The sequence below is a fragment of the Nannobrachium achirus genome, assembly GCF_963921795.1.
Source record: "Nannobrachium achirus genome assembly, chromosome: 12".
NCBI classification, from domain to species: domain Eukaryota; kingdom Metazoa; phylum Chordata; class Actinopteri; order Myctophiformes; family Myctophidae; genus Nannobrachium; species Nannobrachium achirus.
The window spans coordinates 43,386,566-43,524,469 of record NC_137832.1 but is presented as its reverse complement, the minus strand read 5'-3'; the positions used below and the strand labels follow the sequence as shown (position 1 = coordinate 43,524,469).

At 43.8% G+C, this 137,904-nt stretch overlaps 4 protein-coding genes across 4 annotated transcripts; 1 reads left to right on the top strand and 3 right to left on the bottom strand.

Annotated features, from left to right (window-relative positions):
• Positions 1 to 26,293: 26,293 nt before the first annotated feature.
• LOC308295206 (proliferating cell nuclear antigen) lies at positions 26,294 to 29,572 on the bottom strand. Its single transcript, XM_080738205.1, has 6 exons — positions 29,162 to 29,572; positions 28,135 to 28,232; positions 27,925 to 27,992; positions 27,428 to 27,622; positions 27,201 to 27,324; positions 26,294 to 27,069 (listed from the first exon to the last, which is right to left on the bottom strand). Exons 1-6 carry the CDS (start codon positions 29,380 to 29,382, stop codon positions 26,993 to 26,995), a joined length of 783 nt encoding a protein of 260 aa, XP_080594331.1. The 5' UTR covers positions 29,383 to 29,572; the 3' UTR covers positions 26,294 to 26,992.
• Positions 29,573 to 31,099: 1,527 nt separating this feature from the next.
• LOC308296344 (putative aminopeptidase W07G4.4) lies at positions 31,100 to 37,646 on the bottom strand. Its single transcript, XM_080739601.1, has 16 exons — positions 37,544 to 37,646; positions 36,209 to 36,250; positions 36,009 to 36,099; positions 35,399 to 35,547; positions 35,169 to 35,277; positions 34,948 to 35,075; positions 34,665 to 34,764; positions 34,432 to 34,507; positions 34,047 to 34,132; positions 33,815 to 33,919; positions 33,211 to 33,286; positions 32,853 to 32,971; positions 32,663 to 32,746; positions 32,451 to 32,508; positions 32,113 to 32,294; positions 31,100 to 31,621 (listed from the first exon to the last, which is right to left on the bottom strand). Exons 1-16 carry the CDS (start codon positions 37,552 to 37,554, stop codon positions 31,493 to 31,495), a joined length of 1,545 nt encoding a protein of 514 aa, XP_080595727.1. The 5' UTR covers positions 37,555 to 37,646; the 3' UTR covers positions 31,100 to 31,492.
• A 206-nt stretch (positions 37,647 to 37,852) lies between these two features.
• fahd2a (fumarylacetoacetate hydrolase domain containing 2A) lies at positions 37,853 to 48,750 on the top strand. The gene is made up of 8 exons (XM_080738132.1): positions 37,853 to 37,951; positions 44,197 to 44,462; positions 44,878 to 45,094; positions 45,738 to 45,797; positions 45,910 to 46,072; positions 47,226 to 47,334; positions 47,515 to 47,602; positions 48,243 to 48,750. The coding sequence occupies exons 2-8, from the start codon at positions 44,197 to 44,199 to the stop codon at positions 48,303 to 48,305; spliced, it is 966 nt and encodes a 321-aa protein (XP_080594258.1). The 5' UTR covers positions 37,853 to 37,951; the 3' UTR covers positions 48,306 to 48,750.
• A 131-nt stretch (positions 48,751 to 48,881) lies between these two features.
• Positions 48,882 to 120,504, bottom strand: gpat2 (glycerol-3-phosphate acyltransferase 2, mitochondrial). Its single transcript, XM_080738650.1, has 22 exons — positions 120,482 to 120,504; positions 90,766 to 90,872; positions 85,051 to 85,161; positions 83,870 to 83,943; positions 83,377 to 83,487; positions 74,930 to 75,043; positions 74,005 to 74,104; positions 68,773 to 68,906; positions 68,530 to 68,629; positions 66,203 to 66,382; positions 65,555 to 65,653; positions 64,561 to 64,643; positions 58,996 to 59,114; positions 57,809 to 57,879; positions 56,863 to 57,023; positions 56,650 to 56,753; positions 54,795 to 54,979; positions 54,118 to 54,195; positions 53,525 to 53,647; positions 53,269 to 53,389; positions 51,436 to 51,491; positions 48,882 to 49,704 (listed from the first exon to the last, which is right to left on the bottom strand). The coding sequence occupies exons 2-22, from the start codon at positions 90,829 to 90,831 to the stop codon at positions 49,588 to 49,590; spliced, it is 2,307 nt and encodes a 768-aa protein (XP_080594776.1). The 5' UTR covers positions 90,832 to 90,872; positions 120,482 to 120,504; the 3' UTR covers positions 48,882 to 49,587.
• Positions 120,505 to 137,904: the final 17,400 nt, after the last annotated feature.

The window sequence follows — 137,904 nt, the reverse complement described above, 5'->3', positions numbered from 1 at the left end:
ATCTCTCTCTCGACTAAGGGGTCCTTGGCCTGAAAATGTTGAAGACCCCTGTCCTACAGGGCAGGTGCCTGTTTAGTGGAATTTTAGAAGGATAGCATGTTCCTCTGCATGCGTTAATTAACTCCTCCCAGTGAAACTCCTAACTGTCAGATGAAAAGAAGCGGCTGGCAACGTCTCATGTGTCAGAGGAGACTTGTCTACACACTCCCCAAGACCAACCAGTAAGGGTCAACAGTGACAGGGACAATACATACAGGTACATACAGTACTTATACATTATATGAGTGAAACACGTTGAGAAGCAGTGATCTACTGTAGCCCATCGCTAGAATTAATACACTAGCTTCAGATAAAATCATGCCCAAGAGAACCTGCGAATGCAATCTATCACCTTTCGTTTTTTACTTTCACCAGCGTACTAAAGGTAAAAAATGAATTGAAGCCATTCAAGCCAATCACACCACAATAGCACTCATCCATTCCAGACACAGGACATCATGTGGATTATTCAAAGCTGCTGCGTATTGCGTACAATATAAATACCCTGAATGTGTAAAGAGGTGCCATGATGCCTGCAATATACTGAAAAAGCACTGATGTGCCCAGTATAATTATCACTATGGATTTTGTGAAATATGTCAAAACTCTTGCCAACAGAAAACACCCGTTAGTTATCAAACAGATATGCCTACACTGTACACAAGTATATAACATCACAGTTACATAGAACAACTTTAAATGTCAATCAGCTCAGTGGCTTTGGAGTTTAGAGTGTCCACCCTGAGATTGGGAAGTCTGGGTTCAATTCCCTGGCGGGATGGGGTCATACCAAAGACCATAAAATGGGACCCAATGTCTCCCTGCTTGACACTCAAGTCCAGTGGGTATACGTGTACATCTTCAAGACCATCAACCAAAGAACACACTTGCTCCAAAATCATTACATTGAGTGCAAACACCACAAAGTACAATGTATGAAGGCTTTAAAAGTAATGTGTGTGAGAATTAGGCAATTAGGATTTTGTATTAATAAAAGCAGAATCTGTGGTTTTCTTTCATGTGTTGACTTAATTAATTATGTCTCCTCTGTCCTTGTGTGCACTAAGCACTGCAGTGTTCTGTGCATCAGTGTAGGACTTCGTGTTTACCTGTTCCCAATGGAATCCCTGACTGTTTCATTTCCCCACTAACTAAAGTAGATAATCTAATAAATACACAAATGAAGACACTGAATAGATTTGAACACACATAACAATGTACACACAGCTCTCCCCCTGAACATGCTTCCTTGACTATCTGTCTGTCTGTCTGTCTGTCTGTCTGTCTGTCTGTCTGTCTGTCTGACCGACCGACCGACCGACCGACCGAGCGACTGACTGACATTTAGGCCTGAGGGTGGGCCATTGAGAAACCAGAATCAGTCAGAGAATCACAAGCAAGTTCCAATGACAAATGGGCATTCATTTTAGTTTTTAAATGTTGGCCTAACGGTGGCGCTATAGAAAATGCCACTAGCTTGCCAGGTCATCCTCTGGGCTCACAAGTTCAGAACATTTAATCCATATATCTTGTGTATGTACCAGATTTGGATTGTAGGTAGTTAATACTTATAACAAAAACAAAAATAGCATTGGAATCACTTGATCTGTGATCATAGAAACATACATCATCAATAACATTTTTAAGTTTAATCAAATATCTACCATCCAACAAACCAAAAATACACCCTCTGTACCACTTGAATAAGGATTGAACTCGTGGGCCCAGGGTATAATAATAACAAACTATTTCTGGAGGTCACTTTGTACAGGGCACTTAATACATCCAATATAAGCTGCAGGATGAGATATGCTACACTGTGGGGTGGGGGGCTAAGACTTGAGGTATAGGCCTATCCCTATGCCCTATGGGATTTGTAGGCTCCTCCTTAAAATCTCCTATAAATGCCTACATTTTAAATGCCCAAATTCTACCAGAATGTTGGCAAATCAAGTTTAGTCATGCATGAATCACAAGACATTATGAGGAGATCCCTGTGTCCCCCTTTCACGCATGTACACGCACGCGCGCATGCACGCGCGCGCGCGCACACACACACACACACACACACACACACACACACACACACACACACACACACACACACACACAAGCACAAGCATGAAGCACACAAGCACAAGCAAGCACACAAGCACACACAAATAAGTTAGAATAAGACAGAAAGTCGTGGCAGAAGATGTAAATTAATGCCATGTGACATTTGCGCCTGGAAGCCGCCTGGAGCACTGGGCGCTCTCCATGGTGCGCTCTGCTCCGCTCCGAGCAGCTACTATGCACCAGCATGATGGAATTACGTAACTTCGCTCAAAAATTCGCCTTTCACTGTCGTTAAGTGTGTGGAAATATGTCAATGAAACAAGCACTCAATCAACAGTAGGCTACAATCCATTGATAGAATAGCTTAAAACAAAGCACTATTTAGCCGATTTGCGCCCGCATCTGTCCGCGGGCGCACAAGAAACCAAATCGGTTTAGCCTACTACAAGAATTCTATTGCATTTCTTACCTGCATGTTTTCACGTGTTGTTATGAGCTACAGTTGCGCTGCTTGTGGAGTTCCCGTGCGTTTCTTGTAGACACCTCGTTCCACTTCCAACACATGCAAAGGAATGCACTCTCCCTGACTGAGCAGCGATGCCGATAGAAAGGATGGGGTCAGAGAGAGAGAGAGAGAGAGAGAGAGAGAGAGAGAGAGAGAGAGAGAGAGAGAGATCAGAGCGGGAGAGAGAGAGAGAGAGGGAGGAAGAGAGAGAGAGAGAGAGAGAGAGAGAGAGAGAGAGAGAGAGAGAGAGGCGAGGGGGAGGGAGGGATAGGGAGGGAGGGAGAGAGAGAAAGAGCTTGAGAGGTGATGCGTAAATAATGAAGTTATGGGCTTGTAAATTAATTCTCAAACAGGCAAACTGTGTTGAACAGGCAGGCTAACTGTCCAAGTCCGAACATGAACATCCCATATTAGAATTGGCTTAAGGAAGTGCCAGGTGGATCTCTGACAGCACTTGACTTTGACATAACCATAAACAAACCCCCATATATAGGCTATATAGGCTATATATAATAACTATAAACAAACCAATAATAAGCCCATAGGCATATGGAGACCCGGTTGTAGGCCTACAGAGCCACAGTTCCGAATTGGCTTAAAGGGATAGTTCACTGCTCATACGTTTCACTCTGTGTGTATGAGCACGGAAATCCATGTATGGATAGCCAAAATGTATTAGCCAATCTCCTTGTATTATCGCCTTGCTTATACCAGTAACACTCCCTAATCGGGAGATAAGCGACCGTAGGTCACTGATCTCCACAAATAGGGCAAAAATGTGTTTTGCCAAAATCTTCCTGATCCATGTTGATGACATGAGTGTAGACATACTGTGTAGTGATTTTCGTGATTTTAGGGCAAAATCTGTAGGAGCAGTGTCCAAAAATGTGTTTTTAAAAATCGGCCTGGAGGTGGCGCTATATGGGAGAGATTCATGTTGATGGGATGAGTGTAGACATACTGTGTACCGATTTGCGTGATTTTAGGGCAAAGATTGTAGGAGCAGTGTCCAAAAATGTGTTTTGCAAGAATCGGCCTCATGGTGGCGCTAGAAGAGGGCCATGTGAGAAATGAGGGGTGGGGTCTCCGCGCCGGCAAGGCGGACGAATAGGTACCGGCCCCGGCTGTCCCGGTCGCTCCTAGCCGGAGTTACGGCATTTTATGTGAGCTGCAGTGTAGGGGGTCCTCCACTGGGGGCGCCACCACTTTTGCATCCGTTCTGGAGCACCAGGAGTGGGTGGTCCCCGGGAATTCCCCGTGAGCTGCCCCGTGGGGGTGGTCATTTGGTCAGTTTAGCACATTTGGTCATTTTTTACATCTGGGGGTCCCCCAGGGACCTGGGGGTCCCTGGAGCTCCGGGGGTCCTTGGAGGTTGTAGTTTGGCAGGTAAGGAAGGTGTGTGCAAAATTTGGCATGGATCGGGGCAACGGTTGCGGAGATATGAGCAGGGCAAGAGTGTGATGTGTGAGGTGTGACAGACAGACTGACTGACGGACTGACGGACGGACTTACACTTTGTGCAGGGTTTGATAGTAAATGCGACCGTATAGCCTACACATACAGCAACTGACACGCAGACGGAATGGCCCATACCATACAAGGAGATAGGCAGTGTCATGTTTGCACTGCTCACTTCCCACAGCTGTGATTTTTTTCCTATCGATAATCACCCCATGGATTTTTTTGTTTTTTGAGCGGTGCAAACCGCTCCTATAAGTGGCTGTGTGTTTGTCCGTAGCCTTTCTCCTCAGCGTTTTGCCATAGTAAAATGTGTGTGCGTAGCATCATGTTTGTCTAGTGATGTCATATGTCGTATGTCATGGGGAAATCCCTCTAAGTCAAACGCCGATAAGGCAAAAGCAAATGTACTGCCCGGGTCTCCTACCGTAGTGATCTTCTGCCGTCTCATTAAGGAAACAGAGTAGCCTCCTTATTTTTAGCAATACAATGGTTATATGTCACAGTTATTGTCCACGACATGCAAGCGGCGCGAAGGCCAGCGGACCTTGGTCCTGCTCTTCGCGCCCGAGCGCCGCAGGTGCGAGTGCCCGCGAAGAACGGGCCAGGGCCGCGCGGCCGGCGGAGCACCGCGCGAGTTACGTAGCCGTGGTGAATGCAATCGTTATATTTATGCCCAGGCCATAAGGCCTGGGCAAGCGCACGATAAACGCATGAATGGAATGAAACGCGATGCAGGTGAGCTCACATTTCACCATAACAAAAGGAGGTTTAAAAAAAAAAATCAAACCTCGGTTCGAAGTGAAGCGGTGAATCTTAGTATAGAATTGTCTGGAGAGCCGGTATGACAGCCGGTATAATAGGTTTTAAGAAAATATATAACAAATCCTGCTTGCTGGTCTCTTAGTTGTTTGTCAACTGCATCCCTCTATAATTATTTCAGTTTCTGTTATCTTTGTGGCCTACTACATTTTTCAACTACTCTTGTCTGCCTTAATGCTCCTTTTTACCATTCTGTTAGCATCTGTATATTCTTATTGTGCCTTTACTTTTGCTCTTATGCGGCTATTTGTCATTGCTGCAATAGGTGAGACCTATTGCATGTACAAGACAGATAGAACCTGAAGGCCAAATTTCCAGTAAGAATCCCTAATCGGGAGATAAGAGACCGTAGGTGGCTTATCTCCACAAATAGGGCTAAAATTTATTTTTCCAAAATCTTCCTGATGCATGTTGATGACATGAGTGTAGACATGCTGTGTAGTGATATTCGTGATTTTAGGGCAAAAACTGTAGGAGCAGTGTCCAAAAATGTGTTTTAAAAATCGGCCTGAAGGTGGCGCTAGAATAGGGCCATGTGAGAAATGAGGGGTGGGGTCTCCGCGTTGCCTTGGCGGACGAATAGGTACCGGCCCCGGCTCTCCCGGACGCTCCTAGCCCGAGTTACGGCATTTTATGTGCGCTGCAGTGGCAGGGGGTCCTCCACTGGGGGCGCCACCACTTTTGCATCCGTTCTGGAGCACCAGGAGTCGGTGGTCCCCGGGAATTCCCCGTGAGCAGCCCCGTTGGGGTGGTCATTTGGTCATTTTTGCACATTTGGTCATTTTTTACATCTGGGGGCCCCAGGGACCCCCAGGTCCCTGGGGCTCTGGGGGTCCTTGGAGGTTGTAGTTTGGCAGGCAAGGAGTGTGTGTGTAAAATCTGGCATGGATCGGGTCAACGGGTGCGGAGATATAAGCAGGGAAAAAGTGTGACGTGTGACGTGTGAGCACATTTGGTCATGTTTTACATCTGGGGGTCCCCCAGGGACCTGGGGGTCCCTGGGGCTCCGGGGGTCCTTGGTGGTTGTAGTTTGGCAGTCAAGGAGTGTGTGTGCAAAATTTGGCATGGATGGGGGCAACGGTTGTGGAGATATGAGCAGGGCAAAAGTGTGACGGACTCACTGACTCACTGACTCACTCACTCACAGACAGCCGGTGGAGGTTTTGGTAGTAAATGCGACCTACGGTCGCAATCATGTGAAGCTTGACCAATCCTCAAAGTATCCATTCATCTGACCGGGAGGGACACCGCACATTAAACGGACATTCTGTTTTTGAAAAAGCCTGTTCATTCTGGACTAAAATCACCATATATGGGCGTGATACACACAAAGCCACTCATTGGAAGTGGTTTTCACCGCTTCAAAAAGGAGTTTGGCTTATCAGCGTTTGCCTTATCTGCGTTTGGCTTATCAGGACGTGCCCGTATGTCATAGCCTTCTTCCTCAGCGTTTTGCCATAGCAAAATGTGTGTGTGTCCGTAGCTGTGCGTGTGTCCATAGCCTTTTTCCTCAGCGTTTTGCCATAGTAAAATGTGTGTGCGTAGCATCATGTTTGTCTAGTGATGTCATATGTCGTATGTCTGTAGCCTTTTTACTCAGCGTTTTGCCATAGCAAAATGTGTGTTTGTAGCATAGCCTGTACATTCTCCTAGACTTAAATCCTATTCTGAAGATGTTATGCAAGCACGACCACCGCTCACTTCACATTGGGTGTGATTTTTTGTTTCTGACTGTCGCATTCCTAAGCCAATCATTTGATGACCAGCAGTAAGTAGTTCCCTATGGAGACATTAAGAGCCTCCTTTGTTCCCATGGAGCCAGAAATTATTGGCTTAGGAATGCGACAAAAACTAAAAATATCCATGACTTAAAGTCTGCATGGGGTGAGTAAACGCTAGGGGAGAAAAACCACACCCAGTGTGAAGTGAGCGGAGTCAATTTCATTAAGCGTCCCGCGAAGCTTGTCACCACGACTCCAAATGCAGCAATGTCCAAATATGGAGTGTGCACTTTATGTATCACATGGCATCAGGCGAGAACAAATCACTCAGGTCCATATATGGGCACAAAATTGATTGAAATTAATTCAATTCATTGATTAAAACGGGAGCGTTCCTAGCGTTGACGTTGACGCGACGCTCGGCGCGCTTGGTGGAGCCGGGGGGTCAGCAAGGACTCGAGGGAGTGTTGTGCCCGCCGTCGAGTTAATTGTTCGGATATGCGGTTGTCCAGAATCGCCGATCCAACCGATATGTCCATATACAGTATGGGCATATATAGCCTACTGTATGTGGATATCCAGTTGTCCAGAACCGCCAATCCAACCAATAGGCCCATATATGGACATGCCAAAATAGGTGCATATAGGCTACTAATGACATCAGGGTTCTCCATAAATGGGCATAAAGGGTAGGCTACATACTGTAGGTACACAGACAGATACGAAGATCTCCATATATGGGCACAAAAGGTACACAGACAGATGGGTACAATAGGTAGCCGGTACAATAGGTAGCCTATGACAAAGTCCGCTAGTATACTACAAATCCTTAAAATCTCTTTCACACTCTTTGCGCAGCTAATTTCAGCACACTAAGGTGCGTGCATTTACGTGTGTGTGCGCACAAGTAGTGACTGATTATTGATAGAGAAATGCAATTAAAATCCTGCTGTTGATTTTTCCTTTCTGGCAAGGAAGTGAATCAATTAAAGTTAGTTGACCTTGCCTCTGTCGGTGCCCATGGCAGGGAGGGATGGAGGATGGTGTGTGTGTGTGTGTGTGTGGGGGGAGGGTAGTATAGCAATCAAGCCAGGTCAAGCTTCCTCACACACATCATGGTGATTGCATAATGAACAGAGAAGTAAATGCCTGCAGGGCTGAGGAGAGGACAGTTGTCTCTTCCTAGCTACACATGGCTTACTACAGAATCTGCAATGCCGCTGGAGGAAACCTGAGCCCAATATGAGCAACGTTTACAAACTAGGTGCAATTCTGTGAAACTGCAAGTGTGGTTGCACTGACACGAGTTGTGAGAAATCCACTGGGGGAAAAAATTTGAAAAAAAAATGATGAATTCCGTGTTACCATTGATATTACATATTGTGATGTCACGTCGTGAAGCTTGACCAATACTGTCTGATTGGACATTATATTGTCCAATCAGAGGGACAGAAAAATCCACTGGACTGAATGGACTTTTGGGGTTACAGAAAAGGTTACAGAAAAAAGGGTTACTCTAGTCTAGATTAAATAAAATTGGACAAGAAAAATAGTCTAACTACAACATATTTCTATTTGCAAGTTCTGTTTTGATTGTTCTGTTAATTTTTGCATTCATTCGAAACTATTCATCATGTCACGGTCCATATAGCGACAGAGTTGATGCACTCCGTTATCCTCATTCTGTCTATAGCGGAGATGTGTGGCCCTCTAAAGACTCAACAATGTCAAGGTCAATCCAGATGTACCTGTCACTCATTTTATTTAGTATTGGAGACTGTACATCCTCATACGTTTTATGCATATTTTATATATTTTTGTTATTGCGACCGTCAGCAGTTTAGTTGCGACCGTCAGGGAGCAGCTTACTATGAAAACCTCCACCGGCCGTCCGTCCGTCGGTCGGTCACACGTCACACGTCACACCTTTGCCCTGCTCATATCTCCGCATCAGTATATAGGGCTTGTTTGTTTATTGTATGACATCACGCCACATCATCAGCTGTGGACTCTGTGATGTCATCGTATCGCATCAGTATATAGGGCTTGTTTGTTTATTGTATGACATCACGCCACATCATCAGCTGTGGACTCTGTGATGTCATCGTATCTCCATATATGGCCATCTCCGTATATGGAGATATAAGTCGTCCATGCCCAAGTATGGGCTGGTGAGGTCAGACTTTGTGTGATGCGTAGGTTATCTCCATATATGGAGATTCAACATTCCAGGCAATGCTCTCTTCCCTGGTGAGAATTGCCCCTTTATATAGGGCTTGTTTGTGTATTGTATGACATCACGCCACATCATCAGCTGTGGACTCTGTGATGTCATCGTATCTCCATATATGGCCATCTCCGTATATGGAGATATAAGTCGTCCATGCCCAAGTATGGGCTGGTGAGGTCAGACTTTGTGTGATGCGTAGGTTATCTCCATATATGGAGATTCAACATTCCAGGTGTAACTATGGCTACCCGTATGACGTGAGAGGTGGAGGTTGTGATATTTGTGGAGATAAGCGACCAACGGTCGCTTATCTCCCGATTAGGGAGTCTTACTGGTATCAAAACCTCCACCGGCCGTCCGTCCGTCGGTCGGTCACACGTCACACGTCACACCTTTGCCCTGCTCATATCTCCGCATCAGTATGACATCACACTGCTGACATCAGTATGACATCACACCGTACACAAATGACCCTTATATAAGACCGGCATTATCTACCGACAGATTAGTAACAAGATGTCAAAATCGTCTAGGAAGGATGGTGTGAGTCATGCTGGCACCCTTCGCGGCAGGAGGAAGCTGGTGCAATCGACCCCTTGGCTTGTCGGGACCCCTGCCTACTAACGGGGTGGCAGGCTATCACCTCAGACTAGAACCCGTACGGGGTGGCCGACACCAGCCCATTGACAAGAGAGAGGCCTTGATGTCCCTTTACTCTTTGATGGGGTGGCCAGTTGACTAAGAGTTTCCGTTCGGGCCTTCTCGATATTGTACAGATTTCCACGGGAAATCTGGGGGTGGCTGTTACAAAGACCCTCACTCACCTTCACGTCATGTGGCTAGTCGTTAGGTAGCCATAGTTACACGTTGAAGGTTGAATCTCCAGATATGGAGATAACCAACACATCCCTCCATATATGGAGATAACCGACGAATCTCACAAGCCCCATATTTGGACACGAACAACATATAACTCCATATATAGAGACATAGCTGCTGACATCAGTATGACATCACACTGCTGACATCAGTATGACATCACACCGTACACAAATGACCCTTATATAAGACCGGCATTATCTACCGACAGATTGTGGAGATCCCGATTAGGGAGTCTTACTGGTGATATATGTTGCACAAGAGACTGCAGAATACTGGCACACTTTATATTTGACCTTTGTTTCTGATATTTAATATATGGGAAAATATATGCAGAACATTGAATATGTGAGCACATTAATACCATTCCTGGAACCGAGTAGCCTTTAGAACCAACAGTTCCCGAGCACACACAGGTTAGGAGCCTATATCCTGTTTCCTTAGCGTGAGGCGGCTTGATGTACTAGTACACCCCCTAGACATGACGCTATGTCGCAGGGACTTCCTCCAAATTCCAATCCAATTGATGCTGAGTGCCAAACAACAAGTAGGTCGGGAGTGGCTTATTGTCGGTATCAGCCGGTAACACGCAGGAGTCTGTCCCCGTAACAATGCGCTAGACCCCTGGGAGATGGACTGCTGAGGTGCAGCGCCACACCTACCATCAGCTCCCAGTACTTGCCGCACAGCTTTCCAAGTCGTGCTACTCATACGCTGAGTTGGCGGTGCCTGGAATCTAACCCATGACCTTGTGGTCCAAAGGCGAGAGCTCTACCGACTGAGCTACCCGGGCACAAGCAGGGACTGGTATGTCAGGGCCAGGGATTGAACCCTGACCCTGGCCCAAAAGCTTTCTTGTGGTGTTTATCCTTTTAGTTGACCTTGTACCAATGAACTGTACTGTCATGTACCTTTTCCTATGCAAACTTCTAATTAAATCTTCAATCCAACTCCAATCAATAAACCTCCCTGTCATTCTGCAAGCAGCACCATGCTCTGCCTCTCTGTCTGTCTTTAAAAGGCTTTGTCCCACAACCCCTCCACCCCGTTATCTTATACCATATATCATCTGTCACTGAATCATGTTTACAGTACTGTACCTCATCTCATCCCCTCCCAGTTCCCACCATGATCACAGCACAGACAGGGATGCACGCACGCACGCACACACCCGTGCGACATGTGCTCAATTGGGTGAGTAGACTATTATTCAGAATATTCACACACATGAACACTGCTGCAGATGGGTGGGTGACTGACTGAGTCAAGGCAATTGAATGAGTGAGTGGACGAATGTGTGTGGCAGATACTGAAGGCTTGTGTGTGTGTGTGTGTGTGTGTGTGTGTGTGTGTGTGTGTGTGTGTGTGTGTGCGTGCGTGCGTGCGTGCGTGCGTGCGTGCGCTAGAGAATGCACACACATGCTAGAAATATACCGAATACCAAATCAAATCAGTTTCTGTTTTCAAACTGGATGTTCTAAAATCACTTTTTTTCTATCGATTACTACTGACCCCATGGAGTCTTGAGTTCAATAATATCTTTTTTGTTTGTGTCGCATTCCTAAGCCAATCATTTGATAATAATACATTTACACCCATTGATTCCGGATGGAGCCGTCTCCATCCGGAATCAATGGGCCTACAAAGTGTCTCCTCAAATTATTGGCTTAGGAATGCGACAAAAACAAAAAAGTATTATTGAACTTACAGTAAGTCTCCATGGGGTGAGTAATCGATAGAAGAAAAGTCATTTTGGGGGTGAACTACTCCTTTAGACTCAGGCATGCATACATATACATTTACTGTAGACATACAAACGTGCTCACACAGAAAGGTGTGCACATTCATGAACTGCATTCTATGCTTCCACTGTATACTGTAGTGAGTAGTAGGCATAGCAGTTATCAATACCTTGAATGACTGGTGAGTTCACTCACTCATACAGAAGACACAACATGGGGGACATCAACCCCTTTGTTATCATCCCAGTGGAATCGTCTGGCTCAGCATTTTGAATCCCCTGGTTTCTCCTCTGACGACAACACATCAGATTATAGAAAAGCGGAAACCATGCAGGGAGGGACTGGGAGGGACAGATAGTAAAGCTGACACACAAAACCACAATGTCCTGAGGTAATCGCCCTGATCTTACTCCAAAACGCATGTGTAGGCCTACATAGAAGAGCGAAAGACGAAAGACTCAAGAGCGAAAGAGCATGTATGCAGAGGCTTGCAGAAGTTGAATAGCATACAGGGCGCAGTATGCATATTAATTAATATAATTACCAGGGTAATAATCAGAACTTGCATGTGACGATACAACAAGATACATACACGGTGCTACAGTGATATGCCTAGATTGCCGACACAATCATATGTATTGCAGTGTAGAAAGCCTGGTGATGCGAGGTTAGTGCTATAATATGATATAATTGCCTATATTCATGCAGTCATCAAAATTGAACTTGGTGCAGCCTCGCACGTGACGTTAGTTCAAGTTTCAATGATTATTTATTTATTTAGGGCTTTTTTGGGCCTTTATTGATAGTTCACAGTGTATAGCGATAGCGGCAGGAAACAGGAAGAAAGAGTTGTAGTGATGCAGCAAAGGTTCCCAGGAAAAGCAGGAACCCAACCTGGAACTGGCTGTCAGGCATGTCAGAGATGTACAGTAGGCCTATTACTGGTGACAGACAGCTACAATAGCCTACTCATCATTGTGTCCTGCATGAGAAAGTGGGGTGGTCTTCTCTGACTAAGAGACGCGATACTCATTGGTATCTGTTCATTTACAAAGCCCTGGTCAGAAAATTACCATTATATACGTTACATCCATGCACTGGAACTCGCTCTAATGAATGTCTAGTTCTTTGGGTGAATTTACTCAATAACCTCTCATAACCTGTATGCAAATGTTTTAAACTGAATGTTGTTAACACATTATCTTTTTGTTGTTGTTGTTGTTGTTCTTTGGTTGATTGTTAACTTATGTGTAGTCTAATCTTGGCATCATTGTAAATGATCTAAAATTATCTCTCAGAGAACTTTAAATGAAGAATAATAAATAAATGAATGAATGACTGAAGTGGTACGTGCCTTAACCACTTGGCTACGGATGCCCCAAAGTTCCAAGAGTTCAAGAGCAGAAAAGAAGAAAGAAATCAATGTCTATCTATGGAGTTCGATGCTTCCAACCATTTCCAACATCTATCTCGGCGAACGTGGGTTTTCCACAATGATGGCAACAAAAAATAAAGTTACAGAAGTCTCTGTCTATGCTTCTCGAAGGGACTGTCTTGTTGCTGGGAAACTAGCTCAGGGCTCCCACTGCATCAGAGACAAGTTTTTATTATATGGCAATTCGAGAAAAATATGCACTTCATGTTTTTTTATAATGTAATAATCACATTAGACCTACTTAAACTAAAATGTCATGGAAAAAGTTGCTACTGTATACCAAACTTCTCATTTGATATTCCAGTCATGTCGCTGTGTTTGACGTTTCAAGGTCACTCAAGTTCAAAGGTCATCCTATAGGCGTCCTAGACTCTTCACCCTCCCTGCCCCCAAATTGTGGAATAAACTCCCATGTTGCACTTAGAACGGCAGACTCACTCCCTAGCTTCCGCCATGGTCTGAAGACTCACCTCTTTAGAGTCCACACTACCTTAGCCCATAGCACTTGCTTACCCTCAATGACCATACACTTAATTTAGATAGCATTTTAATTTTATTGTTTTGGTTTGTTTTTTACTGAATAGGTGCTTGGTCTACCTACATTTTTCTTAGATTACTATTTCTATGCATTTGATGTATTGATTTATTACCTTGCTATTGTAAATCGCTCTGGATTAAGAAAGAGTGTCTGCTAAATTGTAAATTGTAAAGGTCAAGTTACCAAAATGACAGACCATGTGTGACTTCTTATTTGTTGATACCGTATTAGTAAGCATGTCTTTCTAATCTTTAACTATTTGAGTTATGTATAATATGTAAAACAAAATGTAATTTTGCTGATTTCATCCACTGTCTTAATTGTTATCCTTTACTGCCATAATGATCCTTATCCATCTCAGGCACTAATACTGGAGAGTATTTCAGCTATCTATCTTTCTGGTCATTGTGATCGTTCATGTTTCACAGCTATAAAGCAGGACCATTTGGGTACGTATTTTTAGTTCTCCTTCCTATCCCTCTGTCCACACATTCCGTAGACTTTGGAATTCATTTATTGCCTTCTGACGTCTGTTCTTGCTGTCTTTATTACCTCTACCCTCCGATGATGGCCTCAGGGCGACATGCGACACGCCAATTCTTGGCCATCTGGCCAGTGATGTAAATCGGACCAGTTATGGAGATGATAACTCCATGATGATGGTCAACAATATTATGTCAAAACATGCCCATTCCCAGATTTGTCCTTAATAGTGATGATATTGGGACAGGGATCTCCATAAATTGGCATAAAACGTATTATTAAAGCCAAGCAGGGCCTTGGCGACTATGGCGAGTTAGGGCCTGGGTTTGATGCCTGGGGATCCCCATATATGAGCATAAGGGGGTACCCTAACAGGGCATCATGGACTTAATATTAATGTTTTCGGGGAAGGTAGGGTGTAAATCAGAGTAATGCAGGCTATTGGGCCAGTTAGGGCCTGGGATTGATGACAGAAATCTCCATATATGGGCATAAAATGGATTTTGTTTCTTGGAATAATGTATATGTGGGGTGCTACATTTGGAATAAAACACTTACATCACACATCTGGATATCCATACAGCCCATCTAGTTTGCCTGTGTACATTTATGCCCATATATCTGATGACATTGGGACTGGGATCTATATATGGGCACAAAGCGTATGTTAATTAGTAAAGCCAAGCAGGGCCTTGGCAAGTTAGGCCTGGGTTTGATGCATGGGGATCTCCATATATGGGCATAAGGGGGTACCCTAACAGGGCATCATCTGGGAATGCCCATACTGTATATGGACATTGTATTTATTTTATCCTTTATTAATATATATCCATATACTGTACTATATGAACTTAAAGCTATACTGTGTAAGATGCCCAACTAGTGGTCATTAGCCCTATAGCAAACCGCGGTCGCGTCCGCGTCTTTCGGCCGTTTTTCGTACCTTCAGACCCCCGCGTCTGCCTCCACCTCGCTGAGATCTATCTTTTGAGGGGTCCCTTGTTGCTTGTTCCTGTGCGTTCAGTAATTCCAGAGATACGGACTCCTTCACCCTGCCTGGTAGGCGAAATTACCTAGAGAAGGGATGGTACAAACGGGCGACAACAAATATGGCTGCCATAGCGACCCCACTTCAAGATGCGCTGTGATTGGCCGGCAGTTGTATAACCCTCGCTGTGATTGGCCGGTAGTGTGATGACGCAATTTTGGCGCGAGATCCGGTCCCCGGCAAGGATCGCAGTTTACATATATAGAGAAGGCTTTACAGGCTGAAATTCACGGAGTGGGTGTTCTAAAACTTTAGCGATTTAACAGTTAGGACAATTTTAAGATTTGTTTTATAAAAAAAGTTACATGGTACAACTTTAATATTAACGTTTTCGGGGAAGGTAGGGTGTAAATCAGAGTAAAGCAGGCTCTTGGGCCAGTTAGGGTCTGGGATTGATGACATCAGAAATCTCCATATATGTGCATAAAAGGAATTTTGTCTCTGGGAATGACCATATATGGACTTTTTTATTTTATCCTTTATTAATAATAATATGTATCCATATACATACAATAGATTGTATGCCCATATGGAGATCCCTATCTGAACCAGCCACACAGATATGGGCCATGCCTTTGCCATCTGGCCAGTGATATATATTAATGACATCAGGGATCTTCATATATGGGCATAAAAGAGATACCCATATATGGACTTTTACATAGGTGATGTCATAGTATGGATATCCACGGTTTGATCTTTGATGAGGTGATGTCACGTGACATCCCTTCCTGTACTTACATAGGTGATCTGCTTCATAGTATGGATATCCAGGGTTTGATCTTTGATGAGGTGATGTCACGTGACATCACTTCCTGTACTGACTGAAGGAAGGACAAGCTGCGACATTTCTCATGGTATACTGCGACCTTCGGTCGCAAATGCCTTCGCATCCTCTCCTCTTTATACTTCATTTTTCATAACGTCAGCACCAAAGTGATACATCCAACCATGACAAATAAGAAAAACATTAAAACAGAAAAGAAAAACACTAATAGAAACAATAGCACCAATAATACAGCAATAATAATTACACAGATTCATAAACATAGTATAACAAAAAAGAAGAAATAGATAGATAATAATAGTATGCAGAATCACAAATGTCTACACCTAAACCATGTTCAATTGTTTTTACATTTTTTTTCAGAAATCATTTTCACAATTGCTGACGTCCCTTATCTGTCCCATCACCAAAAACAAGCCACCCATTTACAAAATTACATAAGGGAGTTATATAATACTAAAGGAGAATTAAAGTGAAATAATCCAAATTAATTACTACAACAACAAGAGATTCAAATCATTAGATGAATCAAGGAATGAACAAATACATGTTTACATGATTTTTGTGTTATATTGAAGAAATTACATTACATGTGCTGAGCAAACTACTTAATTTTATTTCTGCTTTATTTCAATAGGACAATGAACAGAGAGAAAGGAAAGGCAGGAGAGGGAAGGGGGATTACATGCAGTAAAGAGCTGGATATGAACCGTAGTCAGCTGCAGGAAGTACTGTATAGCTTTATTAAGCGTTTTTATACCTATTTCAGAGTCAGACCAAAGATTTGTGATGAGACAAAACTGTTTTAAGCCCATACTTCATCCTATGGTTGCTTGCCGGAAAAGCGGGCAACAAGCAAATAGATCTGCTACCTTTGGCAAAGAAAGAATGCTGAGGATAAGAATCGCAGGGATCTGAATTGCCGCTTACTCTGTTGAGTCACAGGGCACCCCAGGGTGTTTCAATTATAACTGTGCTTTTATGATCCTTTTGCTGACTGCACCTTTCACACTGTATCAGTTATGTTTGCTCTTGAGCTTATCATTATGGCTATGTAGGACCTACTCCTCCATGTTATCATGTCATCCCCACCACCGTGTCACCACCACTTTGTACTGTTAATGATCCCATCCTCTTTCATCTGCAGTACAGGGGGGTTGTCTTCTCCTCTGAGTACTGTCCAGCATGGTAGGACAGGTTGGGACCATTAAACCCCCTCCTTCCTATCATTTATCCTTGTATTCTTTGTAAGTTTCGTTCATCCCATACAGACATTTTACTGTGAAGTTGCTAATGGACTGAATTTGCTGTAATCATAATCAAATTTTGCCCTCGACCTAACCTCAATTCTATACGTTTAAACACCACATACTACAATAGTGGAAAGGGGAAATGGTAATACCAAGAGAAGGCATTAAGTGCAAATGATAAGGAATAATTGTGCAAATTAGTTTCTTATCGCTCAACTGTTTTAAGCTGAGTTCAGCATTTACATTGAGTGTGGTAGGAAAAGGATCAGTCGGCCACAGTCTTTGGAGAAACCCCAACAATCCTTTCAAGCAGCTTTCCTGTTTGCTCAGCTCTTATTAGCTATTTCGATGGCCTCTCAGTTGTGACCTGATTTAAATCAACACCTCTCAAGTGAGCAGAAAGGATCAAATGCAATCTAACCCATTTCTGGGTTAATCACTCACTCAATAGCCAAGTCTTAACCTCTTATACCTTATACAGTAGACTTTGTTGTACAACAAATAGGAACAAAACTGATTAAAAGTCCCCTATGCATCACATTGTGAGCTTGTACGTCTGCTATTTCCCAAAAATGTTCCTATTATGACATGCTAGGGTTCACGTGGAAAGGTTCACAATCTCCACAGTTCACATACACATGTATCCTTACCTCATATTCCTAATATGCTCAAAGAGAGCATGGGCATGTTGAATCAGTGTTGATGAGCTAAAAGGATACAGCCTGTGTTTTTTTTCACATTTGATTTCCTACTTTAACGGCTATAATATAAAATATGAAACTAAATATATAGCGGCTCATGCTCTTGCAAGAGATTTTTTTAATCTGTTTCGGAATCAAGTAATATTTACTGTATTTTCTGGTGGGGAAACTAAACGTCTGAGGATTTTATGAAGGACTGGATATTATTAAGCAAGTTGCTTGAATATAATCTTTAAAAATCACATTTTTATTTCAAGCCATGTGACAATCCAAATGAGAGGAAAGAAGGCACAATTTCCATTTCTGCTGTGTACTAATGAGCAGGTCCTCTGCACTACTGGGAGAGAGAGAGAAGGGGAGCAACCATCATCAAAGCGCTGTATAGCTTGTCTCCTACGGCCTGAGGGAGAGAATGGAGATTCCTCCAGGAAAATGAAATGCAGACAGGATGATACAGTTAAAGTAGCCATTTGCTAGAGTCTTTTTTTCGAGTGGTGCTTCTGGAACAGAAGCTATAGCTCCAACATCTGGCTTTGTCCGGTCAAAAACTGAGGGGAAAAATGTGTTCAAAAATGTCTGGGGCTTGTCTGGGGCTTAAAGGGGAAGACCACCCATTTTCAATATTGAACTATGTCATTAATATAACTTAGAGGAGTTGTGTGGAAATAGAAAAGAAGTTCCCCCCCTTCTGTGTTGCCTAGAACTGAAATATTGATTTTGGGGTTTGTATTGTAAAGTACAATGGTGTGATGTCATCAAGTTGTATTTTACAATACAAACCCCAAAATCAATCTTCCAGTTCTAGGCAACACAGAAGTGGGGGAACTTTTTTTCTATTTCCACACAACTCCTCTAAGGTATATTAATGACATAGTTCAATATTGAAAATGGGTGGTCTTCCCCTTTAAGTAAACTGAAGGCGTGATTCCTGGATGAACCAGGGTTCAGTTAGGTTCTTGTAAAGGAGCGCTTGTTTTCGGTGGAGATGACGGAGGCGCACCGTCTCAGGCGACCTTGATCCATGAGAGACACGAGTCGCTGTGTCGCGCGTTGCGAAGGTCGAATGAGCCGACTCAGTGGTCACAATATGAACAGAATAGTAAATCTTCATCCCCCCCGACATTCGGTACCTCCGCGCGGTCCAAGTGGATACAACGGAGCGCTCCCTACCTCCGGTTCAGCCAATCAGATGCTTCCGCGGGACGGGTCTTATCTGAACCCTGGTAAAGTGAAGATACACGCAAACTGAAGCATGGCCTACATCTGGCCTAGATATGGCCTACAACTTGGCACAAACGGCTCAAAGTTTGTAAGCCCAGGGTCCCATTGCCAAGCTTCGCAGGACAAGCTGTGATTGGCTAGCGGAACCCTTGATGAAATTAACTCCGCACCGCTCACTTCACACTAGATGTGATTTTTTGTATGACCTCAACAGAAAATAGCATTTCCCATCACGATCAATTGACGGACGAGCATGGACATTGTAGCCAAGTCGCAGTGTCAATACTCGGAAAACGAGTGAGGGAGCATTGTTCCTGTATGTTCCACTACATCCCTGCAGTTAGGGCAGTGGTTCTCAAATGTTTTCAAGTTAAGGACCCCCAAATGTATACTGTATGCAATTGGCCTCAGACCACCATCTGAAAATGTTTTGTGACAGGGACCCTCCAGAAGAGAAGATTTATGTTAACTTATTCAACAGATGTACAAGTGACACGCTGTGAGCTTGTATATCTGCTATTTTTTAAATAGACAAAGTTTAAAATATGGACAAAGTGGTTAAAATAAATCCATCCTAGTGCTGCCATGCAGTCGTTATCACATTCTCTTGTGAGTACGAGGTCGAGGCCCAAACAGTTCCTCCAAGAACACACCACACATTATCTCAAATCCTATTTTGTTGATTTCAACCACTCTCTTGTTATCCATTTCTGCCATCTGATCCACAGTATCCGCCTCAGGCACTGGTATTGGGTTACTCAAGCTGTATTGATACACCCACCCAACAGGAATCTACTGTTAAATAGACAAAGTTTAAAATATGGACAAAGTGGTTAAAATAATTGTGATGCTACATTAACTCATTTTGCTGGGGACCCCCTGGAACCTCCCCAAGGACCCTTGGGGGTCCCTGGACCCCACTTTGAGAACCAATGAACTAGGATCCTAGAAATGCAGTCTCCTCTACTGGAACACAGTGTTGGCAACAGCGGGGCCTGCCCATTAGACCTGAATGTCGCTGAATCACAGGGGACTTATCTGAAAGACACACACGCTCGCTCGCACGCACACATTCACACAGCCACAGTAGATTCGCTGTAATTCACCACTCAGATGGATTTCATGTTTCTATGGAAAAGAATGTCTATTTTTAGAGTTCTAAAAATAGGCCTTGGCTCGAACATTTGCATTCATGTTCTGAATGTAGCCTGCAGTCTTGTATTATTTTCTTATTTGATTCTATGGATGTTATTGTCAGGGGTATTTTGTCAGGACACATGCAGGACCAATTCAAGATATAATCCAAATGTATTGCTCCAGTCACCCAGAAATACAGGAACATGCACAGATATACAGTAGGTAGGCAGTATACACAGAATAATCAGGTATAACAGCAATTCTTCTACTCACAGAAATAATCATCATTGGCTACAATGAATGGTCCCTTTGTGCCCTCTTTTCTGAATAAGAGCATATACTGTATGTAGAGGACTTTTTCTCTACACACTCATTGTGGACAATTTGTGTGGGATCATTACGGCCAGCAGTCCAGAGTGGGGGGACTTTTAGGGGGCTTGGAATAAACAACATATTAGCAAATGACGGACCATGGGTTGCTTCCTATTGTGGTGTATGTGCTTAAAGAATTACCCTAGGCATATTTGATTTGGTCTGGTCCCGCTCGGTTGTGATTGGATTTCCATGCCCAGTTGTGGGGCACCAATCAGGGTACAGTATGCAATATGGAGTGGGATTAATATCTACACAGTGATATTAGTCTGGCCATATAGTATGTGCGTGGATGGGGTTTATGCATGTTTGCTATTAGGTGAAGCTGCCAGTGTGTTCCCAGACTTCCCACCGACGTGTTAGTGATCTCGACATTGATCCACTTTCAAAACTGGTGACGCTCAAGGTCAAAGGTCATGTGGACAAATAACCAACCATTTGTGACTTCCTGTTTGTTGATAATAGTAAGCTTGTATACTAGCTCAGAAACAAAACCTTTTGTTCTGTAGTCATCCTCTAAATGCCAGTAGGTGCTTAAAGCCGCCACGCTGACTGATTCTGTCCTATATACGTTACCGATGTGGCTCCTCTCCAGCTCTACCATCCAGCCATGTCCAGCTCACTTGTACACAGTTTTCTTTCACATTGGCCCTTGCACTTCAACCCTCAAGAGACCACCCTAGTGCAGTCGTTATCACACTACTCTCTTGTGAGTACGAGGTCGAGGCCCAAACAGTTCCTCCAAGAACACACCACACATTATCTCAAATCCTATTTTGTTGATTTCAACCACTCTCTTGTTATCCATTTCTGCCATCTGATCCACAGTATCCGCCTCAGGCACTGGTATTGGGTTACTCAAGCTGTATTGATACACCCACCCAACAGGCATCTACTGTATCTAACAGAGTAGCTGTCTTTAAGGTCAAAGAAGCAAATGCTGGTGTGACAGAGGAAGACATGGGACGACTGCTTCCGGAGGTGGACACAAGAGAACAGGGGGACATCAGCGACTTGCTGTAGGGGTGGGGGCGAGGACAGGGAGCAACTTTGTAGCCGTGGAAACAGTTGCTAAGTAGCGGACCAGTATAGGGATCAGGGGGCCAGTTCTCCAGATTTAACATGAAGCAAACACAGAACTAAGTGTTCCTACGATTGGCCGCTCGTTGCGCTGTTCTGGTACCAAAAGAAACATGTTCTCCATAGGACTCCATTTATTTTCTTCACATTACTTCACATTAGATTTTCTTGCCTTAATTGTCATAAATACTGTATGGTTCCTGTCGCTAGTTTAAAGTCTTGTTTCAATCACCATGATATGCGTTTTGTGAAAATATGTTCCCACATTAATTTTTTAATTGATGTTAAAGCAGGGTGTGGTTTAGGAGGGGCATGGCTATCTTGTGATGATTCTGATCCAACGCTTCTTCGTGTGCTTTATTTTCGGCAAGCTCAAGACATTCTCCCAAGTATCCCTGTGGTTGCATGTGACCGTTGGCAGCCAATAGCATTCCCTGGGTTCCATTAATACAATGATGGCAACAAAAAAAGTGTCAATTTCATGTGACATTTCCCACCGTCCATATTTTTTACTGTCTATGATAGGGATACCTGTACAGTGAGGCTCAAATTGTGATGGAGAGCAAAGTGGAGGAAGACAAGACATAGGCATGACAGAAAATAACTGCATAACTAAGCTTATTGTTTTGTGTACAACATGAGCCAAATATTGTGTGTGACACACACACACACACACACACACACACACACACACACACACACACACACACACACACACACACACACACACACACACACACACACACACACACACAATCTCTACATTGTCCCCATTGCCAAAGGCATGAGCCCAGATGGCTAGAGCACTTTAAAGGCTCACATTTGTTTATATGACTGCCAGGCCAGCCCCTGTTCTTCACATGTGGCTCTATTTTTCATCTTCTCTCCCTCACCATTATTCCCCATCCACATCGTTATTTCCCAGTTTGCTGTGAAATGTGAGTGGCAGTGTACGGGACAAAGAGGACATCACATTAATATGCTAATCCATGCGGGAATGACTTCAGCACGCATGCCATAAGGCATAAGCTGAACATATATGTGGTAATAGTCTGAGTCGCGCTCCATAAAAATCACAAGCAAGGGAGGTGATATGAAGAATGCTCTTATCCGCCAATCACAAACTATAGTAAGCTACGGCGAACATGCCGAGGGAGAGGGACATTAATTGGACACTTTGTTATTTTACTCAGTGGTACAGTGGTATGTCCTTGCCATGTGCGGCCGGCCTCGCTTCCTCGGGACGGGCATCAATAATCTATGGATTTTGCACTTGTGGAGGAGGGAGACAACCAAGGGCTTATTATGTAAGAGGTCAGACTGGTGGAATCCCACTGGGCCCAGAAAGGATGGCAAACAGAAAGAAAGACACACACACGCACACACACACGCACGCACGCACGCACGCACGCACGCACGCACGCACGCACGCACGCACGCACGCACGCACACACGCACACACACACACACACACACACACACACACACACACACACAGTGGTGGCTTGGCCTACTCCATCCTTGTCTTCATTTATTCCACCATTGTTTCTCCTCAACTTCACTGACCCAGGAGGAAAGCTTGGAGAGCCACTGCCCTCCTCGTTCTCTGTAAAGGCACACAGTGCTTACAAGACTCCCTCTGGCTCGTGGAGAACCTCAGAGATAGAGACAGTAAGAGAATGTCTCATCCCATTCCGCTTATCTCCCTGGCCGAAATCCCCCGCCTCGAGAAAGTAATTTAAGGGCTAGACACAGAGAAAGCAAAAGGAGAAATTGGAGGATGCGTGACTACAGTATCGGGGTTTCAAGCTGCTGTGGTACAGAAGGCTACACACTATAAAACACATTACAACGCTGAGATAATTAAAATTAAGCCTTCTAATGTTTAAATATTGTTTTCCCCCCCAAAAAACTCTAATTAAAAAGAGCCAATAACTAGCCTGTCTCTTTAGTAGTGTGGAAGATAAGTTAATGGTTTGGCCAATACTAATCTGCAGGTGAAATGTTAAATTAAAATGCACAAGATAAGTAGATATCGCCACCCATCCAATCATCAAAACCTGCATTGACCATATTCACATGGAGTTTGTTAGCCCCAGAGTATAACGTACAGTAGAGGGGCGCTCTGTTAGGCAAATACAGTCATATATCAGAGGCGTCACAAGGGGGGGGGGGGGGGGGGGGGGAGTGGGACTGAGTTACTAGGGCCCAAGGTGGGGGGGCCTTTATCAGTTTATACTTTAGCTATTGAAAAATAGCAGATTTACAAGCTGCGAGATCTGTAGATCTGCTATTTTTGAAAAAGTCGTGAAAATGTGTGCAAACTGCAAATCTTTGAATATATGTATTTTTTAGCGAACATTTACTCAAATTTTGCTTCTTGGGGGTCCCTGGAACTATTTTGAGATGGGGGTCTGTGGCCAAATACATATAATTTTGGGGTCCTTCACATGAAAAGGTTTAAGCACCACTGACATAGAAACATACGTTTTTCAAAAAACCATAGAAGGATTTGAAATATTCAAAGACTGTGAGCGCTGTGAGCTTGTATATCTGCTATTTTTCAATAGTTAAAGTACCCAGGGCCCAGAATTTGGTGGGACACCCCTGAATACAGTAACCTGGTCAGTGGAATTGCGTTGCTAGGGGAACAGTTAATGGACCCACGTTTATTTCCTGTCAGCTGCTGACATTCATAAACACTGTTGTAGGCTATACTGTAGGAAAACTTGGACCCTAAAATGTTTGTTGTCAACTGTGAAAAGGTCTATAGTAACTTTCAATGTTGAGATAGTATAGATAATCGTACAGTATTCATATTCTTACAGTCTATGAACTATATATATATATATATATATATATATATATATATATATATATATATATATATATATATATATATATTCTTCATAATTTAAAGTTTAATGTAACATTTGAAGCATCATGCTTTTGGTAAATAAAATGAAGCGCTTTTCAATATGCATGCATATTACATTGACCCATTCTCTCTCTCTCTCTCACACACACACACACACACACACACACACACACACACACACACACACACACACACACACACACACACACACACACACACACACAAACACAGCAGAGGAAACCATGCAAGGCACCAACCTGCTCAGTTAGGGGAGCTTAAGGACACTTTAACAGTAACCCAGGGGGAGCCCGGGGATCAAACCGGGAACCTTCTGTCTGTTAATTCAAATGTACTACTAAACTCTTACAATAATGTCAACACATTATCCATACAACTTGCAACTATGTTTCGGAACATATTGTTTATACTGTGTGGAGCAAATCCAGTGAAAATTCATTAACACATACAGTAGCAATCATAAAAATATCCTGGATACCATCCTGTTCTGTCACTGTGACAAATCTGTTCCTATGAGGAAAATGTGGTTGATTTTTTCAAGTATTTAATCCTCCTAACCTGGATGACAGTAGTTAATTAAATACCGAGGCAGCTTTAAGAGCATAAACACAATGACCTTCTTTTTTCTTTATCGGCCCATGCACAGATGACAGCTCTCTCTCCTCCTACTTACTTTGAATGTGAAGTCTGTCTCAACTCTCTGATTTTAGGCATATTTCATTATTGGTAGTAGTAGCCTGCCAAGATTGAACCTAGGTAATAGAACAGTGGTTCTCAAAGTGTGGTCCGGGGACCCCAGGGGTCTAAAAAGTTGGAATATTTTAACATAAATACATCATAATTTTGGCATCCTTGATATGAAAACCTTTGAGAACCACTGCAATATAACAACAGTAGGCTATTGAGTCATTAAATATATATTCTTCAACTATATTTAAAACGATTAAAAGAAAACACTTTTAGTAGGCATACTACAGTATATGGGAGAAACTAGCTCAGCAATTACAGGAGTTTGGAGATGCTAAGTGAAGCTGGGATTACACTGGTCTGATTGGAGGTCATCTGTTCTGCCAATGCAACCCACTTTCAAAATGTATTAAACTTTCATTTTAGCCTGCAGATGAATTCATAAATGCTATATTTATTTCTTAAGAGTAGGTGCTTCTTTGTGGGATTATATGGGCCAGAGAATACATCGGTGGACAGGCATAGAAGACGACAACAAATCAAGGAGTGAATTATACAGAAGGCAAATGGCAGAAATTGTAGGGAACTCGATGCAATACCTAACAAAAGCATTTCCTTTAAGTGAAACATTAGAGGTAGTAGGTAAGGTACACATATTCAACCTCTGCACTGTGCTTGGCTGCATGTCCCATTTACAGCAGGGAGTCATTACCACAGCCATATATGCCTGCCAAACGAATCGGATTATAGTTTTGCAAATCCCTAACTGTTGCTATAGCCCAAGCAGAAGATATCAACAATCTTGATACATTATACATTTCATGTTCACCATTTGATTCACTGAATAAGTCTTCTGGACTACATTACACAACACACCTTTGCTACCTCTGGAATTATAATTCTCAAGATTCAAATCCAGCATTTAAGAAAGAACTAATGCTTAGGGCTGTGCCATGGTCTAGAAAAACACATTACTCAATACTTTTTCCATTCGAGTACAAAATTCTCAATTTCCCATCAAGCATCTGAGCTATGGCTTGGCAGATAAGACTTCAGCTAGCTACTGGTAAAGCTAAAGCATGAGCACCACCTTGTGGTTATACATGGTAATACACGCTTCACTCTGCATTTACTTTAACCATAAAACCCACAATACACACTCTGAAACAATCCAAATCCTTTATTTGATCACTTTTTCAATGAATAGAAAACAAAGAACTGCAGTTGGCTGATGTGAGACCACATAAAGTATTTACAGATATATCTACAAGTAGGAATGGGCGATATGAAATTGAATTTTCCTGAACAGGGAGTGGAGGGGAAAACAGGAATGCGAGCGAACAAGTGCTTAAAACCTAATTTATACTTGGATCCATAAAGGTGTAGTGCACCAAATAGCTAATCTACAGTACAGTGAGCTTGTAGATTTGCCATTTTCAGTTTTGGACACCCAATCTACACCAAGCTTGTAGATCTTCCATTTTTAGTGTGGGACACCCATACGCAACCAAGTATAACTCGGGCTTAAAAGTTTTCCCCAGGGCTGTGCATTTAACAACCATGCCTTCTGAACAACACATCTGATAACAAAGATGTTTAACTTATCTGATAACAATGATGTTTAACACATCTGATAACAACGATGTTTGGGTTTGGAAAAAAAATAGGGTAAGCCTAAAATAAGTGCCTGTAATCCCCCACAACTAATGCCTGACTGTATTGTTCACAATGCTGATTGCATGACGTGGGTATACAACGACACAGCATGACTTCCATGCAACATCTGCTCATGTGACAAGGAACCAAAGCAAACAGATGTCAAGTGAACATGCTGAGCGTTCTTTGCTGAAATCCCACGGCCCTGGTCCTCCATCGTCCCCTTTTGCCGAGCTGTAAACCATATTTAAGAAGCCTCTTCGTCGATCTTGGGTGCCAGGTAATATTTGACGTGGCCCATGTCAGCGATCTTGTATTCCACCACTGTAAAGGGGGAGACAATGAGTAACAAATTAATTGAATGGTCAGAAAAAAATAATCGTGTCTTAATCCCAACACTGTATAAGGTGTCATAAAGCTACAGCACACAGTATGTGTTAAACAGACATGCTTACCTAGGGGGATATCTGCAGACATGCTGAGGATAACTGTCTTGGACAGAGGCGTTGCCTTTGTGAAGAAGTTCAAATAGTTCAGAGCAAAGATAAGCTGGACAGGTTCGTTCATCTCAATGGTCACCTAAAGACAGGACAAAGGAAAATTAAGTTCCATATCCGAATTCAGAAAAGCTGCAGTTCACTGATTAACCTTGCTGTGTGAATGCAAAGTTAGTGAGACTCACAGCCTCTTCCTCCTTGTCCACATTGCTGGTCTGGGACAGCTTAACGTTTCCAGTGCCCAGCTCTCCAGTGGCAGAGAACTTGACTCCGTCCTTGGCACAGGAGATCATGACGGCATCACCGATCTGCGAGAGGTCACGGCAGATACGGGCAAACTCTCCTGAGGGCATCTTCACCACACAGCTGTATTCCTGCTCCTAGAGGGGCAACACACAGAGGTACAGGGATTAAAGCAAAAACACATCTCATGACTGAAATGTGTGCTAGGCCATGCCCCAATCTGTGATTTGTGAACGGGCATAGAAAGGAGACTAGTGCTGCGTTTCATTGTTCATTAATCTATGTTCTTGCAGTTCTACATGTTTGAGAAACAGTGTTCTAAATGACTGAATCAGTCGCGGTGACTGAGAACTTTAATACAACAGGTAGATACAAATGTGTTGAATGAGAAAAGCCTGTCTGTCCATATGTGCTATATGAATAGAGATCAAATACTTACTGGAATTCCTAGCTGTTCAACATCCAGGTCCATCAATTTCATCTCATAATCAGAGACTTTCTCCTGGTCTGAAATAAAGTGAATGGCACTGTAAGTATCCAGAACATCGAGTCCAAACACTTAATTTCAGTTGACACTTCAAGTGTAGACAACATATTGTTGAGACAAAGCAATAATTATGTATTTTATGACTTGTCGTCCATGACTCACTGAGTGTCTCGAACACAAGGGCAAGTGTGTCTGCATTGTCTTCTGCTCGGAGGGTGATGATATCTTCATTCCCTGCACACTTCAAGATTTTGGACATACTGTATGGATGAAGAGGGGAAACATTAGGAATGAAGACTACATAATCTACTGTACAGCAATCACATGTAATAAACATATAACACAAATAAGCATATAGAAAAATCATAGCCTATAAAAAATATGGGCAAAGACAGACAGGTTTTTAACTTGGGGAAAAAAAGGTTCAGACATCAAAATATAATATAAGGTATGAAACCGAATCCATGAGAGCGTTAGTGTAGTACTAATAGCAAAAACACAACTACTGCCATGTCAATTAAAATCCACTGACAACATGGCGGAAATGAAAAGTTCCCGCAACAAAGCAACACTTCGCGCCATCGTCACAGCAATGAATTTGGCGCTGAAGTGACGTCACCCAGTAATGTTTTTGGCGCCCCGCGCGCGTATTCACTGCAAATATGACCATGGATTCAGCCAACAAATCCCACATTAGGCACAATAGGCAGATTTGACCCAAATCAACTATTTTACCCCCTCAACAACATGCAATGTCTTCTTTACTTTAACGCAGAGTCGGGGAAGTAAGATCTGTAATGTTTAACCAATGACCATCATGCATTGCGGTCATACATATGGATGAAAAAACTAAGAACAAGCCCGGGCAACTCAAGCAAGATGGAGTTCTCTTTGTAAGGTTCCGTTTCATATAAGCACAAAACCTGACTTTGAGCAGCCCTAATGTGATTGTTGGCTATAATATTCATACACAGTAGACTCAAAGTAACGTTTAATCCAAGCTTTTATCCGTTAGACAACTACTTAACCCAGGAACATAAAACGACAACTTGGCAGTCATGCCAGCATCTAACAAGTCAATTCTAGACTAGAGCCAGTACTGCGCTTAACAGTTCTACAAAGTTACTAGTGTTACTTTTCGGCGGCTGTCAAATCTTGTACGTTGTATGATTAACGTTTCACCCCCCACCTGCTGAGGTTGACACCCATGGCGAGGTTTCTGTCGCAGCGGTACGAGTCGAAGCCGTCGCTCCGGAGAGTCAGCTGCACCAGGGAGACGTGGGACGAGTCCATGCTCTGCAGGGAGATGCCGGACGAGCTGACATCCCAGCACGCCTCTGTGATCAGGTCTTTGAGAGCCTCCAGCACCTTCTTCAGGATGGAGCCCTGCACCAAGCGAGCCTCAAACATGGTCTACGGAGTTGTGTCGTTATGTCGAACGCGAAAGAAATGAAAAGTGGTCCGTTGATCCCCCGAAACAGAGGCCTCAAAGTTACAGCTGATCTAGATTAGCCGGCAAAGACAAGTTTCGTACAGAGAGAGACGTCTTTGTGTTGTAAAGTAAGCGAGAGAAGAGAGCTAAGACAGCCTGCGACCCGCTCCTCTGAAGAGACAAAACAAGATGACGCCGAGCGCGCGCCAACGTGAGCTTTTTAATGATTCTGCGTCATTCCGTCATTTCCGTGTCTAGTTTGGAGATGCCATAGCCTGGGCGGACGCGCGGTCACACTCCGATTGGATAAAGGGTTGGTAGGCAACTCGTGGAGCCAATGGGGAATTCATTGACGTTTTGAAGAAATTGCCATTGGCCAGCTACAACGAATCATAAAAGTAGGCCAGCCACCCGGCATGCTACGTATCCAATCACATTGCCACTGTACTTCCCGTCTATGAGATCTAAAAGCTAGAGTTCTAAAGCAAGCTGGTGTGTGTGTGTGTGTGTGTGTGTGTGTGTGTGTGTGTGTGTGTGTGTGTGTGTGTGTGTGTGTGTGTGTGTGTGTGTGTGTGTGTGTGATTTTACAAATTGTACAATGATTTGGTTCCATTTGTACACTGTCAGTTACAGACTTGTATGGGTCAATTTAGACCCCATATCATAAAGGAACCTTGACAGTCTCTAAAATCCACTTGAACCACTGCACTACAGTAGCTCAAGTAGTAACAGAGCAGTTACACTGTCATTTCAGACAATCATATGCATGTGTGTGATATACATAGGTCAGCGTTCTTCTGCTATACCACCAAAATGTGGAAAGCCTTACCGAAGGCCATAAAGGAGTGTGGTGTGTGGATCCCCAGCATCCTTTAAAATTGCCCTGAAAAACCACTTACAGGCAGCAGCCGTTCGCAACTGGTAAAAAAACAAACCTAACCCAGCCCTACTCTCCCCTGCCCCTTCTTTGTATATACTTACTGTTTGTTTAGACTTACTGTTTTCTTTTTTTTTGTTCTTTCATTTTATTTTCTTAACCTATCTACTGCATAGTACTGTGTTCTATTCGTCTGTTATTCAATGTTATATGAGATACTTAAATGGTTTCCTGTGAAAATAAGCTTAGTCTTTTCTAGGATCTCCTTTTAGTAGACCTTGTACCAGTGAACTGTACCGACATGAAACTGTACCTTTTCCTATGCAAACTTCTAATAAAGTCTTCAATCAATCAATGTTGTTTAACCTAAACCTGCAGGTTTCCATGATCATGTTAATTTCTCTGTAGTCTCTCGATTTCTGCATTGCAAGGGAAAAGAGCGACAGAACTTTTCCCTGACGATGGCTAGCCAGATTGATTTCTCTGTAGCTGGCTCAACATACCGTATTTACTTTGATTTGTGTATAACAGTGATACATTTCCTGATGATTAAATATTTCATTGCTATAATACAAACAGCAGTGAGCAGTTCTCTCACTGTATTAAGATAAAGGCATGTAATTAAGCTCAATATCTTTTTGTAACATCAATGCTTTGTGTATGCTGCTTCAACTAATGTATAAGGAAAATCTATTTCCACTAAACAGATGTTACCTGTAGAATAACCCCAACTGTACTGTATAATATAGATTTGACTGATGAAAATGAGCTTTTAATCATTTTCAAACTTTCGTCCAAGGTGTCATGAAAAACAACTGTTGTTTTGAAAATGTATTTTATTGATCAAAGAGGCATTTATTTTTTTTATCTGACTGGCACACAACATTAATCACACAACCAAGTCCTTGGTTTCACACGTAAAAACCCCTGAGTATATCAATACAGGCCACTCAAGTTAGAAACGGGAACACTGGACTTGTGTAGACTGGACGGATGCTGCTGAATCTTATCAAAATAACTCAATGTATAAACTACTTTCTCACAGAACAATGTTCCTCTGAGGTATTCTGGAATGTCGAGACAAAAAGGGAAAAAATGCATATTTGCATTCTGTGTGTTGAGCACGATGTCATTTCTGTTGGGACGGCTGTGTAATTTGTGTTGTGACTAAGCATACAAGAGAGACAATTTGAACAATAATGTCCAACTAGTTAAGACATGATGTAGTTGGTAGCCATGGCAAGGATGGGAGCGCCTGTGGGCACTCCGGGGAAAGGACCACTGGACCCGGCAATATCAACATGGGAGTATGGCAGAGGGTTGGCGGAGTCAACACCAAACTAAAATCAATCAAGAGATAAAAATAACATGGGTTAGGACAAGGGTCTTCAACAGGGGGTCCAGGACCCCTAGGGGGACCTCAGAGTTACTATAAGGGGTCCTACAAATCATAGAAACTTTTTTCTCCTTTTTTATATTAACCACTTGAACCCTTGGACGCTTGTCAAAAATAGCAGATCTACAAGCTCACGCCACATGAGGTGTTGTTTTTTTGCAAAGAGGTCTGGTGTAGAGGTGAAAAAGAGCAGACTAAGTACATAGTGAAAGGTCAGCTTTAAGTATTGACAGTTCAAGTGGTTAAATATCTGAAAACACAAATTGACATGAATCCAAAATACACAGATGATTGTGCTGTAAAGCAATGAAACTATATGGAATCTATGAAAAGGTTGGGTCCCTGCTTCATCTGGCCATTTTACTGGCCATCGTGTACCACTGTTATTGTAAATAAATAAAGATTTGAATTACAGTCTTAGAATAATCTGTGTACCTTGTCAAGCCCTGAGGCCATGATGAGGAAAGCTGCTGGGGTCTGGTGTCCTCGGGGAGTTCCAGAGGATGGCAGATTGTTGCTCTGGAGAATTTCCTCATACTCAGACTTCCCTTTGTGGAACTCGTAGTCCTCTCTCCTAATGCTGGACACTTCAAACACGTCCCCCAAAACTTCTCCAGCTACACACGATACACACAAAACAAGTCAGCGGATGAGATTCAAGTTGAGGTGTGATTCATACAAAAGGAAACTGGGCATTTCTGATAAGGTTCCTTCGGCACTTTGTGACGTGACATGACCTACATCTACAGTACTGTTTGTTGTCCCTTTTTTACCTTTCTGCCACTGCGCTGCGTTTCCAGAACGCTGGGCCGGGCCGTTATCCATGATAATCTACACAAAGACAGATTCAAAAGCTCAACAGCCTGTACACACTACATCTGAAATAATTGAATTCTTTACATTTGAATGCTCAGATGTTTGAACTGGTCAACAAAGGTTGACCAGTTCAAACATCCAGTTGTGTTTGCGTCTCAGCAGTACTCACAGAGTAGTTGGGTCCCATGGCCCGGATGGCATGGCCAGTCAGAGTAGCGATAGTAAACAGCTGGGGAGATATCTCATTCACGGCCTGCAGAGAAGAAATTAAAATATTGTGAAGAGAAGGAACACCACTGTATGAACAGGAAGGAGGACAACTGGAGATGGGTGAATCTACAGTAGAACTATGTTCCGACCTTTTCTTTCATCTCGCATAGAAGGTCCACCATCACCATGCGTCCCTCTGCATCAGTGTTGCCCACTCTCACTCTGCGACCAGCACGGGACACCACCAGCTCATCAGCCACGTAGCAGTCTGAGTATGCATAGATAGATACCTTTATTATCCCAAGGGGGAAAATTACGCTACATACACACATAGACACACACAAGTTAATGTCCTGAAGGAAGGAGCAACAAAACGTGTAGGCAACCAGAAATAGCCAATCTATAAGCTTACAACACATTGAACTGCGACACTAGAGTTTTTAGATCTGCAATTTTCAGTGGCACACAAACGAGTATAAATCAGGCTTAAGAGTGAACTAAACTAACCTGCACCCACGCTGTTCCTCACCATCGCCATGGAGCCCACCACTTTCAGATGAGGTGGCTTCAGCTTGGCCAGGATCTAATGAGAGAGAGAGAGAGAGAGAGAGAGAGAGAGAGAGAGAGAAAAGAGAGAGAGAGAGAGAGAGAGAGAGAGAGAGAGAGAGACACAATTAGTGTTGTACTAATAGGGGCGGCAGTGGCTCAAGGGTAGAGTTGCCGTCTCCCCCAGAGTTAGTGTCGAAGAGTCCTTGAGCAATACTCTGAACCCCTAGTTGCTCTCGGTGAGCAGGTTGGTGCCTTGAATGGTTTCCTCCGCCATCGGTGTGTGAATGGGTGAATGTAATGCACACTCTCTGTAGAGCGCCTTGGATAAACGCGCTACAAAAATGCACCATTTACCACACACTGGAATGAAGGCAGTTGTGAAGTTGAACCCTTACTACTGGTTGTTGTTGTTATAATACATTAAGGAGTTCTACACTCCAAAACAAGTCACATGTCAGCCAGAGTAGGTTTGAAGCCTGGGCTTGAATTTGACAACCAAAAAGGAGCAGTGGTAGTCCTACTCGATTTTCTTTCTTATCCAACTGAGAAGGGGCCCATTTACCTGGAAGAAACCAGCAACGGCAGCGGCTCCACACTTGTCCCTGTGCATCCCAGCCATGAAACCTCCAGCTTTGATGTCTGCTCCACCAGTGTCATAAGTGATACCCTGGAAACATGACAAAGAGATTGTGTGTCACCTATTCAGACATTACAGTCACCAATAAGTGTACACTTTATTAAAGAGGTACTGTACATATCAAACTTATTTTTGTTATTATAGAGGTCCCTCTCACCTTGCCTACCAGCATCAGAGTTTTTTGGATGGGTCCATCTCCACAATAGTCGAGCTTGATTACTCTGGCCTGGTGACGAGGTACAGCTGTATGGGAAATACACAACACAATTATCAGAGCCCTCTATTGGAGAGTCGCGCCACCTGCCTTCACTTCATGGGGCCAGGTCTAGCTACATACACATCTGTTGGCGAATAGTGACAAATCACGAACCGTGAAGTTTACAGAATGCATTGGAGTCTATGAGGGAAAAGTGACATTTCGAGTTACATGAACCACGTGACCGCTGATTGGCAGAACTGTCTAATACAAGGCTCTGGCAATTATGAACCCGACTTAGAATGTTAAGAGATATTTCCCTGCCAGTTTAACTTGATTCTCCTACCGTTGGCACAGCGGTTGACTGCAGCCAGACAGGGGTACTCCTTCTCCAGGAAATGTACATCTTTCAACACTTTCACCTAGAAAACAGAGGAATGGTCTCACTTAATTCCACTGGTAATTCTAACTAAGCAGTAACTTACTGTATCAGAACATGATACAGCATAAAACCAATGCTACTGAGCTACTTTACTGCCAGTGTCTATAGGCTGTATATAAATTAAAATGATTAAATACCGTCACACGGCTGTCCTTGAAGAGCTCCTGGACATACTCTGCCACACGGGGAGCAGCCATACGCTCAGGGTCAGAGCCACCAATGTCACGGTACACCAGTCTGAAGGAGGGCGGTGAATACAGGTACAGTATAAGTGAATGATCAACACAATGTCAAAGCTCCTTTGACATTCATTTTTTAAATGATTTCAAAAACTAAACTATTAGAATGTTTTTGGGTCGATCAATTGATACTGTATACAAGGAAAATAAAATCCTGGGTCAGATTTAGTGCTGTGCTCACCTCCCACTCTCCAGAGCATTGGCCAGTTCCACCAGTTCTCTCCCATGGGCCTCCTGTGTTACCCACAGGCCCAAAACGCACACCTTGTACGGGTTGGGCTTCATGTTGGCCTCCCTCACCTCCAGGGGCTTCAAGTAGGGGAGATAACAAGATGATTTATTCATTCATTTGTTTCATCACTTTTCATCTACTCACACTGTGACGACGACACGTCTTCTCACCATGTAGAGTGCGTGAAGAGCCCCAAGGGCTGCCACCAGGGTGCTCTTCTCGTAGTCGCCGTGAGGAGGACAGACCAGCAAGGGCCGCTGCATGCCTGCTTTCATGGCCCTAAGGGAAGACAAGAGAGGAGTGAGAAAGCACGGAACAAAGATGTAGTGGGGGTGGATGAGGTGGGGCTTATGGATTCTCAGTACAAATGTCCATCACTTTTCAAGGTGCTGAAACTGACCGCTTGATGGCACTGACGGCGGCATCACTGAAACGCCTGACATCATCGTAGTCACGGTTCACTGGGCCGGTGGAGGCAAACACCAGCCGATTACCAGGGGCACCAGGTACCTTCAACAGCACCACCTCCTCCCCAAGACCACTGTCCACCTAGAGAGATAGGCAGAGGGAGAGAGAGAATAGAGAGATAGGCAGGGAGAGAGAGAAAACAGCACCAAGACATTGAAACATTATAGTGTGTGTTAGGGTTGGGTATTAAGACTTCAAATGAATGAACGATTATTTCAAACATTTGCCTCAATTACGATAAAAAAATGCTAAAGAATATGTAGTAAGTGATTAAAAAAACGAAACTTTTAGAATGTTTATGGGTCGATCTGTTAATACTATATTACAAGGAAAATAAAATGCAAATACAAATCTTGCTCCTCGATTATCCTGTTAGAAGTCGGTTATGGGTTCTGAATATCGGTTTCAATATATTCTCAGCTAATTGCCCAGACCTAGTTTGTGTGTCGAAGAGAGAGAAACTTGACTTATTCCTGTAGGCTCCTAGATTGAGCATAGGGCTGCAATCAGAGAGAAAGAAAGACAGACAGAGATCAACTTACAGAGTTGTAGTCCTGCAGTGGTGCTTTCAGGTATTCCAGCTGTGGGGGCAGCGTGTCATAGCTCTGGGCCACCAAGACAATGCCATCGAAACTAAAGAGAAGAGGAAAAGCGCTGTCTGTTAAGAACAAGGCAGAGAAAAAACTGAAGTGAAAATGCTTTGTGTACAAAAAAAAAACAAAAAAAAAAACGTAGTACTCACTTCTGGTCTTTACAGTCAGTGGTGAACTCAATGGGTTGGATTCTGAATAAAGTAATGTACAGACAGAGTAATCATTCTCACATCATCATAACAATCAATCATTTATCCCAAGTATCATTTGGGTAATATTCACAACATTCTCAGAGAGTTTGATTTGTAAAAGGAAAAATAATAGTTGTTTGAATATACATTATATAAATCAAAATATATGTCTGTTTACAAACATTACCTGATGGTTGATAGATGAAATCTCTTTCATACAATTAGCCTGTGCAACGGTTTATCCAGAGATAACACACTGGGGCAAAGTCTGGGGCCTTTGAGATGTCTGGGACCTTTGAGATGTTTACTTTTAACTATAGGAGTTCACCAAGTTTTTCCTCTTTCTTGATGCAAGAGGATCAGACTTGGCTTTTATACAGAGGGGTTGGCTACAATTTGTTCTTAAAAAAAGGGTATGAATATCATTCCAACTCCACCCATATTCACACTGTAGGCCTACTCAAACATAACAATATGCAAAGTAAACATATTCTCTTGACATATTAGGGTGTTCACGTTATCCCACCAAAGCAAGACAACATTATTATAATTTGGATACTTATTTCACCCTCATGCTTACTGTACAGCACACCACCTTCAGGCGTTTGGGCGTGTTGCCATGGTACATAGAGGTTTTGGCTGGGACAATATTTTATTTTAATTGGATTGTTCGGCGAATCCACTCCGTCATCACTTTTCTTCCATGAGAGGTCGCATTGTGCAATATTAGAAACCCCAGAAATGAACGAAACCAGAACTGAAACAATGGCTAAAAACTCCAAGATGTTTTGGAATAACGGGCATCATCACCCACTGTCTTCTTCATTCCCAATTATCCAATAATAGCAAAAGTATTAACAATAACATGATCAAACTAACCATTGTATTAATAACGTGTTATTCATTCGAACTTCGAATTGATAGCCCGTGCTGAGGACAAATGTACAACGATCATGCAAGGAACGGGATGTCCAGACTGTCCAGTCCAGACAGCAGATTATTTTTTTCTTCCCACATCGTGTTTGATTGCATAACGGTTTAAAAGCCATTTCACCACGTGATATATAGGTGCACATAAATGAACGTCTTCATAAATCAAATAAAAACACAACAAAGTGTTAAGCATGGATTCATGAGATATCCATCTGCGCTCTATTAGACCAAATGTAATTTTGGCAAGTCTTCAGAGCGATTGGTCGTCATTCATTCGTGCACACACTGCGACATGCAGATCAGAAAATACCTAATGATCGTAATTTTGACAGGACGACGAATTAAATGCATGAAGATTACCTGGTGCACATTGCTGTCCTCCTCTTCCGACGTCTTCAGAGAGAAAGAAACAGCTGACAACCGGTTCCACTAACACTCCTCCGGTTGTTCACATGACTTGAGCTCGTTGTTCACGCCATGGTGTTGGGAATTGTAGTTCATCAAAACTGCTTTGGAAAACCGAGCAAGTACAATCCCGGGAATTCATTTGTACAAAACGGCTTATTTACAAAATGCGGCATACGTGGATAGAAGCCAGACGTAGAAGTTAGCCTTGGTTGCTTCTTTGATAACTTTGAAGCCAACCCGAATGCAACCATGAACTACAAACCCAAACCCCGGAAGCAAGTGAATGGTACTAAAGGCGAGTTAAGAGTTACGTCCAAAGGGCATGGATAAGAACACTTCTCACATGATTCTTGATAGCAGGTTAGTGTTTTCATATTTTTCACTATACAAAATCGCACAAATTACAAATATTTGTCATAAAACAGCTATACACGCCAGCTGCAGGTAGATGCAGACACACAGTAGTCATGCAGAACGTCATTCACACTTTTTTTGTTTTTACCTTTCAGGTTTCTTATATCGTGACCATGACTCATAATCATAAATCATAAGCAAGTAGGTTAGTTTCAGCAACTGATAAATCATAAGCAAGTAGGTTAGTTTCAGCTACTGATAATTGCACAATAGGTCAATGTCCGATAGATAACATAATGTGTTCTCACATCATTTAGTCATTCATATCCCTTTCAATAGATTGTGGGGTACCTATGTTCCCCAATCCCCAGGTTCTATGTTCCCCATTTACCCTCCCAAAAAAGGTTCTATGTTCCCAGCTTACCCAAAAAAAGGTCCTCTGTTCCCCAGGTTCTATGTTCCCCACTTACACCCACAAAAAAAGGTTTTATGTTCCCTGCTTAACTTCAAAAAAGGTTCTGTTCCCCACTCATCCAGAAATGCAGTAAACATTCATTTCTAATTATTAATAACTCAAAATACCCAATAATGGGGAGAAATTACGAATACTAGTGGGACAGGGGACAATAGGGACATCTGGACACCATAATTGTGTTATGACTGGGCATCTGGACGAGTGGGCACCTGGACATCTGGGCAATAGGGACATTTGGGCACATAGACGATTGGGCACTTAGGGGTGGAGATACTGGGCACCTAGCCGCAAATTGCAACACTAGATTTTTTTATACTCGGATGAATCTAGGGTTGCAATACCTCCCATAGGGATCCAATGCATGAAAACAGTTTTTTGCTATCTGATTGTATTAAACGACTTCAAACTCACCAATATTGTGGCTCTATGGAAAGCTTGGAATTTACTCTTGCTATCTGCAAAGTGTTTGTTTCTGAAAATTCCACCGTGGAATTGTTATGATTTATTTTCTGTCAATAAAATCCGAGCAGCCATGTTTTCTTTCTAAGTCTTGAACTTAGGAAGCGCTCGTCTTCTATAACACCACGTCCCGCTGTCTCCTGCATTAGGCTATGTGACAGAACCAGCTGGTACACAGGACTGCTGAGTGACTTCCCACGAGCGCTTCCAAACTCCAGCACTTAGAAAAAATAATCACCCAAACTGAATTTCTTGACAGAAAATAAAATCATAACAATTCCACGGTGGATTTTTCAGAAACAAACACTTTGCAGATAGCAAGAGTAAATTCCAAGCTTTCCATAGAGCCACAATATTGGTGAGTTTGAAGTCGTTTAATACAATCAGATAGCAAAAAACTGTTTTCATGCATTGGATCCCTATGGGAGGTATTGCAACCCTAGATTCATCCGAGTATAAAAAAATCTAGTGTTGCAATTTGCGGCTACTGGGCACCTGTGCAACTGGGCACCTAAATTAGGATTGCCCACATGTTGTGCCCAGATGTCCCACAATGTCCTGTTCACTAGTAAGAGACCACACCTCTGCTCAAGTTTACAGACTTTATTGAACAATAATTATGAATGAATGGAATGAATGATAAGGATGAGGAATGAATGATGGAATAATGATAATGATGAGGAATGAATGATATGAATGAATGATGGAATGAATGATGATGAGGAATGAATGATTTGAATGAATGATGGAATGAATGACAAGGATGAGGAACCCAGGTAGGGCGAGACTCAGGGTGGGGGCGTAGTCTCTGGAGAAGACGGCCATCGATGCTCACTCGGGGAGCGGTCGTCTCTGCTCCGACATTGCCCCCAAAAGAGCTTGCTGGAATAAGGACGAACGCCAGAAGAAGGAATGAACTTAACGTTCGGGCAATGTGGGCAATTGGGCATAGAATGGATTGGCCTTTAACATTCGACCTAGGTGGAGATTGTTGTGGACATCTTTGATAATGATTCTAATTAGGAATGGTAGGACAGCGGGGACCAACGGCCGTGAATGCGAATTACGTGATCTGAGGGACTTGTGTGAACGAGGTAGAAGAGGAACACCAGCGTAGAAAGAGTGGCAGGAGTAGGGGCGAGGAGGAATGCTGGAGGGTTAGGATTTGGCGGAGGTAATGGTGGAACCAGAAATTGACTTCGGGATGTGGCGGAGGATGCATTCGAATGGACTGAGGGGCGAGTAGGTCTGAGAAGGTGAATGGTGGATTAATGCCCCCGTTGAACGGTGAGTGAAGGAATTCGTGGGAGTGGAACGTGTTGGACAGACTTGGGGTGATGAGTTGTAACAGGTAGAGTGAGACGTGAACTCTGAACAACGTGGGAAGCCTAAAACAGTAGGTATGTGCTTTCGAGGGGGCGAGAGATGATCCGTTGATCAGCTTGAGTTATGACTGCTGGGGATGAGAATTAGGTGGGTAACGAACAAGGGACAGGCTGTTCGGAGTTTTGACTGTTGAGTGACGGAGGTTAGAACTGAATGTCGGTGGAGATGGAATGACTTTTGATAAAAGGGTGTTGGCCTAGTGAATTAGGATGCTTCTTGCGACCATTCGAGGCCCCAAAAAAGCGCTGCGAAGACTATAGGGTAAATCTCACGGAGTGAGGTTGATGGACAGAGTCTTGAACTCGGGGGTTAGGCAGAGGCGAACAGGTTGTCCTGATGGCATTTCCGAGCTGCGCAAATGGAGCTGCGTCGGTGTAAAGCTGGATGTCGATGTGGAGAGTATGGAATCGTCATGGAAGGTGGTGCTGTAATTGTTTGTAGGGGAGGTAGTACCAGAGGCAGTAGAAGATACAGAGTATTCTCTTTTCGAAGGGGAGGTGCAGACCAGACAAGGGAGGGAGAATCGTCACAGCATCGATCCGAGGTGAGGGAGGGTGGAAGTGGGCGAGGAGCGATGGGAACCTGCTAGAGTGCTTGTGAGGGAGTGTGTTTGCTGTTTGCAGCATGATATGGGAGTGACTGACCCAGGTGGGACGAGGACTTCTCAGAGGATGATTGGAAGTGTTCCATGAAGGTGGATGGCTAGAGGGTGCCAGCATAGCCTGGGCAGGATGGCAGGACGACAGAGTGAAGACCTGTGCCAGATCGGGCAATTTGTATGTTCTGGATGCGGACTGCAAGGGGGGATTGGTGGGTGGCCGCTGTGGGCGGGGCGTGCCCTGAGTGGAAAGCTCAATCTGAGGGGGCAGAGGTGCAGCCCGAGTGGAGGGCGCGGAAGGAGGTGACGAACGGGGTGAGTGGGAGGAATCAGAGGCCTTTGGGAGGGAGGAGGCGGGGATGATGTGCTGGCTGGGTGTGTTAGTGGGGGAAGGGAATGGGGCGCTGGGCGGTGCTGGGACGATGTAGCAGGCGCACGGAGCCGATGCGAGGGAGGAGAGAGAGCGAGGCCCTGGGATGCCAGGGATGGAGGGAGGGGGAGTGCGCGCTGTGCCGGTCAGAGGGAGGAGAAGGCGTGCTGTGCCGGTCAGAGGGAGGAGGAGGCGTGCTGTGCCGGTCAGAGGGAGGAGAAGGCGTGCTGTGCCGGTCAGAGGGAGGAGAAGGCGTGCTGTGCCGGTCAGAGGGAGGAGGAGGCGCGCTGTGCCGGTCAGAGGGAGGAGGAGGCGTGCTGTGCCGGTCAGAGGGAGGAGGAGGCGTGCTGTGCCGGTCAGAGGGAGGAGGAGGCACGCTGTGCTGGTCAGAGGGAGGAGGAAGCACGCTGTGCTGGTCAGAGGGAGGAGGAGGCACGCTGTGCTGGTCAGAGGGAGGAGGAAGCACGCTGTGCTGGTCAGAGGGAGGAGGAGGCACGCTGTGCTGGTCAGAGGGAGGAGGAGGCACGCTGTGCTGGTCGGTGGGAGGAGGAGGCACGCTGTGCTGGTCGGTGGGAGGAGGAGGCACGCTGTGCTGGTCGGTGGGAGGAGGAGGCACGCTGTGCTGGTTGGAGGCGGCACACTGAGCTGGTCGGAGGAGTCACGCTGTGCCGGTCGGAGGGAGGAGGAGGTATTCATCGTGGGCTGATTTGAGGGAGCCTGGAGGTGGTGGGTATGGGTGGGCATGCGGGGGACCGGGAGGCAACGGGTCCAGATAGATTGGGAATGTGTTGTCGGATGCTTGGAGTGACGGGCCTAGGTGAATATGGGTCGTAAGCTGCTCGAGGATAACTTGGGGGTGAAAGGTCCCGTTGAGCATGCATATGGCATGTGATATTGACTGCTTGGAGGATGAACTGAGGTGATGGGTCTGACTGAGTGTGCGGCGCTCCGTTTGAAGGATGACTGGGGATGAACGTGAAGCGAGAGCAGCTTGAGTCTAGGTGAGCTTCGGAGGTGCAGCATGGGCTGCTTGGAGCTTGCAGGTGACTGGTTCAGGTTGGCCTACAGTCTCAGATACTTGGAGGAGCTTGGAAGTGGCGGGTCCAGGTGGGCGTTGTCGTAGTTTTGAGGTTATCATGATTGATTATGTGTGACGTAATAGAGTAGATCGAGTATTCATTGATTATATTAATATCTAGGTCTGTATGATGATACTAATACTTGATAGGAGTAGAGAGGCCTATGTATTTATACTGTGGTGATTGCACCAGGGATTGGCTGTGGTGAGTGGAGGCAGCTGTAGTGAATACAGGTGATTGAGAATGGGGAGTGGCTAGTGAGTGAAGGCTGTGTGGTAGATTGAGTGAGACGGGTCTGTCTGCAGACCACAGATTAGGGGGTGGATTGTGGGGGGGATGCTATTGGATAGTATGAGAATGAATCAATCCGCCCCCTGGAATCTCAATCCACCCCCTATGACGTTGCACGGACGAGTCCAGCTGGACTTAGAAGAAAAAACGACAGGCCGTTTTTTAAAAAGTGGTCCCCAGGCCGGTTTTTGGGGCCTGGGGCCGGCCCTGGGGGTCCGCGGGGGTCCCTGGTGGTGGTCCCCGGGCGGCGGTGCTCGGAGGCCCGCCAGGGACCTCCGGGGACCCCCGCTGGTGGTCCCCGGTGGTCCCTGGAGGTCGCCAGGCCCGGTTTTCGGGGCCTGGCGTCGGCCCTGGGGGTCCGCGGGGGTCCGCGATGGCACCATCGTGTGCGGGGCGGCGAGCCGGTTCCAACGGTACCAGGCTCGAGTGCGAGACCCAAAGGGCGGTAGAATAGGAGCCTAAAGCGTTTGGCGAGCTTGGGTATCCGCTATGGATTTTTTTTTTTTTCGGGCTCCAGGGGGTCCGTGGGTGGTCCCTCGGCCGAGGCCGAGGCCCCCAGGTCGGCCTCGAGCAGTGAGGGGCCGGCCCCTGGGCCCTGGAGCTCCGAGCTCCAGGCTCCCAGGCTCTCTCCCCCCTTCCTTCCTTTGTAAAACTCTCCTGAGCAAAGTGGGAACTTCCTCCATCACGGAGGTATAGAGGCCGGCTCTGGGTGGAAAGTGGCCGAGGAGGGAGCCCCGAGTCGGGCTAGAGGGTGTGGAGAGTCGGCCCTGGTGCTCTGGAGGTACCAGAGCCTGGGCAAATCTCCCCTGCCCCTGTCCTTTGAAAAATCCTCCCGCACAAAGTGAGCACACCCTCCATCACGGAGGTGAAGAGGGTGGTGCTGGGTGGAAAGTGGCCCAGATGGGTGTCTTAACTCGGGTTTGGGGTGGGGAGGGTGGTCCCTGGTTCTCTTGGGGGTCCGGGGACCCCCTGGGCTCATTTCCGCCCCGTCCGTGCAACGTCATAGGGGGTGGATTGAGATTCCAGGGGGCGGATTGATTCATTCTCATACTATCCAATAGCATCCCCCCCACAATCCGCCCCCTAACTCATACTATCCAATAGCATCCCCCTCACAATCCGCCCCCTAATCTTTGGTCTGCAGACAGACCCACTTGGATTGAGTGGCTGAGATGAGCAGAGGGTGGCCTCCATTCCTGAACTCAAGTTGTTAACAACTTACATCATTTGAGTTGGGAACATATAGTATGGGGGGACATACAGTAGATCCTTATTTTGGTTGAGGGGAACATAGAACCTTTTTGTGGGGAGGGTGGGTGGGGAACATAGAACCTGGGGAACATAGAACCTTTTTGGGGGGGAAGTGGGGAACATAGAACCTGGGGAACATAGGGTGGACCCCATTGTGGGACGTTAACTGAACTGACCCAGCTGTGCCAAAATGTGTTGCATACCGTTTTCTATCGAAACTCCAGAGAGAATATGCATAGGAATATGCAATTTGTCTTATTTTTTTGTGTCTGTATACAGTCTGAGTTTGCAACGTTCACCCCTTCCTTTCTCACAGTAGTTTGACCCATCTGTTCTCAACAGATGATCTTTCCTCCTCGCTCCTTGTTGATCTTGAGGAGTTTCTCAAATAAGTTACCAGCAGTAAACCCAGGAAGACGTGGATTGTGCAGTGCAGCAATGCGGTTGGTGCAGTTTCATCATCACGGCGATGAAGGGGGGATAAGAGTGGGAATTGAACAAGGTGAGGGTCTCGGAGTAGTGGACTTGAAGGCTTTTGACCCATCCATGCCCTCGACCATGAGACAGCTGCTGGAGATGGGTGACAAAGGGCTGGAGTGTGCACACAGGTACAGTATTTATTGTCAGAATGGTACTGTCACATCAGCCTTCCATTGAGGCAGAGTAAGCCTATACGTTAAAACATATGTAAGGATTTAGAAGGAGCTTTTAAAATTGCCCTCAGGTCTAAATAAATATACTAAGAAGTACGAGTATTACCGGTATAGTTTCACAAAACGTTGCAATGCATTGCATTGTGAGCTTGTAGACTGGCTATTTCAGCTATTTTTGAACATCTTTTAAAGAATTAAAAACATTTGAAAACATTCAAAATGTTTCGAACTTGTTCTCTACATAGGGACGTGAGGGTTAATGTCGTTGAATGAACCCCATTCTCACTTCCACCATAGATCTCCATGCTATGTGTGGACAGCACCAACTAACATATTCCTACGTTCTCCTCTGCATCTGCCCTCCTCGCAGGGCCCTGTCTTCTGGTCAGTGTGTGGTAGCACGGTCAGACATCAAGCTGCTGTCTCCTGTCCTGGCCCCAGAGAAGGTCATATGTGTGGGTATGAACTACCGCGACCACTGCTTGGAACAGAACGCCCCCATCCCCAAAGAGCCAATCATCTTCAGCAAGTTCCCCAGTGCCATCACCGGACCGTTCAGTGATATCGCTCTACCATCAGAGAGCCAGGTGAGGCACAGACATGAAACTAATTAACACTGTCAAATCCTGAGTGTTACTGACAGACAGTGTACACATGGAACCAAATGAACCCGTAATGGTCCATTTGGTTCCATTTGTAGACCCTCAGTCAGATTAATGTTGCGTTCACAGCTGAGACAAAAACTACTAAACGACTAAGCATGGCCAGTCAATGTAAATAGCACAGGGAACTGGTTACCAACCAGAATTACATTTTCTTCCTTTTTTAAATGATGAAAAACATGACTGACACTTTACTCAGTTACTCAGCCTGAGTTCATCGTGACAGGCCGTACCTGCTGACATTACACATTAGGCAGTGAAAAAGGGTGATTTTCTGGTGTATCAGCAAATGTTAGAAAGGGGAAGGTTGGGGTGACCGATAGTGGAGTGGTTGGGGCATGTACCAGGCTTTTATGCCTGAGTGAGTCCCCGGTTTCACTCCCAACTCTGACTATTTGCTACATGTCACTTCACTTCTCTCTCACCTTGTTTTCTGTCTCTTTCTGATACTATTACAAAAACAGAACAAAAGTAAGCTGAAGTTCTCAGACCAAGTGGACAGACATTTTGTTGTATAATACTTCTAACTCGGAAACTGTTTGACAAACTATGTGCTGTCTGATTGAAGGAGGTGGACTGGGAGGTGGAGCTAGCTTTTGTGATTGGAAAAAGGGGGAAACACATCAAGGTGAAGCATTACACATCCGCTACAGAAATATAGAAAGTAAAATATGACATACAGGATATTTGAAACCCATAGATTCTGACACATTGCCATCTGCCCTGCTCTTGTTATTCAGGAGGAAGATGCTCTATCATACGTGGCAGGGTTCACTGTAGCCAATGATGTCAGTGCACGTGATTGGCAAATGAAGCGCAATGGGAAGCAGTGGTTGCTGGGGAAAACGTTTGATAGCTTCTGTCCACTCGGCCCTGCCTTAGTGACCACCGATTCTGTGAAAGGTGAGAGGGACAGCAAATGACACAACAGTGGAGAAAATGTAAAGTTACTGTTGCTATAAAGGAATTATTAGTTTAATAATATTATACCCTTTCATCACTGTTGGGAAGAAATCTTGTATTTCCAAAACTATTACGTCATGAAATGGAAAAACCACCTGTGTCCCAATGAATCCAATATAGCATTTAACCATGATACTACTAACTTCAAGTAGTCACAGAATATTTTCCTATTTTTTCGATCGATTCCCGGATCGATCACGGACACGCCCACGCTTTCTCTACTTCCATGGAAAAAAAGAGACACAGAAGCAGAGAAATAGACGATTCTGTCAAAAAGATAAACAGGAAGCGGATAGAGCGGCGTGAATTCATGGGAGAGTATTTTTTGCAGGTCTTTCAGTCCGAGTGTATCAAAAAAGCAACTGGGTTAAGGCAGCGGAAGCTTGTTTGGCTGCGCGGAGGTGACGAATGTCAGGGGACAGTAAAACTAACGCTGGTGAATGCTAACCTGGTGAAATGCTAACCTGCCGACGCTGGTGAATGCTAACCTGGTTAATGTTAATGGTCGGACCAAGGGTGCTTAACCCAGTTGCCTTTGTGATACACTTGGACTGAAAGACCTGCAAAAAACATGTGAATTCATTTCACTGGTTCAGTTTCCGCTGTGATTCCACCTTTTTTACAACAGATGGAGCTGATCGCCAACTTGTTAATGTGGAAATTGCACAAAAAAAAAGTCCAGTGGCATCCCTGGCGGTCTGGACCTTGGTAAAAAAAGATGTCCAGTGACGTCATGGCAATGAATGAGTACTTGTTAAATATCTATAAAACCCACTGACATACTTTAAGGACTGCTATGAAAATCAAATAAGCCTTTGCCTTAATTGTGTTTCTATCCTTTTGATATTACTGGGCCAATGTATGAATTTATTTTACAGGTTTACATTATCATTGAAGATGTCAAAACTAAACATGTAGATCGTCTATTTATAGCCGTTTTCTTTTTGTGTGACACTGTCAAATGATTAAGTATAGTTTAAGGTGTTAATTCATGATAGGTTTCTGCCAGACAGCAACACTTCTCTGGAGATGGGCACAGCCAATTTATAGTATCCATTTAGCACCTTATTGGAACAAATGACTGTGCTTCCAGATCCCCACAACTTGGGCATTCGCTGTTTAGTTAATGGAGACACGGTCCAAAACAGCAGCACTGATCAGATGATCTTCAAGACAGAGGAACTGGTTGCGTGGGTCTCAAAGTAAGTCAAGTTGGTATTCAATCAATGCTCACCATATCTATACATTTAGATTTAACTTTGTTACAGAGCATAGCTGTGACTGAGGATTTTGCCACTTAAACCTGTTTGTCACCTAGATTTGTGACCATAACTCTGTCTCTTATGTTGGATTCATGATCTTAACTCTGTATCCCCTGATAGATTTGTGACCTTAACTCCGGGTGATGTTTTCCTGACGGGCACCCCTCCAGGTGTGGGTGTGTTCAGAAAGCCTCCCGTCTTTCTCAAGGTGAGGATCATCAGACCCTTGGTTTTATTACTCGATGCATTGATCAGACATTTTACAGCCCGTTCATCATCATGATGAACATGAGATGAGACTTAACCGGGAACACATACACCTTCATAATGTGCTTCCGGTTCAAAGACAATCAGCTATGGGGAAATGAACTGGAATAGGAAACAGATCCCGTACTGGTACTACAGTTATGCACAAAGCCTATAACCTTGCCAATGCAAAGTACCAAAACTTGAACACACTGATTGTTGCGACACAATATCCCTTGCAATGCCGGGCAAGCTGGCTGTGTTTATGGCAATAAGTTGCTACGGCACTATAATAAAGTTGTGTGGTAGTACTTTGTACTCATTGAATCGAGTACAAAGAACCACCATGTAAACAAGCCATAGTCCTTTCTTGGGTTTAAATCCTATTGGTAGACCTTGTATCCAAATTGTACTATTATCATGTCGCTAATAAAGTATTCGATCATCAGTAAATTACAAAAATGATTGTAAAGCTCATGACAACATGCATTATCTGAACCCAAACAGACAGCTTGAAATAGCATAATGCATTTACCCAGTAGTCAAAAACATAACTTTGCAGTGAGTATATTATTTGATGAATCATTTCACCCTTGTTTCAGAGAGGCGACGTGGTGGAGTGTCAAATAGACCAGCTTGGATCTATAATGAACAAAGTGGTCTAACTGGTGACAAGCTGGACCCTGCTTCCTTCCATCAAGCTACAACGAAGATCACTCTAGCCAAATTAATTACTTTACTGGTTCATAGGTTTACTGATAGCCTTTAAAAAAAAGAAAAAGGCCATCACAGACATTTAATCATGTCAGTGACAATCTATTGCAGATGTTATACAGGTTTCTGTTTTGGAATGGCTTGCTTTTATGTGTGTGTGCTGGGATATAAGCTTAAAGAATTGAAGTATTTGTAATATTGTATGAACCAATTAGATGAGTCATCAGGGCTTTCATGAACCACCTCCATTCATTTGGCCATCACATCTGCTGTCTATCTCTTTAAAATCTCCACCTACACTGGCCAGCCACCCATGACTGTTGATTGAAAATTTGATAAACTTTGCAACTGTATGGATTTTTGCCTTTTATATAAAAGATTAGATTGTCACATGTGTATAGATGTATGAATGTTTTTTTCAAATTGTACAAAGTTAAACTTTTCCTACATTATTCTTTATTGTTTACTATACAATGAGTAATGTCTAAAGACTTACCGGTACGTTTTTTTCCTTGGAGGAACTTTAGAACTGGCTGTAATTCAAGTACAGCTCATTGCTCATAATTCATCGACCTGCTGCTATCATCCCTCAGGAGCCCATTTGTCTATGCTAATTAGCTTTTTTAAATTGACCTTAAGAGGACTCATTACCTTGGATACATTCCACCACTGAAGGACCCATTGAATATTAAAGCCAGACATGCACAAGGACATTTTGATTTTTTTAATCCTTGGCTTACATCACACGCCATTGTCACAGTATCTTACTGGAAATGCTATACTGTACATTCAGATAAAAAAAACAATGTCTAATATCTCTGTGTGTGTGTGTGTGTGTGCGTGCGTGCGTGCGCGTGTGTGTGTGTGTGTGTTTTTAAACATAATGAAATACTTTTCCACAGACCAGCAGAAAATTACAATGGTTAAGGACTATATACCTTATGGCACTATGGCCAACGAAAAACTGTATGCAGTTCTCAAAAAACAACACTGGGTGTCACTACTGCTTCAAATATAAAAAACAAAACCTTTGGGGTGGCACCAATGGCCCAAACATAGAAACCCCAACTTGAACAAATGCTGTTTGAATGTTAAAGGAAAAACATGACACTGAAATATACTGAATGAATATACTGTGAACTCTAAATTATAATGGTCAACAGGAAATGTAAGAGACAGATTTTCTTCCCTCTAAACGTGTGTCAGTCGTAGATGTATTGTGAGAAACGTGTGTCAGTCGTAGATGTATTGTGAGATGAAGCACTGCAGTTTCTGTTGGTTGTCAGCCAGCTGGAAGCGGGGGCTGACTGACAGAAACATGCCGCTTCCTTGCTGCTCCTCCACAATGACCTGCAGACACAGACACACATTGATATGATAATGTCAACAAGAGTACACCCCCCCCCCCATTTAAAATAAATAAATAAATAACATCTATATAATGCCAAAGAACTTAGAACAGACAATACAGCACTGTTAAAATTAAAGAAAGAAAATATGTAAAGAAGAATAAACCGTTTATTGACGGTAGTGGTTCCCGCATGTGAACTTTGAGAGAGGCTCTTAACTTGAGATCATCCCATCATCTTTTGCCTTTGTTGGCTGCATAAAAACTGCCAGCAGCTTTCCCTAATTCCCTTCTGACATGTGGAACTTCTAAAGCCTGGGAGCCTCAAGCACAAACATCGATTGATGTAAAATGGTATAGAGAAGGGAGATAATGCGACAGCCCATATATGAAGCCTCTGTGGCTAAATATAGTGAAGGGAGGCTGCTCTATTTTTGCAGGCAATGATTGCCAAACCACATAGTGCTACTGTATACAGTGCAGAGGGTGAACTGAATGAGTGCCAGACGGTCTCCAGTGATTTAAAGACCAAAGATGTTGCACCCATGCACTGTACATGGGCGATTTGTACTTAAACTTTCCTCATCAAAGTGTATACAGCACAGGGTTGGGCTCTAGTTAATATAGTCTTTATTATTGATATCATTACATTATTATTATATAATTACTCTAGAGACAGGAAATCTCTTCATTAATTTAAGAGCCAGGAACACATTGTTTGTGTTAGCATATATACAGTATTAATGCGACCGTAGGTCGCAGTTTAGTATGTGAACGGTTACAGCTTGACCATATCTCTGTCTATAACGCCTGACACTATGGTTCCCCTAACACATCACTGTGACATTACAGGTGGTGACATCACTGTGATGTCAGGGGAACCACACTAACAGACTCCCATTGTCCCTGATGTCATCAATATTAAGCCCATATCTAACAGGACTTCATATGGGGATGCCCATATATGGAGGCCACATCGTCCACATACCACACCAACAGAATCCATATATGGCCAAGACAGCCCATGTCTGTGTGGCTGGTTCTACAGACAAGGATCTCCATGTATGGGCATAAAAGGGATTTATGTATGATGTCAGATGTCATAGACGTCATTGAAATCTTGCATATTCAGAACCGGACCTGCATTGCTCTCTGGATTCACCTTTGATCTTAAAGGGCCGTTTATAGTTACGTATGCTTGATTTTGTGTATGTTCGCCACATAGAAGACAAAAGTTCGCCACGTAGTTCATGCGTATGTACGTTTGTATCGGTTTTAATCCATCGGGTTGAGTGTTGTCCGTAAGGTTACATACAGAGACAAAAACGGACAGACCTACGGAGCTAACGGATTAAATCACTCTCCCCCTCCGTTTCTAGTGTAGACTTGCGGTCCTTATGTATTACTATGCAATGCATAGTAATAGAAGAAGTGTAAAGTACCATGCATAGTATGCATGGTACTTTACACTTCTTCCAACAAGCTGACCAGACCAGAAGCAGTGGGCCAGGGTTCGGCTTAATTTCTTGCCTGATAACTCCAAATTGGATGGGGATGGAGTATCAAGATAAAGTAGTAATTATTATCAATTACAGGCACCTGGGGTCTGGTTGGTGCCTGAATAGAATCAATTCTAAAGCTAACGTGGTGCTCAAATTATGTTTAGAGTCAGAGCTACATTTAGACAAAAAAAACAAAAAAACAACAACAACACACAGGCGGCTGTCACTTACCCCCAAGTCTATTAGCGTTCTCACTGCAGTGCGTGCCACTTCCTCAGAGCAGCTCTCTATGAAATGTGGCACAAAGACTCACATACATCAAAACCGCAGACAGCTTTTCAATATGCTTTTTAAACACCACCTCCAGATAACACTAAAGCCATTACCAGTCTGATGGATGGCATATTATGCAGCGTAATGCTAAAAAGCGTGGTTCCTCTTTGCCTTATTACATATGGCTCTTTTCCACCACAAGAATTAAGCAAACTGCAGTGTGCTGTGTAACATATTTTCTGGATCTGTTTCTATAAAAAGGTTCTCAGAATCTAATTTAGGCCCTGCTGAGGAAGTGGTACTAAGCCTGAGTACTGGGAACCCAGAACATAAACTTTCAAAACTGTTCAAAAATAGCTGATCTACAAGCTCACAATGTGTCACAAAATGCGACACATCTGGAGCTTGTAGATTGGCTATTTTTGATTCTTATATATTTTTAAAAATATGTATTTCCCCCTTCAGGATTGGTTTCCGGTTATAATGGAAACTCTACAAAAATATGATCGCAAGAACTTCACGGGTTCTGGAAATTCAATTTGTAGTAGAATAGAGCCATTACTGAGGAAGGCAGTGTGAGATTTGAAGTGTGGGAGTGTACAGTAGGTCTGTTCCTGTCTCTGGTGATAGTTGGCACGCACATGGACTGAACCAGTAGGAAGAGGCATAATGAAGAGCTTTTAAATTTAGACCATTAGAACAAAAAAAAAAAAATGTGTATGAACTTGTGCGAGCGTGTGTGTATGTGAGGGAGCGACTTGGTGGGTGGGATGCAGGAAATAGCACTCACCATAGTGCCATCTGTCCTTATGCGCCATGTTGCACAGATGCGAGTGTATTTGAGCAACACAGACATCCTCTGTATAAGAAAAGCACAGTTCAGTTCAACAAAAAATAGAAAAATGTACCTGGCAAATGGAGCCAGTTACTCCATTCCAAAGGGAAATGGGTATTGCATGCTTGGTCTATCACGACATGTAACTGGTTCCACAAGTTAATAATATATCTATAATGGTCGATCTAAAATGGTCTAGCAGCAGTATAGTCTTATAGACTTGTGGTCATTAATAATCATGAAAGGTGGGTGAAATGGAAAAAAATGGGAAAATGGCTTGGGTGGAGAGATCAAGTATCAAGGACACAGGAGGACACCAATACATATTCATTATGAGTTCATATAGGGCACAAGCTGTTTTAATACTCTCACAGCTCCATACAATCTATACCACACGCTGCAAGAAAAAGACTCCGAACATCATGAAAGATAGCAGCCATCCCGCCCATTCCCTGTTCTCACTCCTCCCATCCAAAAAACGTTACCAGAGCATCAAATCGCACACCACTCGTTTCAGTAATAGTTTTTTTGCCCAGGCAGTCAGGTTGCTCAACGAAGGGATGAAAGTGAAACGTAGGTGAACATGGGCACTGTACGCATTTTTAAACGGTACACTGTTACACTGTATGGTATTGTCGTTGTTGGGAATTGTCTTGTGTGGCCTGCATGGTATGTGGGTCCACACTCCTGGCACAAGCATTTCATTGTATCTGTACCTGTATGGATATGTGTGACAATAAAACTGAACCTGAACCTGAGTAATGTCTCCCACGTATAAAAACAGACACTTAATTTGTATACTCTAGAAACAATGAATATAGGATTTTACTGTGTCTATACTGTACATGTATACCTGTAGTACCCATTTCGGTAGCACTTTACTAGGCTGGAGATGCAAGCACGCACGCACACACACGCACACAAACACACACACACACACACGCACGCACACACACCTGGCAGAGGAGTATGAAGGAGGTCCAGTCCCTGTGTGGCAGAGCGCAGTGCCCTCAGATGCCCAGATAGCAAACTACAGAGGAAGAGGAGCATCTCTGGACACTGGGATGGCTGGCTCAACTAGAGGGACAAAACAACGTCAGGAGGTTGACAGGAGGAGGGGGTTTAGTGAGATAAGGTGGATGCACTAAGAACAACGGACGAAAGTCCGGATGATTTACAGTACGCGCCGATGTGTGTGTGTGTCTTCTGTACCTTGTAGAAACGTGACTCTCCATCTTCAGAGTCAGACTCATCATGGTACGGGTCATCAGAGGTGCTCCAGGACAGGGTGCCCAGTTTCTTGTAGGCATCACAGGCAGGAGCATCCCTGAGAACCTGGCCACAGCACACAGAGTCAGAGAACAAGAGTCAGGTAGGGAGCTGGGAGCCATTTCTATTGCATAATAGAAGTGTTCTTTCATTTCAAATTCACATAGGATAGATATGTACTGGTGTGTGCATCAGCAGAGATGTCACAAGGGGGGGGGAAGTGGGACTGAGTTAATAGGGCCCAAGGTGGAGGGGCCTTCATTATTTAGCTATTGAAAAATAGCAGATATACAAGCTCGCTTGTAGATCTGCTATTTTTCAAGTCGTGAAAATGTGTGCAAATCTTTGAATAGATGCATTTTTTAAGGGAACATTTGTAACTCAAATTTGCCTCTGGGGGGGGGGGGTCCCTGGAACTGAATATTTTGAGAAGGGAAACATAGATTTTATAGACCCCTGTGCATCAGATTTTCCACCTTGATGGTGTTTTATTGATTTCCGGGCGTGTGTTGGTGTGCGCTTTTGTCTTACTGTACCTCCTCCATGATCAGGACACCACAGCGCACCAGGCTGTCCACTGCTTCCACAGCAAAACCGTTAGCAGATTGACAAGGCTGGAGAGAGGAGAGAGAGCACGAGACAGAGAGACAATGAGAGAGCTATTGAGTGAGCTCAGTTCTACTTCTAAATGCTTAATGCTCTGATTCGCCTCGGGGACAACAGGGAGTTAGCGAGGCCAAATAGCTTTGACGCATCACACATCTGAGAATTGCTGAGGGAGGACAGCTGCCAGACAGCATTAAATGTGTAGCGGAGATGTTGGTTAAAATGAGAGGAGGAGAGATAGCAGGCCGCAGGGCCAGAGGTAAGAAAGGTATTAGCCGGTGAGAAATTGGAAGCTAGGCGCGGCAGCAAGGAGAAAAAAAAAAAAAAGACTCGACGAATGGAGATGAAGGCAGCGGTGAGCAAAGAGGGCAAGAAATAGTATTTATGGCTTGGATTAAGAGCCCTTGATGTCAGATGGAACACACTCGCGCTCTCACACACACACACACACACACCTCTCGCTGGCTAAGTTAGAGGAGGCGGTGCAAGATGAATGGTTGTTCGGCTCCATTAAATGTCCACTGAATAAGATACGCTGGATGGACTCTGGTGTGTGCGCGCGTGTACTGTACGTGCATGTTTATGTGTGATGTGAATTGATGCTCACCGGCATAAAGCCCGGAGGCAAGAGGTGGCAGAGCTGCAGGGCTCGCTCAGTTAGCTCCGTCTGACACAGAGCCACATCAAACTCCACGTCAGCTTTGGCCTCGTCCCCACCCGCCTCAGCACTCCTCACCCCGCTGCCGATGCCACTGCCAGCCACGTCACACAGCATTGCAGACACAGAGCATGCTGGAAACACAAGCATAGGCCGGTTAATCATCTTGTTGGATAATAGTGCACAAACACGTCACTTAGACAGGCCTTTATTGATAGTACAGTAGGTAGACAGGAACCTGGGAGAGAGACGGGGAGTGACATGGTCACAACCAGGTCGTCGGGATCGGGATTTGAACCCGCGACATGCCATCAGGCATTAGAGCCTATGTGGTATGTGCCTGGACCGCTAGGCCAGCAGACGTACAGGCCTTTTCGACAATGCAATGATTATGTCTAAGGATTATTTCTATAGACACTGCCCTTAAAGGGGAATGCCGCTCATTTTCAACATTGAACTATGTAATTAATATATACCTTGGAGTTGTGTGGAAATAAGAAAGAAAGTCCCCCCCCCCCCCCTTCTGTGTTGCCTAGAACTGGAGGATTGATTGTGGGGGTTGGCTTGCACTGTCTTGTACACTTTGATGACATCATAGGGGGGGACCTTTTTTTCTTATTATTTCCAAACGCCAAGGTATATTAATGACATAATTCAATGTTGAAAATGAGTGGTATTCCCCCTTTAAGATTAACAAATGGAACATTGTAGGCATAAAACGGTGTCTTCTGGCCTCAAGAAGTCTACAGTATGTAGGCCTGCATACCAGCTTGGATTATTAGATTATTTTGGGTGACATAAATGGGCTAAGCAGAATGTTAATAAATACAAAATATAGATAATCAAAAAGTTCCATAGTTCCAACTATCTAACCATAATCCACTGCCCAAAATATTACCCAAAAATCGACAAAACTGTTGTCCTGGCCTGATTATCTGACTGAAGCTAGAGAAGCGGTCCACTCAGTGAGTGGGTGGCTCGAGCCAATCTACAGTTGTCTTCGTTTAGCCTCATATTTAATTAATGGCCTGAATGCACTTTTTCCTCCTCATTGTGGCTGTTAAATCTCACAGGAGGATTTGCAGAAAAACTACTCATGCATTATAATTACTGTAGTTTTGTTAAATTGGGATTATTGAAGGGTTAACAGGGCCAGGGGACCAGAGAGACCGAAGTTTTCCAAATTAATTGTTTGAAATCTTGTTTGGTCCTTCCAGGGACTATAATTTGGTTTAATATTTTTTTCCTCAAAAGTGTTTGTTATTTAAATGTATTATGTACATTCTTACATTCACTGCGATTAAATATCATTCTTAAAATACAAATCGCTTTCTAATAATCAGCATCAGCCCAGAAGAAAAGACGTTGGCCAACCCATATTGGATAATAGAATCTCAGTGTGTCACACAAACTGGAGTGAATCGAGGATCTACCAGCTAGCAAAGCATCACAGTGACTGCATATCCACTGGCTTCATATTGCTCCTGATTACTTTCTCTCTTTGCCGTCAATAGCAAGCATGCTCTGCTGAGTATTCCTGACAGTGCTGAGACCTCAGCATGTTTCATATTGCTCAGACTGTCGAGTGCTAATGGAAATAGATATTTCTTACAACCAAAGAGTTGTCACTTCGAAAAACAAGCCTTTAGTCTGCCTGTCTGTCAGCGAAAGTTGCTCTGACCAGCACTTCCTCACAAGCAACTGTTTTCGAGCTGCCAGCTAAAAAACAGTACAGTCCAACTAGGTAGGGGAGCTGACGTTGAGGCTCAGATACAAAATGTTGAAGACGTGGATGGTCACTTACCGCCAACAGCCTCCAATATGAAGGTGTGTGTGAGAATGTGGGTATGTTGAGAGAGACTCAGGGTGGCAGATAGGGAAGGGCGAGGGATGATGAATGGGTCTTTCCTAGGAGTGTTGGAGGAAAAGGGGGTTAGCGATGATGGAGGAGGTTACTTTTGTTTGGCATATCTGAACAGATCCCCATCAGTTCTGCCTTCATAGGCTGAAGACCTACCTGGAGGGTATGCCTGCGATGATGAGGTGAGGGGTGAGGTGGCGAAGAGAATGGCAGACCACCTCCACCAAACTACCCCCGAACCCCACATCCATATCCCTCAACAGGACCTCCTCTATCAGCCAGACCACATCACGGCAGAGGGCAGATAGATACACTCCCTGGAGGAAGAGGATAAGTGATGGGAGAACATTTCACTCACACAAAAACAAAACAAGCAAAAACTCAAATCCCCATAATCCATCGGGAGAAAACGAAATTAGGAAATGTAACCCACCGTTGGAAGCAATTGAATGATCTGCAGGAAAATGGTTTTATCTCGGACACACACAAGCACGGATGGCCGTGGTTATAATCGTACTTTACCGGGTGAAAGAAAAGACGAATCGCTGTTCATCCAAATGTAACCGGATTACTTCCGGGACTAGTGGTGCATTCATGGAGCAGGTAAAAACACTGAAAAACCCATTAATTATATACCAGGGAACCACTGTGTTAAAGCAAAAAAAATGAAAAAGAAATAAACAAGACAAAATTGTCAATTTGTCAATATAAAAGCTTTTGAGAAGGTAATCATCATGCATTATTGAAACTAATAAGGGAATGCAATACCTGTAGAGAGATGAGGAAAAGTAATAACAAAGAAGTGGCGATAACACGGGAGGCGTAGATTAGATGGAGATGAGGGAGCATAGCTCAAGAAAACACTGATGCATGCTGACACAATATAGAAAGCATTTTGGTTTATGGGTGCTTTGCTTATGCTGTAGTGCTTATTGAGGGAACAGCACACACACACACACACACACACACACACACACACACACACACACACACACACACACACACACACACACACACACACACACACACACACACACACACACACACACACACACACACACACACACACACACACACACACACACACACACACAACTCATACCTTGCGGTGTCTGTGCAGCAGAAGACCAGACATCACACTGGTGGACATCACAGCCATGCAGGAAGTGGTGGCTACACAAAGCGTGAACAAAGCAGAAACAAATGCCAAACATCTCATCAAGCTGGATGAATTGATTCCGCAGGGGTAAGTATAGTACTGTAGGCACCCAAGAATAACATCAGAATAAAGACACCCTCAAACAAACATTAATACAAGTATACAGACGTATACATCCTATTCAATCATCCTGCCTAACAGCTCATCCGCACTGCCCGCGATGCGATGCGACGTGATGCGATGCGACGCGATGTGACGCGAGCGATGAAATCTCATTAAAATACATTTGTTTCAATGAGGAGGTCCTGACCTACCGCGAGCGACAACGCGTCGTGCCGCGACGTCGTCCACCCTTCTGGTTTTCGCTCGCGGAGCCTCTATTTGAGCGAGGTTTCGCGGCGACATTCATAGAGGTAAATGGCCATGTCCCGCCCCCCAAACACTTTATATTAATAATATAAGTGTCAAATCAAATCAAATAAATACATAATAATAATTATTATGTATTTATTTGATTGGTTCAGGCTACGGGTAACTTAACAGTTGACGACAGAGTAGCTGTTAAAATAGTCACAACTCTGTAATGCTACAGAGTCACAGAAAGTAAATTTCTGTTGCCACATATGCGTGCATCGTTATTAGGGATGGGACGATATGAAAATTTCATATCACGATTATTGTGTCAAAAGAAATCGCTTTATTTATCAAAATTATTGCGATAATCAAAATATCCCAAACATCCATTATCCTGGGCGGAACATTTGCCAAAATAGCAGATCTACAAGCTCACAACACGTCGCATTGCGACGCGTTGTGAGCTAGTAGATCGGCAATTTTTTGGCAAAGACATTTGATAAGAGTGAAAAAAAGACGTTATTTCCAGGTCTGTTTTACCAATTCGAGAGGGTTTAAGTGGTACCGGATAAGCAGCTCGGGAAATAAAAGCTGAATTGTTCCCAGTGCATGATGGAGGACGATATTATTATAAATGTAATCTCCATGATACGATTATCGTGAGTGTTTTTTTATCACGATAACTCTTATCGTCCCATCCCTAATCGTTATACATTCTGAACAAGCAAGGGAAGAATACATTGTGATTCGGATGAGGTACATAATCCCAGACTTACAGTAGATGAGGTGGAGGATGAGGGCGATGCCGAGGTCACGCTCCGACTGGACGAGTTGGGGCACACAGCGAGGAGGCAGCAACCACGATGTCAGCCTCTGACCGAAAATGGAGTCGGTGCTTTAATGAAGCAGATAAAACAAGGGGGAGGACAAAGCACAATTAGGAGAATAATGGGCTCGTTCCCACCTTCTCTTTTATAATTTAGCAATAGTGCCGCTCCATGAAGGACAGCTAGGCCTGATCATTAAGATTTAGCCGTCATGCCATCAGAAAGGTATTGTAGGTAACTGTCATTCATCTTCAGTGGACGTTTGCTGCATGACTCGGTGACAGTAATGAAGCCTAGGCTGTTTCTATTTATAGTATGTTATTTTTGCTTAAGTTTGTACCAGAGTTCTTAAGAGTTGTATATTTTTTATTTAGTCCAGTTTGGTTTCACATTGCAGCAATTCAAGTACACTATTTGCAGCGTTTGCTGGCAGCCCATTAAGTATCATTATTTGAGCCAAGTGGATGACTAAGACCAGATTTCTATGTAATGTGCAGGTTTCAAACAGGAAACACTCTAGAGATGAAGGCACTTTGGGTGCTGAAGGAGCTCATTATCAGCCTCAGTTATAAATGGAAATGTGCATAACAACTCGTCTGTGGTCTATCACAGGTAGAGCTCAAACGATACTGCATGAATGTCAACTATTATTCGTGCATTGTCAATGTGTCTCTATGTGAGGAGGAAAGGGTGTGAGAAAAACAAAAGATTAATGTGCAACTTTTTTTTATGTCACTGTGTGTGTGTGTGTGTGTGTGTGACATTAAAATGTCTTCATTAAGCAGGTCCTTGTGCAGATGTGTCATCTATTTTCAATGAATCAGCTCCTCCTCTACCCTGCAGAATGTGTCATCAAAAGAAAGAGACAAGCCTAAAAAAAAGAACCTAAGTAGGCTGACACAAATGAAGTCAGTGAATGTGGCACGGACAGCAGGGACGTGCAGAGAATGTTTGAGAGGCAGGGGCTGGAGTTTCTTAAAGGGCCTACACCATGCTTTTAAAACTATATTTTTTGTATAAATATATGCTCAAAATTGAGTCTTAGACAGGTTTTAACCCTCAAAAAACACTCTGACCATTCTTTTTGTTTGTTCTAGCTCTACTATAATGAGGCTCTCCAGCTGCAATACCAAAACGGCCTCTGTTTGCTCAGGGGCGCATCTAGTGGGGTTTTTCCAGGAAAAAAAAGAAGTTTTTTGAAAAAAAAAAAGTTTTGAAAAAAAAAAAAGTTTTTTGAAAAAAAGGTTTTTTGAAAAAAAAAAGTTTTTGAAAAAAAAAGTTTTTTGAAAAAAAAAAGTTTTGAAAAAAAAGTTTTTTGAAAAAAAAAAATTTTTTTTGAAAAAAAATTTTTGAAAAATTTTGATTTTTTTTTTTTGAAAAGTTTTGAAAAAAATTTTTTTGAAAAAAAATGTTTTTGAAAAAAAGAAAGTTTTGAAAAAAAAAAATTTTTGAATTTTTTTTTTTTTTGACTCTGAAAAAAAAAACGGGAATCCGAGAGTGACGTCACTCTCGTCAACTCTCAGAACAGCACTGTTCTGAGAACCCGTGGAAAGCTTTTCATCTCTGTCTGCCCAAAACCAGAGAAAGACACAACGGTCAGAAATAGGACTTTGTGAGGATAGAAGGTGCCAGTGGGACCCCAAAAAAAGGTTTTAAAGGTTGGTGCTTTCTTTGTGGTTTTTCTTTTTTTTTCCCTTTTCCCCCAACTACTCTATACCCCTACCCCCCAAAGCTAAAGAGAGAAAGAGAAAGATGAAAGATAAGAAAAAAGAAAAGAGTTAAGAGATTAGGGAGAGTAAAGAAAGTAAAGAAGCCAGCATGTTAACTCAATCTCGAGTGGCGCTTTATGTGTTGAGATCCAAAGTAAAGTAATAATTTGTAGTTCACACCTTTGGTTCAAGTGGAATGACAGTAAAAAGAAAAATATATTAATCGTTACTCCAAGGAGATATTTTGAAGGCTGTCGAAATATGAGATAAGAGGTTGCCAATGTGTATAAAAGTTTCCTGCAGAACCCCGGACTGCAAATTTAATTTTTTCTAGTTTCAAAAATGACATAAGGTCCTGCAGCCAAGAAGTGTTTGAAGGCGGTAGACGGTTTTTCCACATAAGAAGGATTCGACGACGAGCAATTAAAGAGGCAAATAAGATTATGTTTCTTTGTCTAGTGTTTATTCTGGTTCCCTCTTCAGGGACACCAAAAATGGCAATACGAGGTGATGGGTCCACATTTAGTCCTATTATTTCCGAAATTACCTCGAAAAAATATCTCCAATAGTCCACCAGGCTTGGGCATGACCAAAACATATGCGTCAGATCGGCTGGGGCTTGCGAGCATCTGTCACAGGTGTCAGAAACGTCTGGGTATATTCTTGATAATCTAGCTTTACTATAATGTATCCTATGAAGTACTTTAAATTGAATGAGACCGAGTCTCGCACAAGATGATGAAGAGTTAACAGCATTTAATGCAACGTCCCAAAACCTGACATATTGATACCCAGTTCGGTTTCCCACCCTATTTTGATCTTCGATAGAGCAGGAGGAGTCGCTGTCGTTAATAGGTTATATAAAAAAGAAATCTGGCCTTTTAATAGTTGATTTACTGGTAAGATAAGGTCAATGCCCGAAGCCGGTGGAATCTGTGGAAATGACAAAGTATTATGTCTAGCAAAGTTACGAATCTGGAAATATCGAAATAAGTCGAAGTGTTGTAACTGAAATGCTGAGCGTAACTGTGTGAAGCTGGCAAAAGTGCCATCTATATAGAGGTTTCCCAAACAAGACAAACCTTGTGTCGACCAGAAGGAAAATCTACCATCGGTTTTGCCCGGTTGAAATTGTTGGTTGTTACATAATGGTGTAGCTTGGGACCAGGATGTCCATCCAAAGTGTTGTCTAATTTGTTGCCAAATTCTTAAAGTGGAAATTACAAGAGGACTAGAAGAGTGTTGCTTAGGTTTAAGTGGGAGACTGCTGCATGCTAAAGCCTTTAAGGACGAAGAGTGACAGGAGTTAGATTCCAATTGAACCCAGCTGTCCTCGGTCTCTGAGAGCCAGAGTGCAATTTTAAACATATTTGCTGCCCAATAATAAGCCTGGAAATTAGGTAGGCCAAGTCCACCCTTTGATCTTTCCCTCTGAAGTAAAGGTTTACATATTCTTGGGGTTTTCCCGTTCCATATAAAATTTAAAATAATTGAGTCTAATTGTCGAAAGAATTGTTTGGGCAAGAAAATAGGTAAGCATTGAAATAAGTATAAGTATCTGGGGAGTATATTCATTTTGATGGTTTGCACTCTACTTGCAAGAGAAAGAGGTAGTGTGTTCCATCGGTGCAAGTCGTTTTTCACCTTTGCTGTTAAAGCTGTAAGGTTTTCTTTGCAGAGAGAGGGAATAGATCTAGTGACAATAATTCCTAAGTATTTAAATGTATTAGATAAGTTAAAGGGAATTCTACTTGGGGATATCGTCTTGGCTGGTTGATTGACAGGAAAGCATTCACTTTTCTGTACGTTCAACTTGTACCCTGAGAAGTTGCCAAATAGTTCAAGGGTAGTTAAAATATGTGGTATAGATTTTAATGGCTCTGAGACAAAGAGGAGCAGGTCGTCTGCGTACAAGGATACTTTGTGTTCGATTCCGTGTCTTGTAATACCTGTAAACAGCTTATTAGTCTTAAGAAAGAAAGCACCAACCTTACGTTAAGAACAATTCATGACTGTTAAGAAACGAACATACTTACTTGCTCAGTGTGATTTACTTGAAGATACAATGAAGATACAATGTACTGTATGTATGATATGTGAAACTGTGAATTGATGGCTATGTGAGAAATTTGTGGAATAAACTTTATATATAAAAAAAAAAAAGGTTTTAAAATAGAAAAAGTGAAAATTCATGGTGTAGGTCCTTTAAAGGGCCTTTTGGTGAAAATATCGAAAATAGCAGACCTCCAAGCTTGGAGCTTGGAGGTCGGCTATTTTCGGTGGATGGTACCACACTGATCTAAGCATAATCCATTATCATTCTCTAGAAGGTAAACTTGTATACTCTTATATTATTGTTGTTATTGTTATGTAATGGGTATTCCCTTTATCAAGTGTCCTTTATCTCCATATACATTTTTGTTTCCTTTCTTTTTCCTTTTTCCTTTTTTTTCCTTTTTTTATGATGAGCCATCAAAAAATCTGAACACTCTTATAATTAATCAATGTCTTAATTCATAAATACATAGGACAGGCATTCACAAGCTCGCAGCTTCAGCCTATTCCTTTTGATCACCTGTAACAATGATTATGTGGATGTACGACTTGTATAAATGTATGAGTTGATCAAATAAACGAAACTAAACGAAACAAAAAAAAGCAATACTGGAGATGTGGCATACCGGCATGGATTTCTACACATCAGAGAAGGCAATTATTTCAACATAAGATGCTTCATTCAAGTTCAGGAGAGTCTGGTACAAGGGCAATTCTCTTGAATGCTGCCTTCAGGTATGGCATGGAAAGAGGGCATTTACATGTATTTCACCATATAGTAAAAACCGCATTCATGGTCTGGAGAGGGCACTTTTTACAGACGGGTAAAATGGCAGGGGCTCAAGCCCCCTTTGATGTCTATGTGTGCACGTGCCTGACGGACAGACACAATGAGCACGTCTTTTCATAATGTAGGCCAGGCAGAAAGCACTTGATGGCTCATGCGTGGGTAAGGTTCCCAGCGAAGAACCTCACTGTCATTCTCTTCCCATCCATCAACCGCCTGTTATTTCCTTTGAGCTTCCCACTTTTGCGGACGAATTCCAGCTTAAAACTCAAGCGGAGATTGACAGTTTGGGATGACGTTTCCTGTTGGATTATCTGTTTCACTGGCACGGACTGCGTAATGTCGCTGCTCATTGGACTGAGTCTAAGAGGATGGGAACGCTCAGATTTATCAAGTTTAAGCTTTTACGCTGTTAAATTCATCAACAAAGTTGAGGCAAAAGTAACTTTTTAATTTCACAGATTTTGATGATAAAACGTCCAATACCCGCACGGCTAATCCCATTTTGAAAGGTTGACACACATGGCACAGTTTATTACAGCAGTGGTTCTCAACCTGTGGGTCGGGACCCCCAGGGGGTCCCCAAATTATTTTGGGGGGGTCACCAGATGATCAACTTAATGTGAAACATTGTTTTCTCACTCAACAGTGAACAAACCAACATAAGGTTTAAGTGTATATAGAGGGTATCTGCACATGTCTAAAGTGACAATTTAAGGACTTTTTAATACCTCTAAAATGACAAATTATACATTGGTCAAATTGTCAAATATTAGAGGCTGAAATTGTGAAAATATCCAATCTACACGCTCACAACGCCTCGCGAGGCGGTGTGAGCATGTAGATCTGCTATTTTCACAGTAGTACCATGTTATACAAAATGTAATGCCTCAAGGTCAGGGTGGGGGGTCCCCAGTTAAAATATGATTATTTTGGGGGTTGCGGACCACTGTACTACAGTACCTGTTGGTGAGGATTACAGGTAGCAACAGCTCCTGTAGAGGGCGCCATCCATCCACTCTGCACCGTCCTGTCCTACAAATCTCCTGTACAGACACACACACACACACATGCACGCACGCACGCACGCACACGTTTACCCCCATGTAGAATAGATCATATCTAAGTATGGCCACACGTTTACCCCCATGTAGAATAGATCATAATAAGTACGGCCACAAGCCACAAATAATGAGGTCCAAGCACAGAATTGAAAAAAAAGAAAAAAAAAATGTGTTCACAGTGAGATTTGAACTCGCATTGTACAATGTATTATCGCAAAATGAAATTAATGAATGGTTTGGAAAGCTGATGCATGTTACAGCTCAGTAGTCCTAATACCCAAGAATAACTTCTGCCACTAAAACATAATTGACAGAAGCCTTGAAAGAACAAATATTGTCATTTCATGCTTTCAAGGGCCATAATAAAATATCTGCCATCATCCGCAAGATAACCTGATTGGTTTAATGCAGCGCAACATCTGAGTTGCTTGGACCCTAAATAGTATATTACTGTATATCTGCAAGTCAGGGAATATTGAAGCTCCAATAAGCTAAGGTGGTGTTTTAATGTGCCTATGAAAACTTTCACTGAATCAGGTTTTATCATGCTGGAATAGTTAGGATTTACTCTTTCTTGCCTCTCCTGAGGTTAATTGGTTATCAATTCCACAGTCCACTCCCACCTACTGACACTGTCCATTAACGCTAATCTGGAGTTTAAACCTGCGTAACCCTTAAATCTCCAATCTCCATTCTCTGTCTGTGGAAAAGGCAATTACTGAACTCCAGCCTTTACATTAAAAGATCTTTCCTAAACATTGTAGGTAAAAGGCTGATTTACTCTGTGCAGTTAAATAGGCCACATCAATCTAGGGGCTTTAATATGTGTGTGTATAACGAGTCGTTAAACGATTAAGAGGCGCTTAATATTCCGATTTAGTTCCGTGGTGCACCTTGAGAGAGAAAGGCTGGGCGAAGTGGATCCTCACACACCCCCTCCATCCTCCACACAGAGCAGAATATAGGGTCCGCAAAGCAGAGCTCAGGCCAATCTGTGGACAAATGGAACATGCGCACACGCACGCACGCAAAAAGAGAAATATCAGAGTGTTAAACAAGTCACCCGTAGTGATCATATCATAATAAGGCCCTGCCTTTAGGAAGTACATTAAAGCAGCAATATCACTAATGAGCTGCATCTGCGATGAGCAGGAAGATAAAGAGGTAGCGAGTGGCGTGCGTGTTGCCTGTGTCTGTGCTGCTGCTGCTACTGCTGTGGATCAGCAGCAGTGAGCAAAATGGAGAGGAGCGGGCATTATTATGGCAATTAACCCAAAGCAACACCCACTCTTCAATAACCCGCAGAAAATATGCACAGGGGGCTATTGGCAATCACCATCATCTTACAAATTAGAAAGCACGCCTAATGTTATCAGCCAACTCTGGCTTGGAGGGCACAATTCTCAATGCTGCATTTTTAATTGTGATATATTCTGCGTGACCATTTTGCTCATTACTCCCCAAGGTTTAAGAGGTGGGTGTGCACGCTGTGTTCTTTGCGACAGTTCTTACAATAGTGTATGTGTATAGGGAACACACACCTGAAAGTCAGCCTTCGGTACACAGTCGTATGCGATGCCCACGGGGACCAGAGAGACATCAGACACAGCTCCATCGGTGATGAGTTGGCTGATGAGCGCCAGCCACTGGCCACCTCCACCTGACTGCCGCGACACACCCATGCTCAACGCCTGGCCTTCACCGAGCAGCTCGCATACCAGCTGAGGACGAATGAATACAGATGTGAACAAAAAGGCTAATCTGCATACAGTAATAACTTACGCATTATAGGAAATACGTGACCATCTTGTGGACTTCACATAACGTCACTGTCCGAACATAAATCACTGCTACTATTAACAGAAGTTAAACCTTGTGGTATTTGGCCACGTATCGCCAGGCCTCAATGTGTGTTATGTGCAGTCCATGATGGTTGCATATTTCACCATAAAACCGGCATTCTGGAGGACAGAGGAGGCAAGGAGGCAGAAATTTGGTATCGAGGAGGAAGATATTTGGGATCGGGATCTGACCCTAGTTTTCGTGTCTTATCAACACTTGTCATCAGGATTTTGTAGAGCAGGAGTTACAATAGGGAGGACGGGGACGATAAAGAGGACCTGTGAAGGGGCACTTCCAAAGATCCAGAGATACTTCCTTGGCCTCAAGTACTGTTTTCCTCTTTACAGACCAGAGAAAATTCAATTACTATTGAACAGTAGCTGAGCAGGCCTACACTCAATAAACAATAAAGGTCTATTAACAGTGAAATACAGCCAATAAACAAACCTGCTTTCTCACGCAGGGCCAATGTGCTTACTCACATAAATGGCCACTGGAAGAGTGAGAGAGAGAGAGAGAGAGAGAGAGAGAGTGAGAAAGAGAGAGAGAAAGGTCTTGCCTCACACATAAACAACGTGCTTACACTCCACCAGGGCTACAGTGCCTGAGATTAATGTCAGCCAGGGCTATTTTATTGAGCTGTACGGCATGATATTGATCTTAATAAAACCAGTAACTCGCTAAATGAAAAGTACTTTATTTGCCAAACAGAGTATAATGTGCACAAAAAAAAACCTCCCCAGTCAGGTACAGATATAATGCACTGGTGATAGTAAAAGGGAATGATATGAAAGGAAAAAACAGCGGGGGGAACGAGCGTTTATGTGAAGCGAAGTGAGAATTGATCCGAGGTAATGGCGTCAAAGACAGGGAACGAGGAGAGGGACGGTAATATCACTCCAAGGAAATCTCCAAAGGAAACGCACCAGCAAATTACCTTTCCCTGCAGATAAGAGTGAAGCCACCTGCCTGGGCCTGCCACGCATAATCTGCCCACGCTCCCCAACCCCCATCCGTTTCTCCCCTCCTTCTATACCAGAGATTCATTCCTCGTTGCATTTGTCTCCCACACGTCCCAAAATGAAGTGTGCTGGTATTATCACTGTCGGGCACAAAACTTATATCTCCATTAGAGATACGCAGATCTCGGTTTTAGCCGCGGTTAACGCGGATAACCGCAATTATAGGTGGATTTGGGTCAATCAAAATTATTAATGAATATTGGATAAACCGCGGGTGAAAAAACGCGATAATCTATTACAGCACAAAATCTTGCCACATGTGCGCTTGTAATATTTTAATATTAAGTCATTTTCCACCAGGCCATTAGCCGCCCACTACATTTGTTTGGCCAGCAAGGGGTCCTTCCACTTCAAAGCAACAACAGTGGACGCAAAATGCCGCAAATGGGAGGAATAAAAGTTTGGTGTTCTTAACCCTGGATACGACTTATGAAAAGTTGCTTTGTGAGAAAGTGATTGAAGACCGTTACCATGGATATGTAAGCAGTGGTGAGTGACATTGTTAAACCTTGCTAACCTTGTTAACCAAGAAAACTAACTTCAGGGAAATAATTATTTGACATGTGGTCGGCGTGGATCTATAAATATGATATAATTAATGCGATTAATGTCCTATTTTATATTTCATCATATGACTGTCTAGCTAAAGTAGCTTAAATAGCTGATCAACAAGCTCACAGCTTGTAGAGCTTGTTTTAGATTCCGTTTTTGATACCTTTCGCCTATAACCACATGCCCAAATGATGGATGCCAGGTTGAAAGTCATTACATCTGTCTGCAGGTTTTATAATTATTTAACCAAAGAAAAGTATTAGCAACGAGGAGGGGAGAAGCAGGTGGGTGTCATTCTGACTGAGCTGGCCCCAATGAGGGTGAAAGCGGTGTGCTGCTCACGAGAGCCGTGAAAAGCTTTATATGCAATACGCACGTGCACACGTGAGGTTGCGCACATGTCACATGGCCTGTGGGAGTCGGTGCTGGGAGTCGGTGCTGGGAGGACTTACGGTCGTCATGACTGGAGAGTACAGGCTGTCCATCTGGGCATCCTGCTCGGTGAGCATGCCAGGTGGGAGGAGGATCACTCCAAGCTTCTGCAGGATCAACCTGTGGGAGGAACAGCCAAACATTAGCTGACAACATGCAACGGCTGGCCCTCCACGTCATCCTGTGTTACCTCCATGCAACTTGCATAACAGCTTGTGTGTACATGCGTGTACTGGATGTGTGCATGCAAGTGCATACTGTACCGTAGCCAGGAGCAGTTAATCTGCACGGGACAGAGAGTGTAGGGGACTCTCAGATTGTGGCAGAAGAGAACCAGAGAGATCAGAATGTAGTCCATAATGCTCTGATGCACACATACATACACCAGCACAAAGCCCTGGGAAAGAGAAAAAACATACAGAGTTTTAGATAATTGTATTCACAGACACTTATCATGGCGAATGCTGCCATACTGCGCAGAGGTACATGAGCAAGATGAGAGGGGAAGCTCACACACACAAAACATATTGCTGTGGTTTAACCTTTGATCATTATTGATCATCATGGCCCACAAAGCGCATCTAACTTAATAACAGCCAAATGGAACGCTGAAAAGTACATTTATATGTTAAACAGAGATGCCACTGCAGGAGGACTGAAAGTGGCGAGGAAGGCTGCATTAAAGATCTACACAGTATGCATCACTGAATGTGTATAACCAGACCAAGAATAGATCTAGAGTGGAGTTTTTTTTCTTCCAAGCGACAGCGTTCTCTTATTATGTGTTTGACCTTTCACATTGTAAAGTTTCTTTAGGAAGACAGGGTGCATGTTTCTGGCTTGCTGCAGGTTGCTTTGTTTTCTGAAGAGATGGGAAATTATTTTACAGATTTCACGACTTACATTTAAACTAATAATGCCTTTTGAAAATGATAATGTTTTGCTATTATAAATAATCATAATAATAATATTGCTAATAAATCGGGCAATTCATGCAATAGAGAGGTTAGGCTCTACTACCTGTAGTGGTGAGGTGCCAGCCAACGGAAATAAGTAACAGAAAATTTGCATCGCAAATCCTGATGTAATATTTATTAGGACATTATTAGAACACTTTCTGCTGCCTAAACATCTCCAAGGAACCATTACCTTATCGTGGTGGAGAGATGTAAATATATACTGTATATAGTGTATGTATAAATGCACATACGTGAAATTCATCCTCTGCATTTACCCATCTTATAACAACTAGGAGCAGTGAGCAGCCATTCGCTCGGGGAGCTGGCGGCCTGGCGCTCAGGGAGCAATTAGGGGTTAAGAGTCTTGCTCAAGGACACACATCGACACATTGCTGGCCTGGACTGGAATCGTACCTGGGACAACCAGGCGCTCGGGCTCCCCAGGCGTGCTCACTAACTACTCAGTTTTTTGCCGTTTGTGGGCCCCAATGAGCCATATTGGAGCCTGGTGCTCTTGGTAGGGTTTCCCATGGCAAATTGATCTCGGGGGAGGGGCTTGACCTAAAATGGTTCAAGAAGACCCCATAAAAGAATGAGGAAGAAGACAGGATACCCAGCCCAGGGGAAGCCCAGGGCCCTTTTCTGGAACAAGGCTCAGGAGTAGTGCTTGACAGACGGGGTTCGCTCATAATTCCAATCCCCCATTTTTCCAATGTCCCAATAGTCCAACAAACGTTACATTAGTGTGAAGTTAGGGTTAGGGATATTTATAATGGGGTCCAGTCAGACCAGAATAATGGACTGTCAAAATAATGACATGGCACCCGACAAACAGCGCCTGGTGGCCAGGCTAGCCACAGAGCTTGGCCAGGCACGGCCTGAAAAAGACATATGGCCTCTAGTCAATCCCGTGGGTCCACCACCCATAGGAAGAACCGTGACCTGACCAGACCTGGGCAGCAGAGGATGATTTGGGGATATGGAATGTCATTTTGCTGAAGGGGAAGGGGAAAGCTTGTGTGGGAGGTGGAGCGCTACCAAGCAGACCTGGTGAGGCTTGCCTCCATGCAGAGCAGGGCTTCTGGAACCAAACTCCTTGACAGGGGTTGGACCTTATTTTTCTCTGGAAAACTCGAGCCCCTGGTTGAGTGCCGCTACATTGGACTTTAACCCAGTGGACGAGAGGGTTGCCACCCTACGCCTTGGGGGTGCACAAACAAGGTGTGCAATTGGGTGGAACGGTCTCCCTGATCTGCAGCCGAGTGGTGCCTAGCCATGGATTGACCATAACCAACACCATGTTCAAACATAAGCATGATCATAGTCAGTGTACATTGGGTGTAGAGACTTGTGACTCCTAGAGGTGGTATTGAAACCACATGCCCCCTCTGTCTGCAGTTGTGTACTTAAGTACTGTACTTGAGTACAATTTTGAGGTACTTTTACTTTACTACTAAGTATTTCCAATTTCCAATACTTTTACTTCTACTCCACTACATCTCAGATCCAAATATTGTACTTTTTCTCCACTACATTTATTTGAAAGCGTTAGTTACTAGTTACTTTGCAGATATAAATTATAATACATAAAACATACATCTACCATTTGTCATATTTTATACCTAGGCTGTTTGAAAATAGCAGATCTACAAACCACAACGCGTCGTATTGCGATGCGTTGTGAGCTTGTAGACATTTTTATGCCAATACATTTGTACTTTTACTTAAAGGAGCTATAGTCAACTTTTTCTTGAAAAACGGATGCTAAAATAAAAATAATGTTTCGAAAATATTTTATAAAAAAATAAGCTTCATATATGTGTTTCAATTAAAAAATGACCACAAAAAGCGGAAAAATAAAGATAAAATAATCATTTTGGCCCTTTGTTTACATTTTTCGGACCCTGTAAATGTAAACAAAGGACCAAAATGATTATGTTATCATTATTTTTCCGCTTTTTGTGGTCATTTTTTTTATTGAAACACATATATGAAGCTTATTTTTTTATAAAATATTTTCGAAACATTATTTTTATTTTAGCATCCGTTTTTCAAGAAAAAGTTGACTATAGCTCCTTTAAGTAAACTCTAAATTCCAGACTTTTACTTGTAACAGAGTATTTCTATGTTGCAGTATTAATACTTTTAAAAACATGCGAGTGCCAATGAGGATTCAACACCCTAGTCTCCGTGGTGGTGGCAAGGAATGTTACCCCTGCGGCACTCGAGAGCCGGCTATTAAATTTTGAAATATCTTGTGTGGACATCATAGCCTATGTGGTATGCGACTGGACCACTAGGCCAACGGGCACCCCATTGTCCCATTCGCCTATAGAGTCGATGCCAAGAGAGATTGACTTAAGTAAATTCAGGTATGAGCAGTGTTGGGAAAGTTCACTTTCAACATGAACTAGTTCAAGTTCAAGTTCAAAACTTCTAAAATGAACTAGTTCATTTCATAGTTCATAATTCCACATTTTGAAATAAAGTTATGGTTCCCCAAAATGAACTAACATTGTTTTTAGTAATTTTTGTAACCATATTTGTTTTATACTTTTAGTTACAGTATTTTCTGGACTATAAGGCGCACCTGACTATAAGGCGCACTGTCAATGAATGGTCTATTTTCAAACTGTTTTCATATATAAGGCGCACCTGACTATAAGGCGCACATAATAGACGCTAACGTTGCGTTATGCATCCAACAGATGGAGCTGTGCTAAAGGGAATGTCAATGTCAATGAATGATCCATATATAAGGCGCACTGGACTATAAGGCGCACTGTAGTTTTTTGAGAAAATTAAAGGCTTTTAAGTGCGCCTTATAGTCCGGAAAATACGGGTAGTTAGTTTTTTTAGACATTGCTGCAAGCTATTATTTATTAAAATTATTGACACAGCCCATATAAAACCACACACAGCAATCATTTCCAGTCTTCCTGCACCCTTATTGTGAAGGCAGATGTTTCTAACCGTCACGCACATTTGCATGTTTCCGCGTTGGTTAAAATAGCTGATCTACAAGCTCACGTCGACTCGTGGATGCGACGTGTTGTGAGCTTACAGATCAGTCATTTTCAGCATGCAACACATGTCATACGACATAGTCAGGCTTTACTCGGGAGACATAGCGAGGAGGAGAGGACAGTAGGGGTGCCGGAAAAAAATCTATTTGAACTCGAATCGCATTTCTAACATGGTAAGATTTAGAATCGATTCTCATTTTCTAAAAAACGTTTTTTTTTTTTATTAAATATCATTATTAGATATTATGATTTTTATTTTAAGATTTTTTCATTATGATTCTTCTATTAATTTTTTTTATTAGATTTTATGTTGTGTTTGTACAAGTTAAAAGAATGTGTGCAATTATGAATGAATCAGACATGTTAATTTGCAATAAGTTGATAAAACCTTTACAATTATAAAAGCTACATAAATGTACTGCTTTCATGCCTGCTTTCATCCTGATATCCTATGAATTGAATAGAGAATCGTTTTGAATCGAGAATCGTTTTTAAATCGGAATATAATTTCGTTTGGATTTGAAAGAATCTAAGAAAAATCGAATTGTGACCCCAAGAATCGATTCTGAATGGAATTGTGGGATACCCAAAGATTCGCAGCTCTATGCGCTTCATGTGAAGAGAAGCACCCAGCTTCAGTGCAGACAGCACCGCTCACATATCAACGCTCACAAGGTCTGCGCCTGGGTGCTGTATAGAGCATGTAAATGCAAAGAAAGGCGAGAGGACAGACGACCGCGGACGCCCGCGCGAACGGCCCGGCGAGTGCCGTTCACGGACATCAGAATAAACACGTTCAATCAAGCGTTCAAACGGAAATAAAGAACGTTCAGTTCACGTTCGCCCAAAATATGACCGATCGTTCATTGAACGCGTTCGGGTACAACACTAGGTATGAGTCATCAAACCAATCTAAAATCACCACACTCCAGCAACGGAACATTAAGATTGTTATCAATGGCCGCATAAATTTACCTTTTGAATTATGTTTTGGAAATTAGAAGGTGCAAACAAACTACTGCAGTCATTCATGCCTAAATTATAGCTCTATAAGAGGAGAAAATGCCTCGAAGTTCTTTTAAAAACTCAAATTGTATAAAACTTTAGCCAAGCATGTAATTAGAGTCAACTATTATAGACCACTCCTGACTGCTCACAAAAATACACTGAAATGTTACAATGATACCTATTTAACCTCTCCTAGTCAAAGTCTGTGGATGTTTATTGGCTGGAAAAGTTATAGCCAACAGCAAGGTTTGTGCTTACATTTCCTAAGCAGTCATTTCTAACGAGAATGGAACCGAAAAAACTTCAACAATGCACCACTGAACAATTACTTGTGCAATTCTGTGTATTGAGGAGGGAGAAATAGGCTTGCCTCGCTTCCAGTTCCAATTATAAGAGTATTTAGCATAGATAGTAACATCTTTGAATAGAAAACTACAAGGCTTTGTGGGCCCCACCTTTTTATGTACATTCTTTTTTACTTTGGGATGTTGAGTGTGTATACCTTTTGTGTCTCTCTGTGCAAAGCTGCCAGGTGGTTGAGATTAACCTGAACACTGCAGAACACTGAGCCGAGAATCTTCAACATCGCCCAGCCCACAAATCTGGACATGGAAAAAAAAGAGTGAGGCGTTGGAGGGTGGGTGAGTGGAAGGTAGGAGTGGACAGGTTGGGAGAGATGGATGACTAGATAGAGAGAGAGTGGGAAGAGAGCAGGAGGGGAGAATATAAAAGTACACTTGGGGGTAAAGGAGAGAGGTAATGCAGATTGAAACAGAAAGCAAATTGAACTGTGGAAGGAAGTGAAAACGGAAAGAAAGAAGTGGCAACGTGTGATGGACGGAGGGACCGAAAAGATGGATGGCTTTAAGAAATTAACTGATGCTACTGGAAGAGAGCAAGATGGAGAGCAATAAAATGAAAATGTGTGTGAGGGGGTGCACAGAGCGATGTACACAGAAGCAATGAAGGGGTGGGAGAGAGACAGAAAGCGAGAAAACGAAGAAAGGAGCATTGAAAAAGACAAGTGCAGGGGACAATTTCGAGGAAGGGTTCCAATGACTTGGAAAAAAAATGGGATAGAGAAAAGACTTGAAACTCAATAGACAGGATTAGATTTAGATTCCATTTCACTGGCGTTTCACAGAATTCCAGTACCAGCACCGGATGATTAACCACCCACCCCTTAAAAAAGATATATATATAATAAATAAATAAAAGGGCCGGAGGACCCAGACAGGCACAAAACAGAACTATAAGTCATACACAAAAACATACTCTCGCACTCGCGCGCGCACACACACACACACACACACACACACACACACACACACACACACACACACACACACACACACACACACACACACACACACACACACACACACACACACACACACACACACACACACACACACACACACACACACCGCAAGAAGCGTGGGGAGATGCAGGCGTTAATGAGGGACAGATAGGGTGAGAGGCAGCTGTATCGTTCTGGGTCCTCTTCCACCTCTGGCAACGCAGCGAGGGCCTCACGAACCCTGAAAGACATGGAAGACACAGAGGGGATTTAACACTTTGTGAAGGCACAGGCGCAGTCTTAAGCACCTTCCTCTGTCCTCTGCTTCCAGTAGGACAACAATGGGAAAAAAGCAACACCACCACTATGGCCTGTCACACAGAGGTTAAATTCAGCCTCCTTTCCATTCATTGTCTCCACCAGCCGAAGGCTGAGGGAGAGTATGTTTTCCCGTCCGTCCGTCCGTCCGTCCGTCCGTCCGTCCGTCCGTCCGTCCGTCCGTCCGTCCGTCCGTCCGTCCGTCCGTCCGTCCGTCCGTCCGTCCGTCCGTCCGTCCGTCCGTCCGTCCGTCCGTCCGTCCGTCCGTCCGTCCGTCCGTCCGTCCGTGCGTGCGTCCTCGCAGTTTGTGAGCAGCTAATCTCAGTCACTGTTGGCCCGATCGCTGCCAAACTGAGCACACACACTCCCTGGATGCCAATCTAGAACCTCTGCCCCACATTTTTGGAGCTGTGTGAAGCACAGGCTCCCTATACGTGGCTGTGTGGGTCTGTGTGTCTGTGTGTCTGTGTGTGTGTGTGTGTGTATGTAGCCTGAACTTCCTAAACTTCGGCACGCCACTAGTCCCACAGTTTTGCCACCACACACTCGCGCCATATCAAATCGACCGGCTTACTCGGGAATCGTGGGCTATTACTTTTCTAAGAGAAAGGTTCTATAGTTTAATTGATATTAATTTATTAGTGAATTAATTTTCCCCATTGACTTATAATGGGAATCGCAAAAACTCACATTCAATTATTTGTCTCTCGCAAACCATAGGGGCTAGAGTTTCAAGACTTGGAGAGGAGGTTCATAATGATTTCAAGGATTAAATGAAAAATAATTGTGTCATTTGGCCGCATGGTGGCGCCATAACACCCCACTTTACGTTTTGGCCTGTAACTCTTGAACCGTAGGTCGGAAAATTAAAATTATTTTTTCCCTGGATTCCTTGGGCCATGACGCATCTCCCCATATAGGCCACGCCCATTTGCGCCATGATAGATTGTCCGCCATCTTGAATTTTCTCCAAAACACACTTTTTGCTCCTTTTCCTACATATTTTCTTCAAATGTCACAAAAATCGGTACACATGATCCACACACACACACACACACACACACACACACACACACACACACACACACACACACACACACACACACACACACACACACACACACACACACACACACACACACACACACACACACACACACACACACACACACACAGGTGTGATTTTTCAAATCAGCCTCATGGTGGCGCTATAACAGGCCGATTTGTGTGGCCTGGTTGTTACCAGCTAATCTCCGGCGCCGTCGGCCCGATCGCTGCCAAACTGAGCACACACACTCCCTGGATGCTAATTCAGAACCTCTGCCCCACATTTTTTAAATCAGCCTCATGGTGGCGCTATAACAGGCCGATTTGTGTGGCCTGGTGGAGACCTGTGCTCGGAAGAGCACTGCTTCTAGTTTGAACTGAATTTAACATAAAAACTACTCAAGGCTCGGGCTCAGTGACAGGAACATATGGAACCAGACTAGACTCTCAAATGTCCCCACCCCATATCCTCACGCTACCCTTCATTCTCTATATCTCTGTCTGCATCGCTTATCACGCTCTCTCTCTCTCTCTCTCTCTCTCTCTGAACGTTTCTCTCTCTCTCTCTCTATCTGTGAACGTTTCTGTATCATTGATCGCTTGTTTAGACTTGTCTGGTCTCTCTGCCCTTCTTTAAAGTGATATTTAACCTTGGTAGACCCTTAGGTTGTATTATAGCTACCAGAGCATGATACAAACATTGTCATATGGACCGTCCATATATGGGCATTGACCAATATGGGCTTAATATTGATGACATCAGGGATCTCCATATATGATTGCCAGAAGAGGCTGTCTTAGTCATTCAGTCAACAATGTGATGTCACAACAGATCAGCTATTCATGGGTTGCATTTGTAGTCCTACACCGGCCATGTTGAGCACCAACACAGTGTTCTGATTGAACATTAGAACATTAGTTCTATGCCAGTCAGACAAATTGAAATTAGTGTTGGTCCTCAACATGGCCGTTTAGGACTACAAATGCAACCCATGAATAGACATTGAGGCGTTACGGACTGACGGACAGGATCTGCCGGTTTTGATAGTAGGTCGCAATTATTATATCAATTTTTTACTGGTTCATTTACAGACAAGATATAGGTAAATTGCCGTAGATTTAATGTTCACACTGGCTGTTTGGGCATAATAGGTCAGCTGTGGGGGACTGCCCCATAGGTCGAACTCCCGTTGGGTCGACTGAGGTTAGGGTTAGGTTTAGGCATAGTTTTACTGAGGTTAGGGTTAGGTTTAGGTGGTCGGACGAAAGAGAGTTCGACCTAAGGACATGTTACCCAGCCGTGTTCCCTGCGAGGCTGCGACACCGTTGTACAAAACAGGCATTAGTTGAAGTCTCAGCAAGAAAACACAGACAGTAATCCTGTTCTCTATACTGCCTCCCCCTGCCAGCCGGGGTGCCTGATGGAAGGGAAAGGAACTGGTTGGAATAACGTGTTCCTTCCACGCGCTACTTCCAGCCGGGGAATCTCTCCCCTGTCAGGTAAAAAGAAGCAGCTTGGACTCCTCATGCATAAAAGGAAGCATAAGGTCAGTCCGTTGCTCACCCCAGGTTAGCAGAGGGAGTGTAGCGCCCAGGATTACATTGGATAATTGGCACTGGGTGAAAAATGGGTTGCAAAATCGTGGAATAAAATGTTTTAAAAAACAAATGGGTATAATATATTCAAACCCATGACAGGCTGGCATTGCAGCCTTGGGTACCCGGACCACCATACCGGCGGCTGAAGTGCTTTCCTTTTATCACAGAAAACATGTATTCATTCACTCACTCACTCACATACATAGAGTCAAAGTAGAGCCAACATGAAGACCACTGGGAAGAGAATTCCCCAAAAGGCATTCCAATCTGCAAATAGTCAACGTGCCAGAGAAAAGTGATAACAGTCTGGACCACATGAAGTCTGTTTCAGACCTGTTGGTAGAAGTCACAGGCCTTAGTGTTTTTGCCCTCACCCCAAGAACCGAGCTGCATAACTCCCTCAGCCCTAAACAAAGACAGGGGAGTTCATTGAAGCATTGAGCATGTGTGGTCTGTTTCCATCATGTCCAAGAGGCCTTGAGGTGGGTGGGCTCGACAACTTGAGCAATTACTGCAGATCTTCTTTGCGATTCTGCCCTTCAAGAGACGGGCAACATTCAATGTAGTCAACCAATTTTTATGTGGGTTGGCTCCAGCAGTCTGGGGCATTTCCCCCCTAGCTGTATACTTGATCTTGTCTGAATTAGGACCCAGAAGTGTACCACTGTATGCCCACCATTATCATCATTATTTATTGCTCATATCATTACTCTTTGCTATGATGGAGTGGATGATGTGATGGGGTCCTTTTCATTTTGAGAATACGTTGGCACTAAGGTCGTTTTGTTTCTGTTTGATATTGAGGAATATGCGGTTTGGGCCAGATGTGACCTCAGCATACTTCTTGGAAGTAGTTTTTTATTTTTATTGTCTCCACCAGGCCAAAAGTGTGGCCGAGATTATGCCCTGGCGTAGACCTGTATTCAGTTCAGAGATTGCGTTAGACCGGAAATTGCCGGATTTGACCGATTTATAATGACAAAGACCGGAAAATATAAACCTCATCGGACATAAGGACCGATTGAAAATGACACGGCAGTTCACCGCAAGTCTCTCTCTCTCTCTCTCTCTCTCTCTCTTTCTCAATGTCTCTCTCTCTCTCTCCCTCATCACTCTCTCTCACATGCACGTCTGGTTGCACAAACACACACGGGTTAAGTTACACTTTTTCCTGTTAATAATAACCTGTGTGAAATAAGCTGCATTGGGAGGTAAACGGGAGACACTTTATTGTGAAGGTAAGACAGGAAATGATAGTTGTTGCTGGGTAGGCCTAGTTGTCGGTTTGTTATGTTGTCGCTATGCTCTCTATGAGCTGCCTTGGTTTTGGAATATGAGCGCGCAGTTTAAGTTATAGTACATGAATGGACAGTCAAAAATAAGTTGTATTATCAGAACTGTTTAGCCTAAACATTAATTTGCGAACGGGGCGCTGGGGGAGAGAGAAGACAGCAGTCCATTTCAGCGTCATTTTGCAATGCGCACTGTGAACCCATGGGAATTATTGAAGGCACGCAGGACAACTACAACCCATATAAAACAAACTTTATACACTCGATTGAAGTTCTTTATGAGGAGATGTTATGGAAACTGTACAAGATCACCACCAAAGCCTTTTCAACCTTCCCAAAGTTGCATAACAGAGATGCAGGATGATCGTGACCACTCGACCATACTAGTGAGTAGTCTATAATTGATTCCTTTCTGGCCAGATTAATCTATCAACCTATGAAACATTGCGCAGACCCCACTTTCAGACTATTTCTCATTATTCTGTACATTATTATGTGTTGGCCTGAAATATGATGCAGAACAGAAACAACTTGTTATGAAACCATGCAGTATCTGTGCAAACACACAGCCTGCGTGAGTAGTCCAATATAATTAATTTCCTTATGCAAGATGATCGATCATCATCAAAACATACAGCTTCGGAAGCTGTATGTTTTTTGTACAGCCTACTACTCCTTTACATTCAATTAGTTCAGTCCCAACTATACAGCAGGACTTAAACTGTTGTTATTGGCTATGTTTTTGCACCTGCTTGTCATCCATGCATTAAAATTATTATGTCCGGTATTTTTATCAGATGTCCGATAAATTTTAATCATGCCGGTCACGGTGACCGGCTGTTAAAAATCCTAGCGCAACCTCTGATTCAGTTACTTTAATTTATTTATTTTCTTCCCACTCCTAAACTGTGGAGTTTGGGTGCGTGTGGTCAGAGATGAAGTGGTTTGTGTGTTCTTGGCCGGTGTCAGCACTTGATAAATTTGTTCTCTTATCTCAGGAGAGGTATAAGATAAAGGATAACCGGAAGGACAAAACGTACGGGGTCCTGCAGCAAGTCTTGGTTGAGGAGACAGGCTTAGAAATAGTGTTCTTTTTAATCTCCGCCAGGAGATCATGCGTTTGGCCAAACGCATGATGGATGTGTGTGTGTGTGTGTGTGTGTGTGTGTGTGTGTGTGTGTGTGTGTGTGTGTGTGTGTGTGTGAGTGTGAGTGTGAGAGTGTGAGAGTGTGTGAGAGAGAGAGAGAGAGAGAGAGAAAGAGAGAGAGAGAGAGAGAGAGAGAGAGAGAGAGAGAGAGCGTGCACACACACGTCTGTTGTCAAGAAAGAGGTTTCGGGGGAATGAGAGAATAGGCCATGGAGAATAGAAAGTGCAGAGCCAGGGAAAATTAAATTAGAAAAGAGAGAGGGTAAGATTCAGAGTACGAAGAAAGAAAGGGATAGAGTAGCTGGGCCTACGGACAGACGCACGCACGCACACGCACACACAAACATAACTTAAGATAACGAAGGCGTTGAATATTAGGCAAAATGAAAACAATTTCATTTTGTATCAAGTTTAATCAAGTAACAGGGTGATGAATGTGTATCAGAGCCATTAAAACGGGAATGAAGTAGCTTTACCGAATATAAAAATGTACCCGAACCATGTTAGTATAGTGGGAAATGATTCATCAGGGAATGATTTGAAGAGTAGAAATGCAATCTCTATGATTTTATTGGTTGAAACCAGAACATGAGTTACTGATGTGATTTGATTAGAACCAGAGTATGATTTATATGAAAATCACTGGACCACCCTAGAAAGTTAGAGAGACGGTATAAATATGCAAAATATAAAAACTGCAAAATAGAGAAGTATGGGTGTTCCTCATCTGGATGCTGAAGGCAGCTCACTGGCTGCTCTAACCTCTAGCGAGGACCTTGGTACCTCTTCACTAAAAATGAGATTCTTTCAAACTGTTTATTATAGCACTACTACAGAGGAAAGGGCTGCCAAGACAACAGATAGGAAATTATATCAGCACTGGCCATCTGCTCTGGTTTCTTCCTATAGTATACTGAAGGAAAAAACAAAGTTCAATGTTACTCTGCTGTGTATAGTAAAATAGTCCTACAGTACATGCTTGGGAATTGTATCTTTATTACAGGTTACAGAAGGGGGGATTTAGGGTAAGCAGGAAAGGCATCTGGAATATAATGTTGGTTAGATGTCAGGAAAGTCAACATAAGCATTAAAATATCCTTATGGAATTTCAGTCACAGGTGAGAAGTATCGCTGTGTTCATGATTTGAGGCATTTGCTCAAAACAGACCAATGCTGCAAACTTTGGAAGCAAATTTTGGCCAATCAGGATGGAATATGAAAAATCTGACAGATCTGTCTTGATCACATGCCTATAGAGCAGTGGTTCCCAAACTTTTTTGTCACAGGGCACCCCATAAATATTTTTTTAATCAGAGGCACCCCTACATTATAATTTTCAGTCCCAGCACCTTATATTAATAGCATATTGTCGTTGTCAGTCAGAAACCTTGTATGTCCAAAACCGTTCGTTTTGTATTTATCATCTATCAAATTAACTAAACTAGTGAAAACAGCAGATCTACAAGCACACATGCTTGTAGATCGTCTGTTTTCACTAGTTTTGTGTGACAGTCTTGTATGATGAAGCAGGGCTTTGCTTTAGCAAAAGACGTACACATTTGAAACTTGGAGATATGAGGTTTCTGCCCGACAGCAATCTGAGTTCCCAGAGGTTCTTTTGTTCGCCACTAGGGGGGCGAGAAGAACCTCTGGGCCAAAACTATGATATTCCTGGGGCAGGAAGTTGTCCCAGGCTCAGAATCTGAGCTGGGACAATACAGGAAGTAGAGCCCTGTGCAAACCTTCAAAACATTCAGAAAAGAAACCAACCAAAAACACTACAACAATTTGCAGCCCATGTTTCAAGGTGAATCCTACCAGACTAGCCCGACAGTGACAATATTTTAGTGATTATGTTGCGAGGAAAACGTTGAGATAATAGCCATTTTGGTTAGAACTGACTGAAAATAACTTTGTACTTCAAGTTTAAAATGATACTAAATATTGTTTCAAGTGTCCAAATAAATTCCAAATATTATCAAATTATCTCGCGGCACCCCTGGACTGCCGTCGCGGCACCCCAGGGTGCCCCGTCACCCCAGGGTGCCCCGTCACCCACTTTGAAAACCCCTGCTATAGAGATACCATGCAAGGAGTGAATGGAATCGCTACTTCCGTTTTCTCTCTCATGTAGCGCAGCAGAAAGAGATTAACACTGAATGCCACCCTTTAATAAGAATCTACAAAACTGGTGCCAGCTATTTTGTTTAATTTTACCTTTTTATGGGGGCCAAAATCATATTTTGTACTTAAATTACATATATAAAACTATGCTTCTATCGAAAGCCACACTACCCCTCTTACAAAGGAAACATTTTATATTTATATATATATATCCTATCATTAGATTTGGGCTTCAATAGAACATGTGTAAGATGTCTTGATCATTATGATATGTTTATGCTGTCATTGAGACTGTGTTCTCTAGAGTGCAATGGCCTTTGAAAACCACCAGGTGGTGTTCTCCTACTATCTGATCGTCAAATAGAAGAAGAAAGAGACACTTTTATTTTTTTGGACCGGGGCCTATCTGTTTACATTTTGGCCAGGCCTTTTTGCTAACATGCTATAACAGTTCCGAGCCGGCGATCGCTATCAAGGGCTCGTTCAATCGCCGAATGGATGGCACCGTTAGAACGGCGTTATTTTTTCCTTTCGAATGAGTACTCTTACTTCGTCTGGGAAGCACGGGAAGTGTATAAACGAACGTTTATTATTAACGTTAAGGTGGTAGGAACCAATGTTCGGTTTTACCATCCGGACTGTGTTTCCCGTCGGACTGTGTTTCACTGTGCTACAGTCAAATCGGTCCGGTCGCGGAGGCTAACGGCATGAGTTTAGAGCGGATTTTTGAAATTACAATTAGGTTATGAAAGATACAACTTTTGATTAATTAAAAAGATGTAAAGTGCGTAATTGGCACTACAGATCAAAGACGTATAGTGCGTAATTGGCGTTCAGAGAGTTTTAAGATGATTGACAATATTTGGACCCACATCATAGACCCCCCCCCCCCCCACACACACACACACACACACACACACACACACACACACACACACACACACACACACACACACACACACACACACACACACACACACACACACACACACACACACACACACACACACACACACACACACACACACACACACACACACACGATACCTGTTGCTTTTGCAGATTCTCTCCATCCTGTTGGTGACTGGACTCGGGTAGACCTTACATCCATTCACAAACAGCATACAGCACACCCTCCGCACCAGCCAGCCACGGTACCTTCCATATACAACATGGACTAGTTAGAAAATGTGTGTGAATTTCAGCACTGGTTCTCAACATGGGGTCTGGGGACCCCTAGGACTCCTTGAGGGGTTTCCAGGAGGTACTCAGCTAAATTATGCATACTGTAGCTAGGATCCAAATGGACACTTACATAACTCTGAGCGCTGAATCTCTGGGACTGTCTAATCTAATTTAACTGTGTACAAATGGAAACAATGCTGGTCCATTTGGTTCCATTTGTAGACTCTCAGACTTAAATTAACAGAGGATTTTATTTTTTATCAAATGAGGCTCCGTGGCCTAATGCATATGAAATGAAAAATAATTAATTGACGAATCTCAACTGGCATTGTACTTGCCAATATCATCACCATACCTTGTGTGGGTCTCGTTGATGCCAAGAAGGTTCTGGAAGCCAAGGGAAGGGGGGCAGAGTCCGGACTTCTTGTCCTGAGCCATGGCGTGAGAGGGACAGACGCAGACAGACACGCACGCACGCACGCACGCACGCACGCACGCACGCACGCACGCACGCACGCACGCACGCACGCACGCACGCACGCACACACACACACACACACACACACACACACACACACACACACACACACACACACACACACACACACACACACACACACACACACACACACACACACACACACACACACACACACACACACACACACACACACACACACACACACAAGCTCAGATTACACTGTGTCACAAAGAATCACATTAATCACATGAAAGATGCCATTATAACATTAGCGGCCCCTGTAGGATGCAGTCTTAATGGGGCCGTCTATTAAAGCATCTCTGGATCTGCTAAATGGGCTTTAGTGTGACAGGTCAGCCCACCCTATGACGGCGTTTATCTCTGAATCTGCAGTTCTATGTAACATGATAATGTGGACCCCACTCATACACTGCCTCCACACCCAATTACGCCTGTCAGGACGGAGAGTCATAGAGCTCCTGTAGCAGACTGTACAGAAACAAATAGGTCCCTTGGATGCTATCACCTGTCATTACCACTTTATTACTGCCTATCATTCTAACCCACTGCAACTTCCCTTGTGAATGGAAACCGCCCGCCACTCATCTAAGTGGTGTCTAACATTTTTTTTTCTTTTTTTTTACCCATCTGAAAACTCAAGGCACTGATCTAAAAATGTTTGATAACTGCACTCAAGGGGAAAAAATCAAACCTCGGTTCGAAGTGAAGCGGTGAATTTTTATTCTATGTGTTCTAAATCTATACATTCTGTGTTCTAGATCTATACTTTCTATGTGCTTTGGTTCTATATTTTTATGAATTCTGAATGAATGAATGATTTTGTCTGGAGGGCCAAATTGGCATGTGAAGCTTGACCAATCCTCAATTGGTCAAGCATGCACGGGACATGTACAGGATAAACAGAATTGACCAATCAGATGGCCCACATGTACGGGACATGTACGGGACAGACAAAGCCACACCTTGGAAGCGGCTTTCACCGCTTCAAAAACACCTATAGGTGGACACAGCCCCTAAGAAGCCCATACTCTCACCAGACTGAGTGGGGTACACTGGTCGCAGCATTGGCCCACGGGGGGCCTGAACTTGGCCAGGAAGGGGACCACCACCTTCAGCTTCCTCTTGATCTTCAGGCCCCATGACAACTGAGAATGGGAGACAAAAAATACGTGTCTGTCAGGTATTACTTTACAGTATATATACTGTACATCACGCATGGATACTGTCATAACCTCAGTAATCCACTGTACCTAGTATTAGGCAATTACAGAAGTGCATACTTTAGTACAGTAAGTACACAGGCCTGGTTATTTACTACAAACCACAACAACAAGAGCCAACCACTGCTTAGTGTTGGATGAAATTACATGTGTAAACACAGACAGTAGTGTGTGTGTGTGTGTAGGCGCGCACATGCACAAGTACTGTATGTACAGCACAGGTGTGCGCAAGTCTCTGTCTGTGAGATAAAGTGCTGTACTTGAGAATGGCATCGATTAAGGTGCTCAGGTGTGTATTGGCCTCATGAATCTCCAGACGTCTGTAATATAATGTTTTCTTTCCCCCCACGCTTGAGCAACTGTGATAAATTGCAAACAAAAAAAGAGTAGCTGGCCGGATGTATGGAGAACCGGGATGACCTAGAGAGAGAGCTGAATCTGAATTGATACCTTGCGAGACAAATTACCATGGGCAAGGGAAGGAAGAGGTAAGTGAACACAGTGCTGTGAGTTCACTCTGTACACGTAAAGAGAGGGAGTGAGAAAGTTCCAAGCTGAACCTGAAATATATCAGATCTAATACAGTGGATTTCAGATTTCAGGTTCAGTTTGAGAATTGCCAAAACAGCCCCAGGAGTACAGGCAGGAATCTCTACCCCCAAAGAAGATGAGCATTAAGAGAATTGGACTCATTTGAGCTGAATATCGTTCTGTTACTGTACATACCATGGCATACTGTACCTTGAACTCCAGTGACATGACATTCACTCAAACATGTTTATAAACTTGGTTCTGAGCCTAGGGCCTCTACCCCAAGACCTAATGATCTCCATCATAGGGCAATCTCATCTGCAACCTGTCTCCTTGCGCTTCCCTTTTGTCTGACAGGCCCACTCTTAATTTTTAGTAAAGGTTTATCCGTCTCTGTCCCTTTTTTCTGCCTCGTTTCATCAAAGTCTTAGTTTTGACAGCATTTTGGGTGCAAATCCGCTTATCTCTGCACACAGCAGAAACACAGCATGACAGAGCATGGACTCTAATATTACATTAAATAATAATCGGAACGATAGCTCAGTCAGAATAAAAATGCCTCACCTCAATTTGCACTGGTCCAATATGGTTTTATCCTAAGTACAGGTAGTTGTCAATCGGTATTCAGGTTATAATTAACCTTTATTAGGCCATAATAAGCAACACTTATTCCGATCATTTATCATTCTCTCCTGTTGGAATAACATTCTGCACGTTTTCAGTGATTGGTCACAAACAAAAGCATTACAAAAATAGAAGATGATGTTCTACTTTTTGTCAACTATTTTGTCAACAATGGCCCGGGTGGCCTTCTGACCATGGCCTGGGGCAATAATACTGTATACCGGTATGCAAATATGCTAAACTAGGCCTATTCAGAAATTCCTAATTTACAGAATGAGCAAGGCAATGTGGTATCAGGCTTGTGCATATGCGATCACACCCGCTGGTGCAACCGACACTTGTCTAATCAACTTACCAGATGCACATTATGCAAAGGTGCATCATTTCATGCTTGTTCTAGCCCAGGGGTCAGGAAGAGAATGTGAGACCCATCTATCAGTCCTATAATGTGGGAGATGCGATGCCTGCCCCGGACGTTCTGGCCTGGCAATCTCCAGCGCCTCTGGTACAGTCGTCTAATTGGCTCGTTCACCATGTCCACTTAAAACTATACATGTTTTATTGATGGCGTGTTTATGATCCCAAATTCTGCTTTTAACTCCCTCTATAATGTCTCTCCTCCTCCGAGACAATGGTGAGTGGTAACTCACTCCAATTTGTAAAAAAAAAGAAAAAAAGTCATGAATGGTTGTTGTGTCATTCAGATTTTTTCATTAGTAGAAAGAAGAGCATAAACTAAATATTGTTCCAAGGACACATGGGGTCCATTTAGAAAATGTACGGGCTGAGCCACTTTGGGCATGTCCCAAAATAAATGTTCAGTATGTTCTGATTAAATGTTTTATTTAGTGTTAGTTAGAACAGAATTATTTTCATTAGGCTGAATAAATTATGTTCAAGTAAATGCAAACTCAGTCATTTGACGTTGGATAATGGATAATGTCTAATTTCAAGAACAGCACAAGTACAGTCAAAACAAAAAAGATGTAGTACAGCCAAAACATCCTGTCTAAAAGGAACACCCCCAAAAAAGTCTTTGCGGCTTTGTTTCCGTTTAAAGTCGTTGAAGATGTCGGGGGTAAATTACCAGAGGTCCACAGGTAATAATCCCATCTCACTCTCATAATTAAGTAAATAAGAAGGTTGCTGAGGATTATTGTCGTTATCAACTGAGAAACGCAGGAGTCTATCCCAGTTACAATGCACTAGACCCCTGGGAACTAGAGTGCTGAGATCTGCAGACAAGCAACTGCTGATAGAGCTCAATCCCAACAAGGTAACCAGGGGCGCTTGAGAATTTGCATCTGCAGCCCCCAAGCTATGTAACAGCCTGGCCTACGTACCCTATTAGTTCAGATCAGTCCATCAATGTTTTTAAAACTGTGCTTAAAACTCACCTATTTTCTTTGGCTTTTAGTTCCACCTAAGCTATTTTTGTTTGTTTTCGTGTTATGTTGACACTTTACATGAATATACTTTTGCTTGTATTGTTTAGGAGGGCTTGTCTGAGGAAGAGCTAGAGAGACTGTACAGCACTTTTGTCAATTTCGGTTGTTTTAAATGTGCTTTATATAAAGTTTGATTTGATTTGGGAAATATATTGCTGAGGTGGAGTGTCACACCTACCATTAGCTCCCCTACTTATCGCACAACTTGCCTCACCAAAGCTGTATTACTCATACATTGAGTTGGTGGTGCCTGGAATCAAACCCATGACCTTGTGGTTCAAAGGTGCAATCTCTACCAACTGTGCTACCCAGACACAAACCATCATGCACAACTTCATCTGAGGGTTCCCCTATTGGACTCACACTGGCTGTGTTTACATGGGCAGGTATATTCCACTTGTATACAGAATGACTGCTCATTCAGAATGAAAATGCTCATGTAAACACCTCAGAATGGGATAGAATATCCATTCAGAATTGAATGAACTTTCATTCCGGTCTGGAGGGGTGGTATATACCGTTTGAATCAGAATAGACTTTTGTTCAGGTTCCTTGTAAACGTTTGGGTATGAATCTCTATTTGGAATGAGTTAATTCTGAATGAATAAATGTTGTGCATGTAAACGCAGCCAGAGTGCACATAACCTAGGATACTCATTTGCCTGCTTAGCCTGATAGATTTACTTTGTTAAATATGTGCAAGACAACCTAAGTCATTGACAGCTACAAGCTGAGGCATCCTGATGGCTCACTGCATGATTAAGAAGGCTAAAGTCCATCCCGCAAGTGGCCTGTGTTCAAAACCAACCCAAGGCTATTTATTGAATGTCACACCCACTCTCTCCTGTCTGACTGAAATGAAGCAAGAATGCCCCAAATAAATCTTAAAGACCACTACAGCTGGTAGTGACTAATCCTATTTATGTCTGTGACCAGATAGAAGTATCACCGGTTGCTACAACAACGCCACCCCTAATCTCCTGAAGCAAGATCTCACTACTACATTACCTTAGTAACAAGGTATACAACCTTATACAGTACATCCTCCTAGAACTGAGTGACAAAGATTTACATCACTTGGTATCAAGTCCAATGTCACCAGAAAGCCCAACCTCTGTTTCAAATGTTTTTATTATTAAGCACAGCATTACCAGTAAGAGGTTGTAGATTGGCAGGCAAGGAGTGTGTGTGCAAAGTTTGGCATGGATAGGGGCAACGGTGGCGGAGATATGAGTGGGCAAAAGTGTGACGTGACGTGACAGACGGACCGAGGGACTGACAGGCGGTGGAGGCTTTGATAGTAACTGTGACCTGACGGTCGCAACAATCATACTTCCTTTTTCCTCCCTTTTTTGTTGCTTGATAGCCAACTTCAGGGTTCCCACACATATTTACAGATGATTTCCAAAACCTTTCCAAAACCTCCAAAATACATTTATACATACAAATGTACAAAAATACAATTTACAGGCATATATAGCAATAATTCATTGCAATATTGAGTGTTTTAGTCCAGTGTGCAATGCCCAAAGACAGGCAGTGTAGCAAAAATAACGCAAAGAATGGTATACTAAAAGAAAGGTGGGTTCCACGTCCACCACGCATCAGCCAGGTCAGTTTGGGCAGCCGATCCGGTGCATCACAGGAGCAGGACAGTAATCAACAGAGGTAAGGGGGCAGCACTGGAGCAATTCAATTTCATCAGGAGCCGATGAAGATGTAATTCACTTTGAAACGGTATCCCGTTTGGTACTCTTTTTGCACCTTAATAAAAAAAAGGCAGTTGAATACATCCGAGTTGCTCCAGTGCCTCCTTCTTACCTCTATATATAGAATGGTAGGCCTAGCTACAGTATACCTTTGTGTCTAAACATGCAGTAGACTGAAAGAATTCCATTCCAAATTACACAACCCATTTTTGCTAAACCACCTATATAAAGGCATAGCGCACTGGAGTACAAGACTCATTATGGCATCCGACCATATTACATGTTACTACTGACCGAGACCACCTAAAATCGTACAGCAATTTACTGAACGATTTGAGGTGGTTTCAGTCAGTAGTCTACTGTTCCTGATTCAGTGTGAGGGAATGAACTGCCAGTTCAGAGTGACGATCCAAAGCAGGAAATAGTACTAGTTAACATCTTTTTAGTGAACTATACTGTAAAGAACGATAATTCCTATCATCATTATTTGTGTCACTTGATTGATTCATACTCGAATGAGGGCATCATGTCAAGAACAGATCTACAAGCTTACAACGCATCATGTTGAAGCACGTGCAAGCTTGTAGGTTGGTTCTTTTTGTTACGTGACGTACGGTACACTATTAGGCTGCAATCATGCAACCCGTTTGGCTTATGTTAGATATTTCATGTAATATTAGACATGTTTCTGATTAACCAAATCAATAGCTCAAATCAAATCAAAACGATGCATACTGTAGGTAAATATTCTTCCAGACCTTTTCCAGGAACTGGCTATTCGAAGTGTGACCATCCCTCCAGGCTTTGGGATATAGAATCTGGTCTCAACAATCCACAACGGTAGATGCTACTGGATTGTTACCAGTTACCACCCATGTTCCAACAACCCTCATGTACTAAACCAGAGTTACCCAAACCTTTCCATGTCAAGAACCACCAAATAACCATAGCCTCTGGGTGTGGGTGTGTGTACATGCATATACAGTGTGTGTGTGTGTGTGTGTGTGTGTGTGTGTGTGTGTGTGTGTGTGTGTGTGTGTGTGTCCAGTCCCACTTTGAAAACCTGTGTGCTAAACAGCCTTTGTTCCAATTATTCCCCCCCTATTGTTGCTCATCTTTATGTTAAAATGTTGTTTGAAAAATGACTGGCACCATCCTGTACGCTGTATAACCTGTCAGGCGTAGTGTAGGTTGTAATGTAGGGATATTGGTCTTACTACTGGTTTCTTCTGTTGAGTTGATGGGGGGACCATCACTGTGTTGAAGTCATCTCCTTGTTCCATGGTGGGCTGCCTCCACAGCTTTACACTCCTTCCTTACACACCTACCAGCATAAATAAAAGGAGGTACAGTTTAGAGCAGAGGTTCTCAACCTTTTCAGGCCACAACCCCCAAAATAATTATATTTTAACTGGGGACCCCCCCCACCCTGACGAGCACTAAGAGTTGAGGCATTAAAGTTGAGGCATACATTTTGTATAACATGGTTCTATTGTGAAAATAGACGTTCTACATGCTCACAACGCCTTGCAACGCGTGTAGAGCATGTAGATTGTCTATTTTAACAATTTCTGCCTCTAATATTTGTCAATTTGGACAATGTTTAATTTGTCATATTTTGTTTAGAGGTATTAAAAAGTCCTTAAATTGTCACTTTAGAAATGTGTAGATACCCTCTATACACTTTAACTTTATGTTGGTTTGTTTACTGTTGAGAGAGAAAACAATGTTGCACATTAAGTTAATCATCTGGGGACCCCCCAAAATAATTTGGGGGCCGCCCTGCGGGTCCTGACCCACAGGTTGAGAACCACTGGTTTAGAGAGTATTGCTGCATAGCAGTGATATGTGTGTGTTTGCATCTGCATGCGTGAGCAGGTGCATCATAAATATTGAGCTGCAGGGTAACATTGTGAGTTTTTCAGCAGGCAAACGTTTGGCGAGTGTGCTTTATCTTTTATCGCTTCAATTTCAGCAAATACAAGACATACTTACGTTTGTGCACGCACGCCACGCATGCACCCACCCACCCACCCACCCACCCACACACACACACCGTCTCTGCATTTCATAAAAAAACATTTAGTCCTCCAGTCCTGGTGAGGGAACGTTGCCGCTGCTCACCCATCTATCACTCAGTGCCCATAGCTACAATTACATCTATCCATCTACCCCCCCCCCCCCCCCCCCATTTCTTCCCCCCTGCAATCTTCCCTCAAATTCATACCTCGTACCGTTTCCTTCATACTTTTCTCATTAAGGAACAGAAGTTTCGACTTCACCCAGTCGCCCTTTTAGAAACTTGTTTGAAAATGGTTTAGAAACGGTAGGTTCCGTACGGAACCATTGTTTACTTAGATATGGAAGGATGACCTCCCACTTGGGTAATGACGCCCCCTGGCGATCATTCAGAGAAACTACTTCAGCTCCCGTACTAACGTAGGTAGGAAGGGCCTGTCACTCAAACCGGAGTGACCCGCCTCCAGGCTATATAAACCCCCGGAGGCGGAAGTAACATCCTCTTAATACCACTCTCTGCCACATTCAGTGAAACAGAGGGGCATTACGTGGGAGGTCATCCTTCCATATCTAAGTAAACAATGGTTCCGTACGGAACCTACCGTTTACTGTCAATATTCCAGGATGACCTCCCACTTGGGATTCTTAAACTCCCCTCTAAGCCACAACCTACTCTCATACCCCCACACACCCCTCATACGGGTGAGCACAGCCCCAACGGGCGTGACCCATCACCCAGAAGGTCCCAGGCCCACCGGACCTGGGTGTGAAGGCATGAGAAAATAAAGAGAGACCCTGACAGACCGAAGTCCGCCTCATTCAACTAAATGAAAAGGACAAGTCCGCCTTATAAGTAAGACACACTATAAGGAAAACACAGGGTCCCCCCAAAGTACCCCAGGTGGCTACATGCCCACCTGTGGGAGGGGAAGATCCGACTCCTCTATGACGTAGAGGAGGCAACTGCACCCAGAACCGAATGCGCTAGCGAAGAGGATTCGATATCCAGGTGATAGTAGGCTGCAAAGGTAGAAGGCGAAGACCAATTCGCCGAAACACAAATCTCCTGAACGGAGACTCCCTTTGCCAGTGCCCACGAAGTAGCCACACCTCTAGTGCTATGGGCTTTAAGTGCCGCCGGCACTTCCACACCCGCACTAGAGTAAGCCAGCCTAATAGCATCCACAATCCACCTCGAAAGAGTGGGTCTAGACACCGGCTTTCTGACAAGAACATTGCCCATTTCTACAAAGAGCTGAGAAGAAGCTCTAGAACCAGCAGTCCTGTCACAGTAGGCCTTCAATGCCCTGACAGGACAAAGGCAATTCAGCCGCTCATCCTCCGCCGAGACAAACGGAGGAGGATGAAAAGCCAGAAGAACAACAGGCTCCTTAGGAACCACCATGTTCTTAGGAACAAACTTAAGATGAGGCTTGAGCAACACCTTGAGATCATTGTTCATAAACTGCATGCACTCCGCAGACACCGAGAGAGCTTGCAGGTCACCAACTCTTTTAGCCGTGGCCAAAGCCAGCAAAAGAGCCGTCTTGAAACTCAAAAGTTTCAAAGGCATCCCTACAAGCGGCTCAAAGGGAGCCCGACATAGGCCCCCTAGAACCACCTGCAGATCCCAAACTGGGAACAAAGACCTAGTCACCGGCCTCAAACGTTCAACTCCTTGCATGAACTTGATGACCTCCGGGACTTTAGAAGGTGCCTTGCCCGCCACCCCCAGGTGACAGGCATTAATAGCCGCCAAATACCCCCTAAGGGTAGAAAATGCTAGACCACTTCTCAAGCGGTTCTGCATAAATTCCAGAATTTCCTGGGCTGACGCCACATGAGCCACCACAGGTGGAACACGCGACTCACACCAGTCCTCAAAGGCATTCCACCTTCCATCATAAGACGCCCTCGTAGAGGGCGCCTTAGCACTCTGAATGGTATCAACCACTTCAGAAGAAAAACCGGCTGCCAGCAGGTTTAACCTTTCACGTGCCAAACCCACAGGTCTAGGACCTGCAGGCCTTGGTGGAAGATCTCCCCCCTGGCCTGACTCAACAGGTCCCTGCACTGAGGCAGCTGCCAACCCGGTTCGCAAAGGAGAGGGGCGATCGCCGATCTCCACGTGCCCTTGTAGGGAGCCACCAGGAGCATCTCCAGACCGAACCTCCTGACTCTCTCCAGAGTGGGTCGGATTAAGTCGAAGGGGGGAAACGCGTACAGTAGACCTCTCGGCCACGTGTGCGCTAAGGCGTCCAACCCCAAGGGAGGACTGCCCTTCACCGCGAAGAACAACGGACACTTCGTATTCTCCGCTGACGCAAACAGGTCCGCCACTGGCTGACCAAACTTGCGAAAAATCTGGCTCACCACCCTGGGGTGGAGAGACCAATCCTCGTAGCGAGGACCTCCCCTGGACAGGAGATCTGCTCCGCTGTTGAGGAGACCTGGGACGTGTGAGGCCCTGATCGACTTGAGGCGCGACAAGCACCAAACCGTCAATTCTCGAGCCAGACGGTCCAGTGGCAACGACGACAGGCCCCCCTGTTTGTTGACATAAAACATGGCCGTCGTATTGTCTGTCCTGACCAGGACGTGACAATGCAAAATCCAAGGCTCGAAATGCTTGAGCGCCAGGAGTATAGCCATCAACTCCAAATAGTTGATGTGACGACCCCTCATCTCCAGAGGCCAAAGCCCCTGCGCTGTGCGCCCCTCGAAAGTGGCTCCCCATCCACTGAGACTGGCGTCTGTCGTGATCGACTTGTGGGAAACCACCTCGCCAATCGAGACTCCGCTGGTGAGGAACCCCTCCACCAGCCACGGAGACAGGGCGATCGCGCAGGAAGGGGAAACCGTAACCTTCTTGTACTTCAAGGAGGGCGGGATCCCGAGGGATAACATCCATCTTTGAAAAGGTCTCATATGAAACCTGCCCAAACGCAACAGATGTACTGCGGAAGCCATCATTCCCGTCAGTACCATGCAACTCCTGTAAGTGACCTCCTGGCCCACTTGAAAGGAGTCGAGACATTCCCGAAACCTGTCCACCCTCTCCTCTGAGAGACGGGCCGACATGTCGGATGAGTCCAGAAGGACCCCAATGAATGTAAGACGACTTGCTGGAGTCAGCATGCTCTTGCCGTGGTTGACTATGAAACCTAAGGCCTTCAGGTGAGCCAAAACCACTTGTGTGTGACGCGCCACTTCGTGGGCGGAGCTCGCTGAAATCATCCAATCGTCGATGTACGTCGCCAACCTGACGCCCTGCCGTCTCAGCGGGGCGATGGCTGCTTCGGTCACTTTCACGAAAACCCTCGGGCTCAGTGACAGACCGAAAGGGAGTACTGTATACTCGTACAGGCGACCCTCGAAGGCGAACCGAAGGAATTTCCTGTGTGGGGGATAAATCTGGACGTGCTGATAAGCATCCTTCAGATCCACTGAACAGTGGAAATCCCCTTGCCTGACCGACCGTAACATGGTGGGTACTGTTAGCATCCTGAAAACGTACTTCTTCAGGTACACGTTTAGTGCCTTTAGGTCCAGGATGGGACGTAGCCCCCCCCCCTTTTTGGGCACCAGGAAATAACGGCTCCAAAATCCCATGCGGGATTGGGTCCTGTCCAGCTCCACTATAGCACCCTTGCTTAGCAATGAGCTGATCTCTTCTCTCAAAAGACTTGCTTTTAAACCACGTGCTCTGGTATGAATAACCCTGCTCGAAAGCGGGGGTATGTCTGCGAACTGTAACCTGTAACCCCTGGTTATCGTTCGAAATACCCAATGGCTCGGGTTGCATAACTTCCACTGGCGCGCACAGCGTGCTAGCGTGTTTTGAGCGAGAGAAACCCCACCACTGTGCTTCCGTGACGGCGGAGCTTTTTGGCGGTCGGACCGGAAGTGGGGAACCTGCGTATCCGTATCCGGAACGACCGGATGCGGAGCGCAAGGGTTCAATAGTCCGCATGGCGGAAACACCTTCTGGTTGTACCGCTTGACTAGCGGAGCTATTTTGCGGCGGGACCGGAAGTGGGGAACCTGCGTATCCGTATCCGGAACACCCGGATGCGGAGCGCAGGGGTTCAATAGGCCGCAAGGTGGGAACACCTTCCGATTGTACCGCTTGACTAGCGGAGCTCTTTTGCGGCCGGACCGGAAGCGGGGAGCTAGCGAATCCGTATCCGGTGAAACCGGAAGCGTTCGGTTTTGGCTCGATAGAGCGACAGGAAGAGCAAAGCGATTCGACTGATAAACAGACTCGCCCACAACTAAAGCATTCTCCCCTGACAGGAGAGGAACTTTTACGTTTAATACCTGCTCTAAGGCCTTTATGCTTGTCCCTTGACCCGGGCTCATAGTAGGCCGACAGAATTTCTGACTCAAGGTTAAATTCATAGCATCGCTCACGCGAGGGAAAATCCACTCGCGCGCATGAGGAACCATATAATTGTTTGACGTTAACATTACTGGTTGCTGATAAAACCTCTGACTGATTAAAGAGTCCTGACGGGACTCCATCATTCTTACAGGAGGCATGCATAAAGGATTCATATTGTCGACGCGAGGGATATCCCACTCGCGCGCTTGAGGAACCACATAATTGTTTGACATTAACATTACTGGTTTCTGATAAAACCTGTGATTGATTATCGAGTCCTGACAGGACTTCATCATTACTACAGGAGGCATGCACGATGGGGTCGTCTGTGCTAGTGCGAGAGAGTTGGACAGAGACAGACTTTGTTCTTTCAACATGTTTATTGCCGACACAGGAGGCATCAAAATTAACATTTTCATTTCCCCGACACGGGGTACCGAAAAACGCCCTCGTTTGGGGGGAGGGGGACCGAGAGACACCTCGGACCCCCGCCCCAGCACAATTCCCCTCTTCAGAGTGTCATTTGCGCTGTCCCCTACCGCGGCCACCGCGGTATGAAGACTGCTGCCTGCCATCCTTGGACGGGCGGCGCGGCTGAGCGCGCTCGGGAACCACAGCCTTGCTGCGGGGCCTGTCAGGCGCCCTGGCTGCAGAGGCTCCCCTGGAGGAAGACGAGTGCTTCTTAAAAGAAGCAGAGCGGCCCCTTTCCTTGGCGCGGGAGGAGCGGGACGTCCTCCTAGCTTGCTGCGGTTCATCCTGTGGCACTGTGGTGGACTCGACGATGTCCTTAGCCGCCTTGAAGAAGGTAACTCTACCCTGCAGCAGCTCCAAGCCCCCACCCATGAGGGTGGTGGGACTGTTCTCCATGTTTATGAGAGACTTGTACATCTCCCCGCGAGGACCTAGAGGCTTCTCGCCCACGTCCCTCTTAGGCTCGAGGTCGACATAGTCGAGCCAGCGGGCTCTCTCAGACTGGAGGTTGTAGTCCATGGACCTGCCCATCCACTTAACCGCATGCCAATTGACCTTCAGCATGATGTCAAATAGAGTGTTCAGTTCAGCTGTGTGCTCCCCCGTGGGCAGACCTTTGACCAGGTCCTTGGTGGAAGCGAGCAAGAGCTGGATCAGATTTAGGTCCTTAGCGGCCAGAGCAGCGGACCGGTAGGCGTTACGAGCCCTGTCCGACTGCAGCTTGTCCTCCAGGACAGTGAACCCCGGCGGGTTGGTGCCGACGGGGCCAACAAACGGCCCGTTTTTAGCCGTGCCTACATCTTTGTACTGGGGTCTGACGGAACTCAGAAAAGATTGTGCCAACAGGTGGTCCAGGTTAGGGCAGGTGGACATGCCTGCCTCCGCACCGCCCACCAAATCCAACACAGAAAAAGGCAGCTTCCTGGGGTCTTTATGTGTCTTCCATGAGGAATGGAGGGCCTTGGTGAAACCTTTCACCAGCGGCAGCCTGGAGAGGACATACGGGGCGGGAACCGAAGGCTCCTGCCCGGGCATTTCATCATCATCCTCGGCCTCTTCAGAGGGGAGAGGAGGTGGCAACTCCTCTCCAACTCTGGCCAGAGCTCTCATGTAGACTGTGAGATGATCCAGCATTTCTGCTGCAGAATCGACGTCCTCTGCTCCCGCTTCACTCGCTTGACTGGCGGGTGGAGGGGCAGTGGTGCCTGAGGAGGCCTGGGAGCTCCCTGCGGCGTCCAGTTGACGTGCTGGAGCCGCAGGGGCATTACCTTTCACAGTGACCGTGAGTCGAGAACCCTCGTCCTCGACGGAGTCCTCCTCCTCCTCGGCCGTGTATCCAGAGTATTCAGAACCAGAACCCTCGCTCTGACAGGAGCTCAGGTCCGACTCTCGCCTGAAGGTCTGGACTGTTTTGGTGATGCTCACGTCGAGGGGGACGTCCCCGACGGTCACATCCAAGCGTTTCTTTTTGGGCACCGCGCCCGAAGGGGAAAAGGCTACCGGAGATTTCGTCTGGATGTTAGCCTTCTTGGTCGCCTTCTTAGCGGCGACTTCACCAGACCCGCCAGCTCCAGTGACAGTGGAGCTAGCTGCGGTCGGTTGCGCGGCAGGCGGTGTCTCATGTAGCACGGCGCCATCTTGACTTGGAATGGCGCGCTGGTTGCCAAGCGGATCTCCGGAAGGCAGCGCCGCACCTTGACCAACGGTGCGGGCCGCCTGGGGAAGGAAAGACTGGGCTGTGGGGTTGAGAGCAGTGGACCCACCTGGTGGAGCGCAGGCCCCGAGGCCTGCCCTGGCTAGGAAGAACCGGTGTATCAGTACATCGTGGTCGTAGGCCACGCAGCAGTCACAGAAAGGTCCTGCTCTCCCCTGAGGACTCAGTGCAGAGAAGGCGTGTGCAACGCCCATGCAGCCGACACAGAGATGGTGAAGATCCTGTCCGTCGATGAGTCCTGGACAGCCTGGACATTGCCTCGGCAGGAAGGCCAGAGGATCCATGGCGAAGCACTGTAGATAGAGTTAACCAGAAGCAGACGAGCTAACAAGCTAACGGCTAAGGCTAGGCCACGCTTGATTCGGGCAGGGCCTGAACAAGCGGTAAGCAGTGTAGCTAACGTTAACAATAGCAGACGAGCTAACAAGCTAACGGCTAATGCTATGCCACGCTTGCTTCGGCGGAGGCCTGAACAAGCAGTAATAATCCTTTGTTATAAAAGGAAATAACCGTCGATTTAGGACGGAACAAGAATAAGTATTCTTAAGTACGGGTTAATTCAACACTCGCCAGTGGGCGACTCCAATGCCACCGCTTTAGGCTAATGCGCGAAGAATAATAATACAAAGGCTGAGTTTCAACTTATCTGAATGTGATATCGCAGAGAGTGAAAAGAGGATGTTACTTCCGCCTCCGGGGGTTTATATAGCCTGGAGGCGGGTCACTCCGGTTTGAGTGACAGGCCCTTCCTACCTACGTTAGTACGGGAGCTGAAGTAGTTTCTCTGAATGATCGCCAGGGGGCGTCATTACCCAAGTGGGAGGTCATCCTGGAATATTGACAGTAAACTATAGTTTCAAAGTTTGGTGCTTGTGTCTGCATGCAAGGTACTGTCAGAAACTACTAGGGGTGGATATTGGCAAGAATCTCGCGATGCGATACTCATCACGATACTTGGTTCACGATACAATACATCACGATACATTGCGATACTATTGCGATACGATACTATTGCGATACTATTGCGATATATTGCAAAATAAAAAAAAAATTTAAAAAAATTGTCGAGCTTAAAATACATACATTGAATTAACTGAACATTGGAAATTCCTCCTAATGAAAAAAAAAGTTTCCCATTCAGACAGGCAATATTGCCATTGATTATTTTCAAGGCAAAAAACACACCATGTCACTCTCTTTCAATTATATTCAATAACAATTCTGCTTACTTGGTTAATAGCATATTTCTTTAAAAGCAGAATCAATAATAGGCCTATTTAATTTAGGCAAATTTATTTGGAGGAGAAAAGAGAGTCAAGAAATGTGTTAGTGCCTGCCAAAGATGTTTTATATACCTGTTTTTCCTTTTTGTTTATTGGTTTGCTGTACAAGCTCTAGTTCCACACTATACAGTCCAGTTGGTGGCGGTAATGCACCCTCAAAGGGTTGCCAACCGCCAATAAACTCGAAAGAAGAAGAAGTCAGTCAGGCTAATGCTAAGCGTGTAAGCTAGCTCCGGTAGAACTTGTCGTTTTAAGGGAACTAAAAATGCTATCCTGGACAACAAGTGCCAGGTTCAACAAGTGTTGTCCATATCTACTACTCCCATGGCCATGGACTTTATTTGGAATTGTTTGTTTGTTGTTCTTGTTCAACGTGAGTCACGCACACATGCACGCACACGCACACACACACACACACACACACACACACACACACACGCACACACACACACACGCTCCTCCCTCCACTGATTCCACTCTCTCTCTCTCTCTCTCTCTCTCTGTCTCTCTCTCTCTCTCACACACACACACAGAGCGAGGATTAGAGCCCATTGATTACCGCATGTTATGTTCTTTTTTTTCCTCCAAAAGTATCGCGATAGGGCGGCCTGAATGATCGATACAGTATCGCCAAATACATGATCGCGATGTATTGCCATATCGATAATATCGCACACCCCTAGAAACTACAATGGAATGGGTATGTCTTTAAAGCATTGGCGTCAACAGAGATAATTGAGTTTGCAGTAACCTGGCGAAGTTAAGAGTTGAGTGAAGCTGGGTTCACACTCTCAGACAGTCAGAAAAATCGAACCTCTGTTCGAAGTGGAGCTGTGTGTGTGTGTGTGTGTGTGTGTGTGTGTGTGTGTGTGTGTGTGTGTGTGTGTGTGTGTGTGTGTGTGTGTGTGTATTGCAGTTGATGCTCAGGGCAGGCTAGACTCAACAGCACCTCTCTGGTCACCCAGGGTTACTACATACAGGCTACATACAGACCCACAGACCCACCCACATACCCACATACCTACACAGTACACACACGGCCACGTATAGGGAGCTTGAGTTCCACACAGCTCCAAAAGAAACACACCCAAGCTTCTCAGACAATAACCCCAGATAACATTAGCGGTACAAAAGGAATGTACACAATCACAATGTAACATTATCTAACTTACTGTAGCGAGACAGATACAGAGAGAGAAGTTACTTTGCCATGTGGTCACCCACAACAGAATTAACAACTTAAACCCTCTACATTTAGTTGACCTGGGTTCCCACTAAAGGGCCATTTATAGTTACGTATGGTTGATTTTGTGTACGTTTAGGGGGCGAGACAGTACGTACGGTAATTGCGTTGACATTCATACTTACCGTACGGTCTCTGTGTACAGGGTTCAATAAAGCCTATATGTACATACTATATCCACTAGATGGCACCCAAATGCATCTTCCCAATGAGCAAATGCTACATGCTACATACATAGCGCCTACATTGTTGACAGAGAGGTTTATAGACACCCTTGGAGGATACACTCGGATTGAACGACACTAACCATCGGCGCTAGTCACTGTGCTGTCTGGGTATAATATAAAAAGGACTGCAGAATGGATGAGCGTGGACACATGCCGCCGACAGTTAATGAGCCACGGTAGCCACCCAAACCGACCCAAAACCGCAAAAATCGCGTGCACGGGAGTGGAGAGAGACGCATTCGAGAGAGCTCAGCTGGTAGAGAGCGCTGATTAGGCTGACATGCGGGTCTGCGTCCGGCCTGTTTCACTGTTCAGCGTGTACTTGTGATTTTTTTGTTTGTTTTTTTACTTCCTCCTACGAAATGGATACAAGAAAAAAAGACGAAACATTTCTCCCTCTACTGCCCCCACGGTTGACACAAGTTCGCCACGGGTAGTTCATGTGTACGTACGTTCTTATCGGTTTTTATCCGTCGGGTTGAGTGTTGTCCGTAAGGTTACGGAGACAATCAATTACGTCCGGACGGCCGGAGGAACCGGATTAAATCACTCTCCCCCTCCGTCTCTTGTGTATTCCTGCAGTCCTTAAGTACTACTATGCATGGTACTTAAGGGGTCTATACCTGGCCCCCTCCTTTTTACCCTCTACACCAAATCTTTGCCAAAAATAGCCTTTCTACAAGTACAAGCAGATCTGCCATTTTTGCAGAATGTTTGCCTAAAACACACATAAAGCAACCACATCTATCTTCATATCAAATGAATAATATGAAAGGGACTACACATTAGCATGTTGGAGATATTCTGCTGTTATCGTTTATTGTTGCTGCGTGGTTTGTGCCAGTACTGCAGTGTACGAATTCACATGGCTGTGTTCAAAGGGAAAGGGACATTTCGTTGTTCGCGATGCCGTCCCTCCGTCTCTCTGCCCCATTAATGTGTCTAATTAAAACCAAGACATCCCCCTCTCCCCACACCCTGCCATGGGGAGATGTGCTAATTCAATGGGCTCAGGTTCCCAGATTCATTGTCGTTTTCCCATGGGAAACCATTGACATCGATTAGACAGTCTTGCCTGTCCTGCCAGTCAGGAGAAGGAGTGCACAGAGGAAAGGAGTCAGAGAAGGAAAGGAAGTGAGAGGAGTGTGTGTGTGTGTGTGTGTGTGTGGGGGGGGGGGGGGGGGGGGGGGGGCATCTGCCTATATCATAGCAGAGGCTCTAATGGGGTAATCTGTCCCTTTTGGGAATACAAGACCACAGGGAACTGGTTACAGATTGCACATGCTAATAATGAGCTACCGCTCACTCATACTGTACTCCCCTATTTGTTAACAAGCTACATCACACACACACACACACACACACACACACACACACACACACACACACACACACACACACACACACACACACACACACACACACACACACACACACACACACACACACACACACACACACACACACACACACACACACACACACACACACACACACTGCACATTAACCTAGAAACTAAATTGTGTAATTCAAATCAAGTTATAGCGTGGGCGTCACTGATCCGTGAAGTCTCTCCCTAGCAGTTAATTTATTAATTAAACTTAAACTAATATGCCAGGGAGGGTTCGCCAACGTGCCATCTCGGACTTAAGTGGAGCAATGATTAGGAAGGATGAAAAGTCACAGGCAGGTCAGGGGAGTGAATGTTGTTGCAGTGGGTTGGTGAGACTAAAGTGGGGCTGTCACAATTATTACATAATCGTCTAATCGCAATTATTTGACATAATCGCGATTATTTTTCATAATCGTCATAATCGTTTCCATGTTGAACATTTTTCACATATTTAAAAAATCACACCCGTGTGAACTGAGCGGTGGTGAGGGGATGGGGAGATGCGTCTTGACCCAAGGAATCCAGGGAAAAAACAGTTTTTAATTTTAATTCTCCGATCTACGGTTCAAGAGTTACGGGGCAAAACGTAAAGTGGGCCGTTATAGGGCCACCATGAGGCCGAGTGATGTAATTATTTTTCGATTCATTCTTAAAATCATTATGAATCTCCTCTCCGAGGTTTGAAACTGTAGCTCCTATGGTTTACGAGAGAAAAATAGTTGAAAGTGATTTCTTGCAGTGTCCCATTATAAGTCAATGGGGACAATTAAGCGTCGTTTTTTGCCGATTACGTCGGCATGGTAAGGCGGATCGGAACGAAAGGTAATAGCACACCATTTCCGGCCGAGCCGCACATTTTGATGTATATATTGAGCGAGTGGCGTAAATGGTGCGGCACTAGTTACGCGCCGAAGTTTAGGCTACATACACGGACGGAGACAGACAGACAGACCCACACACACGGCCACGTATAGGAGCGTTGTGACCACCGCTCAAAAAATAGTGTAAATAGCAGATCTACAAGCTCACAACGCGTCACGATGCGACACGTTGTGAGCTTGTAGATCATCTATTTCCACTATCAATGTTCTTTTTTAAGTATAAAGTTGTCAAATATGTCAGTAATTTCTTTGTATATTTAGGTTATGTGTCATATCTACCATGTGCAATTTCAAAGCCTATAAGCCAAACAGTAATGTAATTGTCAACGACAAAAACACAATTAAATCATTAATCGCAATTATTTGAGTGACAATTAATCATCATGTAAAATGTCATAATCGTGACAGCCTTAGACTAAAGCCTGATCTACTTTAGCCCACAATACATAATGCAACACGTTGTGTGAGAGGCAATTTGTAGCATGCGACACCAGTGCGCAGCCAAGAATAAATCAGTTTATCATTCAACAGCACGCTGATTGGAGGTCTTTCAAATCTACTTTTTATCTGTTCCAGCGGATGTTATTATGATGCCTATGTGGAGACTTTAGAGGGGACTTTAGAGTGGATACAAAAAATAAACTCCAGCTCAGTCAAAGGTTTAACATGTGCTCACTGCCCACCAACTCACGTATAAAAGCCTCCCACCATGTTTGATGGCCATACAAGGGTTTTTAAATTGTTAACTGGGGCCACTTGTCTACTGAAGAGGGGGGAAAACACATAGCTCAACTAAATTGGTGTTCACCTCTTAGTACAATAGAGCCCATTCATTTCATTTTGCTATCTGGTGTAAACATACCAGGAACTATTCTCCAGTGATGACGAATGCATAGCGGAGGCAGAGAATTTTGTTCTTAATCTGTACATCACAATAACGTGACATAAAAAAAGAAGAGGAAAATCCGGTGCACTAGGCGTTGGCACAGGCAGCCGGTCTTTGACATGCTAATGAGCTTTGTCAGACAAGCCAATTGGGAGGAAGGATTCTGCTGAGCAGGCAGACCGATAACGCCACAGGGACAGCAATGTGATAGGCATTTATTTACACTCAACATCATGTAAGCCAAGGCTGTTTCCAAACGAATGGCAGTGTAGTAAACACATGCATGCATACACGCACGGGTCGTGTGCACGCAAACACACACAACCAGGCTCACACAAAGGCGTGGGCGAGCACATTCACCTAGAGGCATCAATTGTACCTCTAGGCCTATTTATTTCACAGATGCACACACGTGCATGGAATGCAAGCACACATAACAAAATTATAGGAGAATCAGTGTGTCATGGAGACATTGGATTGATATTGATTTACACAAATAAGGACTTCAGCAGATCTCTCTGCTCACTTCCTGCCAGTGGCACGGCGTGGGTTTCCTGCATTATAGGTACACATTTAAACTCGCTGCGAGAGATTTAGAGTTTTCAATCCAAACCGAATCCCTCTGGATTACTTATAAAAACACAGCATGGGATCCTCCTCTTCATCCAGCCTTCTCTTTGTTTTACTAACCTTTCCTCTTCTCCCTGTTGTCTATTTTTGGCCATTTCTCAGCTGGGCTCCATTTCGCCTCTACTGTACACAATCCAGCATTGGCAAAGTGCGAACGAATGTGCCATTTCAAGGGAAAAGTGACTGTATCGCCAAATAGTCTTGACTGCAAAATAAACACTTTCCTTTAATCATATTATTCTCTGAATGGTAGGTGAGGTCACACATTTGAGGGGGGATTTTGTGCTTCCTCTAGGATTACACATGTGCACATTAATTGGGATTGTTACACAATGTGGGGCAACATAGTTAGGTGTCCAACTGTCCAACCACAGCTTCTCTTCAGACCAGGGTTCCCAAATGTGAAAGAAAGCAGTCTTTAGAATTACATATCTGCCACCTTCTTATATTAAAACACAACAATATGACAACACTACCAGAAGGCTTCAGACCTACATGAATACTTAAACAAAAGGAAAAAAATAAGAAAACTGTCCAAAACAATTACCGACAGCACCCTAGCTTACACGATAAAGACTGTTAATTATATGAGCCAGAAAAATATGTGTGTGTGTGTGTGTGTGTGTGTGTGTGTGTTGTGCAAAAGATGTTTCAGGGTAAATTGCACCAGCGCCAAACAAGGACAAGAGGGCAAAAAGAGGACAGAAATTAGCAAAAAGGGAGAGAGAGATGGGTGATTTTTTACCCTGATGTTTGATGTTCTCTAATTAAGCATCATTAAAGCAGACAAGAAACACATAACAAAGAGCCATGCCAGTGCAGCCCCAACACATCCTCTCACAACGCCACTCCCAGTGTCCCTGAACACACGTGAGCTGGGTGAGTCCACACACAAACACACGTTTGTAATACTATAATTGTGAGGACATAAAAACATTCTTTCTTGGTCATTTTAACCCCTGACCCTACAGCCACATGATGTAAGCTTGTAGCTGTCAGCTGTCTTTGGAGCAAGACACCCGCACGCAACCCACATGCAACAAGTACGTTTAAATCAGGTTAATAACTCATAAGCCTAAGCCTGAAACCTAAACAACTTTTGAACCAGGAGATTTGTCATCAACCCCCCCCCCCCCCACACACACACACACACACACACACACACACAGAGAACAGATGCTTTTGGACTGATACAATCTATCTGGGGATAATTGCACTGATCAGTCAGTCATCTGATCCTGTCAGATAAATAACGGGATTTTCACTCTTCTCATCTTGGCCTTCACAGCACACGAGTTGCAATAGGGACCAAATCAAATCCACACACTCCATCCTCCGTCTCCCTCCTGCTATGTTATTTTTCACCTCTCTCCTCCTTGAGTTCTCCCTTTCTTTCTGCCTTTCTCCACCTGTCTCTTGACAGCCATGATGTTTTATTAACTACCTTTGGCTACAAGATACTGGAGCTCATCGGCTCTGCTCTGGTGCTTTGTATTCAGCTGTACTGGCCAGAGAGCTCCAATCCAAATAGTTATGCTTAATTTATGATGGCTTGTATGTCTAAATCTACATGCCCACAACACGTCACATCACGATTAAAAAGAAGTGTAGAGAATGGTTGTCACACTATTGTCACAGACACTATTAGCCGGTTCTTAAATTGTTACCCTCTATACGGGTGATCGGTAATAGCCTATAATGAATCCAAAGTTTAATTTAAGGGGTTTCATTTCTATATGCGTGGTTCATATGAATCAACATAAAACAAGACAAAACATACAGTCTACATATTGAATCAAATAGTTCTAATGATCAAGTTACATCAAATAGGCATAAAAATATAGGGCTACCTACTGTATTAATATAGTTTAAACTACTAAATTCGATCAAATTATCTTGGTACTAAGTATTTTTTTTATACATATGGGCTAGAGTAATTAAAGTAAATGCTGAACATTTACCAACAACTTACTTTAGATGCACTGTGCACACCAAGCAAAGACTGCAGTAATAATGTTCTGCTCCACTGGGCAGCAGGTGAAACCAATCATGTCAATTGGGCCATACCATTAGAAAGGGGGGAAACAGTAGGGCCTTTTTAACAGCAACCGTTGTACGACTATTATATGTACTACATCAGGATTTTACATCGGGATTTTTAATTTCACACGCATCTGTAACATATGGCTCCAAGCAACAATGAACAAAAGATTTGCATGCTGCAATCGTGTAATGCAAACATGAAAATAAACAGTACACACACAATCTCTACTGAATTTATCTTCAGAGGCCCAAGAACATGTCATGAACAAATACAATGCATGCTCTCTTATGTAACTGCCCTATTTGTTAATTGATTCACAATTCTGTCCAAAAGTATTCTTCAAGGGTTTGTAGCCCTTATGCAATGCTTGAGAGTTGATTGGGTAAACTAAACATACTGTACTGTATGAAATGTGCCTGGCTGCTGTGTACCGTGCGTGTGTGCATGTTGGTGCAAACACAAGGGTCTGTCCTGTGTGGCATTGACATGGCTGGAACATTGTGAGTTTATTTGACCAGTGCTGGACTGGTCCACTGGCTCATAAAAAAACATAGTGTGTTAAGAGGTCACATTAAACAAATCGTTCTGATGTAAACAAAAGGGAGCATTCATCTTTGACTTTCAACACAGAGCTCCATCCACTCCTACACACCGTCTGGAGATGGGCTGCATACTCATGCACGCAAAAAATAATAATAATGAGAGCGGAAGTGGATGTGATTTGATCCAATTTGAGGCGTGACAGACCGAAACAAGCCTGGCAAGTGGTGTGCACATGGGAAAACTGAGCATTAATTAAAAATTTAAGAGTGTAAAAATGAACTGTCAGGGTCGATTTTTATGCTCTCTCGGAGTTAAATGAACACTCAGGTAGGCCCCTGCACAACGATCTGGCTGTAACTATATCTTGAGGTATCTTTCTCTGTGTGTGTGTGTGTGTGTGTGTGTGTGTGTGTGTGTGTGTGTGTGTGTGTGTGTGTGTGTGTGTGTGTGTGTGTGTGTGTGTGTGTGTGTGTTTTATCTAACAATAGATACAGAACTGAGGACAGAGACAGGTTTAAGGGAGGGGTTGGTGGTGGAGAACGACAAAGAGAGGACGACAAAAATCTTTTTTTCTCCGACGCAACAGATCTGCACCATCTACTTGGTAGATAGTGCATCTACCAGATATCTACAGGAGCACATTTTACCCTCACCCAGATTGTCCTTGTTATTTTTTAACTTCAGTACAAATTTGGAGGTGTGCGATGTTGTGCATCGGGAATCAAACTTTGCGGTCCACATTAAGCGAGGTGTTAGTTGAGCTCTTTTTCGGGACGATTAATTTAGCGATGGGGGAGAGAGTGGCCTCCATAGGCCTCTAACCGTATTTATTACATAATGAAAGCTAAAATAATGAGAGATCTTGTGAATTAAGGTCTATATAGTATCTCAGCTCATGTCATGCTGCAGACACCGTGGATGTGGACACCTCAGTCACAGACTCGTTGGTCAAACATAAAACCAGAGTAGAGATGTCCCGATACTATTTTTCCTTCCCGATCCCAATACCACAACCAGCATATCAGCCGATACTGATACCGAGCAGATACCAAAGTGCTTAAAAATAATAATAATAATAACTAATTACTATCCTTACACGCTGTACCTCGTTGTAAAGGTGACTAATCAATGATAAAAATTCAACACAATACCAATTGGTATTACTGAAGGGGAGAAATAATCAACCAAAGTTAAGTTTCTGCAATTCTTATGGGCAGTTTATATTGCGAGTGGGAAAAAACTAAACCCGAGGTGACAACACTTCATCCCACAGTCTACACAGTGCTGGATATATAACATCAGCACAGCACAGGATCACAGGCATTATTTTCTCTCACACACACACACACACACACACACACACACACACACACACACACACACACACACACACACACACACACACACACACACACACACACACACACACACAAACTGAGTATGGTATGATGACAGATATAGTGGGAGTTATGCGATTGTGATGTCTGCTGGAATGAGTGCGAGGGTCTGAGTTCAGCGGGAGATCAGGGCTGTGCGTGGGTCTTGAGTGTCTCTGTGTGAGAGTGAAGTGTGCGTGCGGCCGTGCGCATGTCTTATGATTGTCGTGATAGATTTGCAGTGCATGCAAAGACCCTTTCAAGTTTTCCGCATTTTATGTTTCAGTCTGATCTTAAAATGTATTCAATACATTTGTTGTTCCCCATCAAACTAGACATAATACTATTCAATAGTGTTTAACTAAAAATAACTAGAAAAAGTGCCCCTCAGAGCACATGTCTCTGCCAGGCCAGGTAGGTTATTGTGGGCCAGCAATGTTCAGAATTCAGTCATTATTGAGGTGAGTAGAATCGCTGCATTTGTGATTTGATCCAAGCGAACCACTCCTGCAAACTTAAGATGACAATCTCAGCCAATCAGGATGTAATACAAAAAAATTACAGATCTGTGTTGATCACATGACTATAGAGATAATGTGTACCGACTTGCGGCCTGGCGGAGACACAAATAAAATACTCAAATATTCCATTTACAGTATTCACTCTTTATTATGACACTCGTAATTGACACTCGCAATTGAGCTCTGGTGCATCCTACTTCTTATTACTTTCTTACTTATCAATGGTCCTTGAGATGCTTCTAAAACTTGATTGAAGTCTACCTGTGCCTTACTAAATTCATCTGTACATAAATTAGGATCTGTCTATAAGGTCTCACACTTGATGGTGTATGTCAGAGTGAAATCATCTGCAGCTTCACTCCTCATTTTCCACTGCTGCCTGAAAACTCATATTCTTCAGTCTCTACCTCACCCCCTCACGCTTTACTTTCCTTTGCTATACTGTAGAGCATCGCAGTGAGGTGTCGGAAGTAAACTGCCCATTCCTTTACCCCATAGGTGATTTCATTATCAACCATACAATTGTAACAATTCAATGAACACTTAACAGTAGTATTGTGGTTGTAAAATGGTTCTATATGCTCCTGCAGAACACCCGAGTATGTATGCAATCACTCTAGTTTTAGTAAAACATGTTAAAATAAAGATCGCACAGAGAAGCACTGCATTACCTATACTGCAAAAAATGTACATTTGGTGAAATCGACGTCTGTGATTGGTGGAGCTTCTTCTTTCGTGTATCTTGCTGTTACCTCGGAAATAGCTACTGCCCCCTGTCTGCCCGGCAGATTATTGCACTTCTTCTTTCTTTTACAAATATGATGCACTATTTTAAAGATGACAATAAGAGCGTCGACAGAGATGAAAATCACTACATGTCCTTTTGTCTTGCTCAGGGACAGACATCAACATTGCTACCCTGGCCTGGAATCGAACCAGGGGCTCTGGTTCCCCAGGGGGGCTCCCTAACCATTCAGCTATGCCACCTGTGAACAGCTAATCCTGGGCACCACTGGACTGATCGGCATGAAACCTTGCCCTACACACTTCCAGTAGGCCAAGTAGGAACCACCACCTCACATTTTTCTCATGACGCAACTCCCCACATAGACAGTCCCTGCCCAGCATCACGCTATAGGGCTGATCTTCCGTGTACCCTACCCCAGTTTAGACCGGGAGTGATTATCAGACAAAATTATACTCTAGTGTGAGTGGTTCAAAGATACGATCTTAAACCTCCTGATTTGCTAACAGTTCGTTCAGCACCGTCCTGATCATTTTCAAACATGTTTGATATTTATCTGGATGATCACTATTGTCCGAGTGTAGTGGCACGGTGAGAGTGGCGCGCGACAGAGAGAAAAACAGTCTACAAGGAGACAGATGTGAATTTCAGAAAAGCTTATAAGATTAGCATTTAGTGTGTGATAATACCAGATTTCCAATTTGTTTTTCTGAGCCAGGCCCCAACATCTATCAGTGCAATATCCACCAAAGAGGCCTTTATGGTAGAGAGGCCAGATGGAAGCCATTGCTCACTAAAGGGCACATGACAGCCTGCTGGGAGGTTGCCAAAGGGCTCCTGAATGACTCTCATACCATGACAAGAAAAATCCTTATCTGATGAAATGAAGATTGTGCTAACTGGCCAATTCCTGGAAACCAGCCACATGAGCATCATCACCTCATTAGTACCATCCCTACAGTCATGGCAGAATCATGCTATGGAGGTGTTTTTCTGTGACAGGGATTAACTGGGAGACCAGTCACTAGATGGATGTAGATTATATAGAACAGTCATGAGTGCAAATAACCCACAAAATGTGTCATGTGTACAAACTCCTATCCAATAAAAGTCATTTTTTTCAGGATTCAAAACTAAACTGCTCTGTAAAAGGGCAATGTTATTTACTCTTAAGCAGTATGGTTATGGTAGCAACACTTGTTGGTTTTAATGAAACAGCGAGTTGTTTCTGTATGCCTGGAATCAATCTTCAGGAGGAGAATGTTTGTGGATAGCTGATAGGAAGTCTAACAAGCATCCCTGCACAAGCAAATTACACACAGCCAGCATTCTTCAAGACAGACACACACTCAGTGTCTTAATTTATCAGACATTTTCACAGGGCCACAATAAATAGCTGAGCTCACGATAGACATGCATCTCCTCCCACCACAACGGATAGTCTATTGGAAAGAGAAGATCTAGTTTAGTGTATCGGTAGAGGTGCTGGGGGAGACAGACTGAATGCCAAAGATCCCTATCGTAGATCCCTCGCTTCATCTATAAAATTATCTCTATCAAACATACTTCCTTGTATTGCTGTGTGTGTGTGTGTGTGTGTGTGTGTGTATGTGTGTGTGTGTGTGTGTGTGTGTGTGTGTGTGTGTGTGTGTGTGTGTGTGTGTGTGTGATGTGAACGGATATGCAATATGGCACATGGTCTGGAAGTTTTCTAAGACGTTATTGAAGTCTTATGATCAAGTGTATACCGTAAAAGCAGACGAACCTAATACAATCACATCTAAGGGCTCTGTGGTTGTGTGTGTATTCTTGTGCATGTGCATGTGTGTGCGCGGGTGTGTGTGTGTATGTGTATATGTGTGAATGTGGGCGTGTATGTGGGAATGTTTTTGTGTGTGAGAGAGAAAGATATGAGGGATAGAGAGAGAGAGGGGCAGACATGTGAGGGTCATTAGGTTGGCCTGTGGGCTTGACAAGGGGTGCATATTTAAGTTGTGTGCGCGCAAGGGTGTCTCTCTTCTAATTATTTCTCTCTGTTGGGTGTTGGTGTACATCTGAAGGAAAGTACCAGTGCCAACAGGGAGGTTTTTGCTTATTTCATCACTAGTGGAGAAATGGTGGCTTTTCATTTGAGGCTATGGGAACATGACACTGTCCAATTTATTCCAATTCATTTTATTTGAAAAAGCCTTTTGTTGCGACAACACACTCAAAGCAGCATTTTGTGGAAAGGAGAAAGGGGAGTATGGATAGAATGTGCGGAAGGACGTGAGGTGGGAGGGAAAAATCTATTTTTATGTTTTCTGAGTCAAATGAATTACAGAGAGCCTTTAGTGGTGGGAAAACGTTGTGCAACTGGGGCAACATGCCATTAACCTAACTTCACCAGTACTTCCACTAAAACTTCCTCATGAGATTAGCAAATTATTTTCAGTCTTCCTATGGAAGCAGCCTTAAAAAAGAAATCTGTTTCTAGGAATAAAGTTGAATAGGGATGCTAGATACAACGGTGTCCAGGGTTTACAAGACAAATCATGTCGATGCAGGTTGATGGATTAGAAAATTATTTCAGAAAATAAACATGTTTCCATTTTTCCTTCTGGCATCATCCTAAACATGATAAGGGTATAAAAATTCCGTTAATCATGTTTTATGCAAAGTGGTTAAAGCATTACATAAACGTCTTAGAATCTGTGGTTTAGAATATGCACTATTGTACCATATGGAAGAACCCATTATTTAAAGCTGGAGGTAAAACACTTTCTAACTGGCAAAATCGAAATATTGCTGAGCTGGGTCAGTTACTAAAGGATGGAGATATCATGTTCATGAACATTTTGATTAATTCTGCACAATTACACACTTAAAAACATGACCTTAACCGATCAGTGGGAAGCTATACTGAGTCGTTGAAACTATCTTTTGAACTGTGTGAGGTATAAAGGTATACAAATGAAGATTTTGTTTAGGTCATATACAATATCGCCTTACATAAACTGAATAAGTTTAGCTGTAAAGTGTCAGGTATGTGCTGGCATGGCTTTGGGATGAGATGAGTGGAACCTTTTTTTTTTTTTTTTTGCCCAGAGGTATTAGGTAAGGAGATGTAGGGTAAATATTTCTTTCCAATATTTGATATGCAACATATTGGATGTAAATCCCCCATTATGTCAAACAAACTGTGTCTCATTCAGCTGTTCGTAAATAGTGTGTAAATTAAGTGACTAAAGAGGTGTATTTTCTCAAGCACAAATTGACATGCAATTCATGAAAGGGGGTATAGAGCCCTGATACAGTATGTGCAGATCACAGGTGTCTCTCATTTTATTTTATTCTTTTGTAAATACAGTATGCTTTCATATGGCTTTCAGAGGGGTATTCTGAACTCTCTGCCCAGAGAGCCTGGTCTTGAAGGACAGAAGCTGGGCCCCTCACCTTTTGTTGTGTAACTGGTCAGGGGGGCAAGGACTCTAATGTCTTATACTCTTATATTGTTTTTGTGTCTTATAAATACTCAAAGACTATGTGGAATAAACAATGAAAGTAACTTCCCTAGTTTTAACAATAGTGGCAGATGGGTGTTTCATTATAAAAAGGGTGGTATTAAAAATACCTCTCTCAAGTACAAATAAACAAATGGAATTTTCAATCTAGTGTAGGAGGCAGACAGAAGGGGAAATGGAAAGGCTCCTTTTCTCTCAACAACATCAAGTACCTTATACCTTTGATGTTATATCTATACGGTTGCCTTTTAAGCGCTTTTCTCTCACACTTATTAAGATTAACTTCAAGCGAGTGGGCAGGCAGGGCCGCAGTATTGTTCTCAAGGGCACTCTGACTCCTCTCGGGGTCCAATTCTTTCCAGAAACGGCAGCTGTACAGGTACAGTAGCAGGCTGGATTGTACTGCATTGTATTTGTTTATACAATCCCAGTACCCTTTATCAGAGTATGTAATGCAGCAGGTACTTGGAAGCCGAAATATGATGGTATTCATCTACAATATGTCAGTACTGTAATTGTAATTGTCAGGCGTCTCCGTATTTGGGCAAAAAACGAAGGACAGATACACTGCCATAGATAGAGGGAGCGTGAGCTTGGGCAACACACTCTCAATTAGGCTTGCTTAACAAATACTGTGATACTGTAGGTAAATGTCACAATAAGAATTGCGGACGATTTCTTTTTTATCAGCATTTGAATGCAGAAATAATAATCGCAGGGTCTTACTTTAACTGAACACCATTCATAAATCCATAGGTCACTGGTGAGGCTGATCACACACAGTGGTTTGATTTCTTCAAATGCACATTAACCTCCACTCGCATCAGTCGCATGGTGGTCATAGAGTGAAGGTGTGAAGGTGCAATTAGCCATTATTTTACAATGGCTGAACTGTGGAAATGATAACTATTAAAGGCCCTTCAAAATGAATATATTTAAGTAACAATATAGTACATGTAAAGTAGAATGTAAATGTATTAGTATTATAGATTACTATACTAATACTAAGAATCAAGGACCCCAATGGAAACAAGACCACAAGGACCTTTTTGGTGTTATCCTCTTAGAGTGTTTGACTGTACTTATACCATTTTCACGTATCTGTCTAATAAGATATTCAATCGATCAATTAATCAAGGTTCTGAAAAAGCGTTCCTGCGCAATATGGCATAGGATTAAGTTGATAGTATCGTTTTGTCCTGAAAGAGTGAGATGAGAAAAAGGAAGGAAACTAAAAAGTAAAATTACCAGACTTTACAAGACAAAAAAAAGAGAGAGAAACAGACAGAGAGATAATTGAAAATCCCTTTTGAACATTAGCAGCTGGCCCACTTGTGATTCCTTGTACAGTGTGTTCCCTGGCTCTGTGCTGCCCACACGGCTGTCCTCACTGAGTCACACTCATCAGTGTATGCGCGCACATGCACGCGCGCACACACACACACACACACACACACACACACACACACACACACACACACACACACACACACACACACACACACACACACACACACACACACACACACACATTTTCTACTAACAAACGTACACTGTCCCTGCCCTCTCCGTGACTCCAGTTCTCCCTCACAGCCCAGTACTAGCCAAAAGCTAATTTGGCAACCTCTATAGATTACCAGCCATGCTATGCGGTACTCATGCTCATCTATTTTGGGGTTAAAAGTTAGGCCCATGATCTAGGTCTATTCATAAGGGGCTGTACCAAAGGTTTGATGCTTCAAAGCTACATTCATAACATTGACCGTGAGATTCTAACACAACATTTGAATACCGTCCATGTGGCCTTCTCTTCCCTTTTGTCTTTGTTCAATTTAAAGTTATACCATGTAACTTTTTTTATAAAACAAATCTTAAAATTGTCCTAACTGTTAAATCGCTAAAGTTTTAGAACACCCACTCCGTTATTTTCAGGTTCTAAAGCTTTCTCTTTATATGTTTTCTATGATCCTTGCCGGGGTCCGGTTTTCGCGGAAAAATAGCGTCATCTGCATCATCTGTATACGTTGGCCAATCACATCGCGAATCATACACACATGATACACTACAGGCCAATCACAGCTTATCTGCCGCGTCTTCAGGAAGTAGCTTCCCTCAGCTACAGTGTTTTCCATGGTGAAGGATTCTTAACCTCTTAATCCCCAAATCCTGGCCAGAAAAGATGCGTTCTACCCCTCCACGGATTTGTATCGGTCGCGGTGGTTTGCGGCGCCACTCCAGTGGTCCGCGGCGGTGGTCCGCAACTGACTCCAGGCGAAAAACGGCCGAAAAAAGCAATACCGCTACTGACCACTAGTTTAGCAATTTACACAGTATAGCTTTAAGGGTTTACTATGCAAGTTTATTGGATAGGGAGGCCATTGTTTCCATTGTGGTTCATTGTACTCAATTTATCAGTAAAAGTTACAGTGTTATCGTTTGGAATCTACTTATTACTACTGACATAACGGCTTATTGCAGCTTTAAGGCTTTAAGTAATAAAACATCTCATAGTCATTAAAGAATGTTTGATTTAATTAAAAGCCTAATCTGATTAATCACTATTCCATTTCCGAAATTACTTTTAAATGATAACTTCCAGGTTTTTTCAAAATGTTGTGTGCATGCTTGTTTTGCTATCCATGTGGTGATCAACAATCCCTACAAGAATAGTAAAACCACACTAACTTGACCTTATGGGGACATTTTACAGGGAATCTGTCATTTTCATGTCGAAGAAATACTTTTAAAGCTTAGGTTACAAATACTAAATGACTCAGGGTGGGGTTTTTAATTTAATAAAATGGTGTGCCTTGTGCAAGCCTCTTCGCAGTGAAAGAAGCCTACGATCTAGAGTTCTCAAATTCTGCACGAACCGGACCATACCTGAACCCGACCCAACATTTAGGGTAGGGTAGGGCCTAAAATGTATGCTAATTAGTCTGGCTGGGCCGGGCCATGGGCTCAATGAAAAAAAGAATAGAGATTTGTTTTATTATTTATATTACTTTTACTCTGTGATAGAGTTCTACATTTTTCCCAAACCCGACTCTACCCGATCCAACGTTTTCGGGCCAGGTAGGGCCTAAAATGTATATGAAGGCCCAGTTAGGGCTGGGCCTTCATTTTCAGGCCCGTTGAGAACTCTACTACGATCAACGTCAAAAAAATAGCACAGATTAAAGGACTTATGTCTCAGCAAGATCTAGAAAAACTTCCAAGAATGAATCTTCAGTAGACTTAAATCCTTACACTGGCTGCATGTGTGTACAATTATTGATTTAAAAGTACTACTGTTGGTCTATAAAGCTTTGAATGGTTTAGGGCCTAAATACATTTCTGATCTTGTACAATATCATGAACCATCCAGATTATCCAAGGTCATCTGGGAAAGTTCTACTTTCTGTCCCTAGAAACAAAAAATAAGTGGGTAAGCAGCATTTAGCTTTTATGTGCCACATATCTGTAACAAACGGCAGGTCTGCTCTGCTAACAATGCGTCGATTCGCAATGTGTTGTTGGCTTATCTATCTATAAATGCGAGAAGTCTCTGCGTGCGTGCGTGTGTGTGTGTTTGTAATCCGCGTATCTCGAGAACCGTTCGTCCCACCGGCTTCAGATTCGGCACACGCGTTCCCCGCCGCGGCACGGAGTGCAGTGCCGGGTCTCGACCCGACCCGACGCGCGGTTTTCCCGAACCGGCGCGAAACGTTCGGAATCTCCTTATGCGGGGTTGATTGTTGACATCAGGCTGTTTCTGAGGAAATCGGCGAAAGCTCTGACTCATTGTGACATCACTTCATAAAAGGCTCTGACATCACGTACGCCACATGAGTCAACAAAAAATCTCTGTGAGTGTGTATGTATGTAGGTAATCCGCGTATCTCGAGAACCGTTCGTCCCACGGGCACGCGCGTTCTCCATATATGGGCATGTGCCGGGTCTCGACCCGACCCGACGCGCGGTTTTCCCGAACCGGCGCGAAACGTTCGGAATCTCCTTATGCGGGGTTGATTGTTGACATCAGGCTGTTTCTGAGGAAATCGGCGAAAGCTCTGACTCATTGTGACATCACTTCATAAAAGGCTCTGACATCACGTACGCCACATGAGTCAACAAAAAATCTCTGTGAGTGTGTATGTATGTAGGTAATCCGCGTATCTCGAGAACCGTTCGTCCCACGGGCACGCGCGTTCTCCATATATGGGCATAAAATGAATGCCCCCATATGAGAACCGTTCGTCCCACGGGCACGCGCGTTCTCCATATATGGGCATAAAATGAATGCCCCCATATATGGCCGGCGCGAAACGTTCGGAATCTCCTTATGCGGGGTTGATTGTTGACATCAGGCTGTTTCTGAGGAAATCGGCGAAAGCTCTGACTCATTGTGACATCACTTCATAAAAGGCTCTGACATCACGTACGCCACATGAGTCAACAAAAAATCTCTGTGAGTGTGTATGTATGTAGGTAATCCGCGTATCTCGAGAACCGTTCGTCCCACGGGCACGCGCGTTCTCCATATATGGGCATGTGCCGGGTCTCGACCCGACCCGACGCGCGGTTTTCCCGAACCGGCGCGAAACGTTCGGAATCTCCTTATGCGGGGTTGATTGTTGACATCAGGCTGTTTCTGAGGAAATCGGCGAAAGCTCTGACTCATTGTGACATCACTTCATAAAAGGCTCTGACATCACGTACGCCACATGAGTCAACAAAAAATCTCTGTGAGTGTGTATGTATGTAGGTAATCCGCGTATCTCGAGAACCGTTCGTCCCACGGGCACGCGCGTTCTCCATATATGGGCATAAAATGAATGCCCCCATATGAGAACCGTTCGTCCCACGGGCACGCGCGTTCTCCATATATGGGCATAAAATGAATGCCCCCATATATGGGCATAAAATGGATACAGGGACGGGCATAAAGGGACACAGACAGACACACAGACAGACGGATACAGAGATCTCCATAAATGGGCATAAAATGGACGCAAATGGCATATATGGGCATAAAATTTACGCAGAATCACAAAGATCTCCATATACGGGCATAAAGGGACACAGACAGACAGATTCAGAGATCTCCATATATGGGCGTGAAATGGACGCAAATAGACAGATATCTCCATATATGGGCATATATGGGCATAAAATGGACCCAGAACTATATGGACGCAAATGGCATATATGGGCATAAAATTTACGCAGAATCACAAAGATCTCCATATACGGGCATAAAGGGACACAGACAGACACACAGACGGATACAGAGATCTCCATAAATGGGCATAAAATGGACGCAAATGGCATATATGGGCATACAATTTATGCAGAATCACAAAGATCTCCATATACGGGCATAAAGGGACACAGACAGACAGATTCAGAGATCTCCATATATGGGCGTGAAATGGACGCAAATAGACAGATATCTCCATATATGGGCATATATGGGCATAAAATGGACCCAGAACTATATCTGCAGTGATCTCCATATATTGACATAAAATGGACGCTGACAGACAGACAGATAACAGATATCTCCATATATGGGCATAAATGGACACAGGCAAACAGATGGTCAAAACGGGTCCTATGACAGGTATAATGGGGTTTGCATTAAAGAGACCCGACCCGACGCGCGTTTTTTCCGAAACGGCGCGAAACGTTCGGAATCTCCTTATGCGGAGCTGATTGTTGATTGTTGACATCAGGCTGTTCCGGAGGAAATCGGCGCAAGCGCTGACTCATTGTGACATCATTTCATAAAAGGCTCTGACATCGCGTACGCAACATGAGTCAACACAAAATGCCATGGTTATGTATCTCCATATATGGGCATATGGGCAGATCTCCATATGGGCTACATATATGGGCATATGGGCACTGCTGACTCATATGGGCATAAAGGGGACACAGATATATGGGCATAAATGGACGTATCGGCACAAGGGCTGACTCATACAGAGATGGGAACTGCTGACTCATATGGGCACGCGCGTCCTCCAGATATGGGCATAAAATGAATGCCCGTATGCGGAGCTGATGTCTGACATCAGAGTTTTCCGCAACCGGTACTGTGTGTGCAGAGATCTCCATATATGGGCATAAGGGGACAAAGGCAAACAGATGGTCAAAACGGGTCCTATGACAACAGGTATATTGGGGTTTGCATTAAAGGGTGGGGACAAAGGCAAACAGATAGATGGTCAAAACGTGTCCTATGACAACAGGTATATTGGGGTTTGCATTAATGGGGTCCGCTCCAAAAAAGATAAAGAAAATAAAAGAGACAAGACAAACATAAGACAAGCAACAAAGCGTGGGACTGGGAAGATGACTTGAATGATGCAGATTTAAGCAGGCTGCGTATTCTGCTTAAAGAAGAAACAAACAAAAAGCGACAGAGATCTCATATATGGGCATAAAATGGACGCATATAAACAGATATCTCCATATGCTTAAAGAAGAAACAAACAAAAAGCGACAGAGATCTCATATATGGGCATAAAATGGACGCAGATAAAAAGATATCTCCATATATGGCATATATGGGCATAAAATGGACGCAGAATCACAAAGATCTCCATATACGGGCATAAAGGGACACAGACAGACAGATACAGAGATCTCCATATATGTGCATAAAATGGATGCAAATAGACAGATATCTCCATATATGGCCATATATGGGCATAAAATGGACCCAGGATTATATCTGCAGTGATCTCCATATATGGACATAAAATGGACGCCGACAGACAGACAGATACAGATATCTCCATATATGGGCATAAATGGACACAGGCAAACAGATGGTCAAGACGGGTCCTATGACAACAGGTATAATGGGTTTGCATTAAAGGGCGGGGCATTCATTCCCTATTTACATCGTTCCCGAGTTGGCCAGGTCGCCGACTAGACGCTGGGCCGCCCGAAGGGCGGCCCAGCTTCTAGTATTATAAATAATATATAGAACTGAAACTGTTATTATGTACACTCGCTGTATCACGTTCTATACGATCTCTCTGCCTTCATTTTCTGTTTGGAAAAAAGTTATCACTTACTGCCGTAAGAAGAACTGTGTCCCTCTCTCTCTCTCTCTCTCTTTGTGTCTGCGTCTGTATGAGACACACAGTCACACACGCATGCGCTGTATAACTGCAAAAGTGTTACGCATGTCACGCAAGACCACTTCTGGCACTAGGGCGACATAGTAATGTACATCGTGTAAGACAGTGGTTCTCAAACTTGGGGTTGGGACCCAAAGTGGGGTCCCCAAATTATTGTGTGGGGTCCCCAGATGATTAGTTTAATGTACTTATTTTCTTCTCACTCAATGGTAAACAAACCAACACACAGTATATAAGTGTATACAGGGTACCTGCACATTTATAAAGTGACAATTTAAGGACGTTCAAGACCGTTTTAATACCAAACTGGCCAAACTTTCAAATATTAAGTAAGCAAGAGGCGAACATTGTGAAAATAGCCTCACAACGCCTCGCAATGCGGAACCGAGTCACATTAAATGTAATACCTACAATTCCAAGTGCTTGTCAGGGTGGGGGTCCCCAGTTCAAATATGTTTATTTTGGGGGTTGCGGCCTGAAAAGGTTTCAGAACCCCTGGTGTAAGTTCATTAACGGTACGGAAAGCAGAGCAATATCTGTGCAAAGTGTGGAGTCAGTTGAAGTATGTGCTGTGAGACCCTCCCCAACTCCCCTCCCGTGACTCCATGGGTGTTGGCCTCGATTCTAGTAGCTCTGCTGGATGTAATTCTTTACAAACAAATTAAGCCTACCCCTTTCTTGTTTAGCAGGAAACTGTGGAGGCCATGCCACTCTTACTTCAAGCCGTGCCTAGACTGTCGGGGCTCTTTTGATCTGACTCTTTATTCATGATGAACGCAGAATCAGATACTGGATTTCCATCTACAAACTGCCAATAAATATTTGATGTGGGGGAAAAATAGCAAGATCTTTTTTTTTCTCATTTGATTAAATGGACGTGGCATTGATCCCTCAGCTGATTGTGATTTCAGAACGACATTAACTTTACAACGCTGCACTATGACTATAGCAGTGGGTGTGGTTTACTGGTGCAAAAAAAAAGAAAGTCCCATAGAGATTGACTAAAATATTTATATAAATTATGTATTTATATTACTACTATACCATTTATTTAGAGTGACATTTCTTTGTCATTTGATTATTTCTGCACTTAATTGTTTATATACTGCAGTTTAATAATGCCCTATGAAACCTTGTGTGATGATCGAACCCTTCCACTCGTCTGCAGCAACATCATGTTGTTTCTGTGTAGAAGACCCAGAGGATAGGACTACTAGGGTGACCAGGTCAAAACAGCAAAACCGCTTTTGCGGGATAGTGTGGGACATGAAGGAGTACAGAGTAGGTACAGTATGTAATATAGACACAGAATTAAATGAAGGCCTTTAGCAGGCCAACATTTGCCTTGTATCTTTAAACATTTAATACACCAATGTATATCAACAGGGGAGCTACTCAGGGGCCTACAGGAAAAGACAATCTAAGTTGTATCTAACGTCTCCCAAGTGTACTCTGTGTGTGTGTGTGTGTGTGTGTGTGTGTGTGTGTGTGTGTGTGTGTGTGTGTGTGTGTGTGTGTGTGTGTGTGTGTGTGTGTTTCTCTTTTGTATAAGCCTGCGGTAATGAGAACTTGTAGGTCAACTTGGGTTAATTACAAAAAATAAAACAGCAGAGAGAGGTGTAGGAGGGTTGTTGGGACAATGAGGCTGCAAGAAGCAATATTACCCTCTCACCAAAATACATTAAGACAGACATGCATACAGTAGCTAAGCTTTTTTATGACATACAACACTCAGCCAGATACAGAACACATCCCATGGCTCAACGCCCACAGGCATAATACTCTACATGAACATAAACAAGCCCTGGGAGAACCAAGGACATGCATGCATTAGTTATGCCAGTGCATATCTGATATCTCTTCAAAAGATGAGGTCAATCCTCGCCAGGCCTCCTCCCTCTGTTCAAACTTTCAACGCTTGCTTTCACCCCCTCCCACACCCAGCCAGGGGCGTCACAACAAATTCTGGGCCCTGGGTACAAGGATTCACTGCGGGCCCCTGTGCTTTAACTATTGAAAAATAGCAGATATACACGCTCACAGCGCGGCTGCGAGCTTGTAGATCTACTATTTTTGAAAGATCATGAAAATCTTTGAATGTCTCAAATCCTTCTGAGGTTTTTTGAAAAACCTATGTTTCTATGTCAGTGGAGCTCAAACCTTCTCATGTGAAGGACCCCCAAAATGGTATGTATTTGGCCACAGGGACCCCCCAGAAGCAAAATTTGAGTTACAAATGTTCACTTAAAAAATACATATATTCAAAGATTTGCACACATTTTCACGACTTTTCAAAAATAGCAGATCTACAAGCTTGCAGCGCGGCACTCGAGCTTGTATATCTGCTATTTTTCAATAGCTAAAGTATAAAATAATTAAGGCCCCTCCACCACCTTGGGCCCTAGTAACTCAGTCCCACTTTCCTACCCCTTTGTGACGCCCCTGCACCCAGCGCTGGATCCCTCCTTCAACACCAGCTGAGGAAGTAAACAACGGTGAAGTCAAGTGGAGAACGCTTTTGTCCCTGGTGATAGCGTAGGCTAGAAGCTCTTCTAATTACACTACAAAACACCACGCTGACGTCTCTTCGCACCCCCACCATTCCTCCCCTCCTCATCCTTAACTCTCTTTCTTTCTCCTCCCCGGGTCTCCAGTGCAATCTCCTCACATCTGTGCAGAATTTTTTAGCGGTGGTGAAAACACAAGCAGCTAAAGAACTCTCGCCCACATCTCCCTGCTGGAGCCCCCTCTTTCCAGCTCCAAATCCTTGTCACCAAGGTGAGAAAACTGGAGAAATACCAATCATCGTCGGTATTCACTAGTTTTTCTTTTTTGATGTTTTGTTTTAAAAACAAATCTCTTCACCTGCTCACCTATGAACACTAAGTAATTTATGATTCTTTGGGTTGCAAGGGAAGCTGAGCTGCGGGACTGAAATATTTATTTATATTTTTATTTTATTTGAAAAAAGGCAACCGTGGAGAGATCTTATCTCAAATGCGCTCATAAATATACAGCATTCATCAAGTCAAGACATATTTTGCAATGCTCTGGAACAGTCAGGGTCTGGGGATCACTACTTTTAAAATTCTACTCACAATTTCAACTGCAACCGATGCAAGACAAATTATAAAGAAGAAACAGAGGCAAAAAACTTTTGGCGCATGGGAGGCACTGGAGGAAAACTGAAGTTCGATGTAATTAATGCATTGCAGTCAATAAGAGCCGTCTGGTCCAGCTTATGAAAAAACAATATTTCTGAATGACCTTTGTCATATAATCGGTTCAGCAATGTAAAAGAAGACATATCACACAGTGTTTTCTAATCCCTTGTTTTTTGATGTGCACACTGTAATTTTATTGAGGCATCTGGAATCGTTTCTCTCTAGATTGGCAATGATCGACAGTCTCGTGATTACAGTCAATACTTTGGCACTTTCGGAAGAAACAAGAAACTAAATTATGCTATGTCCACATCAACTAGACCAGGTCACCTGGTTCTGCCAGACCCGCAATGAAAATCAGAATGCAAGGAAGGGGTGCAGCTGTGTATGAGTGTGTGTGTGTGTGTGTGTGTGTGCGTGTGAGTGCGTGCGTGTGTGCGTGTGCACGTGTGCGCGTGTGCGTGCGTGTGTGTGTGTGTGTGCGTGTGTGTGTGTGTGCGTGCGTGTGTGTGTGCGTGTGTGTGTGTGTTACACACACACGCATCTGCCCCTCCCTTGCTCGGCTGATTGCCTTGAGTGCCGTCACCTGTGTGTGCACAGTGAGGAAAAGAGGGACCGACCGACCGACAGACAGACAGACAGACCGACCGACCGACAAAGCCTTTTGTAGGCCGACCCCCTGGGTCTGGCAAAAAGCAACACAGCAGAAAACAATGTGTGATATTTCTTTTTTTATTTTCCTGGACCTACCCTGTCGTAATCATTCAGACATAGTGTTTATTCATTATCTTGTCCAGCTGGCTCTCACTGACTGCAATGCATTCCATCGGACTTGCAGTTTGCCTCCCAGTGTGACGAATCTGCCAGATGGAATATAGGAGCAGCCATATTAAAGAGAAGTTGGGTCTCTTCCCACTTCCTTCAAAGGTGTTACCAATAATACTAATGAAGGCTCTGTTCCATTTCATGTAGCACAGAGGTGCTCAAACCTTTTATTTCAAGGACCACCAACACTGAGAGTCTCAGAGTTACAACTACACAAAGGAACCATGAGGTCGGTCCCTGGACGACACTTTGAGACCCACTGGTGTAGCAGAGTGTCTGACGGTCTCCACTCGCCATTGGCGTGTTACTTGTTGGATAGAGAAAATGACGATTCTTCTTACTAGATTAGATGTGTGTACCTAATGTTTGAGGCACTCAGAGAAAAAGAGATGATCAGCTGGAGGAGCCCTGCTTGAAGTAGCATTCATTACTGTACATTTTTCTGTTTTCGAAACACTTCCTGCCCTGCTGTGCTCTTTGACCGTCACACACTCAACCCCACTCCTCTCTCTCCCCTCCCTCTCTCTCTCCCCCTCCCTCCCTCTCCCTCCCCCTCTCTCTCTCCTCTCCCTCTCTCTCTCACATACACACACAGCCATGAACAGAAATACAGAGTTGACGATGTCCTGGACTGACGCTTTTGTGAGCCGTGTCCCCGAGTCCATAAGCAGCCATACGCTTCTCAGTTTTACTGTTGAAGTTGAGTCCCCCTCCCCACCCAACTCGTGCCCTGGGGTGCCGTTCTTGCCAGACATAACTGTGCCTCATAGGAGCTGAGCCAGAACGTAGGGCTATCATGGCCGCCTTAGTTATTGCACGGGTAGAAATAGAGCGCGACTCTGGGGCCTTGGTGGAGAGCATCCTGTGGCACAGAATCAAAGGCATGCAAGTCTCCATCCATCTGCCTTTCTTCACTGTAAAGGTTTGGGGCAAGGTGCTTATGGAGAGACAGTGTGCTGTGGATGAGGGCTTCAAAGAGAGACAAGTAAAGAAGCATGAAGACCCCCTCTCCCCCCAGCCTTTGTTAGTTTTCACTCCCTTTCCATTATCGCACCCTTTTCCATGGAGCTACCATTTCTCTCTCTAGTCTCTCTGTTGGTTTCGCGACATTTCGTTTCCTCCCGGGTCTGTGCTCAAGGGTGGGGGCGTGTGGGCACTGGGCAGCCGTGGTGGAAACCGGTGCTCGGCGCTGGCATTGCCTGGGGACGGCCAGACGGACGGACTGACGGACGGACGGATGGACGGACGGACGGACGGACGGACGGACGGACGATAATTTACGATTCTGTGCCAATCGGTACATAACTCGACGGTGCTGAGTCGGCTCTATCGGCCTTCCCAACATTCAGTACAGCGATTCGCCAATATGAAAGGCGACTCCCGGCCCTGCTAGCCTCCCACACCCCCACCCTTCTGCATAGAGCCGGGAGGAAACGAGCACACGCGTTTGTTTCTGTGACACCAATGTGCCCCACCACCCCCACACAACCTGTTCCGTTTCCTGTTCCTAGACAGAACATCCTGTTCCTAAATCACTTATATGTCCATTGCCGTTTTCCCCTCCTGCTTCTCATCTATCTCATCTAATAACTCATCTCACTCTCTTGCATTAGCTGTGTTTGATTCTCTCTCTCACTCACATTACCAGATTCTCTCTCCCCTTCACACTGTACCGTTTCTCTCCCTCTCTCCCCCATGTTACAGTACCTCCGCTTGATTCTCTCACTCTCGATACCTCCGATTATCTCTCTCCCCTCTCACTCGCATTTCACGATTCTCTCTCCCTCGCATTGCCTCGGTTTGATTCTCTCTCACTCACGTACGTTACCTCTGATATTCTCTGTCTCCCTCCTTCCCTCGCGTTACCTTGGTTTGATTCTCTCTCTCCCTCTCGTTGATGCAGGTTATTTCTCCTTCAGGAGCCAATCTCGCTGTGATTGATTCTCTCATCTGTTCAGCATTAGAGTGCCAGAGGGTAGTATTAACAACAGCAATAAAACTGATGACGGTAATAAAGAAGCACACTAGCATTATCAGTGCCGTTCATATAACTAATGGAGAGACAATATATCGGGCAGATATTGTGCTCTCATCGTCTGACGTACAAACATGCACACACGTCAAAGAAGTCAAATCTATTAAGAAGGCAATTTATACGATAACAAACACATAACTTTCTAATTCACTGTGTTTCCCTTTTATAGGTAAACACATTCCTCCGGCTTGCCGACCCTGATGAGGCTCTGGAATGGGTACCTCTCTGTTTCAAGGTTAAAAAAAAGGCTGTCAAAAATCTTTAAATAAAATATATACTGTATACTCAGTTTATACTTAACGTCTCAATAGAGTTCACAACCAGGGTTTTTCCCATATGCCATCCATCTATCTTGTCTCACTGAAGGTCCCGATCCTCTTGTATTGAGTGATAACAAGCGAAACCTTCAGAAGAACTGGAAATGACATTGCCTTGCTGTCCTTTTATACCGGGTTGCACTGTGTTTTTTGTAGTTGTATGTTTTTTGTTTGAAGGTTGAAGCACTATTTTCTGATAATCATTGCTATTGAGTTTTCAGTCACAGTTCTGAAATAAACATACCCTACATTAAGTCAAGCTTCAGTTGATATTTGTTGCGTAATACACTTAAAAAGCAATGGAGCATTACTAACTAGGCAAAAATGCAATGGTTTGGTTCAGTTCAGTTGGCTCACGGTTCAGTTCAAACCACTTTGTGTCGTGGGAAATTATATTCCCATCTCTGCCTTGCTTTCATTATGCTCAAGGCAAAAAAACTCACTGTATGTCATCATGTTTCACGGGTGTGCGGGGGAAGGGTAGAGGTTAATGTCTCAAAGAAAGACATCACTTTCATGTTTAGCTTACGGCAAAGTAAACGGCAGCTTTTGATCAACAATGTACAAGGATTTAAGAACATTCACTATCTGCAGTCATGGAGTACTTTGTTGGTGGTGTCATGCCATGTTCATTTTAATACCCAGGGGGCAAAGGAAGGTGTGCTGCATTTGCCCCGACATAAAAGGTTGTCCACCAGAAATATTATCTATGACCCAGTAGGATCACAACCTATATGGACAACCCGGTCAATTTGTTCGGAAAAGTTCCAATATGGCCGCCTCAATATTAGCCCCTATTAGTTTTAATGGGGGGTGAATAGGGAAGAAATTTAAACTGAGGGATATTTCCACGAAACTTCACAGGTTGATCATTGGTATACATATGAACATTTTTTATATTGCAAGTTTCCATGAAATCCAATATGGCCACCACAATATGGCCGCCATAATTTAAGGACCCAGAAAATAGGGTTTGCCTCTAACTTCTGAACCAGATGAGCTAGAAACGCAAACTTGGTGTCTATTTCATGGTGTCTGACCATGGGAGACTCAATGGAATAGCTAATTTTATTATTGGGTGTGTCTGGACCTTTATTGTGCATATTTGCAAGATGGTGGATTCCCAAAATAGAGCTTTAACATAATTTCTACCATGATTGTTGACTGCTTTTGCAAATACAAGCAATATGAATCCATTTGCTAAGATTTATGGCACAGAAGGGACTTATACCTGTATTATTCTTGAGTTTGCATGTTGTCAAAATGGCTGTAAACGAGATATTATATTTCCTGTCCGATTCTACTGCCTATGTAGTTGTAGCAATGACTTCAGATAAAATCAGAGACCAAAACAATGTATCTTAGAAATTATTTTGTATAAAAAAAAAGAAAAAAAAAAGAGAGAGATTATCTCAATGAAATGAATGCAACTGCCTTTTTGGGTCTTTCACACATAGACATGCACATGCTTTCCAACAACTTCAGCTTCAGGGAAATTATAATGAACACATGATTAAAACAGGCTGCATTATAATGCAAATAATTGCTAGTCACTATCACTGTCATGTGTACCTATCCTGCTGCATCTTGTCTCCAGTTTGTCTCCAGTCCTTGGCAACGACACCCCAAGTAGCATGCAATTCCCTTCTTCGCACATGAAGTTCAATCACCCGAGAGAGACTTGGAGTAGAACCGCTGCTCCTTCACTTGGAAGGTCCTCGATGCACGTCCCACTGGGAGGAGACCCCGTGGCAGACCTAAGACCAGATGGAAGGATTATATCTCCAGACTGGCCTGGGAACGCCTCGGTATACTCCCAGAGGGAGTGGAGGAAGTTGCGCTGGATAAGGAAATCTGGAAGTCTCAGTTGGAACTGTTACCCCCGCGACCCGATTCCGGATAAGCGGTTGAAGATGGATGGATGGATGGATGGCACATGAACAGTTTTTCTGGCAGCCTTTGATACAGCTACATGATATTGCCTTGTCCATTGATATAGGCCAGGCTGGCTCTGTAGATGTACAGGGGACTGCCTTCCCATCACTGAGAGACCATCCATATTCAGTGAATTGCATGCTACTTGGGGTGTCGTTGCCAAGGACTGGAGACAAGATTCAGCAGGATAGGTACACATGACAGTGATAGTGACTAGCAATTATTTGCATTATAATGCAGCCTGTTTTAATCATGTGTTCATTATAATTTCCCTGAAGCTGAAGTTGTTGGAAAGCATGTGCATGTCTGTGTGAAAGACCCAAAAAGGCAGTTGCATTCATTTCATTGAGATAATCTCTCTCTTTTTTTTTCTTTTTTTTTAATAAAAAAAATATTTCTAAGATACATTGTTTTGGTCTCTGATTTTATCTGAAGTCATTGCTACAACTACATACAGTAGAATCGGACAGGAAATATAATATCTCTTTTACAGCCATTTTGACAACATGCAAACTCAAGAATAATACAGGTATAAGTCCCTTCTGTGCCATAAATCTTAGCAAATGGATTCATATTGCTTGTATTTGCAAAAGCAGTCAACAATCATGGTAGAAATTATGTTAAAGCTCTATTTTGGGAATCCACCATCTTGCAAATATGCACAATAAAGGTCCAGACACACCCAATAATAAAATTAGCTATTCCATTGAGTCTCCCATGGTCAGACACCATGAAATAGACACCAAGTTCTCGTTTCTAGCTCATCTGGTTCAGAAGTTAGAGCCAAACCTATTTTCTGGGCGCTTATATTATGGAGGCCATGTTATGGCGGCCATATTGGATTTCATGGAAACTTGCAATACAAAAAATGTTCATATGTATACCATTGATCAACCTGTGAAGTTTCGTGGAAATATCCCTCAGTTTAAATTTCTTCCCTATTCACCCCCCATTAAAACTAATAGGGGCTAATATTGAGGCGGCCATATTGGAACTTTTCCGAACAAATTGACCGGGTTGTCCATATAGGTTGTGATCCTACTGGGTCATAGATAATATTTCTGGTGGACAACCTTTTATGTCGGGGCAAATGCAGGTTTCCTAAAAAAAGGCTGGTTTGCCCCCTGGGTATAAGGCAGGAAAAGGTTCATCAGACAAATACTGGACCTAGAATTTCTAACCCTAACCCGTTATCCACTGCAAAACCTGTACCCCTCCGTCTAGCTCTGCTGCAAAGACAAAAATTGCTTTGGAGTTGGTGTGGTGTTTGCGAACACAGTATTGCATCCCATATTCTGTGAGGACAAGGACGAGGAGAAAGTCACGAGAAATGAGCAAATGAGGAGAAAGTCACAAGCAATACAAAAATCCATGTGATGACAAAGTGGTCTGGCTGTGTATAGACCGAGCTTTGCAATTAAAACACTTTTTCCCCCCCTTCAAAAACCAATAGATATTTTCAGATATTTTAATTTTAATATCGGACGATAGTATCGAAATCCCTAGAAGGCAGTCATAGCCAATATGAGTTTACAGTTTAGGTACAGTATTTAGCAGACGCTTTTAATCCAAAGCGACTTAAACACATCACTATAATAAGCAAGATAATATCAACAACAACAACGATATAACAAATGTATAGGAATATCAATCTAGAAAAAACAATAACATAGGTAGACCACGCACCTAATCAGTAAAAAAAAAACTCTAAAACAAGTTTTAGAATTGGAATGGGATCTGAAAAATCAGATTCATACTCAAATTGATCACATGACTACAGAGATAATGTGATCACGTGACTACAGAGATAATGTATATTGATTTGAGTGAGGTTTGGACAGAATCTGTAGGAGACAGTATAGTATAATTGTTTAGCAAAAATCGATCTTGTGGTGGTGCTATATACTGTAGGCCGATTTTAAAATATTTTGGGTGGAGATTCTTCCTTGGCCTAGTGTGCGATTGGTCCAGCGGATGTGGCTTTGCATGCCCCTCCCGCAAACTTCTACATCGACACACAGACGGACGGACTGGGCCAAAAACATAGTCTCGGCCATGCCTTAGACCTGGCGGGCACAACTATCGTGTTAAATTATTCCAAGTGATGCTGTACATTCCAAGTGATGCATTGAATCTCAACACCACAAAGTACACAAGGTCAACACCTATAGTTTACTGTATATGAAACCTTAGAACAGTCTTGCTTAGTATGAGAGATTGATTGATGTATTTTGCAGCTGTTGCCACGCATGAGCTTCTAAAGAACTACGCTTTTTCACTTTGGATCACTGAGCTTAAAGTATAATATTCCCTTCATCCTTGATATGTACCCTACCTACAGATAAGCACCCAGTGACACTGTGTCCATTATACTAAATGGAATATTCTGTGCAGTTAGTGCATGGTGCAATAGCAAGAGCATTTTGTAAACACTTGATATGCAGAAATTAGTGCTTGTTGCAAAAAGACAAAGAGATATATTTGTATCTTTGGTTTTTATACACTATGAAATGAGTGTTAATCTAACTCTGAGACTGGGAGTGCACAAATGGAATTTGTAATGGTAAATGTAATTTTGCTCCCGGTTAATATTATAATACATTACCAAGCTATCACCGGGCACTTAATGAAAAACCATTTCCGCAACAGAAAACAGTGGGGGCAGAGTGCACTGCAGTACTAGGATTTTTTTTAAGCGCTGACTAATATATTTGCATTAGAACATTTCACCTCAGCTGTGAGGTGGTATTTAGTTGTGCCATGTTCCATAAAGTCAAAGTGAAGTGTATTTACTGTTGAAACATGGCAGAGCAACATATACTGTAATAAGGATAGACTAAATGCCTTTTTTCCCACCATATAACATGTCTGTCTTTATCCATTCCACTCTTTCCGTACAGAGAGAGTGATCATAAAACGATTGTAGTCCTGCCCTGCAGGTAGACGGTACCAGTATCACACAGCACTCAGATTGATTTGGCCAATAATTCCACGGGAAGCTCATTTAGGTGAGGAACGGCGCCTGAGCACTCTCTCGCCTACTGGCTGTTCTCCTTCACCAACTCTCCCTCCATTTATCACTAGCTTCATTTCTTCCAGCCCAGGTCCGGAAAGCAGTGTAGGCGGTGTGGAAGGGAAGGTACTATATGTCAATCAATTAGATGCTAACGCCTGATTTAGGCTTAGTTGGGTGCCGGTGTCCAGAACCAAAAATAGCCGACCTACAAGCTCACAACGCAACACGTCGGGAGGTTGAAGGTCAAGCTTTCATCTTTCCGATATGATGCTTATTATGGATCTCATAGCTAGAAAACCAAGCATGCCATTAAAATCTCTGACCTAAAAAGAGGTGGGCCCTGAGGGTACTGTAACGCACGTAGAAAGGGAAGCTGAAGGTTAGTAGTTACCTATGACCAGCTTATACAAGATGAATGCATAGGTAATGTATATTTAATGTGTGCCACCATGGGATTAAGTGTGGTCCAGAGTCAGACTACCAATTTTAATTAGAGGGATATAACATTGAATTGCAGCAAGATCGCACATTGTTCTTCCACATAGCTAGCTGGCTATGTGAACATTTTTCCAGATCCAGAAATGAAAGAATAAAACTTCCCATCTTTGATATTACCTCCACCAGATTCATTTAGAAGCACTTGGAAAAGATGCAAAAGATCTGTGTTGTTTTCGTGTTACCTAGAGACCTCATTTATCAACACGGCGTTGAAAATTTGATTATATTTTACGCATGCATGACATTTATATTCATCACCACCTGTTACTAATCGTCCCTTGATGAAACCCGCACATTCTAAAACCCTGTGCTCATGCAAACTCATTCTTCTGATTAACAAAATATGCTGAATTAACCATATACGGAAACAAGCTTTCTGCTTAAATACCACAAATGTAGCCAAGGTTGAAAATGAGACTGGCAAAGAGAACAAAGGAAGAAAGACTATTAAACACAAGGTCAAAGTTTTAGTTCCACTTAAGTGGAAAAGCAGACCTCTGTTTTTTCCCTGCTTTAACTAGAGCAAGGAGAGCAGGGTAGAATACTTTGTAATGCCATTCCATTTGAAAGGAAGTCATTGACAGGAGAAGTGGTTTCACTTATCCACTTAAACTCAATATACTTAGTATTGAAAATAGCCTATCTGGGGTTCCTGCTGGCCTACTGTTCCAGGCAGGCGCATAACACATAGGCATTGATGCCTGACGGCGTCGCCAGTTCGATTCCCGATCCGGACGACCTTTGCTGCATGTCACTCCCCGTCTCTCCCCCCATTTCCTGTCAGTCTACTGTCCTATCCATTAAAGGCATAAAAGCCCAAAAAACTCACAACAACGCATTGCAATGTGTATCTGCTATTTTCACATATCTTACAGTATATTGTATCCTACCGTATTTGTATATTTATTTATGCATTTTAACATAAAATAAAATACAAATTAACACATTTTACCATTAACTTGGTAGAGGGTGATTAGCCAGGATGCAATAGTAGGTCAATATGTTTCAACGGGTCACCTACACAGACAGATGAGATGAAAAAAGACGACATGGGCATGGTTGTAGCCCGTCTCCATCTGAGCGTGAGGAGACATTATTAACCATTGCCATTTAATGCACAATCCCCTATTCGAGTAGTGACCATCAATCTCAAGCCAGTTTTCAATAGCGTACAACATCACAGATATACCGGTAGGACACATATACCCATGAGCCATCCATTTGAAACTGCACACCAGGCTATTTTGCATAATAAACCAGTCATGCATCTCTCCTTGCCATTTGACAGGACATTCAGTGCTCTGCATATGATCGGAGTTGTGTGATCATCGAGTAGAAACCTTTTCTGTTGATATCATTTAATTTACTAAAGGTGCAGTAAGTAATAGTTTTGCTAAAATAAGTGTTAGCTTTATATTCTGATAGCAATCATTGCCACAGAGTGCTTTATATTCTGATAGCAATCATTGCTACAGAGTGCTTTATATTCTGATAGCAATTGTTGCTTTCATGAAAGTAGGTTCATGAAAGGCCCTATATAAATTCAAGCTACTATTATTATTATTATTAACTGTCTCTACAGCTCACAGAATATCATTTCAGGTCAGGATTGGTTGCCAAACTTCACTATACAATTCAAAATAACGTCCGTGCTTATGTGTCCATGAGCGGAGTTTGCGTGTCCGTTGGCGGAGTTTATGTGTCCGGGTGTCCTACTTACTTGCAGAACACTTGACCCATACACACTGTTATGTCTTTTGGGTTTTGCTGCTTGCCGTAGCTGTTGGTACAATGCATGATGGGAGACCCGGATGTTGTCCTTGTATTGAAGTGCCCCGGCTGGAATAAAGACACGTTAACCTGAAGCTCCGTGCCTCGAGTACTATATGGTTTTACTGCCGTCATAAAACTGTCTCAGATATAACAAACTGGCGACGAGGTGGTTTGAACTCCCGCGAGCACTGTGTGTGTGTAACTTGTGTGAGTGTGGGGTCAAGTTTAGTCTGTGTGGCTGTGTGTTTGTTAGCAGTAAGAGGCTAATGCAGCTAGTGGACACGTCGCGACCGGCGGCTATTGTGATGGACGAGGACTACTGAAAAAGAAACAAGAATTAACACAGTAAATATATAAACTACTAAAAAAAAAATAAGAGAGAGAAGAGGAAAACGGAGGGAGGATCTGCATGTCTGCTGAAGGGGAATTGCCTGCTGAAGTGGAAGTATCATCTGAAGAGGAAGTATTAGAGGATAATAACCAGGAGCCTGCAAGGAAAATGGCTGGAGTTATTGGTAGTATTGGCCCTTTTGATGAGCATGTGGAGCAATGGAGTGCTTACTCAGAGCGTTTTGACTATTTCATAGCCGCAAATGACATTCCTGATGAAAAAGTGGTACCCACATTCCTGTCAGTAATGGGGCCAAAGGCTTTTAATTTGCTACGTGACCTCCTGATGCCCACCAAGCCAGGGACCAAGACCTATGGAGAAATAGTTAATGTCCTGGCAGAACACTATTCACCTAAGCCATTACTGATAGCAGAAAGGTTTAGGTTTCATCGACGCAATCAAGAGGAAGGTGAATCTGTGACCGTGTTTGTTGCAGCGCTAAGGAAGTTAGCTGAACATTGTGAATTTGGGCAAGTACTAAATGACACATTGAGAGACAGACTGGTATTAGGTCTAAGAAATGAAGCAGCACAGAAGAAACTGCTGACTGAGAGAGACTTGACATTACAGAAAGCCATCAGTATCAGTGTCTCCATGGAAATGGCCTCAAAAGAGGCTCAACAGTTTAATACAACAGGCAGAGTGCATACAGTCCAGACGGAGAGGTCAAGTGGACAAGGGCCATGTTTCCGTTGTGGAAAAACAGGACATCTCGCCACGACATGTTGGTTTAAAGATGTAGACTGTCGAAATTGTGGAAAAAGAGGCCACATAGAGCGTGTCTGTCAAAGCAAGAAGAACACTGAGAGACCGTCTACGTCTGACAACAGACAAGGAAGAGGGAAATACAGGAAGAAAACACAAGTGCATGCTGTGAGACAAAAAGAGACAGAGGCCAGTGATTCTTCAGAAGGGGAGCAGGAGATGAGTGTGAATACACTGAAGATAATGAAGGTAGATGAAGATTCAGAGGGTTATTGGGTTGAGCCCATGTTGGAAGGGCATCCAGTGAGTATGCAAATTGACACTGGCTCAAAAGCATCCATCATCTCCGATAAAGTTTACAAACTGTTTTTGAGACACCTGCCCCTGCAACCCTCTGACACTAGGTTCAAAACCTATCTAGGAGAACCTGTACCCATGGCAGGAATGACAGATGTCATGGTCCAGAGTAACAAGCAAGTGAAGAAACTCCCCATCTACGTTGTTAAAGGTGATTACCCAGCCATTCTGGGACGTGTGTGGCTAGAGAAAATGAAGCTGAACTGGCACACTGTGAAAATGGTGTCACCAACTGCCACCAATCTAGCGGCTATTTTGAAGAAACACGAGGAGGTCTTCCGAGACGAATTAGGCAGTATGAAGGACATCACTGTCAGGCTGAGCATTAAGCCTGAAGCGACACCAAAGTTCATGAAAGCCAGGCCGGTGCCGTATGCTATCAGGTCGAAAGTAGAAGATGAATTGGACACCTTAGTTAGAAACGGAGTCATGGAACCTGTTACTACCAGTGAATGGGCCACGCCCATAGTCCCCGTCCCAAAGAAGACGGGAGAAATTCGCATCTGTGGAGATTTCAAAGTAACACTGAACCCTGTACTGTCAGCAGAGCAATATCCTCTTCCACACATTGACGATTTGTTTGCAGGCCTGAGTCAAGGGCAAAAATTTAGCAAAATAGACCTTAACCAAGCTTACCTGCAGATGCACGTTCATGAGGATTCCAAGGAATTGCTCACCATAAACACACAGAAGGGGCTTTTCAGGTATTGTCGGCTCCCTTTTGGGATCACGTCAGCTCCTGCACATTTCCAACGGGCCATGGATCAGATCCTGCATGGACTACCGGGAGTACAGTGCTACCTGGACGATATTCTGTGCACAGGAGCTACAGATGAGGAACATCTTAACAATTTGGATGCCGCGCTTCAGAGGCTGCAAGACTACGGACTCCGGGTCCGCAAAGACAAGTGTGAGTTCTTTCAACTGTCTGTTGAATATCTGGGGCATGTGATTGATGCTCAAGGGTTACACACTGCCCCGTCCAAGATTCGTGCCATTGTGGACGCCCCGCCACCAGAGAATGTGGGCCAATTGCGTTCATTCTTGGGCTTGCTGAATTATTATGGCCGTTTTGTGCCGAACTTGTCGTCCATGCTCAAGCCGTTACACGAACTGCTTTGTCAAGGCAAGAAATGGAAATGGAGTACCGCCTGCCAGGAGGCTTTTCAGCGGGCGAAGACGACGTTAGTGACTTCAGGGGCTCTGACCCACTTTGATCCGTCGCTTCCCATTCAGTTGGCCTGCGATGCCTCTCCATATGGTGTGGGGGCCGTCATTTCCCACTTAATGCCAGGCGGAGGAGAGAGGCCTATAGCGTTTGCTTCTCGAACCTTGAACAAAGCAGAGACTAACTATGCTCAGATAGAGCGGGAAGCGCTGAGTATCGTCTATGGAGTTCGCAAGTTCCATCAGTACCTGTATGGGAGGCGATTTACGCTCCTGACTGACCACAGACCCCTCACAACCATCCTAGGGTCCCACACGGGGATACCTTCACTCGCAGAGAGTCGCATGCAACGGTGGGCATTGCTGTTGTCAGCGCACTCGTATGATATCAAATATCGGAAGGCTGACCTTCACTGCAACGCAGATGCGCTGTCTAGGTTACCACTTCCTGTCACCAGGCCTGAGCCGCGTTCCGCGGACGTCTTCTACTTCTGTCAGGTGGATGATGCTCCAGTTTCAGCTACTCAGGTGAGGAGAGCCACTCGCACTGACCCTGTCCTGTCAGTGGTGATGGACATGGTGATGAAGGGTAGACCAGGCGAGAACGACCCCAGTTTGCACCCATATGTATCCAGGAGAACAGAACTGTCGGTGCAATCTGGTTGTTTGCTGTGGGGGAGGAGGGTGGTTATTCCACCATCATTACGCAAGCTTATTCTGCAACAGCTCCACTCAGGTCACAGTGGAATAGTTCGAATGAAAGAAATTGCTAGAAGTTACTTTTGGTGGCCAGGAGTCGACAGAGAGATCGAGTCTACCGCCAAAACCTGTTCCTCATGCCAGGAAGTTAGAAATACCCCACAACTAGCTCCTCTGCACCCCTGGGAGTTTCCCGAAGAACCATGGCAGCGTGTGCATATTGATTTTGCAGGACCACTAGAGGGCCGAATGCTCCTTGTGTGTGTGGATGCACACAGTAAGTGGCCAGAAGTGGCCATAATGAAATCCACCACTACTGCAAAAACCATTGAGAAGCTTGGCGAGATCTTCAGTCGTTTCGGTTCTCCCCTTCAGCTGGTTTCGGATAATGGACCACAACTGGTGTCACAAGAAATGACTACATTCCTGCAAGCGAATGGTGTCCAACACATCCGATCAGCCCCGTTCCACCCTG

Coding starts and splice junctions, on each gene's coding strand:
- LOC308295206 (XM_080738205.1), bottom strand. CDS start 29,382: ATGTTTGAGGCTCGCTTGGTGCAGGGCTCCATCCTGAAGAAGGTGCTG. Junction 27,623..27,924: donor TTGAACAGCTAGGAATTCCA/GTAAGTATTTGA, acceptor TTGCCCCTCTAG/GAGCAGGAATACAGCTGTGT. Junction 27,070..27,200: donor GTCTGCAGATATCCCCCTAG/GTAAGCATGTCT, acceptor CCCCCTTTACAG/TGGTGGAATACAAGATCGCT.
- gpat2 (XM_080738650.1), bottom strand. CDS start 90,831: ATGGAACAAGGAGATGACTTCAACACAGTGATGGTCCCCCCATCAACT. Junction 68,630..68,772: donor ATTAACTGCTCCTGGCTACG/GTACAGTATGCA, acceptor TTCCTCCCACAG/GTTGATCCTGCAGAAGCTTG. Junction 56,754..56,862: donor ATCGCAGGCATACCCTCCAG/GTAGGTCTTCAG, acceptor CAACACTCCTAG/GAAAGACCCATTCATCATCC.
- LOC308296344 (XM_080739601.1), bottom strand. Junction 35,548..36,008: donor CACTGCAGGACTACAACTCT/GTAAGTTGATCT, acceptor CTATCTCTCTAG/GTGGACAGTGGTCTTGGGGA. Junction 32,295..32,450: donor CGCAGCGCAGTGGCAGAAAG/GTAAAAAAGGGA, acceptor TATCGTGTGTAG/CTGGAGAAGTTTTGGGGGAC.
- fahd2a (XM_080738132.1), top strand. CDS start 44,197: ATGATCTTTCCTCCTCGCTCCTTGTTGATCTTGAGGAGTTTCTCAAAT. Junction 45,095..45,737: donor CTCTACCATCAGAGAGCCAG/GTGAGGCACAGA, acceptor GTCTGATTGAAG/GAGGTGGACTGGGAGGTGGA. Junction 45,798..45,909: donor AAAGGGGGAAACACATCAAG/GTGAAGCATTAC, acceptor CTTGTTATTCAG/GAGGAAGATGCTCTATCATA.